Genomic DNA, 144179 nt, shown 5'->3' with positions numbered 1-144179 from the left:
AATTACATGGTCATTTACAACAAAATATTGTATACCTAACCTATTCTATTAATACACAATTCTATTTCTTCTCCGGTACCAGACTGTTTTGATGGTTACTGCTTTATAACACATTCTGCCTTCCTTCATTTTTTTTCATCAATTCCCTTGATACTATGGAAAATTAATACTGAATTGTGATTTTTCGCCCCCTTAGTTCCTCCCATCCCCAAGGAAAGACTGAAATAGTCTGATTCTAAGCTGAAGCTATACCCAGTTTTCCCCATAGGCTATGAAAATGGGTCAGGATTTTTTTGTCTTTGTTAACAATAAAAGGATTAAAGGCAGAGTTGACCTGACCCAGTTGAAAGATTAAGAATGAGATAAACAGCCATGTTGTACATTAACCTCAAGGCAGAATGCTATGGCCTCTTCCAGTGTCAAGCAAGGATAACTCCCCTTCTCCCCTATGAAGTGATAATGTTGGAGTTGAGGTCTCTAAGTCAGTGACTATTTACTGATCTAAGATGTCTTGGGATACCCAGGGAGGAGCCTGAGTGGTGAGCTCACACATGGTATATAAGGACCTACACCAGAGAAGAGAACCAATTTTTTTCCCTTGGGATCATGGAGAGAGACAACTGACCAGATTAAGATGTCTTGAGTGATCAATTAATAACTCAATTTAAAATTTAAAAATACTGCCTCTCAAGAATTTCACTCATTACAATATTCTTAACCTTTTGTTCATCCAGATGAATTTTATTATTTTTCTAACTCTATAAAATATTTTTGATATTTGATTAGAATGTCACTGAAAAAAGTAAATTTAGATTAAATTGTCATTCTAAATTATATTGGTTCAGCCTACCCATGAGCAATTAATATTTCTCCAACTATTTAGATCTAATTTTATTTGTGTGAAAAATATTTTATAATCCTGCGTGTATCTGGCTTTATCTTAGCAGGTAGACTCCCATGTAGCTTGCTATTATTATTATTTTATTTTATCTATAGTTATTTCAAATGAAATTGGTCATTCTATCTCCTGCTCCTAAACTTTGTTGGTAATATAGAAAATGCTGATGATTTGTGTGCATGTATATGCTGCAACTATGCTAAAGTTATTTACTGTTTCAACTAGTCTTTTAATTGATTCTCTAGGATTCTCTAAGTATATAATATAGTATACTACATGGAATGATAGTTTGATTTCCTCATTGCCTATTCTAATTCCTTCCATTTCTTTTCTTTTTACTATAGCTAGTATTTCTAGCTTAATGTAATAACAGGCATCCTTCCTTCAAGCCCAATCTTATTGAGAAAGCTTCCAGCTTATTCCAACTTCATATAATACTTGCTATTGGTTTTAGTATTAGTAGTTTAGTATTTAGTAGTATTGGTCATACTACTTATCATTTTAAGAAAAAATCCATTTATTATTATGCTTGTGTTTTTAATAGAAATGAGTGTTGGATTTTTTAAAAAGATTTTTCTGTATCTGTTGAGATAATCATATGATTTCTCTCAGTTTTGTTATTGATATGCTGATACCTTTACTAATACTGAACCAGTCTGCATTCCTGGTATAAATTATATTTGGCCACAATGTATAATATTCATGATATATTGCTATCATCTCCTTGCTAATTTAAAAATTTTCCACCAATATTCATTAGGGAAATTGGTCTATGGTTTTCTTTTTCTGTTTTTGCTCCTCCTGGCTTAGATATCAGCACCATTTTTGTCATGTAAAATGAAAATATTGGGACTTTCCCAAATAATTTATATACTAATGGAATTAATTATTCTTTAAATACTTAATAAAATTCACATCTAATTCTGGTGATTTTTTTTCCATGGAGCTCATTGACGATTTGTTCAACTTACTATTTTTCTAGGATGAGGTTATTTAAGTATTCCATTTCCTCTTCTGTTAATTTAGACAATTTGTGTTTTTTATTAAATATTCAGTCATTTTCCTTAGATTGGTAAATTTATTGGCATGTAATTTCTTTAATTTTATCTTCAGTGGTGGCAAATCAACTTTTTCATTTTTGACAGTGGTCATTTAGGATTTTTTTAATTAACCAGTGGTTTATTTTACTGGGGATTTTTCCCCCCATAAAGTCAGCTCTCATTATTATTAGTCATTCATTAGTTCAATGGCTTTTTTACTTTCAATTTTACCAATTTCTTTTTTGATTTTCAGGTTTTCTGATTTGGTCTTGAAGTGGAGATTTTTAATTTGTTTTTCTAATTTTTAAAAAATTTATGCTCAATTCATTGATTTGTTCTTCCTCTTCTTTATTTGTGTAGTCATTTAAAGATTTGAATTTTCCCCTAAGTATTGTTTTGGCTGCATCCCATAAATTTTGATATGTTGTCTCATTGTTGTCATGCCCTTTAATGAAATCATTTTTTCTATGATTTGTTCTTTAGCCTACACATTTTAGGGGATTGTAGATTATTTCGTTTCTAATTAATTCTTAGTCTATATCCTTTACTGAATACAATTTTTATCATAGTATGATGTGAAAAAAGTTACATTTAATATTCTGCTTTTATGCCTTTGGTTGTATGGTTTTTATAATGGTCAATTTTTATGAAGGTGCTTTTTACAATTGAAAAAAAAAGTATACTCCTTTTTGTTCCCATTCAATTTTCTCCAAAGGTTTGTCAATTTTTCTAAAATTTTTTTTATCCCCTTAACTTATTTCTTATTTGTTTTCTGATTAGATTTATCTAGTTCAGAGAGAGAAAACTTAAGGCCCCTCACTAGTATAGTTTTATTATATATTTCCTCCTGTAACTCACTTAACTTTTTCTTTAATAATTTGGATGCTATACCATTTAGTGCATATATGTTTAGTACTGATATTACTTTATTGTCTTTGGTACCTTTTGGCAAAATGCAATTTCCTTGCTCATCTCTTTTTAATTAGATCTATCTTTGCTTTTGCTTTGTCTGAGATCATGATTGCTACCGTGATCATTCTACCTCAATTAAAGCATAATAGATTCTGTTCCAAACTTTTTTTTATTCTGTGTGTGTGTGTGTGTGTGTGTGTGTGTGTATTTCAAGTGTTGTTTCTTATAAAGAAAATCTTTTGGATTCTGGTTTTTAATACATTCTGCTATCCACTTCCATTTTATGGGTAAGCTCATTCCATCTACATTCACAGTTATGATTACTGACTATGTATCCTCCCCCTTTTATTTTTCCCCCTGTTTCTTCTTCTTTCTCTCCCTTTTTACCCTGTCCATCTTCAAAAGTCTGTTTTACTTCTAATCACTGCTGCCCTTAATCCACCCTTCCTTTTTTGAGTCCCTTCTCTTGCTCCTTTACTCTCCTATTTCTCTGTAGGATAAGATAGATACATTTAGCCAACTGAGTGTCTATATTATTTCCTCTTTGAATCAATTCTGATGATAGTGAGATTCAAGCATTTCCCACCAACTCCTCCCTTCCTTTTATTGCCTCATTTATGTGAGATAATTTTCCCTGTTCTTATCCCTTCCCTCTTCTCCCAGTACATCCCTCTTTCTTATAGGTTAATTTTTTAAAATAATTCTGGTGAGATTGCCTCATTCTCCAAATTTCCCCGCAATCAAAAAAAAAAGCAAAAAACCTCAGGGTCAACTCTTAAGCATCAGAAATAAATAAGAATCAGGAGTGAAGCAGAGCATCCAAGTACAACTAGAGAGGAAAGTCTCTGACCACCCTGAGCTCTGGTCTCACCTGACTAAAGTGCAAATAACACCCATCCCCAATAAATAGCTTAGAATTGACAAGCAGCAAATCCTGGGGGAAGCTGTGCAGGCAGGCAAGAAACCTTATTTTGTCAGCTTAACTTGAGAGCTTATACTTCAGTAGCAAATACCATCAAGAGTTTACTGCAAGCCCTAGGAGCAGCTGTTTGGGTGGCAGGCTCAGCTCTGGAGATTCCCATCCACCCAGTTGGAGGGTTGCTAGCTGACAGGGAGAAGACTGCAAGGAGCTCATGCCTGATGATCAGACACCACTCTGGATTCAGGAGTGGAGGAATGGAGGACAGAGCACACCTTGTTGAATACTGAGAGGGGTCTGCTGGTTGTGTTCACTCCTAGGAAAGTAGAGTTCCTAGTTGCAGTTACAGTACAGGAAAGCTTGTAGTTATTGCTTGCAGACACCTGGGGGGACAGGGAATAAAACAGTCTGCTTGCAGTGGGGGTCCTGGTCAGAGCACATGAAGTCAATCACAAACTAGGGTATTAGCTGGGAGAAACAGGGACCACACTTGGTCCTGATTATATAAATTGGAAGAACTAGATAGGGCTCAAAAAATAACAGTACAAAAAATCTGAAACTTGAGACATCAGTCCCCACACCCTGTGAACAGAGTTTGACTCTACCATATAGCTAACAGTTAAGCCTATTGATCACTAATTTTTAATGTGCAAGCAAAAGAGAAAGACCCCAGTGAAAGATGTGGGGTCAGAGAAGTCCAGGATTCGAATTCACACGCTAGTAAAGTTAAAAACCTATTTCTAAAATGATCAGAAGTCCAAAAAGAGTTTTTGTAAGAGCTTAAAAAAGACAAATTAGATAAGTTGAGGAAAATTTAGGAAAAAATAAGAGCAATGCAAGAAAATTATGGAAAGGTTAACCAATTGGGAAAATAAACCCAAAAACTCACTAATAAAAATAGTTCATTAAAAATTAGAATTGGACAGGGGAAGCTAATGACTTTTTAAGACAACAAGAAATAAAGTAAAATCAAAAGAATGAAAACATAGAAGAGATTATGAAACATCTTATTACGAAAACAATTGACCTGGAAAACAAATTAAAGAGAGACAGTATAAGAATTGTCAGAATCCTGGAAAGTTATGATCCCAAAATGAGTTTATAGTATTTGCCAAGAAATTTTGCTTAAAGAGCTTAAGGAAAATTGCTCAAAAGTTTTAGAACTAGAGAGCAAAATAGAAATTGAAAAAAATTCACTGCTCCCCATCAGAAAGTGACTCCAAGATCAAAATTCACATAAGCATCATTGCTAAGTTCTGTAGCTCCTAGGTTAAAGTGAAAATACTTTCAAACAATCAGAAAAAAATGAAATACTGTGAAGCCACAGTCATGATAACACAAGACTTAGCAGCTTCAGCATTAAAAGAATAAAGGGAAATGAACACAGTACTTTGAAGAACAAAGAAGGTGGTTTTACAATCAAAAATAACACACCCAGCAAAATAAGTAAAATCATACAAGAGAAAAATATGGATATTTAACAAACTACAAGGCTTTCAACTATTCTTAGGAAAAGACCAGAGCTGAGTAGAAAATTTGTTCTACAAGAATAATAAAAGGTAAATATGAAACTTCAATTATAAGGGATTCAATAAGGTGAAACCATTTTATTCCCTAGTCCCTAGAAATTTTGGACATCAGCAATAACCACATTAAAGAGCTTTATATTTCCACAAATACTATGCCAATGAACCTACCAGATGCGTCCATTTCCCCTATTTTGTGGCAATGAACATCAGTTCAACACAGTGTATACCTTCTCTAAGGCACAACTCAAATCCATTTAGACAATGGAAACCTTGGCAGAAGGGAACAACGACTTCATTTGCTCTTGTTCACAATGAGCAAGCCCTACTGACCAAAATCCTGACACATTGGCTAGAAAGCTACCTCTGTGATACTCCATTCCAGGTGAGGGGCCAATGAGTTCAAGACATTAGACTTGACTTCTCTGAATGCTACCAAGCAGAGCTGGTGGCTGCAATTCTCTTCTCTTTTCTAGCTTGCCTTGCTGGCCAGAACTCGGTGCTACCAGTTTCATGGCATCTGGTACATGAAAATGATGTGGGCCTGGCTCCAGGCCAACAGAAAGCCCAGGAGAAACCCGGACCAGGTGTATAAAACTATATCCCTTTGTTTCCTACAGTGAAGGGGGGACTCTCAGTGAGTCAAGAGTTTCATGGGTCAGGAACAAGAAAACTCTGACCCTCCCCTTCGGATTATGTCTCCACCAGAAGGGCTTTGTGCCTGGCAAATGGATCATGGACAGCACCATGGACTTCACTGACAGGGTTACAAGACATGCTTTGTGCTTTCAAAAAGCTTTGTCAAGGGTGAGTAGTGTACGTATGAGCTACTTTTGCCTCTTTGTTGAGAACCAGGAGAGTTATTCTGATCCTCCCAGGTCTCATCGAGAAGACAACCATTCCCCTGAGGTTCTGCAAGCTTCAGAAGAACATGAACATCAAGATCTACCTGAAGTAACCCAGGGATGAAGGTCTTGCAGAAGAAGTTTTGGTTCCATTTGAGAGCTGCCATAAAATCATAGACTTACTTCTGTGTCTCTTCCTCCTTTGCAAGAACAATTTATTCCAAACCCTTTAGGTAGGGGGTGTGTGGGTACAAATCAGACTCAGAATTAAGGAAAATTGTCACCTATGTTTGTTTATGAGGGGTGAGGAAAAAATATCAAAACCCATTGTAGTGGCACCTGCTTTTCTCAGTGCCATTCAGGAATCAGTAAGGGAAGCAGGGAAATGTTTTTACTGTAGGAAGAAAAGGCACAATGCTTGAAATTGTTAAGAAAGAAAGAGAAAGAAAAAGAAAGAAGAAAGAAAGAAAGGAAGGAAGGAAGGAAGGAGAAAGAAAGAAAGGAGAAAGAAAGAAGAAAGGAAGGAAGGAAGGAAGGAAGGAAGGAAGAAGGAAGGAAGGAAGGAAGGAAGGAAGGAAGGAAGGAAGGAAGGAAGGAAGGAAGGAAGGAAGGAAGGAAGGAAGGAAGGAAGGAAGGAAGGAAGGAAGGAAGGAAGGAAGGAAGGAAGGAAGGAAGGAAGGAAGGAAGGAGGAAGGAAGGAAGGAAGGAAGGAAGGAAGGAAGGAAGGAAGGAAGGAAGAAAGGAAGGAAGGAAGGAAGGAAGGAAGGAAGGAAGGAAGGAAGGAAGGAAGGAAGGAAGGAAGGAAGGAAGGAAGGAAGGAAGGAAGGAAGGAAGGAAGGAAGGAAGGAAAGAAAAAGAAAGAGAAAGAAAGAAAAAGAGAGAGAAAGAAAGAAAGAAAGAAAGAAAGAAAGAAAGAAAGAAAGAAAGAAAGAAAGAAAGAAAGAAAGAAAGAAAGAAAGAAAGAAAGAAAGAAAGAAAGAAAGAAAGAAAGAAAGAAAGAAAGAAAGAAAGAAAGAAAGAAAGAAAGAAAGAAAGAAAAAGAAGAAAGAAAGAAAGAAGAAAGGAATTCTACAGAATTGGATTTAGGAAAAATAGGAATAAAACCTTTTGAAAGTTACATGGAAACAGGCCTAAACCTGGAGAGTAGCAGATTGTTTTAGTGCAAGAGGGAAAGATGATTTCACTGATTAGAGAAAGAAAATTGAAGCTACTTCAAAAGTAATGTCAGGGAAGCTTCAAAGTGAAGAGAGGGAAATTGATTTACAATTTGCTATTTAGATTTATTTTGTACTACCTACCTACTAACCCTTTTCTAGAAATTTGCTTAAATCAGAAAGCAAGTAAGAAATTTTAATTTGGAAGAATGTTTTGTGTTGTCACTATATTTTCTTCTGTTAATGTTAATTCAATTGCTTAGGTAAACTAGAATCAAAGTCACCAAAAAGTTTCAAAACAAATCATGCATTTGTAAATTTTTTAAAAATCCTTACTTTCCATCTTAGAATCAATTTTGAGTATTGGTTCCAAGGCAAAAGAGTAATAAGGCAATTGGGGTTGTGACTTGCCTAAGGTCACACAGCTATGAAGTGTCAGAATCCAGATTTGAACCTAAGACCACAAGGCCTAGCTACTGAGCCACCTAACTGCCCCTATCTGTAAACTTTTAAGAATCCAAAGGCAACAATATTGATTGAATCATAAAAGTCTGTATTAAATTGTAAAGAAAAATTCAATGTGGTGAATTAGTTCTATAATAATCTGAAATATGATAGGGAAATAAATACTGGAGGAATTAAGCAATATGAAAAGGAAATAAAACATTTTGAAAGGCTTTAACCAAAAGTTACTGAAGGACATATAAAGAAATTAAGAGAGAAAGTTTAAGCAAATAGGGATGAGAAAATAATGAGTTAGCCTGGATATAGTGTAAATAGAGAGTTTGAAAGTTAAGGAAAGAGGCTTGAGGGAAGTTTTTATCTCATTGAAATAAAAATCATATGAGAAAAGTTAAGTGGTTATTCTTGGTTATGGAAACTGTAGTAATAAATTTGCAGATAAAAAAAGCACCTACCTCCCAGAGTTATAAGGATCACATGATTGTAAAGTGCCTGGTTAGTAAATATAAGTATTACAAATATAATATTGGTCTTGAATACAATCAGCCTAAAATACCAAATGGGATAAAATAAATGGTTTTCTAGGTAAGATAAATTTGGAGGTGTATTTGGTTGAACTGATATGACCTAATAAATTTTGTTTCATCCATATATATGATAGTTATATTACATATTATTATTGTGTTTAAATTATTTTTCTTATATTGTGAAATTTGGAAAGCCATTGTGTCAAAAATTCTGTCGGAAAAGTATTATCTCTTTTAATCTGGATGTTGTTGGATTGTGAATTGAGCTGTTAAAAGAATGTGGTTAAAATATTGGAAATTGTTAAAAATATTGGGTATATTTGCTTTAAAATGAATAATAATAATTTGCTGTTGAGAGAAAAATAGTAAAGAGTTATCCTTAAAAATCAAGTTAAAATTAAAATAAGATAAATTTTAAAATGAATTTTTAAAAATGAAAAAAATTTAATCAGATGAAAAAATACTCCAAATTACTATTAATTTGATAAATGCAAATTAAAACAAGTTAAGTACTATCTCACATCTATCAGACTGACTAACAAGAAAAAATGGGAAATTTTGGAGGAAATGTGGAAAAATTGGGGAAAAAAACCCCTAATATATTGTTGGTGAAGCTATGAACTGATACAACCATTCTAGAGAATAATTTGAAGTCATGCTCAAGGGGCCATAAAACCATGAACCCAACTATACAACTACTAAATCTATATCCCAAAGAAATAAAAAGAACAAGGGACAAGGACCTACATGTACAAAAACATAGCAGCTCTTTTTATGGTGGCAAAGAACTGGAATCTGAAGGGATGGTCATCAGTTGAGAAATGGTAGAACAAGTTGTGGTATATGATTGTAATGAAATATTATTGCACCATAAGAAATAATGAACAAGATGATCACAAAAAACCCTGCAAAGACTTATATGAAATGATGCAAAATGAAGTGAGCAGAACCAGGAGAACATCATACACAGTAACAACAATAATGAATAAATAAATAAACTGTAAATGACAGCTATTATCAATGAGGCAAGATCCAAGACTCCAAGATCCAAGGGACTCATGATGGCAAAGGTTACCCCCACCACAGAAGGGACTACATAACATTCTTCACTTTATTTCCTCCATGATTTTTTTCCTAGTGTACATAATGTGTCTTGTTTTACAACAAAAAAATGGAAATATGTATGAGAACATATGTATAACCTATAATCAGATTACCTGCCTTCTTGAGGAGAGGAGAAGAGCAGGAGGGAAGAATAGAACATGGATTGTAAAATGTCAGAAGAGGATAGAACATGGATTGTAGAAGTCCAAAAACAATTATTAAAATTTATATTGAAGGGGCAGCTGGATTCAGTGGATTAAGAGCTAAACCCAGAGATGGGAGGTCCTGGGTTCAAATATGACCTCAGACACTTCCTAGCTATGTGACCCAGGGCAAGTCATTAACCCCCATTGCCTAGCCCTCACCACTCTTCTGTCGTGGAACCAATACATGTATTGGTTCCAAGACAGAAGGTAAGGGTTTAAAGAAAAAGAACTAAAAAAAAGTTATATTGACATGTAATCTGAAATGCATCTAACACTATGCTTTAATCAGAGAATGCTACTCGTTGACTTAAATATGGTGTGCACTTTCTAGGCTCCCATGGCTTTGGTTCCCATTTTCTATACAGGAAACAATCTTTTCCCCTTGTCCTCTATATCCCCTTCTATTGTGTAGCCTGTAGAATTGCCATCTGTCCTCCCAAATGGCCCTGAATTTCTTAATTATCTGTTACATAGTAATATTCCTTGATACTGAAATGCCAAATTCATCCATTGCCCAATCAATGGACATCCAATTCCCTTGCTATTCTTAGCTATTAGAACAATTGTTACTTTTCATATTTTTGTACTTGTGGAATTTTGCTATATTAAAAATATAGCCTCTTTGGGGCATTTACCTCGTAGTGGTATTAATGAGCCAACTGATGGACAGTTTAATGATGTTTTTAGTATAATACAGAGTGGTTTTCCATATTATTTAGACCAATACAGGGATTAATCAAGAATGTTCTCTGCACATCAAGGAGAACATCCTTGATGAATTGATTTCTACTCTCCGCTTTAAGACTTCTAAGAGCACATTTAATATACTCAGAAAACGGATTTGTTTTGGATAGGTCTAATTATTTCTTTATATTTGGTGAATCTATGAGTTTTCAGGAACTATCAGTTTATATTCATTGTTGTTGTGAGATTTGAAGAAAACAGGTTTGGAGGAGGATCCCTTCAATAGCCAGGGAAAAAGACGTCCACAAAATCTATATGTGCATTTTATCTTTTATCCCTGTCTATATGTAGCCTAAATACTGAAGATGGTTAATTCATTAATGAGAAATTCCATTCCTTTTGGTCAATATCTGGTGCCAGTATTGAGTAGAAAGAAATTAGCCTTGTATTACCAATTTTTCTATTATTATTTCTTGAGTTTCCCATTGTGGACCCCATGATTTGTGAACAATTTAAAAAAAGTTATGCTTAATAGTTACCAAATTAAAAACCCACAATTCCTTTATGGGAAAACATTATCTATAACCCCTAAAAATGATATCACTACTTGGGTAGTTTGAAAGAGCATATAGGGATAGAAAGCTTCAAGTTCAAGTTTAATATAATGGAATAAGCCAAATAAAAATAAAATAGTATAGGAAGAGAGAAAATAGAACAATTCTCTAATACAAAAGATGCATTAGTGGAAGAAACGCCACAGTGAAGAGGAGAAAGAGGTAGAGGGCTAGTAGTACTCGAACCTTATTCTCATCAAATTTGGGTTAAAGGGGCAGCTGGGTAGCTCAGTGGATTGAGAGCCAGGTCTAGAGATAGGAGGTCCTGGGTTCAAATCTGACCTCAGACACTTCCTAGCTGTGTGACCCTGGGCAAGTCAACTTGACCCCTATTGCCTAGCCCTTACCACTCTTCTTCCTTGGAGCCAATACACAGTATTGACTCCAAGATGGAAGGTAAGATTTAAAAAAAAATTGGGGTTGAAGAGGAAACAACAAACTGTCTTTCTAAAGGTTCCTTCCTTATCCCTTCCCCCTTTGCCTCCTAGTTCTTACTATAGCCATTCTTCCAGGAATTCCTCCCATATCACCCACTCTGCTCTAATTCTTGATATGAACACCTTTCTAAGAACTTCTCTTATCTTCTTGCCCTCTTTTCTCTTAATCTACACACCCTGAACCTATCCCCTCACCCTCCTGTTGTACCTTTCTAGTTATATATGTTGTTTCTTCTTTAACCCAAATCTGAGATTACTGGGCTGCCCCAGAAATAGTGGTGACCAAAACATGAGAATCACTGATGAGGGGTAAAATGGTGTGATGGAAAAGAGATTTTAGATTTGGTGCTGCCATTTGCTAGCTATGCGAACTCAACCATGTCACTCTATTTCTCTGGGCTTTGGAGTTAATCTATGATCATGATGGCACCAAAAGGATAGAGGCTTTGACCTCGTAGAAGCTTAGTCTGGTGAGCTTAGATTTGTTAGCAATGAGTTGAAAAATAAGGGAGTCAGATTAGATGAAATTAAAATCCTCTTCCTGATCTGTGATGTTTTCCTATGATGTGAGCTATTCATTATCTGTATCCTGAACCAAAAGCAGGGAAATTTGTTTCTTTTTCCTCTTTCCTTTTCTTCTTTTTCTCTCATTCTTTCCATTCTCCCTTTAATCATTGCCTCTCTCTTTCTCTTGACATTAATGTGGTCCTCCCTTTTCTATTTATTGCATTATCTAAGAAACATATTATACTCACTATTAGCCACACATATAGATGTGTCAATCCATCTCAACTCTGAGGATCATTTTTTTCCTTTAGCATTAGTCCTAGAAACATGCACACCCACAAATTATGTGCCCGGCTTCTGTTGTCAAAGTCTGTACGTATGCCAAATTTGTGCTTAATTTTCCTCATTATATTGCACATAATTTCTTGCATTTTATGTGACTGTCTTTTCATCAATCTGTTTAGAACAGTGTGTGCTGTACTATTTAGTTTGGGTTGTGCTTGCTAACATTTGTTACAGGTGTGTGTTCTGAGGGAATGATTAGATTCACTTGCCATAAATCAGATATTAACGAGTAATATTCATAATTACCTAAATTAATATTACCTTAGGTTTATTTTTAATACCTTCCCTAATAAATCTAAGGCAAAGGAAAAATTCTAGCCATGGAATTAATGAATAATTCATTAAATATAGACCTGGTTTAAAATGAAGAAAACAAAAAGATTTACTAGTAGCAAAAAATGTCCACTAAAATCACTAGACAAAAGTGAAAGATGGTTTTAGTTTGTTTTTTTGTGATACTTTAGTTGTAATCTTGAATTTATGATTATTTTTGTGTTCAACAATATTGTAACTAATGAAAATTATGAGCATTCATTTAAGGTTCAAATTTGCATTTAAAGATGTCTTGGGCGGGATGTTTTAATATTACTTGTATCTTTATTTTTAACTTTACCATTTAATAGAAGCTAATAAAGGAGAGCCTGAATAGAGGAAAACAGAACAGAAAAGAAAATGAACATAGAGAGAGAGATAGGACTGGTGTGAGGCAGGGGCTCTCCAAGTAGGAAATTAAAACTCAGCAATAGTTCTTGAAGTAAATCTTTGCATAGGTTATTATCAGGAAATCCTTTATCCTTTTCCATCCTCATCTACTCTCTATGCATTTGCTGGATTGTCCAGTGGGGGAGAAATTCCACAAACCTACTGCCCCTACTTCATTCTAGGATTTTATTGACAATATTCCCCATCTCTCACTGTATGGGTTTAGGGGGAAATAATGAAAAAAGCTAGGAACTTCTATTGTGGGTTATTCATATGATGTCTTAAGATCCAAATGATGTGGTAAAAATAAGGATAATTTAAATGGCAGTGTTTTAGATTGGTGTATAGTAACAGGAGCTATTATTAGTTGAGACAGACACTACAGAAATACTCTGTTTGGAATTAGATAACCCATGTAGCTTTTGTTAGAAGGTTAAGATTCTTCATATTCTTAAGTAAAAAGTTCAGTTGAATGAGTCCCCTTTACTATCCTGAAAATTATTTATATGGGGAAAATAAGGATTTAATTATACTATAATTTTTCAAGTTTTATCCCAAGACACATCTTCACAGAGTCAGACAAATTCTACTCAATTTTAAATGAATTGGCATTACATATATTAAACTCACCCAAAAGAAATGCTTTGTTAATCATTTAATATGATCTATTTATCTTTGAGAGAGACATCTTATTCAAACTATTTTCTAATAGAATCCCCTCCAAAGTCATCTACAGACACATATTTATCACATATACTTGAACATATCATCTAATAATCACATAAAGCTTTTTCTCCCCCTTTTACCAGGCTTCTCATGTTCATATATCTAACATGGTATTTGTTTTTTGCTTGTATAGCATGTTCAAAGTAAGTATTAAACTATACTTTTTGGGGAAAAAAGAAAAACATTTATGTTTTTATTTAACCAATTTTCCTAGGAAATTTTTCTATGCTCTGCACTTTTTCTTATAAAGATAGTTGTTCTTATTATTATTAGCAGTAGTAGTAATGGCGGTAGAGGTGATATGGTAGTAGTAATATCAGCAGTAGTAGTTTGAATATGACCTGAGTTATATTTATATATATATATGTAATTCAGTAATTTCCCTTGTCATCAGTTCTTTTTAATTATGATTATACACTTAGTAATCATCAACAAAAGTATTTAAATAAACAAAATTTTAAAACTGAATACAAAACCACAAATTCCACACTGTTTATAATTTGCTTAAAAATATGTGAATTAGGGAGCAGCTAGGTAGCTCAGTGGATTGCAAAATGGGTAAAGAGATAATAAAGCTCTTTTTACAGACATGATTGTATACATAGGAAAAAAAGATTATTAAATAACCAAAATAAAAGGTAATTGGAATAATCAATTTTAATAAAGTATCAGATTATAAAATAAACCCATATAAATCATTGGCATTTTTATAAATTACTAACAGTCTTGCAAATCCATTTAAAATAACCAAAGATAGAATAAAATACTTGGGAATATACCTGCTAAAAACAAACCCAAGAACTACACAAACATAACTAAAAAACTCTTTTTACACAAAGTCAGATCTTAATAATTGGAGAAATATGAATTGTTCAATTGGTGGGCAGAGCCAATATAAATTGAAAATCCTACCTAAACAAATTTACTTATTTGATGCTAACCATATAAAGTTACTAAAAAAATTATTTTATTGAGCTAGAAAACATAATAATTCATTTGGAAGAACAAAAGATAAAAAATAACAAAAGAGTTAATGAAAAATATAAAGGAAGGCGGTTTAGCAGTACCAGATTTTAAACTATATTATAAAACAGTAATTATCAAAACTATCTGATACTGGCTAAGAAATAGAAAAAGTAGATCAATTGAATAGAGCAAGCATACAACAAATAAAAGATTATAATAGCCTTGGGTTTGACAAAAATGTAGATCCAGGTTGTAGGGATACAAACTCACTGTTTGGTAAAAATTGATGAGACAATTGAAAAGTTGTTAGGCAGAAACTACATATAGACCAAAATCTCACATCATTTACTAAGGGAAGATCAAAATGGATACATGACTGAGATAAAAAGGGAGATCTTGTAAGCAGTTTAGAAGATCAGGGCACATATTATCTATCAGATTTATGGCTAGGAGAGGAATTAATACCTTAAAAAGATTGAGCATTGTGAGATGTAAAGTGGATAATTTTGACTACATCAAATTAAAAGGGCTTTGTACAAATAAAACAAATGTAGCCAAGTCTAAAAGAAAAATAGAAAATGGGTAGGGGGGAGTTTATAGACAGTTTCTCAAATAGATCTCAAATCTAAAATATATAAAGAACTTTGTCTAATTTATAAGAATAAGAGTCATTGCCCAGTTAATAAATGGGCAAAAGATATGAACAGATAGTTTTTGAATAAAGAAATAAAAAAAACATATATAGGTCCATGAAAAAAATGCTCTCTATCACTACTGATGAGGGAAATGCCAACCAAAACAAATTCTGAGGTATCATCTCACAACCATCAGATTGGCTAAAATGTCAAAAGGACAAAAGGACAAATGTTGGTAGGAATGTAGAAAAGTAGGGAAATTAAATACACTGTCAGTGGAACTGTGAATTGATCCAACTGTTTTGGAGAGCAATTTGGAATTTCCCCCATAGAATTATAAAACTGTGTAGACCCTTAGACCCAACAGTATCACTGGAAAAAAAAAAAGAAAAGAACCTATACCTTCCAAAATATGTTATAGCAACTCTCTTTGTGGTGGAAAAAGGAAAGTCAATTGGGGAATGACTGAAGTTGTGATATATGACTGTGATGGAATACTACTGCTCCACAGGAAATGGTGAGCAGGTTAATTAAAAAAAAAAAACTTGGAAAAACTTAAATGAAATTATGAAGAGTTAAACAAGAAGAACAAAGCTACAGAATTAATAACTGAAAAAATAATTTGTGGATGCCCACCTGCAGAGAAAGAATTGATAAATAGAAATACAAAAAGCATAATGTATACACATAATTTTTGTTGAGTAATGCCTTCTATGGTACAGAGAGGGGAGGAAGTCGGTGAGATACCTAGGAATTTTAACATAACCAACAAATAAAGAAAACAAAACAAATCATCCCAACTTAATCAACTCATACCCATTCTGTCCTTCTAATCGCCTTAATAATGATAAATTTCTCAGGATCTATATCATCTTTCCATAAAGGGAATGTATACAGTTTAATTTTATTGTGCCCCTTATTTCTTTTTATGCTTCTCATGTTGGGCATTTATTTGAAAGCCAAATTCTGTATCCAGCTGTATGTTTTCATTAGGAATACTTGAAAATTCTTTATTTTGTTAAATATTCATTTTCCCCCTGAAGCATTATATTCAGTTTTGCTAGGTAGATTGCCTTTGCCTTCTCCAATGTCATTTGATCCTTTAACATAGAAGCTACTAAATCTTGTGTTATCTAGACTGTGCTTCCGTGATTTTTTAATTGTTTCTTTCTGACTGCTTGCAATATTTTTTCCTTGATGTGTGGGAGCTCTGGAATTTGACTATAATATTCCTGAAATTTTTCAATTGGAAATCTTTTTCAAGAGATTATTAAATTCCATTTTTTACCCTCTGGTTTGAAGATATCAGTAATTTTCTTTGATAATTTCTTTAAATATGATGTCTAGGATTTTTTTTTTTATCATGACTTTCAGGAAGCTCAGTAGTTCTATAATTATCTCTCCTCAATTTGTTTTCCAGTTCATTTGTTTTTTCCAATGATATATTTCACATTTTCTTCCATTATTTTATTCATTTGACTTTGTTTTATTGTTTCCCAATGTCTCATGGAGTCATTCACTTCCTCGTTCTAAATTCTAATTTTTAAGGAATATTTTCCTCAATGAGCTTTTGTATCTCCTTTTCCATTTGGCCAATTCTGCTTCTTAAGAACTTCTTTTCAGTATTATTTTGTGCTTCTTTCCAAAATGTTGAATCTTTTCTTAGATCACTCTCATTTTCTTCTCCCAGTTTTTCTTCTATGTCTCATTTGTTTTTTTGTTTGTTTGTTTGTTTGTTTGTTTATCTTTTTTGAGCTCTTCCTGGACTTTTATCAAATCCATTTTTTTCCCCTCTGAGGCTTTGCTTGTAGTTGTTTTGACACCATTGTCTTCTTCTGAGCTGATCTTCCCTGTCACCAGAGTAGCATTTTATGGTCTTGGGGTTTTTGTGCTCATTTCTCTAGCCTAGTTCTTGACTTTTAATTTATATTAAAGTTGGACTCTTCTCCTGGGGTAGAGAAGGCACTGTCCCAAGCTTCAGGTTTTTTTATTCTGCTATTTTCAAAGCTAGGTCTTGGGGTCTATAAGCTTTTGGTGCTCTCAAGGTGATATGATTTAAGGAAAGGTACGGTTGCATTCTTAGAAGAGATCTTATTCCCCTTTAGCTGCCTTTCCGTCTTGTATCTGTGATCAAGGCCCCTTCTTTGCTGTGGTCACAAATATTAGCTTTCCTCTTTACCCTGGAACTATGACCCAGAACTGCATATTGGCAATATCAGAGGGTCCTGAACCCCCTGCCACCAAAGGGTCTTCTGTAATCTCTTTCCCACCACTGGTCCAACCCCCTTACCAACTGTGTGCTAAGAACTTCCAAAGCTTCTGCTTCTGAGACCTGTGCTGTGTTCCAGGCTGACACCCCCCCCCTGCCCCCCAGTACCAAAAATCTCTCCTGTTAACCTCAGAAATTGCACTAGACTGGAAAATTACTTCACCCAGACATTGTTGGTGCTGCTGCTCCAGAATCCTACTTGAGGTGTTATTTTGTGGTTTGGAGGGGAATTTAAGAGAGTTCAAGTGTCTTTCTGCTTCTACTCTGCCATCTTGCCTCTCATCTACTTAATACTTATATAACCTAGAAATATCCAAAATTAACTAATTTAATTAAAAAAAAATTTTAATACTTATGTAACCTAGAACAAGTCACTTAATCTCTTTAAACCTCAGTTCCCACTTCTATCAAATAAAAAGCCTGAACAAGGTGATCTGGCTTTTTAGCACTAAATTTATCTAGTTCAACCAACCATTTAGCTCCTGGGCTATTCTTGGCTCTCTGCTGCCCTCTGCTGACCACATAGACACATAGCCTGTTACTTAATTCTTTGATTGCTGGAGGAGAGAGTAGAAATGTGGAAACTCCTTTACTGATTTTAGATCAGAGGACCGGTTTCTAACTTATGTCCTTAGAGAATTTCTCGAGTCACAGAGAGATTCTATAACTTCCCCACCATCACACAGTTAAGTATAAATCAAAAGCAGAGCTACGTTCACTGCTATCCACTATATCATTTTATTTCTTATGTTTTATTTATTTTTCACTCTTCTTACACAAAGGCTAGTGTTGGAGTCATGAAAACCTAGATTGGAGGTTTGCCATTGACACATGGCAGGTTTGTGCCTATAGGAAAGGCTTTGTGTTCAATTCAACTTTCCGAAGTTATGGAGAAGAAATTGCCAATTCCAAAAATGCATTTATGCATCCATAGTTATCTCCAGTAACGTTACTCAAGATCAAATCTATGCATCCTTTCCTTGTCCATTCTAGAATTACCTATTCCTGAGAGTAATCACCTACCTTATCTAAAAACCTTAGTACATTTAGCATCCTCGTGAAATATTGTGCCTGTGTTACCAGCATGATCTAATATAATATCCCCAGTAAAATGGAAGATCCTTGAGAACAGGACTGTCTTCTGCTTTGTGTGTGTTTTATACACACACACAGACGCACGCATCAAGCACAGTAATATGCAGTTCTAATCCCTAATCGGTGCAATTTGAGTCGGTTTGAACCAGAATTTATTTGGCCATTTCCTCCATTTTTGTGCAGCAGTAACATTTTTACACATGTCCCAAACAAGATAATCACAAAAGGACATCACAGTGGTTTTCACATCGTAGGATTAAGATTTTTGAAACATAAACTAAACAAAGCACTAAGTTAATCTTTACAAAAATAAAGAACCAATAAGAATAAACTCAAATATAACAATAATTCTTTGTCATTTTGCTTTTCTTTTTCAGAACAGATACCTTACTGGTTGTTTTGTTCCTGGGGATTCTCATATTTGTGTTCTTTGCTTGCCTGATAGGGAGCTACTTCCAGTATTTAAAGATTTTTCGAAAATTTATTTATGAACCACATTTAGGAGCTAAAAGAGAATATTAAAAGCAAGAAGAATAATTTTATCAAGACTAAATGATAGAGATTTTTTAATTCTGTGTTTTTTCATCATAAGGGAGAATTAAAAAAAACATCTTGCCCATAGTCAATAAGTATAGTTAGAAGTCAAATTTAGCATATGAAAAATGTTCTCCAAGTTACCCCTAGACTTAAAGTTCTTCCTGTTTTTGTGTGCTATGTTTCCTTAAATAGTATCTAATGTTAAAAGTTTTTGAATATTCATGGGCTACATTTCAAATAGAGCTGGACTTGGCTAGAATAGTTCTATGAAAACAATATGAGTCCTAAAGTCGTTGATGCTCCCAATAGGAGTATATGCTGTAACAGGTTGACTGATCAGATAAGACTGGTATGAGTCTTACTTAATAGCACATATATTTACGAAACCTGTCATCTGAACTAGTCGAAATCTGATAAACTGTTAGGATGACAAATTCACATTTGAAATTTTTTCTTTGATAAAGTTTGGGGTTGGTCTGTATTGTTTTTATTTTGTTTTGTTTCATTTGTTTCATTGATTTCATTCGTGTTTGTTTCATTGAAAGGCAGCAGCTATTTGTTTTGTACAATTTTCAAAAAATATGTTTTAAGGTATAAATCATTATATTAAAGATAAGTGCACTTTAACACTTGAAACAAAAATTGTGTTTTCTCATTGATCTGAACATTTAATGATAATAAACCCATCTTAGCTTAGTATTTTCCAGGAGTACTTTGCTGGTAGCAATGCCAACAAGCCAGGACACTGCTGAAGGACTTACGGGAAAGAATGCCAGCCACGTTGAGAGAAAGAACTATGGGAGTAGAAATGCAAAAGCAAAACATATGACCTCACATCACATGTATATATTATATATATAAAAATGACTCTGTAGCAAAAATGAATAATATGGAAATAGGTGAGAGTGATAACATTTATACAACCCAGTGGAATTGCTTGTAGGCTCTGGGAGAAGGGAGTGAAGAGGGGAGGGAAAGAAAATGAATCATAGAAACATGGGAAAAAAATTTAAGTATTTTCTAGGAGTTTTGGCAGAACTAAAATACTGTTTCTCTTATGCCTTTGTTGCTCCAAGAACTATATTTGCATTTGACAAGTGGAATTTAGAAATCTGGAGAAATTTTCTATGAAACAATTATCTTTTTAATCTTCTTATTAAATCTTATTATCATATAATTGATGGAAGATTTTAATGGATTAAAAAATTTTCATTTAGTTCACTTTATATTCTTGGATTCCTATAAACAGAAAGTGTCTTTTGAGTCCTACATGGGAATATCTCCTATCCCTGAATAGACCCTCCATGACCTTTGCATAGGTTTCCTATCTTTCTGCCTTACTGAAGTCACTCTGTGATTTAGACTCCTGACTACTTACTCTGGGTGTTCTTCTGCCATTTCACTTGATTGGTTTGGTTTTCTTTCTAATAACTATCACCCAGAAATTACTTTTTCCATTTTGGGGTGGTTTTTTTCCTAGCCATAAAGGGCCTCACCACACCAGTTGAAGTTTTAATAAAAATATTCTGCCTCTAAATATCATTCTGGACATGCAGCACCTGGAGTGGAATCTTTATTAATTTAGTTTCCCTAAAATATTAGTATGACTATCTTGATAGAAGGAAAAGGACAAAAACTGTACCACAAAGTCAAAGTATGACTAGAAGTACAAAATGGTTAAAGCCCAAGACTTCCATTCACTTCCTATTTTTAATCTCTGGGCATTCATAACCTTATTTTTATCCCAATTCCTGCTTTCACAGATAAGTCAGATCCATGAACAAGGTCACTTCTTCCCCTTAGGATTTTAGAATTACCCCCCTGACAGATCAAGGCACTCCTCAAATGCTATTAGCTCACACAGCCTTTGAAATCTATTTTCCCAACATCCAGCACCATTATTTAGTGTACTGGTTTCATTTAGTCAACTAACAATAATTAGCTTTAACAAATGATGTTTATTTGGGATAACAGCAATAACAGAAGTTACAAAGCATTACCTCCAATATTTAGTGAAACAGTCTCCCTATAGCTCTTTAATCCATCTGGAGAATGGGTTCAACATTTAACCTAGCCTACTACAATGAATTTGACCAACCAAGTTAGCATCTAAATTTAGCATAGCTAATGGACAGTCATTCCTTATTTCTTGGATTCAAAGATTAATCCGTGGGTCCCAAGTCTGTACTAGAACTCCAACTGTCAGCCTTCTGTCACTCAGGACTCCAACTTTTCAAAGTTCTTAAAATAATAGCAGTTTCCGAAACCCCTTCACCTAAAAGCAGGAAGGAGCAGAACAGAAACCCAAATTATTCATAGGCCACATAGCAGCTTCAGGTAGGAGAGGCAGCAAGATCTCCCAGTTTATCTCTCGTTTGAATACAACCAGGCAGAAAAGTAAAAATACTTTGGTCAGTTATTATTTTCAGTCCTAAGTCAGAAGTCATCCCCCCCCCAAAAAAAAAACTGTCCTGTTTCACATGATTAGAGATCCAGAAACAGAATTACTCCAAATGTTCTAATATAGCGAGCAGGATCTTTACAAGTCATCACATCTTTCTGGAAGAAAGTGGTATAGGGGTAAGTATGCCTCTAGGTGTTGAAGGTTGGGTTTTTTTTTAATAACTTTATAACTTCTGTTATTGCTATATCTTCCCAGTAAATATCTATTTGCTAAAATTATTAATTGATTAAACAGACACTAGTCACCATTTATAGGTAAAGTATGTTTCACATTACTGTTGCAACGGAATAAGAGTAGACTGAGGCAACAAAGACCAAAGCACAATCAATTTATTAGCTAGGCTAACATTAACCAATATATATATATATATATATATGTATATCCTAAATGAGTAAGGGTCAACAAAGCAAAATCTCAAGCAATATAGGCCGATCTACTTATTAGCCAGAAAGTTTAAAAAAAATCTTCTGTCTTCAGTTGTTTGGATTTCCCCTTCTAGAACTCCCTTAATCACACACAAAAAAGACATGTGATTCAGGTCATAAGGCAAAGGTAAAATAATCTTGATTGGTAGATATTTCAATGAGAAGGTGAGATAAGTATCTATTACAACATTCATGGAAGGTGAGACCAGTTCTTTGGTGATGGAATTGGTCTGTAGACCATGAAAGTTTCTACAACATTAAATTAATACAACTGACCTTTTAGGCAAGTTTCTCCAGAATGAGCATGGTGAGTGAAGTTATGAGAATAGAGCTATATATAAATCACAAGGAATAGAATCATGGCCCAAGTGACCCAAGATATGGGATTTAGATTCACACAGGGAAAGAGAATATAAAATCTATGCTGGATTAAGTCTTAACAAATAAAATTAAAAATCAGTTTTCAGTTTCACACTATAAATGCTATATGAATATATTAATATCAATTGATTATTAATCTGTTATTAATTATTAATCCATACAAAATTAATGTCTTCCTTCTCTGGACCCCTCCCACTTTTGTGCCATGTGCTTGGTTGAAAAAGCATTTGGGCATTAATCCACACACTAAATTGCTCACCCCTCCTGTTCCTCTAAGAGAAGCTAAGGGAAAAATGAGTTGAGTTCTGTCTCAATTACATCAGGGGAGAAACTCACCCCTCCACACCCAAGGGAGTAAGGAAACTGTAGTGGTGAAACTACAGAGCAGCTGCTAAGCAATTTAGGGGCTAATGACTTCCAATAACTCTTAACCAGCTGCTTAAGAAGCTTTGCCTCTTAGCAGGTTTTACCAACTGGCCTCATCTTTATTTTGCCTTGATTCACCAAGAGAATAAATAATCTCCAGGCTATCATTTCTAGCTTAGAAGAATGAAGTGGGATGGAAAAATCTTATCTCTTTGTGAAATTACTACTAAACTCAAGGGGGAAAAAAATATATATATATATAGGGAGAGAGAGAAATTAGGCTTTTAAAAAGAATGCTTAAAAAGTGAAATAAGTAAAGAAGGTTAGCATTGCATAGTAAGATACTATACTTATATGAGAAAATCTAGGAAGTAGAAAGGGGGATCCATATCATTGAAGTACACTAACATACCTCTAGGACAGGAAGAAGAAATGGGGGAGAAATTTGGAGAACAAACTGTCACAAACTGCCACAAGCAAAGTCCAGTGTCATTCGCAACTCCAAGGGTTCCCAATAGGTGGCAAACAATCAGTCAAAATAACAAAAGGAAGACAGCTGTATATTTTATGGCCATGGGCATACTTTGCACCTGATAGCTGCTCCGCCATCCCCAGGCCTGATGTTTATTTTTAGACCCATTTTTTGGGCACACAGATACATAGATACCTAACACACATTTCTAAATAGAGATAATTGGAAAAGTGATACATTAACTTTTAAGAAATTACTTGATTAACATTCTATATTCTTATATAGTAATTATAGATTCTTGACAGAATAAAGGTTTCACATAAGATAAATGATTTTGTCACAGGTGGATTAATTTTCTCATTACCCTGTAAGGAGTTTGGAGCTACAATCAAGGAAATTTACTTATTTTAATAAAAAGAAATAATCAGAAGTTCTTAAAGACAATTCAACAATCATATCATATTAAGGTTGAGAGGTACTGAGAACACAATTCAAATTTAATATTAGACTGATCATTTTTCAGGATTTACTAGAGAGTTTGACTGGTGAGTTACTGGTTTGTGAAATCAAGTCACTGAGGCATGTTGAAGCTTGGTGTACCTACATGTTTTATATGGGCCTTTATGATCGATTTGTATGCTGGCTTCATGAGAATAAGTTTCTGTAAGTGGGAAAGTTCTGGGCTTGGCTTGTATCTGCAGTTTTACTGGAAATTATGTACCTAAGTAAAAGTTAACCCATGATAGTCTTTTGGGTTTGAGTTTGAGGGTCTGATCTTTTGGGGATGTTTTAGAGAATTAGAGTACAGGTATTTTGCTCTTGCATTATTCCTTCTGAGACTAGGGGGAATAGTAATCATGTCAATTCCATAGGTATGGGATGTTAATGAGAGAGGTTATGCAAAGGGGACTGAGTGGGCCATCACATCTTGCCAAGGGCCACTCTGTGGCCTCCTTAGCTACTACAAGTGACTTTGTCAAGGCATTGTGGCCTGATGGCTCCCAGCAACAAACATAATATAGTAGTGATGACAGTTATTTGAACATCTGCTGGAGCTCTCTCCCACCAACCCCCATTCTCACTCTCTCTCTTATTCTCTCTGCCAAAAGCTGAGTAGCTAATAACTGTTTGACTTGGCTTAATGATAATTTTATTCCTCAAAAGATGTAGGGTTCAACAAGGGGAACTTCTCTTCTGGCTCTAATACTCCCTAATTAAGAGGAATTAGTTGCTAAGGTAGAAATGGTGAGAACCTTAGAATGAAGTGATATGACCATTCTTTGCTAATTTGTGATAGGAAGCAGAAAACTGGAAATCATCTGACAACACAATTTGAGGAAAGCAAATTTCAAAGGGTTCTGAGGAAGGATAACTAGAATCCCAGAGACTAGACCATTGATGGCAAACCTTTTAGGGGGTGGATGATGTGAGAAATGTCCTCAGGCACCCCTGGAGAGGGGAAGGAAAGCAGCACAGCCCCATGTCCCACTGACTTTCTAGTAATGAATTCTGGTGAATTTTGTGCTGAAGTGACAATGCACATGCCCACAGAGAAGTCTCTAAGTTCCCCCTCTGGCACACACACCATAGTTTGCCAACACAGGACTAGACTATAAGGAAAAGGGATGGGAAGCTGTCAAGAATGAAAGGACAAACAGTTCCAAAGAAGGAGCATAAAGTTGGTCTGTATATAAAGTTTGTCTAAGTACAGTGCCCAAATATAATGTATACAGAGACAGGCTCCTACATATAAAGAATATATGAGGAAGCAAGGGAAATATACCCCAGTGTCACATTTTAACAAGAGAGAGAACTCCCAGTAGCAGTTTCCTCGTCTATATAATAGGGATAATAGCACTTACAGGGTTGTTGTAAGGACAAAATTAAGGTTAAGTGACTTGCCCAGGGTCACACAGTTAAGAATCTGAGGCCAGATTTGAACCCAGGACCTTTCACCTCCAGGTCTGGCCTTTCTATCCACAAAGCCACCTAGCTACCCCAACCTCATTCCTATGGCAATTTTCTCTGGCTTGTGTGAAGAGAGAATTGAACTCTTTGTTTATTTTTAATGTAATCAATCAGCAACCTTTAATTTAGTCAATCAAGAATTTGAAGTGCCCCTATTTGGCATTTGGTAGGTCACTAAGCAAGAGAGTTCACAAGTCACTTACTAAAAAGACCACAAGCACTGCTAGGCAAACTGGGAGGCTTGGTTCCCAAGAAGTGTGAGAGAGATGGGAAGAGATGTGGAAAAAGGACTATAAAAGGCAAAACTCGGAAGCATTCAGACCTTCCTTCCTTGGATCTTTGATGAGGACTCTTTCTGTTGGTACTTCTTAAGTGTGAGCTCTGGTGAGATTCTTGGCAGTCTTAACCTCAGGTGCACTGAAGATTTTTGGCAAACTTTTCACTGTCTCCTGGCTCTTCAGATTTCAGCTTCCTATGTTGCAAGATGTAGTTCAAAAACTAAAAGCTTATAGACTACACAAAAACTTCAAACCTATATGTATGACTACTTTCTTGTGTAACAGGTAAAATTAAAATTGAGACTGAAAAATATCTAAATTTAAATGGTCGCCTAGGGAAATCCCAAATAATAAAATACCCAAGTCAGCTGCCAAATTTTTATGGTGATTTAATTACAACAGGAGGAAGAAAATATTGGAGAGAGAAAGATGGAGAGAAGGAAAGAGGGAGAGAAGGAAAGAGGGAGTGAAGGAAAGGAGTTTAACTCAGAACCACTCTGGCTCAGGTTGAGCCAACGTGGGCATTAAGACCTTGGAGAGCCAAGGCAGGGAAAGGGGTCAGTCCTTATCACTCACATGACCAATTTGAAGGAAAGCAGTCTGCAGGGCTCCTCCAACCTCAAGCTCCAGGCTTGAACTGAACTCTACCCCTCCTCACAGGAAGTCCCGAGAACTCCAGAGGCTGATCTCTACATCACTTCCTGCATCTCACATGTGCCAATGGTGGCTCAAGCTTGACATAGGACCGCCCAGAGGTCTGTCCTTTTTTTGCACATGTCTGTTGAAGGCCATTTTCTCAAATAATTAAATCTTTAGTTTGATGCAGCCCTTCCTAATCTTGTTACACTGAGTAGGGTGGAGAATATGGGTTTCCAAGACCTGATTCTGTTATTCCAAGTATATTGTTATTGATCAGGAAATAGCTAAATCAGATCTTCTAAAGAATGGTATGATAAGGGTGGAATAGTTTTGAAATTCACACTTGGAGAAGAAAGTTGGCATCCACTGGGCTTGAACTGTCCTTATGGCTATGAAAGATTATGCAAGGCTAGGGAGGCACTTCTTACAACAATGAGAGGGCACTTGGAGAGACCTGAAACATGGAACAAATTTGAAAAATTGAAGCAGGGAATAGGAAAGAATCCATTGAAATTTATGGACAGACTTATAGAATTAGGGGAAAGATACATTGATTTAGACATCAAAAAGAGAGAGACATCAGATACCTCAGGAGAGGACTATTTTAAAATCAAATTGTCCAAATGGATAAACATGGACTTGGATGAATTGCGGAGAGTATCTATGAACATTTGTAATGGACATAATGAGAAAAAAGATGAAGATGATAGTGAATTAGAATAGGAATTAAGAAAGGAGATAAAAAGAATTTAAAGGGAAAATTAATAAGTTTGAAAAAGGAGAGACTAGTTTGGGGTTAGCTACTGTTCAGAAATATACAAATCAAAGACAATACACAAACCAAGGACCAACATGTTATCTCTGTGGAAAAAGGGGACATCTAATGATCAACTGCAGATGCTAGAGTCAAATATTTAGTCATTTTAGAAATCATGGGGGCAACTTTAGGAGCAATTATGCTAGGAACAATAACTTTAGATAAAAAAATAAAAGCACAGGAAATTTTAGAAATGGAAACTATGGAAACAATAACCAAAATAGTAACCAAAATGAAGCAAATGAATTATTACAATATATCATAAATGGGGCACATTCAGGCAATAACCAAAACCAAAATGTAAATACATCTCAACAAGAGGAATCTCGGAGAGCAGCACAAGGTTCTTTCTGAAGGTTTAATGGGAGAAAAGACTATGGAATCAAATATTGAAACATTTGAATTTCCAGATACAGATGTAATATCAACACTAATCCCAGTTCATTCTCCCCCAGATAGCACCAAACCACATGTAACTCTCAAAGTAGGAAATACACTATATGATTGTCTGCTGGATACTGGAGCATCGAGATCTATTTTAATGAGTACACCTAATTCTAATTGTAATTCAATTGGCTCTATTAGTGTTGTCGAAATTTCTGGAACTCCTTTAGAAGTCCAAAAGCTTTCACCACAAATGGTGTCTATAGGACCTTTATCTGTGGAGCATTCATTCCAGCTAATGCCTAACTCCCCTATGAATCTATTAGGGAAAGATTTGTTGTGCAAATTAAGAGCCACAATACTATGTATCCAAGATGGTGATATTACATTAGAACTACCAGAAGAATCTTTGAATTTGTTTACAGTACTCTTTTTAGATAATCAAGAAATAAACAAAACTCAAGTTTTCATAATACCAACAGACACCCAAAACTCTCTGGGCTACATATTCCACTGATGTAGGTTAGCTAAAATCAGCTGTTCTAGTCCAAATTACAATAAAGGGTGGTCCTCCTCCGTGAAGATTCCCAAAAGATTGTGAACCTTAAAAATCCCCAGACCCTACTTCATAAGATTGGATTAAGACCATTCCCCATTTGGGCAGTGAACTCTACTTAGATCAGGAATGTGAGAACTCACCTACTTAAGTCTGCCCTAGGGGAAGATAAAGTTGTAAACTCTTTTCTGAACAATGAAAAGTACTTAAACCCATACTTAAGCCATGCCTATTTTAGGTCTAATACAAAAAGGGTGCTAAGTACCTATAAAGGTCAAGCAACTTGTGAACTTACAAGGAGCAAAGAGGTGAAAACTTACTCAGAGATTCTAGTCTACTCAGGTGTGAATTACTCAAAAGATTAGTCTACTCAGGTGTCAACTAAGAATGGTCTGTCCTTTGAAAAACATCTACTGTGATTGGTAGATGTAAGCACTTAGGGGAGGTGACATAGGAGAAAATGCCCTTTAAATAGGAGCTCAGATAGGAGCTCAAGGGACATTCTGAAACATTCACATTGAGGATTGAGCTGGTGGAGGCAGCTGAGATGATGCTGGTCTGGTATCACTAGAATCCTTGTTTGGACAGATCTTGTGGTGAGTGATTAAGGACTGACTGATCTTTCTCTTAAGGGTTTAGGCCTGGGTTGGCCAGGGCTGCCCTGGGCTGGCCTATCCTTTTCTCATTATTCCCCTTTTTCTCTCTTTCTCTCCTTTTCTTTAATTCCTCATTGTATTAATTAATTAAAATCTCTATAAAACCCAGTTGACTTGGGTATATTTCATAATTGGGAATATTTCCCTGGTGACCACCTTATATTTGATTTAAAACAAGACACTGTAGTGAAAACATATTTTCTGCAGTCACAATTTACTCATCCACTCTTATATCTACTACAATTTAAGTCTTCCACTATTTTAATCACTACAATTTATAGCAACCAACTATTTTAACTCTTACAGTTTATGGCCACAACCATTTTAATCATTACAAGATATTTGCATTTACTTGGAAAGGGTCTAAATATATGTGGTGCCATTTGCCTCAAAGTTATATAGAAAGTCTAACTTTGTTTTCCCAAATTTTGACACAAGATCTAGCAAATATCAAATTTAAGGAGAGCCAATTAATACCTTTTGTGGATGATTTACTCTTGGCCTCACTAAATGCAATAGCATGCCCAGAAGACAGTAAACATCTATTAGAATTATATAAAAGAGGACACAAAATCTTAAAATCAAAAGTTTAGTGGTGTCTCCCAAAAGTGGAGTATTTAGGATATGTTTTAGCTGAAGGTGTGTGTTTCATTTCTCAAAAACTTATTGAAGATATCAAAAAATTGAGTGCTCCAACAACAAAAAGATGAGCAATTTTGAGAACCATGGGATTTTGCAGGTAATGAATTACATGCTATGGGGAAATCACCAAAACCCTTATAGCATTGACAAAAGATATAGTCATGGAAACATTGAAATTAAATGCAGAATACCTAACAGCACTTAATAAACTGAAACAAGCTATTCTGTTAATTCCAGCTTTAGGCACCAAGACTATAAGAAACTGTTTACTCTGCATGTTCATAAAAGAAAAGGTAGCTTCTGATGTATTAACACAAGCTTTAGGACCAGTACAGCATCCAATTTTTTATTACTTAGCTCAATTAGACCCAATAGCTGCACCACTATGTCTCAGGGGTATAGTTGCTATAGCTCTGCTAGTAACAAAAGCTGCAGACTTAGTGTCGGGATGTCCACTAACAATAATATGCCCAATGAGGTTGAAGTTTTACTATTAAGACATAGAAAACAGGCATTCTCAGACCAAAGGCTTACATGATATGAAATAACTTTACTACCCAATGAAAATATCATGTTAAAATGCTGCACAACACTAACTCCAGCTACACTGCTTCCTGATTTACCTGTCACTAGAGAACCACTTCATAATTGCGAATCAGTAGTAGCAAAGGCAGAGAAACCATGTGAAAATCTATTAGACACTCCATTAGAAAATGCAGATCTTGTTTTGTTTACAGATGGGTCTTCATTTATGAAAAATACAGGAGCAGCTGTAGTGACAGAATTTGAAACTCTTTGATCAGCATCACTTCCATTGAATCTAAGTGCACAAGATACAGAATTTATCAATTCATTAAAACATTAAAACATTCAAACAAGCCTGTGTGGTTGCAAGAAATAAAAGAGCTACAATCTATACTGATTCAAAATACACCTTTGGAATATGTCACACTGTGCATTTTATGAACAAATTTATCAAGCAATACATTAAAATGGTCATTTTAGAACACGAGGCATCCTTTGGCTGCAAAGAGGTTTCTTAATATTATCTGGAATAATGATCACTAATGTATAAATTATTAAATTCATAATTTAATATAATGTATAAATTATAAATCAAGTTCTATCAGCTCTCCAATTACCTAAAATGCTAGCGATAGTACATTGCTCTGCATACATAGGTAGAATAGGCTGTGTTTCAAGAGGAAATCACCAAGCAGATGTTGCTTCCAAAAATTGCAGTTATAGAAGGCCCTGAATTGATTTTTAATTTAATAATCATCAATGAAGCAGATTTATCCCTAGCATATAATGAAAAAGAAATCAAGAAACAGAAACAAAAGCTTAAATCCAAACAAATTAATTTATGGATGGCATAAGAAGGTAAACCAATACTTCCAAGAACATTTTATGAACAAATTTGTCAAGCAATACATTAAAATGGTCATTCTAAGGATAAACTATGGGAGTGGAAACACCAAGGAAAAGCAACTGCCTGAATACAGCGGTTGAGGGGACATGACAGAGGAGAGACTCTAAATGAACACTCTAATGCAAATATTATCAACAAAGCAATGGGTTCAAATCAAGAAAACATGTAATGCCCAGTGGATTTACGTGTCGGCTATGGGTGGGGGGGGGGGAGGAAAAGAAAATGATCTATGTCTTTAACGAATAATGCTTGGAAATGATCAAATAAAATATATTTTTTAAAAATGGTCATTCTAGAACACGAGGCATTGTCAATTCGGTAAAGTAAGTCTTTACTAAAGTAAGAATAGTACCTGCCATAACAAGCATCGCTTCAAAAGTCTGTGCAGATTGTGCATCTTGCCAAGCATACAATCAGCATATATTTCAAGGGAAGGCATTTGGTGGACATCCATTGGCATATACACCTTTTGAAAATCTCCAAATTGATTTTATAACTGCTGAATGCTGAAATGCTGAAAGGTGGACATTACAGATTCTGTTTAGTGATAGTAGATCAGTTAATAAGATGGCCAGAAGCTTTTCCAACAAACAGAAACAAAGTGGCATTCATAGCCAAAATATTATTAAAAGAAATCATACCTAGTTTTGGTTTACCAGCAAGAATTGATTCAGATAGGGGAACACATTTTACAGATTCATTTTTACAACAAATATATTCATGCTTAGGTATTACACCAAAATTCCATGTGCCGTACCCCCCACAGAGCTCAGGAAAAGTAGAAAGACTAGAGAATTAAAGGCAATGATTGGCAAATTATATACTGAAATATATTTAAAATGACCTGATGCCTTACCCCATTAGCTTTGTTTTGTTTTATCAGTGAAGTAGATCAAGAGGAGACCTGCCCATTTCACCATTTGAGATGTTATTTGGTCATCCACCTATGCATGCAAAGCCATTCAATCCAGTATACACATCATTCTTGGGAGGTTATATAACAATTGCTATATACAGTAGAGCTCTACAAATTAAGATTAAGGAACTACATGAATCAGGAGCCACAGCTCAAGCTGAATAGATAGTCTATTTTCTACATGATTTATATCCCAGAAATACTGTTTATATTAAGAATTTTCAGCACACTGGAAGAATTCAATCAGCCTGGAAAGGTCCATTCTAAGTAATCTTAACAATCTCTAGAGCAATCAAGATAGGAGAAAAAATCATCATGGATTCGTTGTTCGCATGTAAAAAGAGTATCTTCTGTTGAAGTTAATAATCAAGAATGAGACAATTTTCAAGGACATTGGATTAGTGTGTAATTGAAAATCTGTTACCCTAAAAAACTACATTTCCCAGCAGCCCATTGACTTCCTGTTGTTACTTCCTGTAGAATGGGGATATTAAGCAGTGTTGTGGAGGGTCCCAGCCTCTTTGGAACAAGCATGGTGGTGGTAAGTATAGGGTTCTGAACAGGCTAATTTAGCCATGGGCACATGGTTTTTATTTTGTTACCTTTTGATTCTTTTATTTCTAATGATCATTAATAAATCTCCTAAAATATAACATTTTTATATTTGAGATTAATTTTAATTTTTACATTGATAGCAACCACAACAGGACAGAAGGAATTCTCAGTTTTTTTAAGATAGCCTAGATAAATTTTTTTAAGCCACGTTTCTCCTGCCAAGGCTTTTCACACACCCTCCCTCTCAAACTCCAAGAGAATTCCAAACTCTCTTCAGAGCCTTACTTCTGCTTTCCCTACTTTTTGCCTGGTTTCCCTCCCTGCCAGCCCAGCTGTTTTAGTTTGAGGGACTTGACAAAGAAGGGATAAACCACTTCTCTTGCCCATCTGCTTGAGCCAGCATTCCTCGCTGCTGCCTCGCTTCAGAGCTGCTGCCAATCCTGCTTCTGTTTCTGATACTGCCTGCTCTTGCTCCTGCTTCTCCTCCTGATCTCCTGCTTCCCCAGCCCTGACCCTGACCCCAACCTCTGTGTTCAGAACTCACAAACTTGGAGTCCTTGGAGCCACTCTCTATGCAGCTGGTAAAAACTGGGGTGTGTCTTCCTTAGGCAACAATTAGCCTCCAAACTCCCTGTCCACATGGCAGAGGAAAAAAACTGATCCCTAGCATTTTAGCCCAGGGGGAAGGGGAAGAAGGTTACTCTTTGAAACAAGAAGTAAAATTACAAGCAAGGCTCACTCTATGAAAGAGCAGTACCTTGCCTATTTCAAATAGCTTTCAGTTTTAGGATTTTTTTCTTTCTCCCATTCCTGGATGATTGGTCATTTCAATTATCTTGCCTGAGATTCAGGGGAGAAATTCATCTCCCTACAACTCCTTCCTGTTTGGATCTGCCCAGTCTCCAAGATTCATCCAGTTTGGGATTCCTCAAAACCATGTTCTCCCTCACTATGGGAGGTCCCAGAGCTCTGACAAAAGTAATCTGAATGGATAGAGAAAGGAACTTTAAAAAGTCTGGAGGTGAAATTTTTAAGCCTTTTCAGACTCCATTGTTTTATGAATAGCTCTGTATCTTACGGTATTTTACTGACAATCTGCTTTAAGATTTAATTTATTGTTTTAAGTTCATATATTAATGTATTCAATATCTCTCTTTTATACTGAATCATTTTAATCTACTGTGGTTTTAACTATTAAGTATATTATGTTACCTTTCCCCTATAACTACTGAACAAAATACTGTAAAATATTGTATAAAGCCCATAAACAGTCTTTTCTTCCATTTTGCCTTGTTAAATTATCACATAGATGATGGATGGATGCCTTCAACCTGAACAACCTTTGGAAAATTTATGAGCTAAATATCTCAAATTGATTTTAAGGGGTCTTCAGACATGATTTTTAGATTTTTTTCAATAACTTTGACAGATCATCTTGCCTGCCTCTTAGTTATTTGTAATAAAAAGTAGAGTCCATTTTAGTAGCTGAAGTGAAGGGCAATTATATCCCCACCTCTGCATTTGTAAAAATGTAAATAGATAGGACACCACAGTCTTATACCAGAGGAGCTGGGAAGTTGTTCCTAGGACGTGGATGGCTCCTAAGAAGGAACATCTTTCATTTGTAACTCTTCAGCTTACTCTACCCATCCACCAGAATGATCTTGATTCTTGGTGATGTTTTTAGACCCAACATCAGAGGTTTGGTTTTTTCTAGACTCCTCTGCCACATTTTTATAATTATGGCAATAATAGATTAAAAAATATATTTATATATATCTCAGCCAAGGTTGAAAGATTGCTACACCTGAAAAACTTGTGACAAGTATCCATTAGCTTCTATGGTTTTTTAAATGTCCTACAGTAGACTCATGTGAATCCTAATGATAGAGGGTTTGTTTGTTATTGTCATTAAATGGGCTATAATAACTTTGGGGGTTTTGATACTTCTTGTATGTGCATTACCTATTGTACTATTGTTCTTTGTAAAAAAAAACTTACTTTGTAAAAAAAAATCATTTGCACTCACACAGTGGATCATGGCCAAGTGTGAAAATGAAATGGATCTTATTTTTGGTGAGAATCCTTTGTATTCTACATTTCCTTAGCTGACATGGTGTGTCAATGATTGTACGCCTTATTTTTTAAACTTTTTTATTATTGTTTTTGCTTTCATGTGCAATATACTATTTTAGTTTTATTTTTTATCTCCTTTTTGTATTTGAAGCACATGTCACCAGTATTGAGAAGATTTTCTTTAACTTTTTTGATTTTTCAGTAATATAAGTTTAAATACATTTCCCTAATGTCAATGCATACCCCCAAAAGCTTTAGACTATAAAAATTATGCCATTGATTGTTTAAAAAAATTATGGGACTTTGCTTAATGATTCTGTCTGATTACAGGAGAAGGAAATACAAAAACAGCCATTGCAAAGTGTCAAAAAAGCACAAAGATGCTTGCATAATGCCAATTGAGCACAAGGTCAAAGAGGCCAAACCAGTCCTATGTGAATTGATAACATTCTGAACAAATAACACAAGAACTTGATCATGTGTGAGACTCGATGTTGCAACTGTTTAACATATATTAAATGCAGGTCTTCTTTGTACTACACACTATATCAAATACATAACATTAGTTATTCTGGCTCCATCCTGGCTCCCATTTGCTCCTATGATCTAGTCCCTATTCTGTCTTTCATAGTGTGACAAACTTTCTTTAGTCCTGCCTACTAATTGGGAAAATGCATAATTGCTTCAAATCACTTTAATTGGGCCTTCATTCAAGGATCTGCTATAGGCTTATTTTCCTTTATTTAGAATTTTTATACATAAGACTTTAATAGTCTATATTTCATCCAGAAGTTATCTTTTCTCTTTTATTTGGATTTTTTATGTTTTTTTTTTATTTCTCATAATTCAGTCATGCATCCCTAATTGATCCCTGTGTTTTTTAACATCCTCTTCAGGGGGGGAATGTATTATTATTCTAAAATGCAAAGTTTAAATTCTTTTTGAGAGTAATTTTAGGATAAGAAGCATGCTAACTTTCCAAATCCATAAAGTGTTTGGAGAAGGCACCATGAAGATGACTACACAGACAACATGCTGAACCAGAAGATCCAGAGTAAATTTTGGGATGTGGTGATTTAAACTGTATGGGGTTAAATGCATTTGTTTTTGTATGTATACTCTTATGCCAAAGGGGACTACCCTCTAACTGGCTTTTTGTCAATATGTCTAACAATCATGCATTTGTTCTTTTCCCTTTTGTCCCAAAATTACTGTAATTTAAAAGTTGATTATGTTAAATGATCAAATTGGGGATACAAGTCCCCGAAATTATCATTGTGGGGGAATGTGTAATTGAAAATCTGTTACCCTAAAAAACTACATTTCCCAATGTGTTGAGGGGATTTCATCCCCTCCCCCCTCCTGAGTTGCTGACCAGTTTGTCAACATTCTTCACATACCAGAGTTGCATCCATGAACATCCACAAACGTCTGTGAATGTCAATAAAAGAGAGTGGGTGGGGCCCACCTGGGTCTTTTGGCACAGAGGAGGAGAGAGGTGAGGGAGAGAGGGGGAGATGCCTATAGGATATGTTACATGTGGTCAGAACTTAGAGTAAGGAAGAGATTTTAACTCTATGCTCATCTACCTTTTCTATCTCAAGTGATTATTAATAAACTTTATGGAAAATAATAACTGGTAGATATATTAGTTTTAAATATAACACTGGAAGCCCACTGACTTCCTGTTGTTATGTACTTCCTGTAGACAGGGGATATTCTGCAGTGACATGGAGGGTCCTGGCCTCTTTGGCTTGATGTTGCAAGCATGGTGGTGGTAAGCACAGGGTTTTGAACAGGCTAATTTGGCCCTGGGCATGTGGTTTTTATTTTGTTATCTTTTTATTTCTTTATTTCTAATGATCATTAATAAATCTCCTAAAATATAATATTTTTATATTTGAGATTAATTTTAATTTTTAAACTAGTACAATTGGATATTATTTTAAGGACATTGAACTTTACATTTCAATAAAATATTTCTTATACATAAAGGTTTGAAATAGAATGTATTTGCAAGTGTATATGTTATGGTATAGGATGATAAAGAGTTGCAAAGGGAGATAAACTTGCAACATCCACCTTGGGGGATTTTAAATCCACCTTAAGGAAACCTCAGGGAGAATTTTATATCCACCTCAGGGGGGGTGTAATGTGTATATAATGTGTCTCTAATGTTCTTGTATGTTTTGGATTTAGTGAATTTGGATTAATGTTTTTAGGGTTTTTTTTTTCCTATAGAGTATATTTAGAATTGCGTTATCCTGTAGCTGTAAATATTTGGAATTTTATGTAATGTGTGACTTCCATTTTGCAAGATTTGTTTTGCTTTCTTTCTCGCTTTCTTTCTCCCTGTTTTTAATATAGAATATAGAATAGTTTAGTTAGGTTAAATGATTCACTGGGAAGACTAGTCTCCCAAAGAATCACAGGGGAGATATGTTATAAGGAAATTCTTAATTTCACTCAACTTAGGAGCAGAGTTTCTAGACTAGAGGAAGTTAAGTAATATCACTCTATCTCTTTAAGAGCAGAAGTCTTCTCAGTCCCTCTGTCTCTTTACAAGTCAGTAGCAGATAGATTTGACCTCCATCTTTTTAAGAGACAAACTATAAAAAAGGGAAAGAGTCAGTGAAGAGAACTCCATTTACTGTCTTCCTAGGGAGCAGGGTTCTATGGATTTTGGTGTCATTCTCTCAGTCACAAAGTTAGTTACTTTTGAGAGTAGGGGATATAGATAGCAATTGAGAAAGAGGGGCTTTCCTTCTCAGTACTCTGAGGGGTTTTCTTCTCAGCACTTGAGGATGCATGAGGACTGTCTGTGTCACTGTGATAGGCAGTTTTGACCACTGACAGTTTGAATTTCTGATATTGCTGCCTATTGCTCCATAGAGTCACTTGGCTTGGGTTTGGCCCCACCTGGCAGGGATTGTCATTTACCTTAGGGTCCATTATTCAAACTGAAACTGCTAGCCTGAGATTCCCTTCAGGTGGATTCTAACGGGAACAGGGAACAAGGATGCACTTTGGGGTCTCCAAATTACAAGCTAATACTAAAATTTGGTGTTGATCAGATCTTACTAGGCTACAAATTTGGGGTTTCTAGATTCCATGTTGACACAGGGAATACTATCCACCTCTAGAGAAAGAACTGTTGGAATGGTCTTTCACATCAGTGTATTTAGGGTTTTATTTTGGGGTTTTGGTTATGGAGGAGTTTGTTCTTACAACAATAACCAATATGGAAGTGTGCTTTGCATGCCAATAAAAATAATTTTTTTTAAAAGAAAGAAAGAAAAATCTAGCCATCTGGGCATTGATGAGAATCCTTAAATGATAAGCAGGCACCTTTACTAGATCATTAAGAACTCAGGGGGAAAAAAGTCTATCATTTAGCATGGTATTCATCATCTTTTATTCCCTTGCTTAAGCCAGGAATACATACCTTTGAATACACTGGACATAGCAAATATTGTATCTATTTCCATTTGGGACAAGTACCTAGGAAAAGACCTTGATACTGTCAAGATTGGATTTGGCTTTCCCATGATTGTAACAATGAAAGTACTTCGCTCTTCCTTGATTGTGAAGATTAAATTGTAATATCCTGTCTATTTTTAGATTTTAATCCCCAAAAGCTTAAGCATAGTACTTAAAGTTGAGTATAGAGAACTGCCCTTTTTGATTTAATCAAAAAAGGTACAAACACCCATCTCACACACTGAGTGGGAGGTCTGTGACTTATGAGTGAAAGAGTGGGTATCAATTCAGAATCAACTGACTGCCTTCTGGGCAGTCCTAGAGTGGAGCATTGGCTGTGATTGGTAGATGTAAAGATTAAGGGAAGTGACACAAGAAAAATGGTCTTTAAAAGAAAGTAACAAGGGCCTGAACTCAGTTCTTCTGGAAGTTCAACTTGGACTTCCACTTCTGCTGGAGTTCTACCAGCAGTTCTACTTGAATGGAGAATAATTCTTCAGAACAGTGCTGACTGAACTTGTTTTCCTGGTAACCCTGTTCTTTTGAACTGACATGTGATGAGTGTAAAGGTTGACTCCCTTTCCCTTGGCCTTTCTGGAGGCACCAGTTCTGGAGAGGCCCATCATTTTGAGACTCCTTTCCCTTGGCTGGGGCCTCTGAACTCCTGCCTGGCTGAGAGGAGTCCAGAGCAGCTATCTCTCTCTTTTTCTTCTCTTTCCCTCTTCCTTCATATCTTCCCTCTTTACTGTAAAACAATCTACCATAAATTCCATTCTGACTTTAGTAATTCATTTGAGGATTTAGTAATTAAATCCCTGGCAATCAACTAAAATATTAGTCAGTCTAACCATAAGTTTAACAATACAAAGGGGAAAATTTCTAAGACTAAAAGGGTATTTAGCATATACTTAGGTCAGCTAGCCCCACCTAATCTGGGATACTCAAGTACTTTAAGGTCTATTATTCAGTCTGATACCTTCCTCAAGACAAATTCTCCGGGGAACAGGGACAAAATTTGGGGTACCCAGATTCCAACTTGACACCTAACACAATTATAATACATGCTAAGTAAATGCTTCTCTGTTGCTTTCTCTGTTGACTGATTTTTTCCACATCTTATTTCATTTTTAAAAATATAATTTAATTAGAATTTATATAGAAATAGAATTTAAATAGAATCAACCCCTCCTCTACCCTCCCACCCCCAACCCCGCAGAAGGCAACACTTGACAAAAAAAGATATGTATATATAAATTATATCTGTTATGTTATTTATCAGTTATTTCTTTGTAGTTGAGCATTCACAAATAATTCTTCAAATACTGATTCTATAGGAATATATTGTGTTTTCTTGGTTCCACCTGTTTTACTCTTCATTATTTTGAGTAGGTCTTCCCAAGAGTGACAAGGAAATCACTTTAAAAGACTGATATATATTAATATAAGGTCGCCAAGGAATTCAGCTATGTAATTCCTAAATGAAAACTCAAGTCAGCAGTCAACCTTTTATAGAGTTTAATTACAAACAGGAGGAAGAAAGGAATTAGAGAGAGAGAGAGAGGGAGAGAGAAAGGGGAGAGAAGGGAATAGGGCTTAAATACCCCTTCTGTTTAGGCTGGGCCAAAAGGCCCAAGCCCTTAGATAGCTGAGGCAAAGAAAGGAGATCAGTCCCTATTACTCACGTGACCAAAATGGAGAAACAGTCTCAGGGGCCTCCACCTCCAGCTTCCTTCAGAGCCAAATCTCAAAGCACCACCTCTCAGACCAAAAACCTCTCCAACCAACCCCCCTCAGTCCTCAGACCCCTCTATCTTTAAGGAAACCATCCAAGTTCCCTCCCCTCAGTTCTCATATCTACCAATCACTGTCCATGTCTTCCCTGTGCCAATGGTGGCTCTAGCTTAACCCAGGACCGCCCAGAGGTCTGTGGCTTTGCACATGTCTGTTGAAGGTCATATTCTCAATAATTAAATCTTGATCCTTTGCTGCAGCCCTTCCTAAATCCTGTTAGGACTGAGTGGGGTGGAAATTGTATTTTCCAAGACCTGGTTCTGTCATTCCAAGTATCTCTATTGTATCAATTCTAAAATCAATCATGACTCAAAGAACTTCCTGTTCTATGCTTAAGCATAGGTCAAAGCCCTTTCCATTGTTCAGCAAAAGGTTTCTGTCCTAAAGTAATCTTAAGAAGGGAGGAGGAGGAACCTCCCTTGCCAATGGGGTTCACATTCCAATAGAGTTCCCACTATCAATAGGAAATTTTTCAAGTATGAAATTTCCCAATGGTGAAATTTCCAACATTTATAAGTCTAAGAAATTTTAAGGTTTACACAAGTCTGTTGGGTTTTTTAAAATAAATCTACTCTTCCTATCTACTTAACCGTAGTATCCCATCACAATCATAGATCACAATTTGTTTAGCTACTCCCCAAGATGGAAATCCTCTTGATTTCCAGTTCTTTGACACCACAAAGAAAGCTGCTACAAATATTTTGGAAAATATCATTTCTTTTTCCTTTTTCCCTAATCTTCTTGGGAAACAGATCCAGCAATACTATTGCTGAGTCTAAGGGCATACCTAGATTTATAATTCTTTGACCATAATTCAAAGTTGTTCTCCAGAATGGTTGGATCAGTTTGCAGTTCCACTAACTTTTTTTTAAGACAACCTTACCTTCCATCTTGGAATCAATACTGTGTATTGGTTCTAAGGCAGAAGAGCAGTAAGGACTAAGCAGTGGGGTTTAAGTGACTTGACCTCTGTAAACCTTAAAATTTCTTAGACTTATAAATGTTGGAAATGATTTCCTTGTCACATTGTGGCTGACCACATGGGAGTCTAAAGAATTCTCTCAATAAACTTCTGAAATTCCTTGCCTTTTTACTCTACCGTCTCACCACTTAGTCCCTTTGTGGTCACCACAATGTGACAAGGAAATCACTTAAAAAGACTGATATATATTAATTTAAGGTTGCCAAGGAATTCAGCTATGTAATTCCTATGAAACTCAAGTCAGCAGTCAACCTTTTATGGAGTTTTTAATTACAAACAGGAGGAAGAAAGGTATTAGAGAGAGAGAAAGAGAGAGAGAGAGAGAGAGAGAGAGAGAGAGAGAGAGAGAGAGAGAGAGAGAGAGAGAGAGAGAGAGAGAGAGAAAGGGGAGAGAAGGGAATAGGGCTTAAATACCCCCTCTGTTTAGGCTGGGCCAAAAGGCCCAAGCCCTTAGATAGCTGAGGCAAAGAAAAGAGATCAGTCCCTATCACTCACATGACCAAAATGGAGAAACAGTCTCAGGGGCCTCCACCTCCAGCTTCCTTCAGAGCAAGCTTCTCAGAGCACCACCTCTCAGAGCAAAACCTCTCCAACCACCCTAATCCTCAGACCCCGCTATCTTTAAGGAAACCATCCAAGTTCCCTCCCCTCAGTTCTCACATCTACCAATCACTGTCCATGTCTTCCCTGTGCCAATGGTGGCTCTAGCTTAACCCAGGACGGCCCAGAGGTCTTCCCCTTTGCACATGTCTGTTGAAGGTCATATTCTCAAATAATTAAATCTTGATCCTTTGCTGCAGCCCTTCCTAAATCCTGTTACCCTAAGTAGGGTGGAGATTGGAAGTTCCAAGACCTGGTTCTGTCATTCCAAGTATCTCTATTGTATCAATTCTAAAATCAATCATGACTCAAAGAACTTCCTGTTCTATGCTTAAGCATAGGTCAAAGCCCTTTCCATTGTTCAGCAAAAGGTTTCTGTCCTAAAGTAATCTTAAGTAGGAAGGAGAAGGACCCTCCCATGCCAAGGGGGGGTTCACATTCCAATAGACTATCAGTAGGAAATTTTTCAAGTATGAAATTTCCCAATGGTGAAATTTCCAACATTTATAAGTCTAAGAAATTTTAAGGTTTACACCTCCTGTCTCTCAATCCACTGAGCCACCCAGCTTCCCCCCACTAACATTTTTTGATTGATTGATTGATCATTTCTCATAGCCCAGATATTCAAAGTTATCATGGAAGACTTTCATCATCATGAATCAATGGCTTTGATCATTTAGAAGGTCAATATCTGCTTTTGCATATCTCTTCTAGGAATAGGTCTAGTCTAATACAGGACTCCATGACTCCCATTTCTACCACTCAATTTTTTGTAGAGTTTTACGCAATAGTAGGATTTGCCTGCAGTTATCTGAGCAAGAAAGATTAGTTCAAAGTTACAAAATTTAATTTCATCATTGATATTTTCTCTGAAGAAAATCTTAAATTCAAGACTATGCCTTTCTGCTGTTAGAAACCTTACCTCCTATGTGTCACAGATCTTTCTTTATTCCCTCCATGGAAATGATCTTTTCTTAGATGTGTGACGCTTACAGGACAGGACATTCACATCAATGTTGGTTCTCCCTGACCACTACACTAAACTCATAATTGGCCAGAAGCTGCTATTATTTGGCTAGTGGCATCTATTCATACATAAAATCAAGTTCTATACACAGTCTCAACACTTTTTAGCAACAGCCCATTTTAAAGCTAAGAACTGTGGCTTGCATATGATATGACAACTTTCACTTATAGTGAAACCCTATTGGCAAATGCTTACTGGTCATCACTTTACTGGTAAAAAATTGTCTGAAGGTATCTAGGTTGACCTTAACACAGATGGTTTATATGGTCCTTCAGAAAACTTCTTTGGTTTTAGGAATCTAGCCTTAATTACAAAGGAATCTCATACTAAACCCTTTCTTCTTGTCCATTATCACTTCCTTGTGCCCAAATTTTCCATTTTAGAATCTTCTATGCCCAGAAACTTCCATGCTGGAACATTTTACAGCAATGATCTTCTAGTCCAATGATGGAGAACCTATGGATGGGTACCAAAAATGGCATGCAGAGCCTTCTCTGTGGGCAGGCATGACACCCTTGTCCCCCAAACCCCCCAGAGTTCTTCACTAGAAAGAGGGACTCAGACAGAGCTGCTCCCCTCCTCCTCTCTATACTCTCTGATGACATTCCTCACTTCATCCACCCTTCCACCCAGCAGCTCAATGAGAATACTTTCTCCCTCCCCTTTGTGGCATTTAAAAGAGTGGGAGCCATAAACTGTGATAACTAAAATAGTTGAAGCCATAAACTGTAAGAGTTAAAATAGTTAGTTGTCATAAACTATAGTGATTAAGTAGTGGAAGACTTAAATTGTAGTAGATATAAGAGTGGATGAGTAAGTTGTGACTGCAGGAAATATGTTTTCACTACAGTGTCTTGTTTTAAAATCAAATATAAGGTAGTCGCCAGGGAAATATTCCCAATTATTCAAATATACCCAAGTCAGCTGGGTTTTATAGAGAATTTAATTAATACAAAATGAGGAATTAAAGAAAGAGAGAAAGAGAGAAAAAGAGGGAATAATGAGAAAAGGATAGGCCAGCCCAGGCCAGCCCTGGCCAACCCAGGCCTAAGCCCTTAAGAGAAAAGATCAGTCAGTCCTTAATCACTCACCACAAGATCTGTCCAAGCAAGGATTCTAATGACACCAGGCCAGCTCCATCTCAGCTGCCTTCACCAGCTCAATCCTCAATCTGAAATGTCCCCGAGAGAGTCTTGAGAGAGACCCTTCAAGGCAGCCTTTCCCAGCTGACTCTCTCAAGAGAGAGCTTTTTGTCTCCTTTTAAAGGGCATTTTCTCCTTTGTCACTTCCCCTAAATTCTTACATCTGCCAATCACAGTAGACGTTTTTCAAAGGACAGACCATTCTTAGTTCACACCAATCTTATGAAGTAGGGTCTGGGAATTTTTAAGGTTCACACCTTTGTGGGGTAAAGGTGGGGAAGGATACACCCGGCACTCATTGGGTTGGAGGGGCATGGCACTTGGCCTCTGAGATGGGACGGGGCATGGCACACAGTCTCTAAAAGGTTTGCCATCACTGTCCTAGTCCATCTCTATTAATTTCAAAACTGTGACATCTATGATGGTGTAATAATTGTAATGGGTTTGACAAATATAAGAATTTTTAAAAATTATTACTGTGGTCTCCATTTATAAAAAATAATTAACTTCTTAAGTCAAAATAACTGTTAGCAGTTTGTATTTACAGCAAGGTAGAGATATTAAAATGAGAACTTTAGTAGAGGTAGGAAAAAAATCACCTAGCTACAAATACCCTAAGTCCTAATCCTAATGCCTCCAGACCAGATATGTGAATCTGAAAGTGAATCTCACTACTGAAGCAGAGAGAGAGAGAGAGAGAGAGACTGAGAGACTACAGGATGCAGGAAGGAAACCATTCTTCTCCTTGGTCCCTCCTTTTATAGTCCTTTTTTCATATCACTTCCTGTCTCTCTCCCACTTTACAGGAACCAATCACAGTCCCCCAATTTGCCTAGCATTGCCAGAGGTGGGGGTAGTGCTTGTGGCCTTTGGGAGTGTGAACTTTTTTTTTTCTAGTAAGTGACATGTGAACTCTCTTACTTAGTGGCTTGCTAAGTGTTAAGTAGGGATACTTTTAGTTCTTGATTGATTAACTCAAAATAAACAAAGGAAATTTTAAGAAATCCTTTCAATGGGAAATAATCAGATACACAAGAGCTAGAAACCACTAGATATCCAAAAAGCTCATGAATATGCCCTATTTCTTGGCTGACCACCTGTGGGTTGTCCTTAGTATGCGAAACTATGGCATATCACTCTCTGCCCTAGTTTCACAGTGTTCTCTGATGGCCCCAGTATTGGGAATGTCAGGTTCCCATGTGGAGGAGTTGGTATGATGGTGGATAAAATGGGAACTCATCTTTTAGTCAAACCTATTAGGACAAACAACTGGAAAGAAGAAGCTAGAAACAACAAGACAAAGGAACAAGCTTCTCTGTAGGCCCTCACTGAAATCCCTTTATCCCAAACTACTGCCCAGATGCCACTACATTTCAGGCAGGAATTGTTCTGGTTGTATCCTTTCCTTATTGCCTCTTCCTCTCAATTTTTTTCTCCCTCCTGTGGAGGTAGTCCTTTAAAACTTGAATTTTTCATTGTTTAATTGAAAATATTCCAATAAAGATCTTTAGTCAGTTTGAATTTTGCAAAAGGTTTCTAAGTCCTAAAAACTACTGCAAAGAACCATAATAGTTTCCTAGATTAGCAAAAGCCAATAAGCATGTGGGAAGCTACTCAGAAAGTCCTAAATCTATCATCCCATTTCCTACCTAGCAAGGCTAATTTATAATTTACAAATAGATCAACCAAGACAACAATTTCTAAAATGTCCTGGGACCAAGATAGATTACCCTTTCTGTCCTTCTGTTGATGAGCAGGAGAGATTTTTTGAGAAGATTTACAATATTAAAGTTTTTCACAAATATCAGATAATAACCACCAGACCCCAGAAACATCTTCAGATCTCAGAAACTCTTTAAATGTGTCCAGGTGACAAATGCTTTTAACTTTTCAAGACAGAAGCTCGGCAAAACCATACTGGCCTATCAATTGAGCGCTTTATCAGAACCAATCATTTCCTCTTCCTCTTCCAACATCTTCCCAGATACAAGGAGATCATCTTGATAAAACCTTTGATCCATCTCTTTTCCTCAAATGAGTGCTAGTTGGCCCAAAGGTAAGAATGGGGCGTTGGCGGTTGAGAGGAAAAGGATCCTTGAAATTTCCTATAGGAAATAGAACAGTAGAGAGAAATATGCTTGAGGATACTAAAGCAATTTGCTTCTCAAGTGGATGACTCAGGTCCCTCCATGCCAAGCCTCTTTTTCTCCAACACCAGCATTTGTGAGAATTTAACACTAATCTATACCCCTTTTCTTTCTTTTGGTACCCTAAGATCTGCCTTGAATTTTAAAGGGAAAATTTTCAGATTGAGTTTGAAAATAGTCCATTTTCTGATTGAATTAGGTTGAAATTCAATACCACTTTGGTTGAATTAAGAACATTTATTGTCCTAGGTTCAATCTGGCCTCAGACACTTCCTAGCTGTGTGACCCTGGGCAAGTCACTTAACCCCCATTGCCTGGCCCTTACCACTCTTTTGCCTTGGAACTAATATTGGTTCTAAGGCAGAAGGTAAGGGTTAAAAAAAAAAGAAGAAGAATATTTATTTATCTGTCAAAAATTACTTAAGATAGGGGGCAGCTGGGTGGCTCAGTGGATTGAGAGCCAGGCCTAGAGACGGGAAGTCCTAGGTTCAAATTTGACCTCAGACACTTCCAAGCTGTGTGACCCTGGGCAAGTCTTATCACTCTTCTGCCTTGGAACCAATACACAGTAGTGATTCCAAGACAGAAGGTAAGGGTTTAAAAAAATTACTTAAGATAAAGGGGGATTTATTCACTCTGGGGGAGTATATCAGAGGCCTTGTGGCTTCCTGGTTCTTGGAAGATATTTGCCTCTTGTTCCACTGACTCCTGGTATAAGACTTGCCTCTGATCTGGGCTAAGGTCCACCAAATCAGAGGCACTCAAAAAAGTGACATCACAAGGAGCATAAAATTAGCCTGGGGAAAGGAAGTAGGTCTCTTTTGCCTTGGAATCACAGTGAGGGAAGGTGGCTTTGTGAGCACTGGTGCTCCCATAGTATGACCCAGCAGCTGGCTTGGGGAAAGTGGAGGGGAGGGAGGGGAAGATGGGGGAGGCAAATGGGGGGGGGGGGGGGAGAGGGAGGCAGGAGAGCATTGGCTGGGGAAGAGGCTTGCTTGCAAAGGGAATAACCAGTCACATGTGACTGGGGCCTTTTCTTTCCCTGACCTGCCTTTTTAATTATTTGATAAATAATTATAAATCAAGATACAGGCTCCAGAGAATTCTAATCTTAACACATTATTAACTCATTCTTTGCTCAAGGAAATCCATGACTAGTACAGATTCATTTTTTAATCTCTGCTTTTTAGGGAGTTTAAGAATAATCTCTCAAAAAAAGGAAAATCTTTGTGATTTGTGATTCAAACCCTCAACCAGACATCCTGAGGAAATGGAAAATAACCCTCTCATCCTTCCCCAATATTTCTTTCTCTGACTGTCTCCCTGCCTTTGTTACTCTGTCTCTGTTTCTGTCTATCTCTTCATCTCTATCTATCTATCTGTATCTCTGCATCCTGTCTCTTAGTCTCTGTCTCTAGTTTCATGAAACTTGGGCAAATATGAACAAGTTGCTATGAGAAAACCAGGAATGGGAAAAAGAAACTATAGTGGTTCAAGAGGAATTTATTACTGTCTCTTTATAGAGCATAGCAAGAGAGAATGAAAGTTTTAAATGTCATTCGGATAAATACTTCTCCCTATGAAGTCAGAGAGAGAATGTTTTGGGTTTTCTTTTGCTTTTTAACTTTGATTTATCATGAATTTGTACAGAAGACAAGGAGAACAAAGGCTAGCAGAACTGATATTTTAGGGGAGAAACATTATAAGGAGAATTTTATGAAGTGAGTCTAGAAGTACTATTGAGGTATAGTGTAGGTGCAGCTAGATGGTTCAGTGGATCGAAAACCAAGCCTAGAGATGAAAAGTCATGGGTCCAAATCTGACCTCAGATACTTCCTAACTGTGTGACCCTAGGCAAGTCATTTTATCCCTATTGCCTAACCTTTATAGCTCTTCTGTATTGGAAACAATACACATTTACTGATACTAAAAACAGAAAGTAAGAGTTTAAAAATAAAAAGAGGGGGAAGCTGGGTAGCTCAGTGGATTGAGAGCCAAGCCTGGAGATGGGAGGTCCTGAGTTCAAATCTGGCCTCAGCCACTTCCCAGCTGTGTGACCCTGGGCAAGTCACTTGACCCCCATTGCCTAGCCCTTACTACTCTTCTGCCTTGGAGCCAATACACAGTATTGGCTCCAAGACAGAAGGTAAGGGTTTAAAAAAAAATAAAATAATAAAATAAAATAAGAAGAGGGGGAAGCTGGGTAGCTCAGTGGATTGAGAGCCAAGCCTGGAGATGGGAGGTCCTGGGTTCAAATCTGGCCTCAGCCACTTCCCAGCTGTGTGATCCTGGGCAAGTCACTTAACCCCCATTGCCTAGCCCTTACCATTCTTCTGCCTTGGAACCAATACACAGTATTGATTCCAAGACAGAAGGTAAGGGTTTAAGAAAAATAAAATAAAAAGAGTTCTAGTTTAAGAGAAGCCCAGGAGTTTTGTCATAGCTGCAGAAAAGCTGGATAGTGAAGGAAGAGGATAGTGAAGCTTTCTTTCTTGATAGAATTATTTTAACCTTTATTCTGCAAGAAGGATACCAAGTATTTCTGTAAAGAGGCTTTACTTATTCTGAATGTATTCTCAAAAGGAAAGAAAAATCATTTGCTATTTCTTTATTGCTAAAATTTCATAAATAATTGTTTTATTTCTTATTGATTTGATTATTAATAAATCATGTATTTAGTTGTTTTTATTCACAACTAGGAGATTGATAGACAGTACATAGAGAAATATTAGAAATTATGTTCAAGAAAGGATGTTTTCCATTTTGCTAAATAAATAATATTTGATGAATAGGCTCTGCGCCTAGCTGGTTGAGAAATATATTGAAGTTTTATTAATTAATGAGGCAATATACAGACATACCCCTTTACCTAAATGGGGAAATGCCAACACATGATTTCGCCAGCCAAATGGGTCAAAGTTTAACATGGCTCACCAGTCCTGCCTTCAATGCCTTTAATCCTGTCAAGGTCTTCACAAAAGATAAAAGGTCTCAGCCTAGTCTCATAGTTTAGTGCCTAGGAACTTTAGCTTGGTCACTCTGACCTTTGAGGGCTAAGGGAAAAGTGATTTCACCTAGAAATATTACTAATAAATAATCCAATTCAATATTAATTTTCCTTTCCTCCCTACACCAAGATCTCTAGTCTGCCTTTATTGTCACCCACACTTTGCATTTGCAAATATATATCCAAGGCCAAAGATTTTACAATTGTCCCTGCCTTAGATATTGTCTGCTATAGTTTCTGCTCTTCTCCACAGATATTTTTCTTACACTGATGTACCTGCTTCTCTCTGCAGCACCTGGCTGAGTAAACATTTGTTTTGGGCCTGTGCTTCGAGATAAGGAAGAGCAATTGAAGCTCCAATTTCTTTGGTTTAGGGAAGTTGTAAGTGAGAAAACCTTCTACAAATGCAGGTAGCCAACTTCTCTGCAACTTAGAGTGTTCAAGAGATTCTCAGAGCACTGACAGGTTACGTGATGACTAGCTCAGGATCAAACAGCCAAGCACCCAAAACCAAATCTTCCTGGGTCAGTGGCCAGCTCTCTAACCATCATGCCTCTCACTGCTGCTTATTGCCAAAGATATACAAGGCAAAAAAGAACCCCCAAACCTTTTGAACCAAGACTGTCACTGGAACAGCAAAGTAATTGGTTAACTCAGTGGGAAAATCAGTCCCAATCCTTGTTTGGTCATAAGGGTTTGGAGAAGCAATAAGTTATAATCAATAGCATGTTGCACTTGGAATTAAGATGAACTGATTCAAAATCATGTTCTATAAGAACTGATAATTGAGTATGCCCACCCCACCTCCCAGCCGTTTAGGTAGAAAAGTAGGGACCTGCAGATGTAAAATGTGGTATTATTCTGTGTCACATACAAGGACAATCAACTGGTTTTGTTTAAACATTTTGCTTCTTTACACGTCTGAAAAGCAAGTATAGGTGGTTCAACTTCCCAGTCACACAGGACTAGGTTCAAACAATGCTCAATTTCCACACTCACTGCCTTCATTAGAGTCTGAGCAGAAAAGAGCAAGACTTGACCTAAAGTTACCTCGGGGTATTTAACGTATCATCAGCATCCCAGTTACATGATGGTTTTCTCCCTCTCACCTACCCATAGCACAAAGACCAAAGTGGACTATGAGTAAAGTGACTTCAATTCCCTGGAGACACAGGGCAACAACTGGCCAAACAAATGGCCTCTTCCTTAATAATTAATCTAGATAAAAGGCATTCCTGAAAACCCCTAAACATCTTTTACGCTTACTCTTATCTTTACTCACCATAACCTCCTTATCTTACCTTAATTACTCATTTACTAGACTAGCTCCTCTTTTACTATATTCTCTTACAGTAAAGTTTGTTTTCTGAAAATGGAATCAATCTGAGTCATCAATCAATTCTTTGGATGAAACCCAAGTAGCATTAACCACATCACTGCCTCTGGAGAATTTCAATAGTTACAATAATCCCTAGAGCACCCACCTCCAAAGGTGGTCATGAGTCTCAAATGAGATAATACTTTACAAGTGCTTTGCAAACATTAAAGAGCTACGTAAATGTCAGTTTGTAGTATTATATATATTAGGCACACATCTGATTATTGGGAATAAATTCTTTCTCTGCCTTGAGAATTATTAACACTGAGATTGAGGCCGGGATGAATACTCCTGAAATAGTCAATGGAACTGGAAGATAGCATATGGGAGTGTGGAAATAACTTGCAATGGGTCTTTTGTAAACCATTGAGAGGTTTAGTACAGAGCCTACTAATCAGAAAGTCTTTCTTCATTGCAATTTATCTCTGGACGAACCCACAAAGATTCATTCATTCAAGAAATATTTATTAAGTACTACGTGCATAGCATTTTGCCAAGCAGTGGAAGACATATACAGATTAATGTCATGGTCCCTCCCTCAGGAGGGTTACTTTCTAGTTGGCAGGATAAGACAAGTACAGAAATAACTATAATACAAATTAGAATATGCTAAGTGCTTAAGACAGAATGGGCTTGTCTAAGGATGATGCATGATTACTTCTATAGTATGTGTATCTTGGGGGGAGGGGAGCAAGAGAGGAAGGAAGATTGGGAAAATTTCATATAGGTAGTGATGGCATGGGAGCTGAGCCTTGAAGAGAAGAGTAGGACTTCGGGAGAACAGAGATGAAGACAAGAGCACTGAATCTCTAGGAAATAATGATTAATAGCACTAACGTTGGGAAACTCTGGGATATGCTCACCAGTAAATGACTGTAGGAGCCGCCTTCAGTTCCTACACAACTCACTTGTGGGTGGTGACCTGAGAAGGAGAATGGAGACTGAAGGAAAATGGATGTATAGATAATAGAGATAGAGGGAGAAACGCAGGAAAAGAGACTCAGAAACAAGAAGTTAAAACACGTGGCATGCAGCAAGCTCCGGTAATACTTCTCATGAGCAAGAGGAGTAATGAGAAGTATGAGAGGCAACAGCCTTGCAAGAAACTAGAGGGCATGAGGAGCAAGAGAAGCTAGAGCAGCAAGAGGATCAAGAGGGAGACTCGCACGTGTTCCCCAACTTTTATTGGAGATTTTAGGAATGTGGAGCGGGAGGTGATTAGTGAATACATGACATGGCATAGGTTTTAACATTGGTTGAACTGACAATCACAAAATCAAAGAGGAAGACATTAATCCAACATGCGCCTAGGAAAGAAATGTGGTCTGACAAGGCGTGAGCTAGGACACTGTGGCTGGTAATGGAATTCTCTTGTCCTTTGGACTGCAGATGCATCCATACAATGATAAATAAGTAACCTGACCATGAGTCTGGTAAATGAATATATGATACAATATCAATACATCAATAATACTTCCAACATGCTAAAATATGCCTGGTATGCTACAATGACAAATAGTACAATTTAGCTAGAAAGTAAAATATGTGAAGGGAGCAGGTATGAAAAAATATTGGAAAGGTAGATTTGAGCCAGGCTATGGAGAGTCTTGAGTTGAGGCTCAGGAATTGATATTATTCGGGTCAAGGCAGAATAGTATGACAAAAAGAATATTGGACTGGGAGATGGAAGAACTTATTTCAAATTCTGGCTCTCCTGTTTTCTGGTTATCTGACTCTAGGCAAAACATTTTATTTCCCTAGTCATTATCTTCTTCATCTATGAAATGAAAAACTAAACTAAGATCACAATGGTGGATAGGCCACATGATCAAAAATCCATGCATGAGAATTCAGTGAACTTTAACTACTCTGTATTTAACTACTTTATATACATTTGCTTTGTATTTATAAACTTTATATTTGTGTATTTATGTATATTTTATATATATTGATCTCTCCCACTGGGATATTAATTAAGTTCATTGCAAGTAGGGATTGTTTCATTCTTTCCACTTGTATTCCAAGTATTGGTATGGTGGCTGGCACATTGTAGGTAATTAAAAAATAATTGATGGTTGCTTTTTTTTTAAATTTAATTAGATGATTTAGAATAATTTTCCATGGTTACAAGACTCATGTTCCTCCCCTCTCCTCTCCCCACCCCCTTCCAGTATCTGATGTATAATTCCACTGGGTTTAGCATGTGCCATCAATCAAGACCCATTTCCTTATTTATTAATATTTGCACTAGGGTGATCTTTTAGAGTTTACTTTCCCAGCCATAGCCCCATTGACCCATGTAATCAAGCAGTTGTTTTTCTTCTGCGTTTCTTTTCCCACAGTTCTTTCTCTGGATGTGGATAGTGTTCTTTATCATAAGTCCCTCTGAATAGTTCTGGATCACTGCATTGCCACTAATGGAGAAGTCCATTACATTGGATTTTACCACAGTTTATCAGTCTCTGTGTACAAGGTTCTGCTCCTCTCACTCTGCTTCAAATCCTGGAGGTCGTTCCAGTTCACATGGGATTCCTCCACTTTATTATTCCTTTGAGCACAATAGTATTCCATCACCAACATATACCACAATTTGTTCAGCCATTCCCCAATTGAAGGGCATCCCCTCATTTTCCAATTTTTTGCCACCACAAAGAGTGCAGCTATGAATATTCTTGTACAAGTCTTTTTCCTTATTATCTCTTTGGGGTACAAACCCAGCAGTGCTATGGCTGGATCAAAGGGCAGACAGTCTTTTAGCGCCCTTTGGGCATAGTTCCAAATTGCCCTCCAGAATGGTTGGATCAATTCACAACTCCACCAGCAATGAATTAATGTCCCCACTTTGCCACATCCCCTCCAGCATTCTTTACTTTCCATAGCTGTCATGTTAGCCAATCTGCTAGGTGTGAGGTGATACCTCAGAGTTGTTTTGATTTGCATCTCTCTGATTATAAGAGATGTAGAGCACTTCTTCATGTGCTTATTAATAGTTTTGATTTCTTTATCTGAAAATTGCTTATCCATTTCCCTTACTCATTTATCAACTGGGGAATAGCTTTGATGACAGTTGCTTTTTTGATAACAGTGTAGTATGTTTGTTTTGTTTTTTTAAATCTGGCCCTTTTTTTAGCACTAGTAAGAAAACAATCCCAACAAACATAATCATGTATATAGATTTATGCTTAGACTGCACTACTCTCCCCCTGTGCTACATATGCTTAGGATAAAGGTGTAACTCCATATCAGCTAAGCATATCAAGCTGAGCATGGTGCTGTGTACCTACACAGGGGACTAACCTTCATAGACACTTTCTGGAAAATATGGAAAGGACAGAACTCCGAGGATAAGTGGAGAAAGGTTTTTGAATGGAGAACTGGAACCCTGAGAGCCTCAGATATACATGTGGGAGACTGCCAGAGATATACCAGATACAGCTCAAACTGGCTCTCAAGCGCCAATTTTTCAGTTTTCAATATGCCTATTTACATCTTGGAAATCAGGAAATGCTATTATCCGGGCTTGATTTATTGTTTTGTTGATTGTCTAGACTTAAGGAAGTGTTGAAGAAAATGCTAACCATGCAGATTAAACTTAAAAGTGTGTTATGTTAGAGTGGGGAAGACTAAACACTAGGCACACCAAGGGATCCAACCCTATCATGTTGACACCCAGGGACTTTAGTTCTAGGGGACTACTGAGGGAAGATATCTCTGGGTTAGAACCTTTTCTTTCTCCAGGCTGGAGCTAATATCTTATCTTTCTCCCAGATAATGTATTCATTTGCTCGTATATGTTCTTCAGTATATTCTAATAGGGAGAACTCTAATTTCTGTTTGTTGTTCTGCTTACCTTGCAAGCACCTACCTTTCTCCTAGGATTGTAAGGAAAGAATGATTTAATAAGTGTTAAGTGCTTAATACATAGTAAGGCTATATAAATGTTAGCTATTATTATTGACCATCCTTCCAGGTATTGTGCAAAACATGGGTCAGACCTCAGATCATAATATTAAAATAATTTTCTGTTTTAAACAATAGGACAGGTAAGCATTTAAAAGTTTCTACATACCAATCAACACAGTAGATAGATAGATCACTAGACTAGAAACCTGAAGACCTCAATTGTAGTTTTCACTTTACTGCTAACAAGCTTTGCAGTTTGGGGTCAATCACTTAGCTGCTCTAGGCCTGTAAGAGTTAAAATAGTGTTTGGCTTAAATTGTGACCGCAGAAAATATGGTTTCAAGACAGTGTCTTGTTTTAAATCAAATATAAGGTGGTCCCCAGGGGAAAATTCCCAAATATTAAATATACCAAGTCAGCTGGGTTTATAGAGATTTTAATTAATACAAATGAGAAATTAATGAAAGGGAGAGAGAGAGAGAAAAAAAGGAAATAATGAGAAAAGGGCTAGGCCAGCCTAGGCTGAAAACCCTAAGAGAGAGATCAGTCAGTCTTTTATCAACTCACCACAAGATTTGTCCAAGCAAGATTCTAGTGTTTCAGAGAGACACCAGTTCAGCTTTGGCTAGCTCAATCTCCAGAGAGAGTTCTCTGAGAGAGAGTCCCAAGACAGCCCCTTCTCTCAGCTTATCATCCCCTTTTAAAGAGAATTTTCTCCTATGTCACCTCCCCTAAGTTCTCACATCTACCAATCATAGCAGACGTTTTCCAAAGGACAGACCATTCTTAATTCACACCTGAGTAGGCTAAACTTTTGATTAATTCACACCTGAGTAGACTAAAATCTCTGAATAAGTTCTCACCTCTTTGTCCCTTGTAAGTCTAAAAGTTGCCTGACCTTTATAGATACTTAGCACCCTTTTGTATTAGATCTAAAAATAGGCCCGGCTTAAGGGTTTTTTGCCTTATTATAAGTATAGGTTAAGTACTTTTTATTGTTTAGCAAGGAGTTTACAACTTTATCTTCCCCTAAAGTATGCTTAAGTATGGGTGGAGTAGAGTTCTCACATTCATGACTAAGTCCCTTCATTGTTTAAAATGGGGAATGGTCTTAACCAAATCTTATGAAGTAGGGTCTGAGAATTTTTAAGATTCACAGGCCTCACTTTCCTCTACTATATAAAAAAAGAGGGAATAGACCTAGATGATGTCTTGGTACCTTCCAACTATGTAATGCTAAATATTGTTAGAATTTCCCATGTCCCAACAAAATTTTCTTTAATCAAGAAAATTACAGAAGTTTATCTGTGGCCTTCATCTCAACCAAGTCTTTTAATCATAACAGGTACATTTTTCAATTAAAAAATTCCAGGCCATTTCAAGAGTTGTTCGCTGGCTCTCTCAACTCCATTTCTCAATCACTAAGTCATCCAACCAATATTAAATATTTGTCTTCTATGTGCAAAATATAAGGTAGAAACTGAGAGATATTGAAGTTGAATAAAATAGACTCTCTGCTTATGGAGTGTACAACTTGATAAATATATACAAAGACCAGTCTCCTTCTGGACTTGAGACCTGAAAGACTGTTTTTTCATTTGATCACACCATGTAAATGGGCAGGAGGCCTGAGGAATGAACCTATCCAGTCGCATTCACACCCATCCTATACCAAAAGGAGTGTTGTACACTGAAGGAACTTAAGAAACCTATAGAACTTCTTGTTTTTTTTTTTTTTTGAGGATCCTTTGATATAGTTGACTGTAATACAGAATGTGCTATTTAATAACACTTCTTAAAAAAACATACAACACTAGCTTAAGAAAGAGGCACTAGGGTAGGGGGGCAGCTTGACAGTTGGGTGGCTCAGTGGATTGAGAGTCAGGTCCAGAGAGGGGAGGTCCTGGGTTCAAATTTGGCCTCAGACACATCCTAGCTGTGTGACCCTGGGCAAGTCACTTAACCCCCATTGTTTAGCTCTTACCACTCTTCTGTCTTAGAACCAATACCCAGTATTGATTCTACGATGGAAGGTAAGGGTTTAAAATTTAAAAAAAAAATTTAAAAAAGATATACTAGGTTGTTTGCCCAGGAAGAGATTTGTTTTTCTTCATTCATACTTTTCTTCCTAATTCTTGTACCCAAATATAAACTAGAATATAGAAGGATGGACACTCCTACAGGGCTACCCTTAACCGTATTTCAACAAATAGCTTTAGGCTGTAACCAACTAAACATTTTTGCCACATAGAGAAGACCCCTTGGAGAGTATCTTTTACATCCCCTTGCCCCACCCTCTCTGTTTCCTGACTTCTTCTAGTGCTAAGATTCTATTTTCCCTTCTTCTCTGTCAGATTAGGAAAATTTCCATAAAACAGAAGGTACCATTATAAATATGCACAGGAAGTCCGAGCATCGACCAAGGCATTAACCAAGGCCAAATGAGAGAAGTTGAGTAAGGGAGGAGTAGCATTCACACACGCATTGATCTGTAGCTGTATTTAAAATTTTCGCTCTTCACCACCATCAACCCTCATCCACCCCCCTCCTCCGGCGCAAAAAAAAAAAAAAAATTTATAGTCACTGGAGTTTGGTTGTGGTCTCATTTTTCCTTGAGGTTTTTGGGGAGGGTGAGAGTCCTGCTTTGGGATTGGGAAATACCTGTATTTTTATATATAATACCTGCCAGCTGCAAGCTTGCCGGCAAAAATTTTCCCAGTGTCCCCACTAAAGTGATGCAACGGACAAAACTACAAGAACCAGCATGCAACACCACAGAAAGGTGTCGTCATCTATTAAGGTGCAAAGGCTCGACTAGTGTAGGAGTGGAGAGGATGGAGAAGGTAGTGAAGTGAGCAGGAGCAGGAGCAGGAGCAGGAGTAGTAGTAGTAGTAGTAGTAGTAGTAGTAGTAGTAGTAGTAGTAGTAGTAGTAGTAGTAGTAGCAGTAGTAGTAGTAGTAGTAATAGAAGTGGCGATCTGGTGGGCTGGGACGAGTTGGGAAAAGCCGTTCGCATTGCATTCTGGGAAATGTAGTCGGGGGCGTGGAGTGGAGGGGGTTCGCACTGCATGCCGGGATTTGTAGTTTCCTCGCTGAGCTCCTCCCCGAAGGTGAAGGGAGGACTACGCTGATGCGGCCACCATTTTAAGTCTCGAAGGGGCCACGGCCCAAAAGCCGAGGCCGGCTCCACTTCGGCGCCGGGCGGGGCCCCGCCTCCGAGGGGGACGCCTGGCGGCCGCCCCTCATAAAAGCCCCGCCTCTCCCCACGTGCCCGCCGGAGGGAGGAGGAGCTGCTCCCTTCGGCGGAGCGGGAGCCGGCCGGGCTGCCCGCGCTATCCCTTCTGCTTCTTGCGGAGGGGAGGCGCGGTCGCCGCCCGACCGGTGTGCGATTCCTGGGGTCCCTATGCTGTCACGGGCCAGTCTCTGAACGTCCCGCTTGACCCGGGTGTCGTTCCCCGAAGCGCCAGCGGGGGGAGCATCGGCCTTCGCCAGGGCTCCCCTGGGAGAGAGAGCCGGGGAGGGGCGGGGGGCTGGGGGGGTGCCCCACGTTCCGGTGAGACGCGGCTGCCGCGGGGAGGAGGATGGGGGCGAATCAGCTGGTGGTCCTCAACGTGTACGACATGGTGAGTGCGGGCCCCTGCCTCTCCTCTCCTAGCAGCGGCGCGGGCACGAGCCCGGGGAACCCCTCCTTTCCCCCCACCCCCACGCCCGTCGGGACCGGGCCCGCTGGGGATTCCTCCCCCCCGCCTTTTCCGCCATGCCCGGGCTTCTCGAGCCAGGAGCGTCCACCCCGGCCTCGCCTCGACCCCCCAGGCTGGGCCGTGTCCTTGGCCCCCGGCTGGCGCGAGCTCCCCACCAACCCCCCTCCCCTGTCTGGTCCTTGAAGGAGCTCGGACACTCGGGCGCCAAACTCTCCGGTCTCACCACCACCACCCGTAGCTAGTCCCGTCCTGGTTCGGCCTTCCCCGCTGCACTCCCAGCCATCCATCCCAATTCCTCCATGTCCCAACTATGGATTAAAAATTTTTCCAAGCCTCTTCTCCTAGGCGATTAGAAAACAGCCCCGGAGAGTGACCATCTTACTCTCCGCCCCCACCCCAGCTTTTGTGGAATGACTGGAGATGAAAATTGCTGGGGAAATTTATCCTAGCTCTATTACTTAGAGAACAGTGGGAATGTTCCTCTTCTAGAAATGTGGGGGTAATTTAACAGGCATGCAACAGGTGGATAAGGAGAGCCTGGAGAGAGATCGTTTGCATCCTTGTACTTTGGACAACCCAATGCATATAGGATCCAATGCCAAGTCCTGTTTTGACATAGTAATTGGTGGTTCTGTTGTATTAAGTTCTTATTTGTTCTCTTTAAAAGAATTTTGAAGGAAAAAATTAGTGAAGAATATATATGTGTAGAATTTAAACTTTCTTGTAAGTAAATGCTAATCAAACAATAGGCACTGTTTTTTTTAAAGTTAAGTATAAAGCAAAAGTAAATATCTGCCCAAAAGATCAGTAATTCCAGCTCTGACCTCAAGATGACTCTAGATAAGTATTTAATTTTTATTTAGCTGCAGCCTAAAATTCATTGTGAACACCTTTGGAGAAATGGGATTCTCCATGCTTTTTAGATGGGTATGATGAGGAAGAGGCCTTTGAGGAGTATGCTTATGACAAGAAGATAAGGAAATGAAGACATAACCCATCAACAGGGGCAATTTGGGGTTCTGAGACTCACATTAAAAGCTGCAACTGCCCCTGTGCCTATGATTTGACATAAACTAACAACAAAATGAGATAAAGACAGAGATTGGGGGCACAAGAAAAGTCTGCACAGGTGAGCCAAAGCTAGAGCTACAAGTAGAACCTGGCTTGCCATGACACATCAGTGAGGTCTTTATGATAGCACAGGTATGTCCTGAACCACTAGTTGGGAAATACTTTTTTAATATGTCAATTTTCTTTGTGTGCTTAGTTGTCCTGACCCATGACCTCTCAGCTACTTTTTTTTTAAAGCCTTAAAACTGTTTCTAAATTCATTCATTTTCTTAAGTAGGCAGTCATTTTCATGTGCCCCTCCCACCTTTTCTTCAAATTCTTAATCCCAGAGAGACTAAGAATGCATATTAACAGTTGTCCTCAGGCCCATGGCCTAAAAGAAATTACACTAAGGGCAAGTAAACCAAATTTATGTTTCACTGTTTCTTCATGCTATGGAAGGCTCATATGCAGCAGAGAATCTGATTCTCACAAATATGGAAGAGATTGGTGAAAAATTACAAATTGACAATATCTATGATCTTGAAAAATGTTCTGTATGTAAACTACTAACAGGGTTTATCCTCATAGTATCTCCATATGACAATTCAAGACATAAAGAGAATAGTGATTTGTCCATTTCCCTGGAATTAGAAATCAGATTTTGTGGTTTTCAGTCTAGTATTTATAGATAAGGCTTGAATTGGGTCAGATTTGGAACTTGTTTTCTTATCTTCTCTATAATATGACTCTCACCTTTACTTTGTTATTGTTCTAATGAGTAAAAGGAGAAACATTTGAATGATTATATGACAAGCCATTGGCTATTATTCAATTTTAAATTATTTTATCTTTCCTCAGAGCTGCTCTTATTTGAAAGGTAGAGCTTCTTTTCAACTTATTAATTTTTCATAATGAGGTGAGGCATCTTTTTATGGTTTGGTGGTGTTTTTGCCTCATTTTCTTGTTTATCTTTCCTCCAACTCAGTTCACCCCTAGAAATTTTGATTCTTGAAGTTTTAAAATACCAATTAGGCTTTTTTTGGTCTCAGCCCATCCTATATCTATTACTGTTTGGGGAAAACTGTATGTAGTTTCTAATTGTTTGTGCAGGTGTGGAATATAGCTGTCATTTTTCACAAACCTTTAGTTTGCAATTATTGTCAATAGGACCTGTTGTCATTTTCTGATCTTTTTACCTGTCAAACTTGATTTACCTTAAGTTAGATCAAGCTACACTGTTTTCCTTTATTGTAATCTTGATTGGCCTCCTAACTGCTTAGTTGGTCTCCCTTGTATTTACTCTTCCTACTGAGATACAGTATGATCCTCAAAGATTACCTAAACTTCTTGATTGCTGAGAAGAGTATTATATGCTGTTGCTTTAGTGATTAAATCCACTGGACTTAGTCAAAAGACTAAGAGTTCCAGCTTTGCCTTTTGCTAGCTCTGAGCCTAGTTAAATTAGTTTACCTCAGTCTATATTTATGTATGATTATACTTGGGCTTGTTGCCTTATAGAGTTATTGAAATGCTCAAATGTTAAAATATTTAAAGGGCTCTGTAAATTATAAAGCTTTCTACAAATGAAAATGATTGTCTTCCTGATAAAGTCTATTCTTTGTATGGCAATTCAAATTCAAAAAACATTTAATACTTACCATGTGTACAATGTGTACACTGCAAATATAAAGATAAAACGTCCTCAACAAACTTGCAATCTAGTAGGAGAATGAAATTACACAAATTAATATATTACATATTAGAATATAAGAAGCACTAGTCCAGTGAGAGGTTGATGAAAGATTTATCAAACACTTTATGGAAGAGTCAGGATCCTAAAGGAAGAAGAGATGTGGAGTGTGCTGAAGCCACCTTGAACCTGTCTGAGTATAAAATTTTTGCTGTGAGCATTTACACTTCACATCAGTAGAGGTTACAAGTGTCAGGGCTTGATTTACTGTTTTGTTGATTTCAGAAAATATTAGTAATAGAGATAAAACTTAAAGATGTTCTTTGAGTATGTTTTTTTTTTTTCCTGGAGTTGTTAAACATTCACAACACACTTCTGGCATTGAGGAAAAAGTACAGAATTTCAGGGAGACAGGAAAGGACAGACTCAATTTGTAAAGGATAATTAGAGAGTTGGGGGTAATGAAAAAAACCTGGTAGGTTGGAGCCAAATTTTAATAGTGTTAAATGTTCCTCAGGATAAAATGCCAACTAATTATTCTAACAAAGGCCTATCTTTCAGTAAGAGATTGTTTCAAGTGCTTTCTCTGTCACATTTTCTTAATTTCTCTGTGGCCCCATGCAATTTTCTAAGACTAAATTAGAGATCAGGTGCTGTCTGCATCTGTGGAAGGAGTTTCCAAAACAATTTAATATGCGGGAACTGGTGGAAGTAGCAACCACAGTGATTTTTTTTTTCTTAAAACCCTGATCTAATCAATGTTAGTCAACTTCAGAGGCTCCCTATTACCTCTAAGAATCAAATATAAACTCTTTTCTAGCCTTTAACTACCTGGCCCTACCTTCATTGCATATTACACCCCCTTCTGCACTCTGTGATTCAGCCAAACTCACCTCTGCACCCTTCCCACCTCTCCCCTATGCTTTTGCAGTGACTGACCCCCATACCTGGAATGCAATCTTCACTTGTCTTATATGTCTTTCTTCTTTTTCAAAACAGCTCCAGCACCAACTACATGAAGTGTTTCTTCATCTAATCACTTGCTAAGAACTTTCCTCCCAAACAATGTTGTATTTATTATCTTTATATTTAGTCTGCATATACTTGTTTATGTATTTGGATTCCTCATTAGAATGTAAGTGAGTAGAGATTATTTCATTCTTTGTATTTGTATCCCTTGTGCCTGGTACTTAAGCAAGGGATTAATTCAATCAGACTTGTGCACTGGGAAGATGACATTGGCCACAAAATCACCTACAGGATGAATTGGAAAGGAGCAAGACTAGAAGCAGGGACAACTCCTTTTGGAAGGTTTTATATTGGTTCACTCTATAAAGGCAATCAGAACTGAGAGAAGTGGCTTGTCTATGATAGGGTCAAGGTAGAAACAACTGAACAATGTGAGTTTAAGGTGCCTGTAAATCATCCAAGGGATATACTCCTACTGTTGAGCAAAATATAGAGCAAAGCAAGCGATTAAGATTAGGGTTTCCACTTTGATACTATGGAAAGAATGTTGAATTGGAATCAGACCACCCAGGCTTGAATTCTGACTCTGACACCACTTATGACTTTGAACCCTTATGTAACTTCTCTGGCTTTTAATCTCATTTTTAAGATGAGGGGGCTGGTCCAGAAGACCTCAGGAATTGTTTCCCATTCTAACTTTTTGATCCAATATTAAAACCTTTATTTCTCTGGAGTCTTCTTATATATCCTATATGTATATTTCATACCTGTGATACAAGTAGGGGAGGATTGGGCTTCTCATTGTTTTCCTAGCTGGAATATGGGCCTTTAACATTTTTTTTAGTCACTTAGACAAGAACCAGGTAGTTGTGAGTCAGCATTTTCAGAAATGTACCAACAAAAATTCACTTAGCCAGCCTAAGTTTAAACTGCCCACACCCCAATCTCCATTGAAGCCTAAAATAAGCCATAAATAGAGATATTCTTTCTCTAAGGATCCTTTGGAGATGGGAGAGGAGCTTTGATTATTTACTAAGTCCATTAGTCATTCCTGCATGTATCTCAATAAGTTCCACTAAAAGAATGTCAGTTGTTGGAAATATAGGTGCTCATTGCATATGAGTTTCTCTGAAATTTGGTTAGGTAGTTTTATTTTAAAAGGCTTCTATTTGGTACCACTGAACCCTATTCCATCTAGCACTTTTATCTTTTCTTTAAACAACTGAGAATACATTTCCCAGGTGTTTTTCTATGCTTCTATTCTCGTAGCCAAATGTTGCCCCTGTATTATCCACATTTGTAAATTCAAATGTGTTAAGATTACATGTACTGATTACTAAGAAAATAATGTAACATAAAAAATATCTCTTTTTGTACTTTGTTCTTTTACAGTTGTATAGAGCAGAGTCATCAACTTAGATGTGAAAGATATCTTAGGAGCCATTTAGGCCAATTCTCATATTTTATAGATAAGTAAGTAGGCCCAAAGAGACTTCCTCAAGATCATACCACAAATAGTAATAGAATCAAGATTTGAACCCCACTCCCTGGTCTTTTCCAAATCCAATGTTCTTTTCATTGTACCATGTTTCCTTTCAGATATGACTATGAAAAAAATGTTTAATTGTGTAAATTCATATAAATCTTAGGTGAATATGGAGTAAATCTTCATTGTCATAATCATCATAAATAATAATTAAAATGTGTCAGGTGCTGTGCTAAAATACTGGGGATGCAAAAAAAGACAAAAATATCCTGGTTCTCAAGGAACTCTCTTCTAGAGGGAAATGCAAGATACATACTGTCTAAATGGAGAGTGAACTCAGAAGGCAGTGGAGAGAGCAAGACAGAGGGAGAGACCTCTTGCAAAACGTGGGATTTGAGCTGAATTTTAAAAGTTGCCAGGAGGTAGAAATGAGGAGAATAGTCCAGATATAGTGTACAACTTTGAAAAAAGACACAAGTCAGAAAATGGGAGTATAGTGTGTGCAAGAACCAGCAAAAAGGCCAGCGCCTCTGCATCATGGAGAAAGTTAGAAATCTGGAAAGGTAGGATGGCAGGTTGTGAAGGGCTTTAAAAGCCACAGAAGATTTTATATTGGATTATATATTGGAAGCAATAGGGAATGATAAGAGTTTATTGAGTTGTGAGGATTACATGGTCAGACTTTTAAAGAATATCACTTTGGCAGTCTGAGTGATGGATTAGGAAAGAGACTTGAGTTAGAGAGACCAACCAATAGGTTTTGCAGTGGTTTAGCAATAAAGCCCCTATATAGCAGGACAGAAAGAGATGCTACTTTGAAGCCACCAAGATTGGATATGTAAGATAAGTGTGAGTGACTGGTAGGATGGGTTATTTAAGCACTTAATCTGTGCTAGCCACTGGGTTTAAACACTGGGATTACTAATCAAAATAATCCAAAAAAACTAAGCAAAAACAGCTTCTACCCATTGGGAGAATGTCTTATTCAGAATTATCGAATTCTTGAAAGGCTGGTGGCCATCCTATGGAGGAAATGCCCTCGAGAGTCAAGAGTGAATCATGGGTTGGGGCTTTTCCTGAAATAGTGGCATGAGAGAGACAGTTAATAATTAGGAGAGAGTCCCTAGGGCAATAGTTTCTCCCTGTCAGGAAAAAAAAACTGTGTGCCAGGTATTGTTGTAGAATTATAAGGCACAGGTGCCAATCAAATAAAATACTGCCCTGAGTAGAAATTCAGGAAGTGTTCTAGCATGACTCTTCAGAAACTAACTCCTGCTGAGATTCTTTGCAGCCCTGCCTGGATGCCAGTAGCCACTCTTCATGATCTCTCTCTTCCATGATTTTGGAGAGTGTGAGAAATAATATTTTTTCTTTAATTTATTAATATATTTCATTTTTACACACTTAAAGTTTATTGTTAAAGAAAAAAGCAGGATACCTTTTACCTCTGATAATACCATACTAATTTTTAGTATTGTTTTAATTTATATTGTTGGCTTTGTATATATTTTGCTTTTTTCATCATGCAACAGTTCATGCCAGTCTTTAAAAGTTTCTCTGAATTCTTATTCTTAAGGTAAAGTAATATTTTATTAGATCCATATGCAATAATTTGTTTATGCTACATCGAGCATTTTTATATGCTTTTGGTTCCTTTTTGAGGGATTCCCCCTAATACCTTGAAGTAGTAAGATCTCCGGGTCAGAGATACAGACATTTTAGTAACTTTTCTTGAGTAATTTCACACTGACTCAATTCACAGTTCCAATATTGATCAAGTGTGTGTTACGCAGTTATTTTGTGCTAGAGTCTGAAGATACAAATGTTGAATTGAGGGTAGGACTTGTTCTCAAAGTATTTCTCAAAAATACTTCTACTCAGAGGGAATATACCATTTCCAGTTTAAACTGGAATTTTGTAATAGGGGAAGGTGAGGTACTAACACCTGGGAGAATCAGGAAAAGGACTCTTGAAGGTGGTGGCACTCTGAGCCTAGGTAAGGAGAGAGCATTCCAGACATGTAGGACAACCTCTACAGTATCACAGAAGCTTGCTTGTCTTCTTATAGTTGCTCCAAAAATGAATTTTTCCCATTTTTTAAAAGGCATCATGGCATAGCAGATAAAACATTGGATTGAGACCTGAGTTCAGATCTTTCTAAGTCACTTAATTTCTCTGAACTTATGTTTCCTCCTTTGTAAAACAGAGATAATATAATATGTACTTCCCTGGGTGATGGTAGAGATAAAATGAGATAACATACATAAAACATTTTCCAAATCTAAAACTATTTAAATGTCAGCTATAATAATATTCTGTTAGTGGCCTGTGATTTATCAGTACAGGGGAACATTTTCAAGGACTTCTCTTCCAATGCAGATCAGCCTTGCTCTGCTATTTATAGTCTTAGAAAGTTGTCTGGAGCATTTGTAGGTGTGACTTGAACTCAGGCCTTCCTGACTCTGACACCATTTCTACCCATTATGCCTCGCTTCCCTGTAACTATTATTATCATTATTGTTTAATAAATTCGTTGTATTTTTTCCCATGACTGTTAATAGTTTATGGTTGATCTTTTGAATACTCTCCTTATCTTTTGAGTACTAGTTTTTACTGGAAATTGATCTTAATCTTATACATTTGTTCAGTTCCTTATAGGATCAATTTTGTCTTTTATGGAAGATTTTTGTATGCAATTTTCCCCTGTCTGTAATTGTGTAATCTTGTTTTTCTGATGGGGTGATTTTAAAAGATAATTAGACTTTATCCATTTTAAATTAATTGTGGGACAAAGTATGATTATCTAAACCAATTATTTGACAGACTCCTTTCTAGCTTTCCCAACAGTTAAAAAAAAATTGAATTCCTCTTTAAATAGTTTATGTTCTTGGATTTATTGAATACTAGATTATTGATCATATTGGTTTTTAGTTTTGCTTACCTAGTTTGTTACACAACTTTTAAATTCAATACCAAATAGGTTTAATAACCTTAACTCTGATATCTTCTGACTGATGCATTCTGACCTCATAACACAGATATTTAAGTTTAAGAGAAAGTACAGAGGGGAAAAACCTCATCTGCGAGTTCCCTATATCAATATGTCTATACCCTGTGCCAGTTCTTTTCTGGATCTCTATCCATTGTTATTCTTGACCTTTAATCCTCCAGTTTTGTTGTTTTGTCTAATGCTAAGGCAAAAAATATCCTTTGGTGATTGGTACTCACTAAATCTGTAGAGTCTGGTTTTATTTTAATATTTTTACTGCATTATGGTGCAGCCCAGCTATGAATGTTGGCAATCTTTCCAATTACTTATGTCACTTATTTATTTTAAAAATTATTTCATAATTGTAGTAATATGTCCTATGTGTGGGTAAGACAATTCTCAGATATTTTTAATGCATTTTTTCATCTTAAATGGAATTTTACTTTTAATCTCTGCCTATTAAGTTTTATTAGTCATGGACAGAAAGGCTGCTAGGTTTTGTGGATTGGTTTTTGTGTACTTGTGTTAGTCATACTGTGCTAATTATTTGACTTTTTTTATTGATTCTTTAGGTTTAGGCAAATTATCCTATCATCCGCAGATTTTGCTTCCTTTTTGTTTACATGTATTCTCTCACTTTGTCTTTAAGTTAGTATTTCTAGAACCGTAAAATGATAATTTCAGAGACTTTTTTTATGTATGTGTGATGGAACTTTCTTTGATAGTCTGGAAAAGTCCAAGGACGTCTTAGAATGATGTTTTTAAATGCACAAAATAATACAAAAATAAAACAAAATACAAAAAATTCAAAAGTACAAAGGACATAAATTATGTCTAAATACAGTAAAAAAAAATTTTCCTTTAACTGTTACCTTCCTTTTTGAAATCAATCATGTGTATTGGTTCCAAGGCAGAAGAGCAATAAGGACTGGGAAATGGGGATTAAGTGACTTGCCTAAGTTCACATACCTAGAAGTGTCTTAAGTCAAATTTGAATCTAGGACCATCCATCTCTATGCCTGGCTCTCAATCCACAAAATATTTCTTAAAACATGTTCACAAATCTTAGGTTAAGGAACTCTAGTTTAGATGGTGGGTATCCTCTTTTTGATCTTAAGAGGAAACCCAGTATTTTCTCTGTTGCAAAAAAAAGCTAGATCTTGGTTTTAGATACTTTTTATCATATTGAAGAAAGGCCCTTTTATTCCTGTTTTTATGTGTATTTAATAAATCCTTTTATCAAAGACTTTTTCCCACATCAGTTGATGGTGTGATTATTTTGGTTAATAATGGCTTCTTACAGTTCTATTTTTCATAGCATTGTGAACTATGCTTGTATACCTGGTATTAGGTCCAACTTGCTCATAAATAAATTTTAAAAATATATTTTTACTAATATTGTTTTGCTAATATAATTATGCATCAGTATTCATTAGTGATATTTGGTCTATTGTTTTCTTTCTCTGCTCTGTCTCTCCCTGGTGTGGGTTTCAGGATCATATTTGTCTCATAGAAGGATTGGGTAAGGTGTCTTTTTTCCTCTATTTTTGTAGATTATTTATGTGGCATAGGAGCTATTTGTCCTATGTTTGTTGGAATTCTGTTATAAATCCATCTGGCCAGGATTTTTCCCTGGAAGTTCATGTATGACTTGTTTAGTTTATCTCTGAAATAGAGCTTATATTTCCAATATTCTGTTTTTGTTGATTTGATTATTTTTCATATTTGATAATATATTTGTTTTCTGATTTGGCATATTATTGGATATAATAATTTGTGGTTTCCTTTTCATTATGAATATCCCTTTCTATTTTTTATTCAGATTAGCTACTGATTTATCTTTTTTATTGATTGTTTAAAAAATATAAGTTTTATTTCTCCACAATCTTTTATTTTTTCAGATTTTCAAATTTTTTACTTTGGGGTTTATTTTGTGATTGATTTGATGATAATCTTTTTTTTTTTACTTTCATGCTCAAATGATTCATATTTTCTTTCTTGTGAATGTATTCAAAAATATAAAATTTCCTAAAGATTGCTTTATTTTGCTTTTATATTGTTTTTATAGTCTGTGTCCTTTGTTCATGTTTCCTTCATTGATTGCAATTTTTATTGCATTATGGTTTGAAACTAAGATGTAGTTTTTCTGCCATTATGCATTATACAGGTTTTGATGTCCTTGACCTGTGTGATAATTTTTTTTCTACCCCTTACTTTCTCTTTTAGTGATTACTCTTAAGACTAAAGGGCAAGGGCTAGGCAAATGTGCTTAAGCTATTTGCCCAGGGACACATACCTCATGAACAGTTTTAAACTGCAAAATTGCTAGGCAATGTTGAAAAATAGGAGTGTTCCTTAAGAGTCCATAATCCCCAAAGAGCAAGGTGACTGGTTAGAGAGCCAAGCCTGGAGCCAGGAGGTCCTAGGTTCACATCTGAGATCAGAAACTTCTTAGCTGAGTGACCCTGGGCAAGTCACTTAAGCCCAGTTGTAAGCCCTTACCATTCTGCCTTAGAATCAATACTTAGGATTGGTTCTAAGAAAAACAATATGGGATTTTTTTTTAATTTCTTAAGTTAGTAATCACCAAAAAACTGTCATGACTAGTCTTTCCTCACATTCTGTTCATAGTCTTAATTTTTTTATCTTTCTCTTAGATTTTTCTAGGTCTGAAAGAGGCACAATAAAATCATCCATGAGTATTTTCTAGATTGAGTTGGAATTCAGTTAGCTTTCCTTTAAGTATTTAGTTGCTATATCATAAAGCTCACAGAACCTTTTGGAAGTCACAATGGGAATAAGACATGCAGAAACTATACACACACATACATAGACACACACATAATCTATGATTAATTATGATAATAACAACTGATACATTGCTAATTCTTATTTGCCTCTATAAGGATTAAGAGGACCAAGCTTAGATCATCCTTGATCCTCCCTAAGTTCACTAGATCTTACGGAAATAAAAAAAATAAGCACTAGGGAATAAAGGTAATATACAAGTAGTATGAAATCTGTCACCAAAATTTCATATAGCACTTTGTAATTATCTTCAAAAATTATGGAATGGTGTTGGAGCTATGAAGGCCATCGTTCCGGTACTAAAGCCATTCAGTTCACTGAAACCTTAATTTTGTATCTCTTTCTTAGACAAACTTTTCTAATAGTGCCTGATCCATCCTATGTTGCTTTTTCTTAAAGGAAACTTTAGTCCTCCCTACCTCCCACCAATTACTCTACATGTATTATATAAGAATATAAGCTCCTTGAGGCTAGAACTATCATTTTTGGTTTTATATCCCTAGCACAATATGGGATCTGTCATAATATCTCTTAAGAGAAATTTTCAAGGCAATTAGCACAGAGGCTAGTATTATTGTAAGTGAATAATACATGCATCTTCTCTTAAACTTTATAAGACAGATCCATAGAATCATAGATTCAGAGCTATAAGTGCCCTTTTTTTTTTTAAACCCTTACCTTCTGTCTTAGACTCAATAGTATCTATTGGTTCCAATGCAGAAGAGTGGTGGTAAGAGTTAGGCAACTGGGATTAAGTGACTTGCCAAGAGTCACATGGCTAGGAAGTGTCTGAAGTCAAATTTGGACTCAGAATCTCCAGTTTCTAGGCATGGCTCTCAATCTCCTAAGCCACCTACCTGCCCTATAAGTACTCTTGAAGGGTATAATGACTAACCCCAGCTGAGATTAAGTGACTTGCACAAGGTCTCAGAGCTAGTGTCTGAGGCAGGACTTTAAACCTAGGTCTTTTAGTTTTCCAAATCCAACATTCTATGAAATATACCATTCTGCTTTAAAAGCTGTTAATTGCTTTAAGGGTAAGTTTTTTTATTCATCCCTTAGGGATATATTATATAATAAGTATTATAAGAAATACACTAATCAAAAAGCCTACTACTAAAATTCCTACTGTATACCAATCCCAGGCACTGGGATACAAAATCAAAAATAAAACATCTCACCGCCCCTACAAGGGCTCTCTTTTGCTGATAAGGAAGGATGTGTCATAAATGTGGATAAGAATACTGGAGGATCTGACCATGTAACTCCTCTATTTAATCAAGATTGGTGGCTTCTTCTTGCCTCTAAGTTACAAATATAAACTTGTTTACCTTTTATGATCCTTCATATCCTGACCTATCTTTGCAACCCAAACTGGCCTTCTGCCTGTTGTCTCTATGCAGTCCCATTTCCTATTTCTATCTTTGCACTGACTATCTCACATAGTCTCTCTCCCTTTGAGATCAAGCTTTAGCCCCATCTTCTGCAAGAAGCCTTCCTGGTCTCCCTCCACCCCAGCAGCTAACCCTCTCTTTGAATATACCTTCTATGTAAACTCTTTTATATTTATTCACTTTATATTTGGGAGATATATATATATATATATCTCCCCTCTCTCCCTCTCTCTCCCTCTCCCTCTCTCCCCCTCCCTCCCTCCCTCCCACTCTCTCCCCCCCATTAGAATGTAAATTCATGCAAATAGGGATTGATTTTTCAATAAGATTTTGATGGCTTTTTCTTACATTACCATTGTTATTCTCCTTCACCCTCTTCCAGAAAATATAACAAATAGGTTTTTTAAAAAAAGGAAAAAATCAGCTTGAACAATTAGTATATTGAAAAATCAAAAAATCTGTATGCAATGTGAAATATCTGTGGACCTCTCCCAATCTCCTCAAAGGAGTGGTTTGGAAGTGGCCTTTCATATTTCTTCATATCTCACTCAGATCTTTGTAATTTTCTCACATTTGCTTGTGTAGTTTTTCACATTTACAATGCTGTGGTTATTGTGTGTATTGTTTTCTTGGCTCTGCTTAACTTCACACCACATCATTTCATATAGATCTTTCTATGTTTTTCTGTTTACACAAATCATTTCTTACAGCACACAATATTACTCCATTACATTCATGATGCCACTTAGCCATTCCCTAATTGATAGAGATCTACTTTGTTTCCATTTCTTTGTGGTCACACAAAAAAGTGTCACTATAAATATTTTTTTGTGTAAAACTTTTTTCTTAATGGCATCCTTGAGGTATAATCTCAGTGACGGATAATTACTGATTCAAAGGCAATGGGACATTTTAGTTACTTTATTTGCATAATTTCAAATTGCCTTTCAAAATTGTTATACCATTTCACAGCTCCACCAGTCATATATAGGGTGCCTTTCATTACAGAACCACTTCAACATTGCATATTTTCATTGGGGGTTTATTTTGCCAATTTGCAGGGTGTAAGGTGTTTGGTAAGAGTTGCTTTGGTTTGCATTTCTTTTATGTTTGAGGCATTCTTTCATATATGATTGCAAATACTGTGCAGTTCTTTTGAGAATGGTTTGTTCATATCCTTTGACCATTTGTCTCTTGGGGAATGGCTATATAAATACATAAATGTATATTTCTATAATAGATATTTAACATATTAAATATGTTTATAGTTGTATATTTATTGTTTATATATATTCTTGGGTGCCTAACCATTATTAGAGAAATTTGTTAGCAATTTTTTTTTCCATTTGAACATTTTCCTTTTTATCTTAGATGCAGTAATGTTGTCTGTGCAGAAATTTTTCATTTTCAAGTAACCAAAATTTTCTTTTGTAATGGCCTTTCTCTTGTTTGATTAAGGATCTCCTATTCATAGCCATCAGAATATGATCTCTTTATCTTCTAAATTTTTTTAATAGCATGATCTTAATATTAAGGTTACATTTCCACTAAAAATATATTGTGGAATATAGTGTAAGGTGGTTAGTATAAGGTTGATTTCTGCCAGACTGCTTTCCAGTTTTCCCAGGAGTTTTTATCAAATAAGGAGTTTCTTTTTTCCCCTAGGTAATTTGTGTTTCCAGTTTATCAGACACTAGGTTTTGGAGTTTTTGAGTGCTCTTTTTTCTGCTTCTTCGAACTTGTCTGTTCATTGATCTTTCTATTTTTTTTAACCAAGACCAGGTGGTTTTGATAATTGCTGTTTTATAATATAGTTTGAGGCCTGGAAGTGCTAATTTTTCCTTTCATTCCTATTTTCATCATTTTTCTTAGGGTTCTGTCTTTGTTTTTCCAAATGAAAAATATAAATTAATTTTAGTAGCATTATAATTTTTATTATTTTGGCATGGCTTATACTCAATATTCTTCCAGCTTTTTGTTCTTTAATTCTTAAGGAGCTTTCTGTAATTGAATCTACACAAGTCTTTTGTGTGCTTTGGTAGGTAAAATTCCTAGATGTTTTATGCATATTATAGTTATTTGGAATTGAATTTCCCTTTCTATTACTTTTTGAGTTTTGTTATTGCCAAGTAGAAATGCTGTTGATCTTTGAAGATTTGATATGTAGATTCTTAACTTTGCTAAAACTATGGTCTCGTTCAGTTTTTTTTTTTTTGCCAATTTCCTAGGATTTTCCCAAAAATATTATATCAGCAAACTGAGATTGTTTTATCTCCTTTTGCCTATACTTATGCCTTTGATTTCTTTCTTTTTTCCTGTTGTTGCTAGTATTTCCAGCTATATCAAATAATAGTGGGAAGGGGAAGGGATTGTTTTTATTTTTTGAACTTGTATCTTCAGCATCTAGTTAGTACAGTGCCTGGCACAATAGTAGGTGCTTAATACCTGCTTGTTGATTGATTCCTGTTAGGTACCAACTACAGTGTGTTCTTTCTGCCTCTGACCTACAGTTGCTGTGGGAAGTACTATTATTATTCTGATTCTTTCCCTGGAAGGTGGCTAGAAGGAGCCTAAGCCACTAACAATATTAAACTCATGTCCTTTTGGAGATAGCAGAAGATAGAAGGACCTGACATGCTATAGTCTATGGAGTTACAAAGACTCAGAAATGAATAGCTAGACAAATGTATGGTATTTGAATGGAATGTTAATTGCCACAAGAAATGAAGAAAAAGCAGATTTAAAGAAACCTGAGAAGACTTGTATATACTGGTACACAGGTAAGTATAGTCAGAAGTATTTTAATAGTGATTATTAAATTGTAAAAGAAAAATATCTTTGAAAGATTTAAGAACTCTAATCAATTTAGTGACTAATTAGAACTCTGTAAGGCTGATGCTGGAATGTACCTCCCACCTCTTGATACAGAAGTGATGGACAGTAGAGATGTACATTATATATTTTAAGATGCAACAATTACAAGACATTCATTTTGCTTGATTCGTGGTAAAAAGGAGAACTTTTATTTAGAAAGGACGAAGTAGGTTATGATTGTGATGGAAAAAGAAATAACTGTAAATGAAGCATTTATAATACACAAAAGAGAACAGAACAAAATTTAGAAGGCTGCAAAAACAAGCAAGGCAACACTAGAACTACCACATTAAATTTAATATAAAATTTTAAAACCAAGTTCTATTATACCCAGTTTCATGAATGACTCCTCCTTTCTGTCTTTTGTATATGGAAATGTTCATATTGATGATTTTCTAATTTATAATAATATTTTTGAAGTTGTGAAGGCTTTTAAAAACATAGCTTTTCAGAGTTGGAAAATATTAAGAAGATTGAGAGTAGATTTATGGAATTGTGATTTAAGGTTCATTGGCCAATAATAGTTTAAAAGGGCTGAGGAGGATTGTTGAAAAAAATTTAAGATGTTATACCAATAGCTGTTTACAAAATAACCTCTTAACATATATATTTTGTGTCACTGTTTGACTTACCAACCATTATATGAAATATTCCCTGCCTGCACCAAAGTATATTAATTAGAAATACTGTTACTACATAAGTGCTATGAATATATGAATAAAATAAAACAAGTACCTCTAGACTCTCACCTCAACTAATTAGGAGGAAAAATAACATTCCTTTTGATATTAATGATGACTAGACCTAGAATGGAAGTAATGGAGTGTGTAAAAGAGCTAAAAGAACAGACTACAGTTTATTTTTCTGCCTCTATAAGGAACTCCATCAAGATGGGTGATAACAAATTTGGTAATCATGGTCCCCTATCTTATACCTAAAGTTAATCTCAGAGCATCTTGGTTTTGTTGTCAGGAGTGTGAAGTTTGATTAGGTATATGATTATGTCATAGTAAAAACAGCATAGGTCAGAGTACCTAAATTCAAGTCCCAACTCTGCCACTAATTTGCTGGAGGAACTTGGTAAATCACATAAACAGCGAAGATCATAATAGCATTTGACCAGAATGGAACATAGATGTCATCTAACCTCTTTATTTAAAAGATTAAGAACCTGTGACCCAGAAAGGTCAATTGACTCTTCAGGGTCATACCCAGCCATAAGTTATGGGACTGACTTTGAACCCAGGGTCTCTGACTCAAATTCCATTGCACGATAGCGCATTACTTATGTTCATATCTTTTCCTGTGTTTAAAAAAAAAAGATATGATATAATAAAGTTGTTGTGAAGATCACTTGAGATATTGGAAATGAAAGTACTTTTTAAGAAAGCACCATGCAGATGTGTTATTCTAGAAGCCAAATCTCAGAAAACACACGTTGCTTTATCCAATCCAAGCTTAGCAGAATAGTGCATTTCCTATAGTGTTTGTTTTGGTGCTTGGTTTTTGCAGTTTAAAAGGAACAAACAAAATTTCTCAAAACCTAAAAAACAGAAATTGATTACTAGGACATTATAAAATCAAAGAATAGTCAACTAGAAAGTCACATACCAGATATAACATCGAAATCATTATACTAAATATAACTAGACTTTCTAATTCAGATTTAGTAAAATTGGATAACTTCCTTCTGCAGTAGTTTTGTTTGTTTGTTTGTTTCATATCATATATGTGAGATCATCATTATTAGATCTGACCAAAACAATTGACCATAGAAATGGATCTCTGCTCTAGAACTGGGATTATGTAGGGCATAGAGAGAGGAGAAAAGGTTCAGATATGATTTTTTAAAATAAATTTTTATTGATTTTGTTTTTTATGTTGCTTTCATTTTCGAATATATCTCCTCCTACTCCCTACTAGAAAACCATTCTTAGATTTATTCCTAGCATTGGAATCTCTGGGTCAGAGGTTATAAACATTCCAATGAGGAATATTTTTAAAAAACATTACTTTTTATGTTATTTTAATACTAAAATGTTCCATTTATTACACATATTGAATTCAGTAAATATATATTAAATGTTTACTGCGCTCATGATTGTTGGATACTAGAGATGTAGACATGAAACAGTTCTGCTTTTAAGTTTATGATCTTCTGAAAGCATAGAACATACATAAGTACAAGGTTGTTTTAAAAAAGATAAAGCATGAACAGCCAGGAGGATTGGTCACCCTAACAAGCATTTATTTTTATTTTTAATTTTTTAGCTTTTAAATTTTATTTAATTGATTAATTAAGAGAATTTTTCCATGGTTAAGTGATTCATGTTCTTTCCCTCCCCTCCTCCCACCCCACTCCTGTAGCCAACACACAATTCCACTGGGTTTTACATGTGTCATTGATCAAGATCTATTTCCATAGTATTGATATTTGCACTAGGGTGATCATTTAGAGTCTACATCCCCAATCATATCCCCATTGACCCATGTGGTCAAGCAATTGTTTTTCTTTTGTGTTTCTACTCCCACAGTTCTTCCACTGGATCTAACAAGCATTTATTAAGAGGTGTTTTGTGACCAGCATTGTACCAAGTGCTGGCAGTACAAAGAATGAAACAATCCCTGTCCTCAAGGGGCTTTATGTTCTGTCAAAAGAGAAGAAATATACATACGTCTGTCTATGTGTGTATATATAGGACAAATACAAAATAAATATAAGTAGTAAGGGGATGGGCATTTTAGCAGTCAAGGGTAACAAGGAAGGCTTCATGTAGAAAGCTTTACTTTGAGCTACATCTTGAAAGTAGTGAGGGATTCTGAGGGAGAGCTAAGAAAAGAAAAAAATCCAAATTGGAAAAGAACCAGCGCAAAGGTCCATAGATATAGGACAGGAAGCAGAGAGAAGTCCAATTTGACTGGACTGTAGAGTTCAGGAACTAGGTAAGTCAAGTCTAATGAGTCTGAAAAAACAGTTTGGAACAAAGTAATGAAAGGCTTTAAAACACAAACTAGAGTTTATATTTGGTCCTAGAAGCAATAAAGAGCCACTTAAAGTAAAATTAGAGGATGAATTAGTTAGGGAGTCCAATTAGGCAGCCATTGGAAATAATAGGAGATGCGAGGTGATGAGGGCCTGAACTGAGGTGTGACCAGTGAGTGAAAAAAAGCAATTAGATTCAAGAGACATTATTATGGAGGGGGAAATTGCAAGATTTGACATCAGTTGTCTAGCATTTATTAAGTGCTTACTTTGTGCTGTACACTATAAATCCTGGGGATACAAAGAAAGGCAAAAACCGAAACAGCCAGTTCTTACTATTAAGAGCTCCCAGTTTAATAGGGGAGAAGACATCCAAAGAACTATGTACAAGTACTTGTGTGTATTTATATAGATATGTAGATATCTATAGAGATCTCATACTAGGATAAATTGGAATTTGGGACATTCTTAGAGGGAAGGCATTGGAAAAGGCTTCTTGTAGAAGATGAGACTTAAAGGAAAATGGGTTCTGAGCCTGAAGAGAGAGAATGTTAACCATGGAGGACAATTAGTGCCAAATAGTTTTGATAGCTAACTTTGTGAATTCTGTAAAAGAATTTGAGGCAGTTAGGTGATAGAGCAGATAGAGCACTAGAGTTAGAACTTAGGGTCAGGAATATCTTAAATAAAATCTAACCTTAGATATGCAATGGCTGTGTGACCCTAGCCAAGTCACTTAACTTGTCTGCCTCCGTTTCATAAACTGTAAAATGGGGATCATAATAGCACCTATCATCAAAGTTGTGAAAATCATGAGATATCTAGAAAGCGCTTAACATAGAGCCTGGCACACAGTAGGTCCTTAATAAATGCTTCCCTTATTTTCTCTTCATTCCTGGCTTTTTTCCTGATATTTCCCTTGATTTTCTAGGGTTTTAAAAAAATGCATTTTATTATTTTATCAAGTAGAGAATAGACGCTCCTCTGAGAAGAGCCCATTCCAAACAAATAGGTCTTTGGTCTCTGCTAGAACCTAGCACTGTATAAGAGGATAGCCAAGGAAGAGGCATAAAGAAACAGGTTATCCAACATAAAGGAATTTATTACATGACAATTAAAAATTCTGAGAATCTGCCTTCCAGGTAGAAAATTAATTTAATAATTAGATTTAGCAACACCAGTAAATTAATGGTCAGTGATCCTCCCACTTGTCAGACACCCTCAAGCTCAGATCCCTAAATACAATTTGTGAACTCATTCAAACTCTACCTTGGACGTCACAAGATATCACTAATTAGTGAATTGCTAATGAGAAGGTAGTCCATCAAAATGTTCAACCCCTTCCCATCCCCAGGTTACTACCTGTTATTACATACTTATCTTGGGTCCCCCAACTGCTAGGGGGAGAAGGGAGAAATTGAGTTCTGCCTGGTAAAAATTCATCTGCTATAAAGTTTCTTAATGAAAAATTGAAGGACCCAATTCAGCTACATGCAAGTGCATTTGGCCTAAGCTGATTGATGGTAGAGAGATTCCTTGATGTTCCTAGAACAAGAGAATAAATATAGAGGTCATGAAAATGATTTGAGCCTCTAATTCAAAAAAATTCAACATATCGAAAACAAATCCTTTCAATATACCCTCTTTGATTCTTTGGGAGAACTCTCCCATTCCCCACCCTCTACCCCCTATCCCAATGAATCATTCTAGATATTATTATATCTATAAATATCAGAATTAACTCTGTAGGATACATAAGGTCCCAAAGTTACTGTACATTCCATGGAGGTTTTATGATGCTTGGGTGTTTCTTAACATGATGTTAAAAAGTGATTGATTGGTGGCTAGGGTGGCTCTGTGGATTGAGAGCCAGGACTAGAGACAGGAAGTCCTGGGTTCAAACTCAGACCTTTCCTAGCTGAGTGAACCTAGACAACTCACTTAATGCCAGTTGCCTAGCCCTTACCTCTCTTCTGCCTTGGAACCAATACACTATTCATTTTAAGATGGAAGGAAAAAAGGTTTTTTTTAAGTGATCAAGCCATTAGGGGGAGCTCCCCTCTGGCATGTGGATCTTACAAACAAACAAAATAACAATGCATGGGAAAGACATGAAAGAGATAGATGGCCAAACCCCTACTGTTCAGTCCATTATATACAAGGACTCAGTCTCATGATGCAACTTTCTGATTTCTGGAGACATCATCTTGATATCCTCCTCTTATTAGGCCTTCTGCAATGGTGTTGGCCTTCAGACAGTTTCTCTGGTAGATCTCCTTTTTCTGTTCCAAGTCACTAGTAGTATCTTTAAGTTTTGTTGAGAAATAGTAGTCACTAAAATTTTGCTTTGCCAATCGCTTTGTAATAATAGTAAAAGCTAACTCAAACCTTATGGTTCTGATCTTATACTGCACTAGTGAATTTGAATTGTCTATGTATCTTTTGTTTTCACTTCTGTCTAAATCAGATGTTTACTTTGGAAGCTGCCAATAACAAACTGAAAGGAAAGTTTAAAAGAATCTGAGTATCTAACCTTTAGAATCAGCTTTTCTGGTTAAAAAAACATTTCATATGTATGTTTTTACAGCTTAGTACTAAAATATGCTCAATGCCTTTGTATCCCATTAGAAACAATTATATTTGATATAATCATTTGAATTTTCTCAAGAAGACTTTCATTCCAGTTATTTATTTACTCTGTTCACTTTTAATTTCTCAATCCCTCCTCAGGAAGATGAGATAAATGCTAAGTATCTTATCCTATATGTGAACCATAGATAACAGCACTTGGTCACTTCTTTGCCTAGGTTTGATGGTCACTTAGATAAATTTACCCAAAAGGTGTTGTCTATATTCATATTGTAATAACAGATTTGGCTTGGAATGTGTATAAAATACTACACAAATTGTTCCACATTATATCAGATAAGTTACCTATAGTTACTAACCATGTTACTAGCCATGCTCAAGTAAACTAGATATTATATCCATATTGATAATTGTTCTTTAGTCTTCTCCAGAGTGTTGTGTAATTTGCTTGCATTTCAGAATATATCCTACACATATGTGTTAGTATAACAAATCTTACTAAAGTAGAATAAAATGTGTCTTAAAGGTAACAGTAGAAAAACTATAAACTATTAAAAATAAGTAATTAAACAAATCCTTTTAACATAGGACAGAATATTTATGATTTATCCTTACTAAACAAATTCATTATATTGTGGTTTTACATGTTCCCACATTATTTTCAAATTGTCCCTATATCATTCTGAGATATTTGAAGGACCTTTTTATACACGAATATATAGTAGGCTGATGCAAGGCCAAATGTTCATGTACTAGGAGTATTTTTTTAAAACCCTTACCTTCTGTCTTGGAATCAATATTGTGTATTGGCTCTTAGGCAGAAGAGTGGTAAGGGCTAGGCAATGGAGGTTAAGTGACTTGCCCAGGGTCACACAGCTGGGAAGTGTCTTAGGTCGGATTTGAACCTAGGACCTCCTGTCTCTAGGGCCTATTTCTGGTTGAATAGGTTAGATTTTATAAACTAGAAACTTTAGGTGTGTTTCAGCCTTAATCTTTTTGATAAAGATTTAATATTGTATTCTTATTTTTCCACTGATTACTTGCCCTGGTTATAGAGTTGATATACAAAGAAAAAGAGGGACATGGCTGGAGTAAGGGGGAAATGAGCCCCTATCTTTATGTTAGTTCCAAGCAAGAGTCCTAGAGATAGCTATTTGCATTGACAAAAATTCCATCAGCCAGGTGGGAAATTTTTCATTCAATAGAAAAGTGGCATATTTAGAGAAGTCAAGGCATTAGAGACCTACCGAAGTCCATGCCAAAATCTCTCCCCCAGCTTCTCCCTTGAGCCAGAACTCTACCTACAGTTCCCTGAATCACTCTCCTTGGGCTAGAGGCACTATGAATCATTGACTTAGTAGCACTTCCTGATGACCATACCTGGAATCAGATTTAGAATATTATGAATTACAGTGCAATAAGATTTTACCTCAAGTAATAGTTTCACTAGGTACAGCTCTGAGCTAAATTATTTCTCACCTGGTGTTGTAATGATAAAGTTTACCCAGCCTTAAAATCTTACTCACATCCTCTCCTAAAGGCTAAAGTCATCCTTGTATAAAATCTTGTCACTATAAATCAAGAAACTGATTAAATTATTGAATTTAACATAGGTAGTGAATTTTTTCAAATTTTCAAATTCAGTTATTCAAAAAAACAAATTCCTAATTTTTCCTCTGATATTTTAATCTGATAATTTAATTCCTCTGATATTTTAATCCTTTAATCAAGGAGTAATTACAATAGAAAGGAAGATATGAATTTCACTTGCTGTTATGACTTACAAGCAAACAAGTAGATTTAAATAGATCTCTTCAATTTCCTCCTTTAAAGTATCACCAGTTAAATATTTGAGAAGTTTTAATGTTATCAATAATTGTGTAATATTACACATTATATTGCCAAATAATATCATGTTATTATATCCTATTATATTATCTTAATATATTTCATGGGTTATAATGTATTCCAATTAATATTATATACAGTAACCATAGCAGATTCTTTTATCTTTTTCATAAGGGATAACCAAGAAAATTCAGAATGAAACTAATGCTTCAGAATTAGATTTGAAACTAGAATTAAAATTAAACTCCAGAGCAACAATACTTTAGAAAATCATAATACATGATCAATAGGGCTGGTAAAATAACATCTCAATTTTCCAAATGTACATATAGATTTTTGTATTCATCTTTTCTTAAAAATTTATTTCATGATCTAACAATGTCTAGATTAAAGACAAAATGCTTTTCTAACAGCATATCTTTGTGATAGTTTACCAAATTTCAGTTTATCATAAATAATAATGTGAATTTGAAATGTATTAACAATTTTTCAAACTACAGTACACAGATTGCTTCAGCTTATTGCTTTTGTATTTTTAATCACATCTAAAACCCTGTATAGAGTTATCTAATAAGAAATAATTATATCCCATTAAAGAAAAAATAATAACTAAGAATAGTTAACAAATTTGTATAGTGCTTGCCATACACAAAGCAGAATATTAAATATTTTAGGTGCTAATATTTCCATATTATGGTTTGGACAGAGATAAAACCACATACTAAATTACTCAGATTGGATTTTAACACAGGCTTTTCTATGTCTGTATTTTCTAAACTTGATTTTTTTTCATGCCAAATAAATTTATTATCATTATCTTCATTCATACTGAGTCCAGATTTAACAAAATTATAACCCAATGATAGCATATTTCATTATTAATAAAACCACAGTATTTCATTACTCTATTACAGACATAATGAAAATAGGTTCTCAGTGATTTTATTTATATTTATATTATATATATAATATAAATATAAATATTATATTATATATATATATATATATATATAACCCAGTGGAATTGCTTGTCAACTCTGAGAGGAGGGAGGGAAGAGGGGAAGGAGATAGCAAGAATCATGTAACCATGGGGAAAAGATAAAAAATTAAATTAAAAAAAAAGGAGAAAGAAACAACCCTTTTTCTCCCCACTAATTTTTAGTTTCTTTCATCTGCATTTCTCAGCTGCCTTCCCACAGTTGGAAAAGGAGAAGCAGACTCTTTTAATTTTAAACACTTTTAAATTCTCCTTCAAGCTTCCCTACCTTAGGTAGGCTAAGTAGTTCTTTTTACCTTCTAACCCAGCTTTAACCCATTTTATCAGAAACTCTGAAACATCATTTAAATTATGAAAGCATGCTTTAAGAAGTCATCATCCCAATGAAACAAAATATACTTATCAAAAATAGCCATTTTCTTAACATTTAAACACTGGTTTTATATTTTACTCACCTCTACTGATTTTATAACAAACATTTATTTTACATTAACAGTACTAGAAAATACATACATAGTATTGTCATTTTGGATTTACACCTGTATTATTAGGTTAGCTTAAAGTACAGTGGACTGAATAGTATAAGCCATTGTCCAGAAGGCAGCTTTCCACAGGAAACTGTCTAAGGAATTTCATCTCATACTAACAGATTGTGGCCTACCTGAAGTCTTTTGTTTCACAGGAAAAAAAAATAATTTTCTTTTTAAAAATCCTTACCTTCTGTCTTAAAATTGTTACCAAGTGTCAGTTGGTTGCAAAACAGAAGAGTAGTGAAGCCTAGGTAATTAAGTTAAATGACTTTCCCAGGGTCACACAGCTAGGCAGTGTCTGAGGTCACATTTGAATGCAGGACTTTCTGTCTCTAGACCTGGTTCTCTATCCAGTGAGTAAATGTAATAATTTATAGTTAACCCAATATAATAAAACAATTTTAAAAACCTAAAGACCATAATAACCAATATTCTCATAGTGTTTGAAATACATTATGGGACAGGGCCCTGAAGTTAAGCAAAAATTCCTCACAAATGATCTTTAAGGTGGTTCTGACTACCAGCTACTTATCTAACTTCACCTGTAACGGCCTGAAAGAGTTATGCAGTATGACTTAATGGATAGGGTCACATTAAGTCTAACCCAATCTATAACAATAATGCCATAAACTTTCACATTTGTATTAGGCTAACAAGTTGGTAAACTGAGGTAATTAACATAACACCTTGTTTCAATGCCAGATGGAGAAATTTGACTTATCTTCATTGCCTTACTAAAATATCTCTAAATATACTTGAATAAAAGAATATCACCAGAATACTCAAATAATAATTTCAAGAATTTAGTGCTCAATTTTATACAACCTAATAATTTTAATCACTACATAAGGCTTACAAATTTTGGCTAATGTAAGGACAAAAATTTTAAATGGTTAGTTCTTTGTTACCATAATTTTCCTAATAAAGGATAAATAAAATCTAAGTTTTATAGCTGCTCATATTCTATAGCCTTCTCTATTTACCTTGGAATTTCTCATCCCATTATACTTCAAACAAATTCCTCAAACCTTTCTTCAACATCTTAGACTTTTCTTCTTTAATTTCTCTATCCCTATGTATTTACATACCTATATAAATGTCACACTCCTCAAGAAACCCTGTCATACCTCTTATTTCCTTCACTATTTTCCTCTTAAACCTTCCTTTACTTCCTTGAATTATATATTCACATTCTATCCATATCTTAAATGACCTTATGTATTTCAGTGAAAATTGCTTTTACAATTTTTAATATATACTTTAAAATTTTTTTTCAAATGACAAGCATTTTTATTTTCATCATATGATTTGCACATTTTTAATCCTTGACTCAACATTTAATTTTTCACTAGATACCTATTTCCATATTATTCGTTTTTCTAACAGAACAGTCTTTTAAAGCCAAAACCCCAAATCATAAACTGTTGTTATGATTTTTAGGAAAGGGGGAAAAGAAGGGTATACATAAGGGAAGAATCACATATAAATAAAATTGAATTTATTAACAGGTAAGGGAAAGTTTGGGGGAATGGAATAGGGGAAAAGGGTTTTTTGCATCTGACTTTTACCCACTATATTTACTTATCTAGTTAAGCTTACTCTGACTAACTATCTAACTAAAGACTATCAAGACTAAATTCTCCAGCAAACCCAGAATTTCACACACACACAAGAGTCAATGGTTGATCAGATATCAGGAATCCAAAGTTGTGTTCTCAGATGGTCTCAGCAAAGTAGAGGTCTGTTCTCCAGTAACTGTCTACCAGAAGGCTGGAGATTTCCTCTCACCCACAGCCAGTTGATCCTCAAAGGTCAGTTGCTTGATGGATGGATTATCAGGATGTCTCAGCTACACACCTTTCTCCTTCTTCCATCTCCAGAGTGTCAGTTGCAAACTGCTCCTTGGAACTCTGACTCAACCAGCTCAGCAAAGATTCTATGTCTCAAGACCTGTCAATCATTCTCTTCCTACTTTTACCTTGCTACAGTCCCCCCTTTGCACAAAGCCTAAATCGTGTTGAAAACACTATTTTGGCATTTGTGCACTAACTTACTTACATATTACCTAAACTAAAATATCTACCCAAAATAACAAACAACCTACACTCAACTATCTTAACCTATCTAATACTATCCTATTCTAGGGATTTTATCAAGGAAAGGAAAAAGGGAATTAAATAATGAACAAGTACAAATTTCAAACACAGATCAAACATATGCAAAAGCACAAGCAAATAGCATCAAAAGCAAGAGATAAGCACAATTTTCATGCAAACATTAAACTCATAAATACTACTTTTATCAACTAATACATAACATTCTACTACTATTAGAATTCATAACAGCAAACTTAGAAAATTGTTTTGAAAATTACAATAAACATATTTCATAAGTTTTACAAAGAAATTAAACCAAAACATTAAACTCACTTATGCAAAATATATGTAACAATAGATAAACATAAGTGATCTATGTATGTAAACTATATATACACATTATACACGCAATATATACATGCTACACATATATACACTTTGTGTCTACACATATGATACATATATGTTATGTATACGTGCACCATAATACAATTGGTTACAGTCCTATTATACACGCTATTTACATATGTATTCACAATTTTGTGTGATATGTGATGTTATATGTCATTTGTGTTATGTAATGTATGTTGTAAAGTAAGTCAGTATCTTACCTTATTTAATTTACTTTAATTCTATCTAACTAAATCTTTATTTTCAAAGTTCTCCTGTCCAACTATATTTCTATACTAAACTAAGTACCTATTTTTTGTTAGTAACTAATTATAACATTGTTAGTACCCTAGCTATACATTGTTTCACTCATTCCAATAGTGAATCAATATAACCTAACCATGTTATGTATGTGTTTGTTTCATGGGTTTGGGTTTTTTTTGTTGTTATTTTTGCTATGTTATGTTGTTTTGCTAGTGTTGTGTCAGTGTTATTATTATGTTAATATTCTGTTACCCTTGCATTACTTACCATATCTTCAGATTTTTCCATCTCTTTTCATCTCATCTTAATTTAAGAATTCTTCTCCAACTCCATGGTAGTAAATATATTTATGAATGGTTGTTTGTGAATATATTGTTATTTTGTGTTATAATACATTACCCCAATTTTCTTAATTCATTAGTCCATTAATCCTGTAATCCTCTTCATTATAAATTCCATTCAAAGTCATTATCTCAATATTTATAAGTCCTTCCAGTCTATTAACAATGTCCATTAAGTTCCTGAATTCTTTGGTCTACATTGCCTCTTCCAAATGTCCTTTTCCACTGGAATGGTCCTCTCCTTACTGATCTTTTTGACTACAGACTCAATTTGCCTGATGATTCTCAGCTTCCACAATTTATTCTTCTTCAATTTCTTCTTCAATGATTTGTACATTTTAATTATTAATACCATGTGCTAATTTGATATGTGAACAATAATACCATGAATCTCTACCCTAAACTTTTACTGAAGATGGCAAAACTAACATAGTTGTGTAAGGACTTACCCAACTCTCTTGTGTTGCTGATGTTTTAGCAAAAATTTTAACATATACTATATCTCCTCATTTGAAATTATGGAGAGAATAATCCAATGGACCAGCTTGGATCAATACTCCCATATCATGTAATTCTTTGAGTCATTGTTGTAAAGCACTTAAGAAGCAAGTTGACAATCTCCTCCTAAGAAAGATGTATAGACTGTCTTACAAATCTTTGCCTGTAGTGGAGAATGTCCAAAGAGCATTTCATAGGATGATACATGTAAATTTGTTCTTGGTCTCATATGTAGATAAAACAACTATGGGAAGAATATCTGACCATTTTAGAGGAGTTTCAGCACAGAACTTCCCCACCATGGTCTTGAGCTCCCTATTTACACACTCTACTTGACCTGAACTTTGTGGATGATAAGGAACATGATATTTAGGTGTTATTCCTAGATTCTCATGGACCTTTTTCAGGATATCCTGGGTGAAATGAGATCCCTTTTCAGAGTCTATGGTAAGTAGTACTTCAAATCTAGGAATAATTTCCTTAATCAACACTTTTACCACAAAGCTAGCTGAATGTGTATTTGATGGAAATGCTTCAGGCCACTTAATTAATCTGTCCACAATTACCAGACAAAATTTGTATCTTCCAGCTTTTGGCATGCTAATTTAATCAATTTGAAGACTCAAATGGACAATATGCTAAAGGTCTACCACCTAAACCTTTCAGTCTGAATGCCCCTTGGTTGAATTTTTGGCAAACAGAACAGCTTGTACAGATCTTATTTGCTACAGTACTTATTCCAGGAGCTACCCATTGTCTCTTTACAGAGTCAACTACAGCTTGAGTACCAACATGACCTTTTGTGTGGATGGCTTGACACAAATAGATATATAAGTCTTTTGGTAACATCAGTTTTCCAATGTCTGCAACCCATATTCCATGTTCTTTCCTTGCTCCAAATTTCTCCTTCCACTTCTGAATTTCTGAGTCTACATAAGCTTTTTTCTAGATAATCAGATTCAATAGTTGACAAATTCATTACATACATTGGAGCATTCCTGGCTGCAAATTTTGCAGTTATATCAGCTCTGTGATTTCCTTTTAGAGACTGAATCTCTGCCATAAGTATTACTTCTACAATGGATCACCACTAGCTGTTTAGGTTTTTGGATAGCATCCAACAACTCACTACATGAGCAATTGGTTTTCCCAATGCAGTAATAAAACCTTGTTGTTTCTACATCTGTCCTGTAGCATGACATATAGAAAATGCATAACGACAGTCTATAAATATTTGCACTTTTACCATCAGCTAGAAGGCATGCTTGCTTCAAAGCAACCAACTCTGCCTCTTGAGCACTAAGGTTATTAGGTGATGAGCCATACCACAGTGTCTCAGATTCTGTGACAACCTCAGCACCTGTACATCTAATTCCATTACACAAATATGAAGAACCATCAGTGAATAACAACAGGTCTGGATTTTCAATAGGAGTGTCTTCTAAATCCATCCTAGGCATATCCACTAGATCTACTACTTCTACACACCCATGTAATGGTTCACCATTCTTTGGCAAATCAAGAAGAAGTGTAGCTGGATTTAATACACTACACCTTCTCAAATGGATGTTCTCACTACCTGGAAGTATAATTTCATACTTAGATATTGGTTGATATGAATAAGCTTGAGTACGAAATTTCCTCATTTGTACTTCTATTTGATGTGAACAATTCACAGTCAATGGACATCCCAAAACTAAATCTGCTGACTTCTGGACTAACACAGCTGCAGCTGCTACACCCCTTAGACAAGGAACTATATCAGCAGCTATTGGATCAAGCTGGCAACTATAATATCCAATTGGATGATAACTTTATCCTAAAATCTGTGTCAGTATACCAAAAGCAATACCCTTAGTTTCATTTACAAAAGTTGAAATGGTTTTGTATAGTCCAGGATGGCCCAAAGCTGGGGCAGATAAAATGGCTTCTTTTAAGCTTACTTGAGGTTTGCAGATATTCAGGTTTTAGTTTCAGACGTTCTGGTTCTATATTCTGGGTTAAATCTGTTAGACACTTTGTTAATTCACTATACCCAGGTATCCATTGCCTACAGAAACCAGTTGTTCCAAAAAACAGCTCTGAGTTGTTTTTTGGTCTTAGGAGCATTCGGTTTCTGGATGTCTGCTATTCTTTTCTGTGTGATACTTCTGGAACCCTCTAATAACACAAATCCAAGATATTGCATGCAAGGCAAAACCCACTATAATTTTGCCTTGGAGATTTTATGCCCATGCTTATATAATTCTATCAAGAGAATCTTGCTATCTCTTGACATATTTTAGCATTTGGAGACACTTTCCTTCAATGTCATGGATTTTAGATCTCTATTTAAAATTTGTGAGAATTGGCTCAGCAAATAGATAAACTTTTGTGGTAAACGAATCCAAGTCCTCTCGTTTTTTTACCATATAAAAGCAAAGATCTTTTGAGAATCCTCGTGAATTGGTATCGAGAAAAATGCTGAGCATAAATCTACCATGGTGAAATATCTTGCCTGACTTGGAATGGAAGAAATTATAGCAGCAGGACTTGGTACAATAGGATGTATCTTTACCACATAATCATTTGCCACTCTTAAATCTTGTAGGAACTTATATACCACTTTGCCAATTTGATCTAGCTTTGGCTTCCTGATTAGAAGTATAAGTGTATTATATTCTGAGAAGCAAAGTATTATGATCCCTTGTTGGATTAGGGATTAAATGATTGGTCTGATACCCTCTCTTGCTTCTTTACTTAAGGGATATTGAGGTACACCAGCAACTGGCCCTTCCTTAGTCCTCACCCTTACAGGAGTAGCTGATTTTAATAGACTTACATCTGTGGAAGACTTTGACCTTCAGGGATATCCTCAGTTATAGGATAGATTGAATTCAAGTCATCCTCTGTACTGACTAAATCTAAGAACAGCAATGGAAAAGTTTGCAGAGATTCTTCTGGTAGATATGTAATTAAATATCACCAGTATCAGTACATTGGATCGTTGCCCATGATTTACATAATAAATCCCTACCTAGAAGATTCATGAAGCAGTCTGGCATACAAAGAAATGCATGCTCCACAGATAAAAGTAATCATTTTAGGTTGTAATTTTGCTACTCTCTCTAGTTTTCCAGTAGCTCCTATTACTTCCATTTTACCAACAGCTCTACAATTCTTAGGAGGACTTTGCAAAATTGATTTACTGACTCCAATAGCAACCAAAAGATCATAAATCTGATCACCTATAGTGACAGAGATACATGGTTCTGTACTGTTTGGAGACTGAAATGTTTCTAACACTGGTGCAAGGACAGTAACATCAAAACAAAGCTCAGTCATTTCCTGTCTATCCAAGTTTACATCTGCTTGAACTACATGATATTCCCAGGATTTTGCATCCTCCATCATCAGCTTTTTCTTTCCTCCCTTTGGTCCTTATACTCTCTATCTTGGTATCATTGTTCTCATTTATAATTTCATTATCATTATTCAGTTTATATTTTTCACTATTTTCCCTTATTTTACATTCATTAGAATTTTCTACTAATTTTATATTACAATTTTCTTTTTCCCTACAATTATTACTACTAACTACACTTTCTTTGATTCAATCAATTCATCCATATCTTCATTAATCTTATTACCATTACATGCATTTTTATTTACTCTCATCCCTTGATTTAATTACAGAAGAACACTGGGTAAACCTTCATAAGAAACATGCCCCTTTACTCTGATCGCCCTTAACAACCTGATTATATTTAGGCCTTGCTCCAGACTTAACCCAGTCCTGCATTGTGCTCAGATCTGGTGCTTGAACTCCCTGACAGCAGGCATTTTGGCATACATTTCCATTATTTTTTCTTGAGTAGTTATTAATATTCCAGCCATTGTTGTTGTTATTCCAGTTATTATTGTTGTTCCAATTATTTTGCCTATTAAATTCTCCATAACTGTTTATTTGTCTTGCAAACTGACTTTTCCTACATTCCTTTACAAAATGACCAACCCTATTTCAGAGGAAATAACGTTGGGGACCTGATCTTCTCTCTCTAGGCTTATAATAGTTACTAGGTTTCATAGATCTTAATGCAGCCACTGCCTTAACCTCTTTAATCTCACTTTCTCTAAGCTTTTCCTTCTCCTTCCTTTAATTTTCTTTTAAGATCTACTATCACTATGTCTCTCTCCTCATATTTATCCTCACTATCTGTGCACAAGTATGTAGCCTTTCTTCTAATATCTTCCAGTTCCATCTCCTCCCAATCAGGATAATTGTCTTTAAAGAATCATTTTATTTTTGGAATAGCATTTTTTACAAAGATTCTCTTTATATGTGCTATTGTTCCCTCTTCAAGAACATGTCTCAGCAGCTTCAGTGATTTGGTTTAGGAATGATGTAGGTGTTTCAGTGGTTTTTTGTTTTATCCCTTCAAATTTGGACCATGCATTTGGTTTCTTAGTATGTCTACCGATGACCTCTAATATTGCCTGTCTGCATTCCTTCATCCTGTCATACTGGACTTTGCTGTTCATGTCAGTGTCATTATAATCCTGCAGCCATGGTGTTAACAAGGAATCCTGCCTAGTTTCCTCTATGAACTTATTTCTCTCCCTTTTTGTTAAAAGCGCTTTCATTATCAGGGCAAAATCATTGTAATCAGGGTCAAATAAATCAGTGGCCCTCCTCATTTCCTTAATGACCCTATTAGGTTCATCCACAAAGGCAAGTGTTCTTTTCTTTATCTATTCCAAGTCCTCTGGTGTAAATCTTTTATGTGTTTTTACCTGGAAGATCTCATCCCTTGAAACTACTGGGAGATCTCTTTGGGGAAATAAGGTAACCATCCCTTCAGCCTCTTCCTTCTGTAATCTATTTAGATTTCCAATTGCACCATTAATTTCTTTTGCCCCACAATCATATCCAGTATTCATAAACCTTTTATCCTTTATATACATTTCCATCTGGTCCAGTTTCATTTGTGTAGCCCTTTGTTTAATCTCAGAATCTTTAGTTAACCAAACCATTGTAATTTTAAACCATTTGCCAATAACAAACAACACCACTCTACACCTATATACAATACAGAGACAAATACATAATATGGGGATGTGAGACAAGATAGTTTGCACAGTAATTTCCATGCAAGGTTTCATTCACTGATAGACCAGACCCATGTAACATACTTTGGGGAAAAGAATAAATACAATATATAGGATATGCAGAACATACTCCCATAATACAACCAAAAGATCCATTAATATGTCCCCAGACATGTTTACATTCATAGTCAACAGTGTATATACAATTGAAATTTCTACTCCACTGTGTTCACCCTATAAGTAAGGAAAGGGAAAAGTTTAAAAAAAAAATCCAATATGGCCACTTAGACAATGTGGCAGAAGGTTATTTAAACTTTAAATGTCTCTCCCAACTCAGTTAGAGTTCCACTGGCCCCTATTGTGGAATGTTCCACTTGCTGAGCACTAGATGGAATCTTCCAATCTGACTCTTGGCTCTATTTTTTTCTATATTAAATCTATATTCCCAAGGTTTCTTAACTTAGCTAACTCTGCCAAACTGTTATAATGACTTTTACCTTCCCTTGCTACAATACCCATACAAACAAATAAGTTATATGTTTTTCTTCTACATTTCTACTCCCACAGTTCCTTCTCTAGATGTGGAAAAGCATTCTTCTCATATGTCCCTTGGATTATCCTGGATCATCGTATTGCTACCAGTAGCAAATTCAGTTACATTTGATTATTCCAGTGTTTCAGTTTCTGTGTATGATGTTCTCCTCGTTCTTATTTTACTCTGCATCAGTTCAGGGGAGGTCTTTCCAGCTGCTATAGAAATAAAGCATTTCATAATTCCTTAGAGCACAATAGTATTCCATCACCATCATATTTTTAGATTTAAATTAATAACTACAAGTTCTTATTTTCCACAGTGTTTATTAATAATCACTTGAAATAAAAAAAGCAAATAGGTAGATGTTTAAAGTCTATTTTCTAACCTAAGTCTGACCATGTGATTACTCTATCCACTTGGCTGTCAGCCAGCCTCTCATGCTGCTATTCAGGAGAATAGAGAGACAGCAGGTGAACATTGTCCCACCCCTCTTATTCTCCATCTCACACACATATCCCTGTGCGTGCCATCATGCAAAATGGGATGAACCAGGTTGACAATCCAGTAAAGGGAAGGGATGAAATCCCCTTTATACAACCCCCCCCCCCCCCCCCCGTGATTCTATTGGGAGACAATCCTGTTGAAATTTTCCAGATTTACATGCCTAGTCTCCTCAATGAATCATATCACATAACCAGCTTATACTCTAAAGATTCTTCTGACTAGCAGTGCATAACATATTGGATTTTACAAAGGGGAAATTACAACAATTTGGGGATAAGAGGGAAAGAAAAGAGAAGGAAAACAAAAAAAATGATTGATAGACTCACTGACAGAATGTCAATTAGGGGGCATTCCCCTCTGGCATAAGAGTTTACATTCAGAATAAACATGTTTAACTCCCGTCAGTTCAGTTCATTATATCCCAAAGTTCACTCTGGATTTTTTGATGCAGTGTGTGGTTTCTGCGGGCATCCTTATGGTACCTTCTCCAAAGGATCTGCTTTCTTGATTTGGGATGTTGGTGAGTTTCTTTTCCTAAAATTTCTCCAAAAGATTTCAAACCTTGATTTTATGATAATTACACAATATACCACAATTTCTTCAGCCATTCCCCAATCAAGGGACACCCCCCTCATTTTCCAATTTCTTGCCATCCCAAAGAGTATAGCTATGACTGTTTCTGTCCAACCCTTTTTTTTATTCTCTTCAGGGTACACACCTAGTAGTGGTATTGCTGGATCAAAGGGCATGCATTCTTTTAAAGCCCTTTGGGCATAATTCCAAATTGCCTTCCAGAATGGTTGGATCAATTCACAACTCCCCAGCAATGCATTTGTGTCCTGATTTTGTCACATCCCTTCCAACATTATTATTTTCCTTTACTGTCATATTAGCCAATCTGGTAGGTGTGTGGTGGTACCTCAGAATTGTTTTGATTTGCATTTATGTAATGAAGAGGAATTTAAAACACTTTCTCATGTGATTATTGATAGCTTTGATTTCTTCATCTCAGAACTACCTATTTATGTCCCCTGACAATTCTTCAATTGGGGAGTGGCTTGATTTCTTATACATTTGACTTAGTTCTTTATGAATTTGAGAAATTAGACCTTTGTCAGGGATTTTTGTTATAAAATTTTCCCCTGTTTTGTTGCTTCCTTTCTGATTTTGGTTGCATTGGTTTTATTTGTACAAAATCTTTTTAATTTAGTATAATCAAAATTATTCATTTTATATTTTGTAATGTTCTCTATCTCTTGTTTGGTCTTAAATTCTTTCCTTTCCCATAGGTTATAATTTCCCTCTTTCTATTTAAGTCATTAACCCATTTTGAATGTATCTTGGTATATGGTGAAAGATGTTGATCTAAACCCAATTTCTCCCACACTGTCTTCCAATTTTCTCAACAGCTTTTGTCAATAGTTGTTCTTGTCCCAAAAGCTAGGATATTTGGGTTTATTGAACACTGTCTTGCTGAGGTCATTTACCCCAAATCTATTTAATTGATCAACCCTTCTATCTCTTAGCCAGTACCGTATTGTTTTTATGATCATTATAGTACAGTTTAAGATCTGGTACTGCTAGGCCTCCATCCTTCACATTTTTTTCCCATTAGTTCCCTTGATAGTCTTAATCTTTTGTTCTTTCAGATGAACTTTGTTATAATTTTTTCTAATTCTATAAAAAAGTTTTTTGGTAGTTTGATAGGTATGTCACTGAATAAATAAACTAGGTAGGATTGTAATTTTTATTATATTAGCTCATCCTACCCATGAGCAATTAATGTGTTTTTCCCCAATTGTTTACATCTAATGTTATTTGTGTGAAAGGTGTTTTGTAGTTGGGTTCATATAATTCCCGAGTTTGTCTTGGCAAATAGATTCCCAAATATTGTATCTTGTCTAGAGTGATTTTTAGATGGAGTTCCTCTTTTTGAACTCTTGCTACTGAGTTTCATTAGAAATATATAGAGATGCCAATGATTTGTGTGGGTTTATTTTTTGTACCCTACATCTTTGCTAAAGTTATTATTCCACTAGATTTTTAATTGATTTTCTTGGATTCCTTAAGTATACTATCACATCATCTGCAAAGAGTGATAGTTTAGTTTCCTCATTGCCTACTTTGATCCCTTCAATTTCTTTTTCTTCTCTAATTGCTACTGCTAGCATTTCTAGTGCAATATTAAATAGTAGCAGTGATAGTGGGCATCCTTGCTTCACTCCTCATCTTATAGGGAAGGTCTCTAACTTATCCCCATTGCAGATGATACTTGCTGATGGTTTTAAATAAATATTGCTTATTATTTTGAGGAAAGGTCTTTTTATTCCGATACTTTCTAGTGTCTTCAATAGGAATGGTTGTCAGAAGTTTTTTCTACACCTGTTGAGATAATCATATGATTTCTCTTAGTTTGGTTGTTGTTATGTGGATGATTTTCCTAATATTGAATTAGTCTTGTATTCCTGGTATAAATCCCACTTCTTCATAGTGAATAATTATTGTGATAACTTGCTGTAGTCTTTTTCTAGTGTTTTTTAAAAGATTTTTGCATCTATGTTCATTAAGAGGATTGGTCTATAGCTTTCTTTCTCTGTTTTTTGTCTTTCTGACTTGGGAGACACTACCATAGTTGTGTCATAAAAAGAATTTGATAAGGCTCCTTCTTGCTTATTTTGCAAATAGTTTGTATAGTATTTGGGATTAGTTGTTCTTGAAATGTTTGATAGAATTCACTTGAATCCATCTGGCCCTGGGAATTTTTTCTTAAGGACTTCCTTAATTACTTGTTCAATTTCTTTTTCTGATATAGGATTATTTAAGTTTATATTTCCTCCTTTGTTAATCTAGGCAGTTTATATTTTTGTAAATATTCATCTATTTCACCTAGATTGCCATGTTAATTGTCACATAATTAGGCAAAATAGCTTTTAATAATTGGCTTAATTTCCTCTTCATTAGAGGTTAGATTTCTTTTTTCATTCCTGTTCATTTGATTCTCTTCTTTTTAAAATTAGATTAACTAATACTTTATTTTACTTGTTTTTTTTCAAAATACCAGATCCTGGTCTTATTTATTAGTTCAATAGTTCTTTTACTTTCAATTTTACTAATTTCTCTTTTGATTGTTAGGATTTCCAATTAGATCTTTATCTGAGAGTTTTTAATTTGTTCTTTTTCTAATTTTTTTTAGTTGCATGCCCAATTTGTCTATCTCCTCTTTCTCTTTTTTGTTAACGTAGTCCCTCAGGGATATAAATTTTCCCCTGACTACTGCTTTGGCTATATCCCATATATTTTGATGTTGTCTCCTCATTGTCATTCTCTTCAATGAAATCAGTAATTGTTTGTACAATTTGTTCTTTAACCTACAAGTTTTGGAGAATTAGATTATTTAATTTCCAATTGATTTTTAATTTGCCTCTCCATGAACCCTTACTAAATATAATTTTATTGCATTATGATCTGAAAAAGTTACATTTATTATTTCTGCTTTTCTGTATGTTTGTGATGTTTTTATGCCCAAGTACATGGTCAATCTTTGTATACGTACCATTTGCTCCTGAAAGGAAAATTTATTCCTTTTTTCCCTATTTACTTTTCTCTGGGTATCTATTAATGTATTAGGGGATTGTTTAGGTGAGAGGTGCCAATCTGCTCCCTCCTCCCTTCCCCTCCCTTTTCCTCCCTCTTTGTCCCTCCTCCCTCCTTCCTTCCCCTCCCTATTTGATTCTTCTGTTGGTCTCACTGAAATCAGCTCAAAGTGAGTCTTTTGGTATATCCGATAAATCACTCTTTCTCTTCTCTAAGACTAAGAAAGGGGTTTATTTAAAAGAAGGGGAAAGGAAAAGAAGTTTAGAGGAGAGAGGATTTGGGGTTTCCCTAATACTAAACAATTCCCAATTTGGAAGATGGTGGAATATAGTTCAGATAAGGGAAAATGGTCAACAGGTCTTGAAGATTTATGTTCACTGTAGTATAGCAGAGAGAAGCCAGAGAGCAGGACTTTTGTCCTTCCTCTTTTCTGTCCCAAGGCAAAAAGACTCAATTTTTCAGTTTTCCTCCTCCTTTTTTTCAATGGTCCTTCCTGGTCCCCATTCTAAATAGAATGTCCATCTTGATTGACAGGTTCTGGAGTCCTTGCTTTTCCGGCCTTTGTTGCAGACTTTTTTCCCATCTCTCCTTCACATATTACAATTATTAACTCTCGTTTTTCTAAAATTTCATTCACTTCTCTTCTTTCTTATTTTTATTTGATTTATCTAGATCTGATAGGAGATGGTTGAGGTATACTTTTACTATCTATTTCCTCCTTAAACTCCAACAGTTTCTCCTTTAAAAAATTGGATACTATGCCATTTGGTGCATATATGTTGAGTACTGATATTTTTTCATTATCTATATTGCCTTTTATCAGGATATAGTTTCCTTCCTTATTGCTTTTAGTCAGATCTGGTTTTACTTTATCTTTTTCAGAGATTTGCTACTTCTGTCTTCTTTTTCTCAGTTGTTGCCCAATAAATTCTGCTCCAGCCTCTTACCTTTACTTTGTGTGTATATGTCTACCTGCCTCATGTGTGTTTCTTGTACACAACATACAATGGGATTTTTGTTTTTAATCCACTTCCATTTTATGGGTGAATTCATCCCATTCACATTCATAGTTAGGATTACCATCTGTGTTTTCCCTATCATTTTGATTTCTTCTTTTAATCCTGTCCTTTCTCCTTTCACTCTTTCCCTCCACACCAGTGTTTTGCTTTTAATCAGGACAGCTTTTCTCCTCCCTTATTTTACTCCCCTTCCTTGTACCTCTCTTCTTATTCCCCTCCTACTTCTCTTTAGAGTCTTTTAATCACCCCCCTCCCCAACTTTTCCCTCCCTTTTATAACTGCCCTCCACAAACACACCTTCCTTATCTCCCTTCTATTCTTCTATAGGTTAAGATAGGATTCTATGCCTCAATAAATTTGGCTGTTCTTCTCTCTGAACCAATTCCAATGAGAGTAAGGTTTTAAGTATTACCTGTCACCACCCTCATCCTCTCCTTGTAATAGTATTCCCCCCACCTCCGTACCCCTCTTAAGGTGGCATAATTTACCCCATACGTCTTCCTTTGCATTTCTCCTAGTGTAATCTTTTTTTCCTATTTCTTTGCATATCATCCTAAACAGCTTAATCACACCTTCTGACTATTCTATCTACCATAATAGTGAAAACAATCTAAGAGTTATAGATATCATTTTTCCAAAAAATTAAATATATAGGAGGATAATCAATTTGACCTCGTTGAAGCACTTAAATTTTTTTCCCTTATTTACCTTTTTATGATTCTGGAATTTTGTATTTGGAAGTCAATTTTTCTATTTAATTCTGGTCTTTTTCTTCAGGAATGCTTGGAAATCTTCTATTTTATTAAATGCCCAAACTTTCCCCTGAAAGTATAGAGTCAGTTTTGATGGATGGGTGATTCTTTGTTGTAAACCCACTTCTCTTGCCTACCAGAATATCATATTCCAAACCTTGTGGTCCTTCATTTTGGACACTGCCAGATCCTATATATTCCTAACTGGGTCTCCATCATATCTGAATTGTTTCTTTCTGGTCACTTGCAGTATTTTGTCATTTGCCTAGAAGCTCTTAAACTTGGCTATAGCATTCCTGGGAGTTGTCATTTGGGGATTTAATGTAGGGGGTGATCTTTGGATTCTTTCAATGTCTTTTGCCCTCTTGTTCAAGAATATCAAAGCAGTTTTCTTGGATAATTTCTTGTAATATGATGTCTAGGGTTTTGTTTGGTTTTGTTGGTTTTTTTCCATGGATTTCATGTCCAGTAATTCTGAAATTGTCTCTCCTGGATCTATTTTCCGTGTCTGTTGGTTTGTTGTTTTTTTCTTTTAATGAAAATTTTCATATTTTCTTCTCTTTTTTTCATTCTTTTAGTTTAATTTTATTATTTTTGATGTCTTATGAAATCATTAGATTCTTTTTATCCAATTCTAGTTTTTAACAACTGGTTTTTATGCATGATCTTTTGATTCTCCTTTTCAATTTGATTTTTTCTTTTTTTCATGGCACTCTTTTCTTCTTTGGACTTTGCATGTTCTTCCAACAAGTCAGTTCTGGTTTTCCATCTACTTATTCATTTGATTTCTGTGTCTCTTTCCATTTCGCCAATTTCGCCTTTTAAACTGTTATTTTCTTTTTGCATTACTTTCATTTCTTTTTCCCACTTTTCTTCTATCTTACCTGATTCTTGAACTACTTTTTGAGTTCCTCCAGAGCTTGCAATCAATTTACTGTGTGTGTGTGTGTGTGTGTGTGTGTGTGTGTGTGTGTGTGTTTGCTTGTTTCTCACCCTCCCTTGTTGCTTCTCTCTCTTTTTTTTTTTGCTCTTTTTCTCCATAGAAATTTTCCAGGGTCAAAAGTTGTTTTTGCTGTTTATTCATTTTCTATGTTGCTGGTCATTTCTATTTAGCTTCTGTCTGTCAGGGCTTTGCCTTAGGGCTATCTTCTCTGCCATGTCAGGATTGAGAAAGGCCAGTATTATAGAGCTCTGACCCTCACCTCCAGGGCCTGGGATTTCCAGGTGTAAGTCTATGACTTTTTTTTCCCATTGGTGTAGTTGGCTTCACAGTTTTGTCCTGAGGCTATTTTCCCTGCACTTACTACTGCTGCCACTGCCACTTCCTCCAGTGAAGCCAGTGCTCTAGAGCTCTGAAACTCACCTCCAGGGTGTAAGATTTTAAATTGTTGTGGTTGTAAACTGTGGCAGTTAAAAGAGTTGGAGACATAAACTGTAGTGAGTAAAATAGTGGAAGATATAAATTGTGATAGATATAAGAGTGGGTGAGTAAATTTGACCGCAGAAAATATGTTTCACTACAGTGTCTTGGTTTTTAAATCAAATATAAGGTGGTCACCAGGGAATATATTCTCAATTATGAATATACCCAAGTCAACTGGGTTTTATAGAGATTTTTAATTAATAATACAATGAGGAATTAAAGAAAGAGAGAAAGAGTAAGAAAGGAATAAGTATGAAGGGCCTTAAGCCAACATGGCCTAGACCTGAGTCTTAAGAGAGAGAGATCAGTCAGTCAGTCTTTTATCACTCACCACAAGGTCTGTCTAAGCAAGGATTCTAGTGACACCAGGCCAGCTCCATCTCAGCTGACTTCACCAGAGAGAGTTCCAGCCAGAGTCCTCCTCAAAGAGAGATCCAGCCAGAGACTGTTTCAAAGGGCCTCTCTCCAGAGCCTCCAGAGGGACAGAGTCCCCTCAGAGGAGCTCCAACAAGACCTCCTTAGCGATTGTCCTCCAAAAGCTTCCCTTCTCCAGAGGTTCTCTCAAGAGATTCTTCCCAAGCGATCCTCATCAGAGATCCTCCAAAAGGATTCCCCTCTCAAGAGATTCTGCTTTTTCTTATATAGGGGTTTTTCTCCTATGTCACCTCCCCTAAGTCCTTACATCTACCAATCACTGTAGATGTTTTCCAAAGGACAACCCATTTTAAAAACACTGCTGGGTCGACTTAATCCCTTTAGTAAGTTTGAATCAGAAAAACACTGCTGGGTCGACTAATCCCCTCAGTAAGTCTGAACCAGAGAAAACACAGCTGAGTCGACTAATCCCCTCAAGAGAAAACCTCTGAATAAGTTTTCAACTCTTTGCTCCTGGCAAGTTTACAAGTTGCCCAACCTTTATAGGTACCTAGCATCCCATTGTATCAATTCTAAAAACAGGCATAGCTCAAAGAACTCCCTGCCTCATCATAAGCATGGGTCCCAGTACTTTCATTGTTTAGCAAGGAGTTTTCTCGCCTAAAAGCAGTCTTAAGTACGGGTGGAGTAGAGGTCCTCCCATTTCTGATCCTGGCGAGTTCTCACATCAAAATGGGGAATGTTCCCAGTAGGGAATTGTTCCAATTGAGAATTCCCCAATGTGGAAATTTTTAACATTCATAAGTCTTGAGAAATTTCAAGATTTACAAGGGCTTAGGATTTCCAAGCATAGGTATGCATATGCTTTGCAATGTGGCTATGGCCCAGAGCTTCAGTAAGTAGGTTGACATTGCTTTTTCTTTAGTGTAGCCAACCTGGTTGCTCAAGTCGTAGCTCTATATCTGGAGTGGTAGATGGGGGAGTGGGAGTGGTCAGCCTGTGCTTTTCCTTGTGCAATTTTTTTCCCTTATAACTTGGAAATCCCTTTTTTTCTCTACCTACCTTTCACAATGTATTCAGTGGGAGGGCATCTTTATTGTCCTGCTTTGACTTCTGTCCTTTTGAGACATTTTTTAATGATCGGTTTGGAAAGAGATTCAGAGAAGCTCTAGGATTTCTTTGCTACTAGCTGTCCTCTTGGCTCTTCCCCATATAAATAATTTTAAACAAAAGTTAATGACTTCCCCAAAATTTCTTAGATCCCTAGTTATGTAGTTGTTAAATTTCTAATCAGGCAATCTTTTTTCACTAATTTACCTGTTAATAAATCATTATCATTATTCACCCATAGAATGTGACCAGGAATAGCTGGGTGACTCGGTGAAATGAGAGCCAAGCCTAGAGATGGGAGGTCCTAAGTTCAAATCTGGCCTCAAGACATTTTCTAGCTGTGTGACCCTGGGCAAGTCACTTAACCACCCCCATTGCCTAGCCCTTACTGCTCTTCTGCCTTGGAACCAATACATAGTATTGATTCTAAGATGGACGATAAGGATTTAAAATAATAACAATAATAAAAGAGTGGAACCATATTCCTACTCTCATTTGTTCCCATGGTGAGATATAGAGTAGAAGATAAGAGAAAATTTCATCTCCTTTTACCTGTTCAATTTCTAATTGAATACACACACAGACATATATTTTAAAGTTTGTGGAATCAGTTCCTTTTTTAAAATCATTTAAGTTGTCAATAACTACAAAAATCTTTGAGAGGCCCATATTCCTATTGGAACATAGGTAGAATTATTAGGTTGCTCAGTTAAAGCTTAAAAAGAACAGCTAAATTAATGCTTACACAAAACATTTTTCATATTTAGTTAAATTTCACTCCTTGTTCTGCACACTTTTCAGAATCTGGAGTAATCTAAATTGATGTAGAGACCTTTTGCAACTACAAACATGTGGCCTTGATATAAAAGATGCAGAGAACAAAATACCATCAGAGCATGGAGCCAAATTAATAAGCATTAATAAATCATAAACTTTAATATTGGAATTCAAATAAGCCTTAAATTTAGTTTTAAGAATAATTTTCCAATTAAAATTTTAACCATAAGTATAGGGGGGGAAACCTATTTTCCCCATTGATTAAGATTGGGCAATATATTCATTAAAAGCCTAAGTTGAAATGTAGGGAATTCAATATTTTCTTTAAAAAAAAAAAGAAAAAACAATTTTGGAAGTATCGGTTTTACCAAACCTAACTTAAGGCCATAGCTTATCACTAAGCACTTTCTTGAGGACTCTGTAGGTTTGGATGGGGGGGGTCTTAAAAGGCTCAACCCAATATGCCTTCAGAAGCAAATCTTCACCCTTTAGGAAAATTCTCCAAATAATGCTTGAAGTATACTATAACTTAAAATTTTAGAGGCTGTCTTTCCTGAAGCCTTTCAAAAGCATATAGAGCCCTTTTTATGCCCGTTCTTGGTATGTTCTTTATATGCAATTCTAAATTTTATTCATATTGGGGGGGGGTTCTGGAGGTCAAATTTCAATATGCATTCCAAAAGGATTTCTTCCCAGTTTGAGAAGAAACTTCCCCTCAAAAGTTCCAGTTACTAAGAGCTCAGGGTTTTAGCCAAAGGGCAAATAACAGTGCCTTACTCAAGTTAGTTAAATGTAACTTTTAAAAATTCTGAGACTGGCTTGGGGTAAAAATAGCAATATATTAATTAGGGTAGCACTAACCAATAAGTTAATTAAGTGGTCATTGATCTTTCCTGGAGTACCCTTGAGCAAACCCATAGACAGACAATTTTGGCAGTGTATAATTTAGTTCCTTGGACAGGCTAAGATATTTTTATTGCCCCATACCAGCAATGGCAACCTTATAGGATGGAGTGCCTGCCTCCCCAATTGAGTGTCATGCCCTTCAACCCCCAAGATTGAGTGCCTCCCCCCTGGTGACCCCCCTCCTTATTCCAGACAGGGGAGGGAAGAAGTTCTCCCATTGACCTCCTGGATAGAGAGGCAGGTGATGAGAGGTGTGTGGAGAGTGGCCCCGAGCACTCTGTTCCCCTCCCATGCTGTGAGCTATGCTCCTCTCCAGCCTCACCATAGGAATCACCTTCACCATAGAGTAAACAGGCAGCCTTCTGTGCCACATCCTCACACAGCATGTGAGACCCCCTCCCCACCCCCACCCTTACCCCAGATAGTGGAGGAAACTCTCCCATTGGGCTTCTGGGCAGAGGAATGTCCTCAGGCTAATGGAGAAAGGGAAGGAACAGCTCTATCCTGAGTCCCTCTGGCTTTCTAGTAAACTCTGGTGGGCCACTATAGGTATGTTCACAGAGAGGATTCTACATGCCCTTTTAGGCATGCATGCAATGGGTGCAGCATTGTCAAAATGGGTATATGATTTATTTATTGGAGGGGGGTGAAAATTTTTATTTAATTAATTAAGTTAGGATGTTTCCATGGTTACGTGATTTATGTTCTTTCCCTCCCCCCACAGCCAACACACAATTCCACTGGGTTTTACATGTATCATTGATCAAGACCTATTTCCATAGCATTGATATTTGCACTAAAGTGATTGTCTAGGGTCTGTATCCCCAATCGTAAAATGGGTATATGATTTAAACATGAAGAGTGATCTTACAAGAAAATTAGGGTACCATAGAATGAAGTGCCCGGTTATGATCCCAAAGATGAAACGATAACCAACAATGTAACACACAGAAGGGAGTTTTATTAACCAAACTGCAGTTTGGGGCTCAGCACTAAAAATGGCTGGCCCCAAGTCTGGGGCTTGCAGGCTTTTTATACACTTTTGTGGTAGAGGGAGTGCAGAAGAATTCCTGGGGGGAGAGGGGGAGTGAACAGGAACTCCTGGGGCTTGGATCCTTATCAGTTAGGGTCATTATCAGTTCCTGGAAGGGGGTGTGTGACAGGTATTCCTGGGCTGGGATCCTTTTCAGTTCAGGAGGGGGAGGGGGAGGGACTCCTGGGGTAGGGGTCAGGGAAGGGAAAGAAGGGGTTTGGAAACTGGCTCTTCATTCCCCACTTCTACTGAGGAATCTTTCTCGTGAGACTGTATCCTCATAAGGGGGATTCAGTAGGAGTCAGAGTTTGATATTGCTGGTGAAGGACCATTAGCTGGACAGTATTAATGTGATTCTTAACGAAGGCTACTAGATGATTAAGAATGCATGGAACATAGATTCCTTAACTAGCCCCTTATGATCAGCATTAAAGCAAAGAACAACATAGGGTCCTTTCCAGTGAGGCTGGAGGTTCCCCTTCCTATACCTAGAGTAGTAAACCCTCAAGTATTTGGTCAGGAGTTTGGTCCTCTGACTGGGGTCTGCCTGGAGACATAGGGAATAACCCTCATAAAAGATTCTTTAGTTTTAGGGTTGAGATGTAGCCTGGAGATACATCTCTCTGTCCATCTTAAATCTAAAGGAGGATCAAAGGAGCACAATCATCTGAGGGTCCTATAGGGGTAGTCATGAGGACATAAGAAAGCAGAAGATTTTCCCTGACAATAGTCTTCCCGAGTTTCCGGGGGTGCAATGTCCATATCATCTCCCCCCTCTCCAAATATCTAAGGGGAAAGAGGCGATGGTCTCAATCTTCTGTAGCTTCCTCAGAGCTTAGAATGATTGTAGTGCTGTCCCTTCCTATTGTCAGGAGAGAGATATTGACTGTAGGCAATGTCCAGGGCTTCAGGCTGGAATAGTTGCCAAGGTTTCAGTGGCATCTGGGTGACTCCCATGAGTGCTTTTACCCTAGAAGCAACTAGAGAAGTGACAAGGTTACAAATGCAAGGTCCACATATCCCACAGGGGAGTAGCCAAAACTTGAACAGGGAGGGAAAGGCTGTGGACACAGGGTTTTTAGGGGCATGTCCTCAATGAATGCCTGGGTCCTAGGTAGGTAGAGACCTTCTTGGAGATCTGAAGGATGTCCAGCGACTACTTCCCCCAATTGGCAGACAGGTCACAAGGGAGAGAGTCAGCCCGTAAGATAGAAGTGTAGAAACCAGGACTGGGACAAAAACTAGAGCACCAGATAGAAACAGAGAAAATTAATACAATAGTAATTGACATTACACATTTGCATTTGGGTATCTTAGCCAACAGACTTCATCTTCAGAAATCATCTTCTGTAAGAAATCGGATTCCCAAGTTGTTTCTATTAAAGGATATCCTTTTGCAAAGTACACATTAACTATAAACATCTATAAACACTTGAGTAACAATATTTTACAGATGTATTCCTTTATCCCAGATTCTGGAGAAAATTCAAGAAAGCTTGGAGCTATATATTCAAGCTCAAGATTCAAACTACAACTGTGGTAAATTAAGGTTACAAATACAAGCCATCTATTAATAAACTTCACCTACTTTTCAAAGTATGTTCCCTAACAATTTAAGAATTTTCAATTATTAACCCAATAGGTTGTTTGGGGAAATTGAAACTTTAATTTTACAATTTGCATTATGTGCTGATTATGGGACTTTGTCACAAAGGAAAAGGACCAACAGGGAAAATATTTCCTCATGTCCCAAGAGACACGTAGTGAGGGCTTCATGTACAGGCCAAAGCTATCACTGGCTCATGCCATCATTGTATCACGCAAGGATTAACAGCCTAGATGGTCAGAAAAGGTCCATTCCCAGGTGATCCCAGAATGTGCCTCTGTAACCGTCCCAGTACGTTCTGTGTCCTTTGTGTACTTTGTCACCATTAGATCCCAGAAGCCTTCTTATTCCTTAAAAGACAAGTCTCACCCATTTCAGCTGGGAGAAATTCTGCTTATCAGCAAATAAGAATTTCCATATACCTCAAACAAGCTTTTCTGACCATTTGCCCTCTCTAAGGATTCCTTAACGCCTATAAGTCTACATTATAGCAGTCATTCTTACATATTTTGGCAATAATTAATTTATCACAATTTAGTAACAAAGCCTGAACAGGAATGTTGAATTCATTAGATCTACAGTAAATAAAAATCCGGGCTAGATCATATCCTGGCCTTAGGCCATCTGAAGGAACTAAGACAAGATCAGTCAGGAATCTCTCTAAGAATTTCAGAAAAATTCCAGAATCATTTGTGATTTTCCAAAAGCACATACATCAATTCTAGATATTATCCCTAAGTTAGTTCTCTCTCTTTCTCCCTCTCTCCCTCCCCCTCCCCTTCTTCCCCTCTCTCCCTCTCCCTCTCCTTCTCCTCTCCCTCTCCTTAAAAAGCAGAAAACTTCCATTCTTCCTTTACAAAGCCACATACCCAAGCTTTATGAACTTGAGAACAAAATCCCTCTTTCTTCTGAATCCAAAACCAACATACCTTCTCCACCTTCTCTGATCTGCTTTTACCATCATAAGTCAAACAAACATTCCATTGGTTTCACTTCAATTGCTAATCGGTAACCCAAAAGAATTCTGATTTAAAGGATTACATCACTGAAACACTGTACTCATCAATTATAAATTTCAGTTCATAGTACAAATTGGTAAACTGAGGTAACCACTGAGTATTGAACAAAATCTATGGTATAGTCAGGTTTACAATGAACTTTTGTTTACATCCAAACAATACTTAAAATACATATTTTAGCAGCAACTCACATAACATTTCAAAAAAATTTCATAAAGCATTTAGTATTATGGGATCTATTTTAAATTTAGAGATTTGAAACCTTTTAAGATTTGAAGACTGTAAACCTTAAAGCAAGCCTTTTGACAAGTAGGCTAATTATCTATTTCCGAGGCCAAGAAGTTAAGTGTAATAATAAAGTTAGTCCAACTTTAACACACTGGGATGAAAAATCATTGAGATGAAAACCATTTGATAATTTTAAACAAAAACCCATTTTTGGTAAGTTTAAACACAATGGAACGCAGTCTTCTTGAGGCTCTACTGCTAAAAAAATCTGTTTTACAAAACTTATCCATGGCTTTTCTATACAGACTGAAATTTCACTGTCCGACAAAATTAAAATTAGGATGTTATTTTCTAAACCCACATATACACATGATCACAATTTTGAAATAAAATACCAATAAATAACTCTTAATAGAGAGATTTAAGCATTACTTCCTTCTGGCTAGCAGACAGGGAAAGGAGATTTATCAGGACTTCTTATCTATCCCTATTTACCCAAAAACAGGATAATTAATAGGATGTTCTACAAACTGAAAAAAAAAAAAACCTTAGTTTTAAAAGTGTAAGACATTTAAAAATCCCAGAAGTAGGGCTTTCTCACCAGTTGTCTTTCTGTTCAGAATCAACCCTTTTGCTCACTGCAGTAGAGGAGGAAGACAGATCTGATCAATGAACTGATAGCTTCCAGGTTGCCTGTTTTTCTTATCATCTCTACCTGGATTTCTTGGCAGGCCCTTGCCTTAAAATATAAGCAAAGAGTAGGGGCTTCTATCCATATTATGCCCTCTTTCTTGTAAGATGTTTCCAATTGCCACCTGGTGTTAAAATTTAGGATATCAAAAAGCCAATTTCCTCATTTTTTTCCCCTTGATGGTACTCAGCTATTTAACATGAGGGAAAACAGACAAAACAAACAAAAAACCCAAATGGATTTTCACTCAGGCTGCTTAGATTTGATCTCTTCTGAACAGGAGGGGCCTGTGAGGAAACTTTTCCCTTTGTCTTAAGTTGGTTGGCTAGTCCCAATCTGGCTCAGACCTCAGCCTTGGTAGCCACTCCACACCTGAGGCTTCCCATCTTAAAAAAGGGAGAAGTCAAGCACAGCCACGACCCAAGTAGAGGATGGCATTACAATTTTAGGGTGCCATGGCTAGACCATGCCTCTTGCTTCTTGAAGGTGTAACATGGTCATTCAACATTAAAAGAAATTAGTTTTTTTCAAGCTATTTAGAGCCAATTTTTCCCAACACAAAAACAGACAGGGCAATACATGACAGACTGCACAGTCAAGACAGACACAACAAATATGAACGTTGGGCTGGATGTGCTCCTCTATTCACCCCAAGGGCTATGGGAGAGTGGTCCCAAAAACAAAGTGTTGTGGCCCGGTTTCCCCCCCAGGGCTGTACCCCCTTCCTCCAGTGCATCCACTGGGTTTCCTACTTCCAACCACAAATACCAGGGGTCCTCTAACATCCCTGACTCCACTAAAATCAACCTGCCAGAATACCCTGCTTAAGGGAGTCGAGTCCAACAGATCCTTCCCACGGCCCATCCAAGGGAGAGGAAGTCAGGGATCCTTAAGTGAAGGTAGCCAAGAGGGGTGTCACAGTCTTCATCCTCGCACTTCCCAGAATTTCCGACCTATCCCCTTGCAGGAAATAGGAACTGCGTACTTTCCCAGTCCACACTCAGAAATAGGTGGGTAGTTCTCCCAGATTAGTCCAATTTAGCAATAGGCTGTCCCGAATAAGCCCCAAGCCAGTGACCAGTGGTCAGCCACTTAGCCATATGTCAATGACTTGGGAGACCTTACCCCCATGTGGCATGTTCTGGATCCCATCGTCTCAAGTTGTCCCAGTGACAGGGGTCCTCCCTCTGTTGGTCATACTCCATTTCCTTCATAGGATCCCAGAACGAGCCCCCATATGAAGTGCCCGGTTATGATCCCAAAGATGAAACGATAACCAACAATGTAACACACAGAAGGGAGTTTTATTAACCAAACTGCAATTTGGGGCTCAGCACTAAAAATGGCTGGCCCCAAGTCTAGGGCTTGCAGGCTTTTTATATACTTTTGTGGTAGGGGGAGTGCAGAGGAATTCCTGGGGGGAGAGGGGGAGTGAACAGGAACTCCTGGGGCTTGGATCCTTATCAGTTAGGGTCGTTATCAGTTCCTGGAAGGGGGTGTGTGACAGGTATTCCTGGGCTGGGATCCTTTTCAGTTCAGGAGGGGGAGGGGGAGGGGGAGGGACTCCTGGGGTTAGGGGTCAGGGAGGGGAAAGAAGGAGTTTGGGAGCTGGCTCTTCAAGAATAGTTTACCTGTCAGATCTATAGAGAATGGAAGAGTTTATGACTAAACAAGATGGAGAACATTACAAAATGTAAAAATAATAATTTTGATTATATTAAACTAAAGTTTTGTACAAACAAAGCCAATGCAACCAAGACTGGAAGGGAAACAACAAACTGGGAGAAGAATTTTTTATAACACAGTTCTCTAATAAAGGTCTCATTTCTCAAATATATGAAGAAGTAAATCAAATTTATAAGAATCCAAGGGATGTCCACCAATTGGGGAATGGCTGAACAAATTGTTTATGGTGGTGATGGAAACTATTGTTTTATAAGGAATGATGACCAAGATAATTTCAGAAAGAGCTAGAAAGACCTACATGAACTGATGCAGAGTAAAATAAGCAGAACCAAGAGAACACTGTATATGGTAACAGCAATACTGTGGAATGATCAAATGTGATAGACTTGGCTACTAATAGCAATACAATAATCCAGAACAATTCTGAGGGATTTATGAAAAAGAATGCTGTTCACCTCCAATGAAAGAACTGTGGAATACGAATACAGATGGAAGGATATGGTTTTTTACTTCTTTATTTGGGTATAGTTTGGGGGGTTTAGGTTTTAGAAGTTTATTTACTTACAAAAATGGATATTATGGAAATAGATTTTACCTGATAATACATGTATAATCCAGATTGAATTGCTTGCCAACTGCAGGAGAGGGAAGGGAAGGAGACAATTTGGATCATATGACTTCAGAAAACTTGTATGGAAATTTGTTATTAAAATGAAGTAAAGTAAAATTTAAACATAAAAGATAAAACATTTTGCATGGGGGAAGGCAGGGGAGAAAGACTTGTCTAATTGCTGAATAATTAGAGAGGAAGTGATCCATCAAAACTCAACTCCTTTCCATCAGTCACATATAGGTCTTGTGTCCCCAACTATAGGTAGGCAAAAATCTAGTTTTGCCCAGACGTAAGTGTCCTCCAGTGATTCATTTTTTTTTACTTTACCTTCTGTCTTAGAATCAATTCTATCTATTGGTTCTAAGATAGAAGAACAGTAATAGCTAAACAATGGGAGTGAAGTGACTTGCCCAGTGTCACACAACCAGGAAGTGTTTGAGGCCAAATTTGAACCCAGCCAGGACCTCCTGACCTCCTTTCTCTAGGCCTGACTCTCAAACCTGGTGAGAACCCCATTCCCCCACCCCATGATTCTTAATGAATAGTATAAGGACTCATTTCTGAAGCATCTGGTCTGAGCTGGTTATATAAGAACCTCATCATCTCTATCTCCTTCTGCCTGCTGAGGTAGATGCCCCAGGGCAAGGCATTCTCTAAATTTCCTAGGAACAAAGGAAACCATGATGAGCCTGATCCTTAATTCAGAGTTTCAAAAATGGAAATAATTCTATATATATTAAAGATAAAAGCTGACAAATTGGATTGCTGAGTTTATACAACACAGAAATATCCTTTTAGATAGAAATCTTAAAAGTTCCAGAGGCCAGAAATAAAGTCCATTAAAACTAGGAGAGCTGCTTTCTTTGACAAAGATCTCTCCCTCAAAATGCACTTTTTTGTTTGACCACACCCCTCATATCTAATTGAAACTAACCAGGCTTTTAAGACATATAAAGACTAACACATAGAAAACATAACTCTTAACCAGAAAAGATCTGACTGTCAGCAACAGAAATCCCTGAAACATTCACAAATTGTCCATCAGATGCAGAATGAGAGGAGCAGAACCAGGAGAACATTGTACTCAGAGACTGATAACACTGGGGTACAATTGAATGTAATGGACATCTCCATTAGTGGCAATGTAATGATCCAGAACACCTTGGAGAAATCTATGAGAAAAAACACTGTCCACCTTCAGAGGAAAAACTGGGAGTAGAAACAGAAAAAAAACCAACTGCTTCAATACATGGGTCAAGGGGATATGGCTGGGGATATAGACTCTCAATGAACATCTTAATGCAAACACCAACAACATGGAAATGGGTTTTGATCAAGGACACATGTAATACCCAATGAAATTCTGTGTCAGCTATGGGTAAGGATGGGGGGAGGGAAGGAAGGGAAAAAATATGATTCTTGTAACCAGGTCATAATGTTCTAAATTAACTAAATAAATTAATTTAAATTAAACACACACACACACACACACACAAATAAAAGTTCTGTTCATTCTAGGAAAACAACAACAAATTGTCCATCAGAAAATTCACCCCTTGGTGGATAAAGAATGTCCATTTGGGATTCCATTGATTCTGGAGGGAATTTTCTGATAGTTTCTGGAAAAATCTAGGGCATTGAGTCTCTCGGGCCTTTTGTATACCAGCTGTGATGATTAAAAATTATGAGACTGGCTTCCAGATTTTAAAAAATCAATTTATTAAGCTATCAATAGCCAGTATATTAATGGATTAGGGTTCCTCTTAGTAACCAAAGACTTCTAGGTTCCCACACTAGCTCATTCAGCTTTTCCCTTTAACATCCCAAGTTTAATTGGTGAATAGCCAATGAGGAAGTGATCTATCAACCCCTCGTCATCCCCTGGGTATTGATTGGTAATCATGTACTGATCTTGTATCCCTGAACTACTGGGAGGAGAAATCAAGTTCTCCTTGGTCTGAATTGACTTCTGTAATGTTTCTTAATGAGAAATTGAAGGACTTAATTCTGCTATGTGCAGGTACATCTGGGATAAGATGGTTCTGTTTATTGAGTAAGACATCCTTTCTATCTACCATGTTCTAGGTTGGTAGATAGATTCCTTGAAGTTCCTAAGAATGAAGGTATGAGTACAGAGGTCAAGGAAATGATTTGAACCTCTAATCCAAAACTCAGGTATTGAAATAATTTAATACATTAAAAATAAATCCTCTCATGCTTCAGAGATTTTCTAGGTAAAGGATCCAAGATGCCAAGAATGCCTGAAATGTACTTCTTTCTCACCTCAAGGAACTGAATCTCCTAATTCTTGGCTTTCTTTTTATGCCCAAATTATTGTCTATATATATTTCTTTTTGCATGTTGCATCCACGCTTGTAAACTCTTTGAAAGCTGTGGCCTAGTCCTTTGCACATCTCTGGGTATACTGTAAGCATTTAATAAAAGCTGGCTGATGGACTAAGTAGTACCTCATATAACTTGCATACTTGGATTGGATTCCTTACTGTCATTTGATGATTTCTTCCATAGTACCTAACATTACTGACAGGTCAAGGAAGATGAGGGCTAAGAATTTACTATTGGATTTTTCTTTCATTAACAAGCATTTATTTTCTCTGTCTCCCATCTCCTTCACATGAAAAAGAAAATGAAAAACAGAAACTTTTTAACAAATGTGCATAATCAAACAAAATAAATTCCAATAATGTGTCTTAATTTGTACCCAGAGTCTATCACCTTTCTCTTAAGAGATAGATAGTATGCTTCATTATTGGCCCTCTGAAATTATAGCTGGTTATCACTGATCAGATTTCTCAGGTTTAATTTATTACAATGTTGGTGTTATCTATATATTATTCTGGTTCTCACTACAAATCTTCTCAGGTTTTTTTGAAACTGTCCCTTTCATCATTTTTTACCCACATGATATCCATTGAATTTTGCCAATCATTGCTAGGCTTGGAGAGAAGTAGTTTTAGTATATGTAGAGTCAGAAGTCAAATTAGAAGAGCTAGAGAAGTTTTTGAGTAGTAAGTAAGAAAGTGGAAAAGGCAATTAGAGCCATTTTTTTTCTGGTTTAGCAGTGACAGTTTAGGTCAGGTAAAAGATTTTCAAGAATGAAATAAACCTGAGTGTATGTATAGGTAGCAAGGAAAAAGACCCATAGTTCAAGCTTCAGGAAATGGGAAATACTGCACAGATGCTTGGATGGGCTATGCAAATACCCACCCTTTATTCAGAGACAGAAATATAAAAGAGAGATTTTGAGATACAGAATAAGGAGAGAAGAAACTCACAACAAGCAGTCTCAGTTACCTTGATAAAGTAGGAGACGAACTATCTCTTGGACATAGGGGATGGGAAAGGAGAGAAGAGTTATTAGAATAAGGAAGAATTGGAGTAGCTAGGCAACATAGTGTATTACCTACCAGGCCTGGATTCAAATCTTGTGTCAGACACTTCCTAGCTATATGACCCTAGGCAAGTCACTTAACCCCAGTTGCCTGACCCTGACTGCTCTGCACTGACTTAGAATTGATACTAAGACAAAAGGTAAGGGTTTAAAAAAAAAAAGGAAGACAGCAAATTTTGTTGTGCACATAAGGGACTAGTTGAGATTAGATAACTATATAATTTAGTAAACCTATTGGTTTGGTGGTGTGACTCCCAGCTATGTTCAGGAAGAGGAGCAAGGAAGTGGGTGGACAGTAGAAATAGAGGGTCTTCCAGGATTAAAAATTGATAGGGGATGAACACCAGTAAATGCCTTGGGATAGTGAGCTGGGGACTCAAAAATGGAAGACTACAGTTGAAATGGTCAACTATTCAAGGGTAGAAGAGTGGGAGTAGATTGTTAGAACAGAAGAGAGAAAAAAAGGAAAGGAAGGTCATGGTGAGAACAGAGAATGGGTTTGGGAGTAAGGCAGAGGATAGGAAATTATTATCAGAAAGGAAATTTTCAGTTTGTGGTCAGGTGGTCAGAAGTAGTTGTGGTTGATGATGAAATCTAATGTCTGTAGTGATGAAGCATGGAGTGGCACTATAGGTCAAAGAACTTTGAGAAGGTGAGTGAACTGGGGCAGGACAACGGAATTTGCCAGACATCAGCTTGTATATTGAAGTCTCCTTAAGTATTGGTGTAGGAGAAGGGAAAGAAAAAATATTGAGTAAAAGATATTTAACCTTAGGAAGAAGACTGACCTGAAGGCCAGGTATTACAATAATAAGGATTTGTAACAAGTTTTCAGAGGGGCTGATATAAGAAGATGGAGGAAACTTCAAAGGAGTGGTTGATAAATTATGTTAGCAGAGGTGGGATCCCAAGTAGGCAATGGGGAAAGCAAGATTCAGATTAGCCTTTTTCCTATTCCTGAGGACAAGATAGAACAGGACAAAAGGAACAACCAGAACTGGGAAAGGATGGCCTAAAAATAATGTGAAGTGATCTAGAATTTGTTAACTTAGAGATCCAGGGGGTTACAATAGGAAAAAATAGGAGGATATGGGCTGTAAGATGTGTAGGAATGATAGAAAAGTACATAATGGGGAAGGATTTTTCTCTGCAGCAAACAACATTTCTAAATCATGTAGAAAATGTATTTTGTGATAATTAATCCTCATATATTATAGTAAAGTCTTAAAGTTTCTGGTGAGTGGTAATGGTTAAGATTCAAATTTTAAAAGGCATGCTTGATATCTTGTCCCAGTTCTGTTTTCATTATAGCTTAAATTCTCTACTGAGTGGTGGGGGGGGGGCAGTTTTTAAGATTTTATATATAGAGCTAAAAATAGAAGAAAATAAACCCTTTATACTATATGTGCTTAATATTTAATAACATAATATGTACTTTTGTCTTAAACTATCAGATTCATAGTGTCAGACTGCCACACATTAGCATTAAAACATAGAAGCTTAGCATTTTCTCTTGAAATTGTCATTATTGTTTGGAAATGACCAAATAAAATAACGTTTAAAAGAAAAAGAAATTGTCATTATTCTAGCTAGCATGGCGATATAGTTCAGATTCAGATAATAGTGTTACAAAAGAATATTTTTATTTGTATGTCTTCTTGGAATTCATTGTAATAAAAGTTTCCATTTCTCAAGTGCTCCACCTTTATGTGGTGTCCATGTCGTTGTTCCGTTGTTTTGAATTGTGTCTGACTCTTTTTGACCCTATTTAAGATTTTCTTGGCAAAGATACTGGAGTGGTTTTCCACTTTTTTCTCCAGCTCATTTTCCAAACAGGGTTAAGTGACTTGCCTAGGCAGCTAGTAAGTGTCTAAGGATAAATTTGAACTTAAGAAGAGAAGTCTTCCTGATTCCACTATGCCATCTAGCTGCCCGGGATGTCCTTACTGAGATGATATAAAACTTGTTATTAACATATTCCTTTTTTTCCCATCAAGATATTTGATTCCTAAAATGTGACACTAATTAATTGATCAAAAAATCAAACTATTTAAAGTTTACATCAAATTTAAATCATGGAAGTTATAAAAGGTGAAATAATGTACTATACCCCTGTTGTGCATAGCTACTTAAGTCTTCTGTATTACAGTAAGCACCAAATGTATGCAACACTGTACCTCTATTCTCTGTAAAATATCATTTATAAGTCCGACCTACCTTATAGGCAGTGGTTACCTTAGCCAAAGAGAATTTCCTCATTTTTATATATACCTCATCTTAATCTCTCTCCTGACTTTATTAGGTGTTAATAGTTCAAATCTCAACCTAGATGTCCCATGAGCATTTCAAAGAATATATCCAAAATAACTTAATATATTTCCCACAAGCCACCTTTCCTTCAAACTTCTACATTTCTGTTCACATAACACTATCATCTTTCCAGTTACTTAGGTATTCAATCTTTCAGTCATACTTGACTCTTCTTTGTCCCTCAACCTCCCCCATAGACCAGTTATCAAGTCTTGTTTTCAGTTCTGTCTCTTTGGAGTAACATCTTTAATTCCTGTTCCTCTTTCTCCAGTCACACAGCACTCAGGTTCAGGACCTTATCACCCCTCACCTCCACTAACTATTGTAGTACCCTGATAAATTAGACTTCCTTTTCTAATTATGTGTGGAAAGATTCACTTTGTTCTGCAAACCATATCAGATCTCACTTCCTACAACATAGATCTCACTATGACATCCTTATTATTCTGAAACATTCTGTACTTTTCTAGTGACTTCAAGTTAAAATATAAAATCCTCAGTCTAGTATTTCAAATCCTAAACAATCTGGGTTCCACTTACCTTTCTAGTCTTATTTCATATTAATTCCATTACTGTACTCTATAAAATAGGCTAGCTATTCCTCATTTATGATGTTACATTGCCTTTGTGCTTTTCCAAAAATGGTTCTTCTGTGGCTCAGAAGTACTCAGTTATTTCTCACCTCAACTTCACAGAAAAGCTTCATATTCATAGCACAGCTCAGGTGCCAACTCCTGCATAAGGCGTTTTCTATTTTCTTGGTTACTAGTGCTTTCCCTCTTGAAATTACTTTTTCTTTGTATTCTTTTGGTATTTACTTATTTTTGTATATGAATATACTATATGCACACACCTCATTCAACACTGAATCTAGTATTGTTGGGGGGGTTATCTTTGGGTTATGTTGCACTTCACAAAGATGACTTAATTTGTTGATAATAATTGTACCAAATGGGATGGTTATATTGTTGTATATGCATATATTCATATATAAATGTACCTGCCCTCATCATCCCTTTCTACCAGTAGAATGCTTATATTTCCACTTAAGAAAGCTATGTGTGTGTAAATAGAATAACTACTTTAATCAGTCTAAAAGTATATGTAAGTAGAATGAATAATACATGTATTCAAAAATGAATATGATATTAAATCAAACTATTATACATTTTAAACACTACTTATTGAACCAGATTAATAGAACTGTTTTCATGTGAGCTTTCACCTTTTTCAATTATTCACACGCAGCTTAATAATAGTCCTATGAAATCAAAATGTCTTTCCAGAATGACCATGATGAGGCTGATTCCATAGATTAAGCTGAACAAACCTACAGGAATGTGTTTCTGCCACAGAGGGTTTGAATTAAGTGGATTGTTGACATGTCAGTGTTGTGGTAGGGTTTTTTGTTGTTCTTCAGACTGTGGAACTTTGTAGTAGTATCCATTTAGTATTTTGCTTGGTGTATATTAATGAATCTTTGAGGGAAACCAAGCTGTAAAATAGCTTTTGAATGCTGCCTCAGAGCACTTTGGAAAGTACAGTCTTGGTTTTTCTCTTTTCCCTGGGTTATTGGTTATATCTTGGTGTGATTTCATTAACTTGGATATGTAGAGACTAAAGTGGATATATCTTTAGTATTTCATGGCATGGCAATAGTCCTTTTCTAGGCTTTTATTGGTCTGTTTGCTGAGCCTTCCAGATGACCTTAGAGACTGAAAAAATTGGATTTAGATCCAGCCCCTGGCAAATGCAAATTTTGTGACCCTGGGTACAATGGTAACCAAAGATCTCATTGTATTAAAAAAGAATTAATGTCTTCTCCTTGGTCTTAGCTGTTTCAGAGTTTTTCAAAGAACTTTATAATGGGATGGTATCCAATATTTTATAAGATAAATGTTTGTTTTTAAGTGATATTAATTAAAAACAAATTTTGAGAAATAGGAACATTAATATTAATTGAAAGATGACCATAGCAATATAAAGTTATGACTTAAAGAAGAATAACTAATGGCAGCAGATCATGATCACTAGGGAATTTTGCAACTGGGATCATAAGAGATATTTAGTTCTAGTGTCTGCTACTTAATTTTTTTAATCCTCTAAACTTGTAGCATAGCTTCCATCTTATCTCTGTAGTTAAGTCATTATTAATATCCTGACCTTGAATTAAGCTGGTGCAGTCTGGAGATGACAGCCTGTTGAATTTAGAAAGATAGAGCTACTCAGATTCAAGATCTAATAATAATATTCAAGAGTCATTTCATAGGCAGCCATAAAATGAATTAAGTTTATAGTTCGTGAGCACAGCTTTGTGATTACTTTCCCCTGGAAAAACTTCTTTTCCCCTTTGGATTCTTTAGTCATAGATTTCTTAGGGAAAGTGGAATAATTGGCATTTGTTCAAAAAAAGATGATGATAAAGACCCATACAATTCTATCTTTCTGACAATCTGATTTCTAAAAATTCTTAGGTCATATGCTATAATTAGTATTTAAAGGTGACACTGATCCCATCAGGGAGTTGCATGTAATTTGAGTTGTTTTCCAGTTTGTGTTGATAGGTTACATTGAGCTAGTCACTCTTTTTGTCCATTATTAGCATCCCAACAACATGTTTGCAGGGACAGCTAGCTAAAATTAGGGACGAAGATTTTAATTATAAGCCCAGTTAAAGAGTTTTGGTTGGACAAGGTCTGGAAACTAATTCCATTCTTCTCTCTTACATGAAGATGTGGGATTTTGGTGCTGCTAGAATTTTAAGGTTCTTTTAACTTAACATAAGTACCAGGTGGAAGAATGTAACAGGTATTTTTAAAATAACCTGCTAACTTTATTTTACTTATAGTTCTGCTCTAATGCCAATCCTACAGAAATAGTCTTTCTTTTGGGGTCTCAAATTTTTTTTTTGTCATAATGTCATAAACAATTCGGAGTTTTGTGAGACGTAAAGAGGGTGGTTCATTATGTTTCTTATTTGCAAAGTGCATGCTGCATCGAGATCATCTTTGAGAGATATGAGATATTTATAGAACAGATTAGATCCATATTTTCAAACTGGGACAGTATGCTCTTGTAGGATTGGCACTTGACTGGTCTTTTACTTATAATTTATATTCATGGTTTTCTATCTGATAGAGATACCTAGGAAACATTAATTTAGCCCCCCCCAAAAAAAAACATTACATTTAGGGTATTTATGTGCAACATGAAAAGTAGAGAATTGATGAATATATTACATTCTAGCAGTGAACTATGTTAGCATGATAATTTAAATTTCTTAGCACAGAATAGGGAATATAGTCATTTTGAAATTGACAATTTTTGTAAACTTGGGCCCATCTTTACTATTTCCCAAGGTAATAGCAATAACCTAGGAGTCCTATTCCTAACAACTTAAACTTTATTACTTATATTACCTTAAGAAAAATCAGTTGACCTTGTCCAACTTTCCATCTCTAGGATGAAGGTAACACTATCTATTTGCATAGCTATTAAATATTCATTTTTCATTCTAGTACCTCAGCAGTCCTTTGGAAACATTATACATCACACATATGTCAAAATTCCAGCTAACCAGCATTTGTATAACACTTTAAGGTTTGCAAAACACTTAATTTTATTCTCACAACAACCCTGGGAAATAGATGCTCTTGTCCCTATTTTCCAAAATGAGGAAACTGAGGCAGTACATGCCTTACCCAGAGTCACACAACTAGTTGTGAGGCCAGATTTAAAACTTCCAAATCCAGTGCTCTGTTGACTATACCACCTAGCTTCCTGAAGCCCTGAATTTAAGGAATTTTTTAGTCCAGAGTATATGATTTTGAATGCGGCACCTACTTAGTAGTTTGTGAACACACATTCTATTGAGAAACTAACTTCAAGAAGTATGAGAGAAACTCCTGTGTCTAAGAAAAAGTTAGAAAATAAAATCATCATAAAAACCTTAGAATCAGCAAGTTTCCATCAAAGTACTACCCATGTTAGAATTTTCAACATACCAGGACTTTTTGATGCCCCAAATTTGAGATTTCTTTTTCTATTGGAATAGATTTCTTGATCTGATGTTGAAAAACAAATTTCACTTCATAGAAATGTAGTTTATAACCAGATTTTCTAGAATGTATCTATCTATGTATCTATAAAGGATAATCCTACATCAGAATTGTGTTTTATGCTTAAACTGAGTGAAAGTCTTTTTATAGTTTTATGTATGTGTGTATATGTAAATTGGAGAAGTCATGCTGAATTTTTGTTTTTAAAATCTTACATTCTTTTACTTTAAAATAATATTAACTTTTTTATATAGGTCATTATTTTACAACATACTTTGTTTTTATTTTTGAGTACTCAAAAACTCAGGTTTTTGGATGGAGATGGCATAGGAAAGGAAAGGCAACAGAATCTTTCTAATATAGCTTAATAAACCATCAAGAGTTAGATCTATCATGTTCAAATTCTCTGTCCTCAAAGGCCAAAACCACCATTTGACCTACTAGCAGAGAGAATTATTTCCCAAATTCTTTTTATTAGGATTAGGTATTCTATAATTTGAATTAGGGATTCTGGGATATTATACCTCTATCATATTTAATGTTAATTATGTATGTATAACAACACTATAATTTTTCATTTAGAAATAATTTCTCCTTTTGCCCCAAAATTTTCTTGATGCTCTTCCTTTATCCCTAAAGTCTCCAGAGCCCCCATTTCTCCCAAGATCAGAATTTATGGGTACATCAGTATGTTTCAAACCCCAAATTTTTATTGTTCATATTAGATTGGGAATGACTATCCTAGAGCCATGATGGCGAACCCATGGCACACATGCCAAAGATAGCATGCAGGAACCTCTCTGTGGGCACATGCAGGCCCTTGACTTGTCTGGCTGGGAGCCTTGTGAACCTTAAAAATTCTCAGACCCTACTTCATAAGGTTGGATTGTGAACCTTAAAATTTCCCAGACCTTACTTCATAAGGTTGGGTTAAGACCATTCCCCACTTTAAACAATGAAGGAACTTGGATCAGGAATGTGAGAACTCTACTTCACCATACTTAAGCATGCCTTAGGGGAAGATAAAGTTGCAAACTCTTTGCTGAACAATGAAAAGTACTTAAACCCATACTTATAGTAAGACAAAAAGTTCTTAAGCTATGCCTATTTTTGGATATAATACAAAAGGGTGCTAAGTACCTATAAAGGTCAGGCAACTTGTGAACTTACAAGGAGCAAAGAGGTGAGAACTTACTCAGAGATTCTAGTCTACTCAGGTGTGAATTACTCAAAAGATTAGTCTTCTTAGGTGTGAACTAAGAATGGTCTGTCCTTTGAAAAACGTCTACTGTGATTGGTAGATGTGAGAACTTAGGGGAGGAGACATAGGAGAAAATTCCCTTTAAAAGGAGAAGAGAAACTGAGAACAGGGACAGTCTATTGGAGACAGTCTGTTAGGACAGTCTCTTGAGGACAGTCAGAAGAATCTCTCTTTGGAGAAGGATGGCTGGCTGAACTGGTGTCTATATTCTTGCTTGGACAGATCTTGTGGTGAGTGATTAAGGACTGACTGATCTCTCTCTTAAGACTCAGGTCTAGGCCATGTTGGCTTAAGGCCCTTCATACTTATTCCTTTCTTATTCTCTCTCTCTTTCTTGAATTCCTCATTTGTATGAATTAAATTCTCTATAAAACCCAGTTGACTTGGGTATATTCATAATTGGAAATATTTCCCTGGCGACCATCTTACATATTGATTTAAAAACAAGACACTGTAGTGAAAACATATTTTCTGCAGTCACAATTTACTCATCCACTCTTTTATCTACTACAATTTAAGTCTTCCACTATTTTAATCACTGCAGTTTATGGCCTCAACTATTTTAACTATTACAGCCTGACCCTACCTCTAAATGCGGGGGAGGGGCATTCTAGCCTCCCTCCACCATCCCAAGGGCTAAGTGTGGCCCTGCCCCTCTGACCTCCAGAAACAGTGAGTGCATCCCGCCCTTCTGCCCCTAAGCAGCAGGCTGGCCCTGAGGGGCACCATGGCTCTACCCAGGGCTGATAGTCTGACCCCACTCCCAAAACACAGGGGTGGGTGGGGCATGGCACACAATGGGGAGTGGGCATGGGCACACAGTCTCGGGGGAGTGGGGCATATCACAGGCTCCCCAGAAGGTTCACCATCAGGGCCCTAGAGTATTCCTTTATATGGTATATCTTTCCCTGAAATAATCTTGCCTAGATCTCAAGCTAGATACTTGAAGTCTTACCCGAATTCACTGTATCCTTAAGTTCCCTGTGCCACTTACTAAGTCTCTTAATTTCTCTGGGCCTCAGTTTTCTAATCTAATCCATACAGAGAGTTAATATATTCTCTCGTCCCAAAAACTTGTGTGAGAAGTCAATGAGAATGTGATAAAAGATGGGAGTGGTTAAGCTCATGTTGGGTATTCAAAATGTAATCATTCTTTTATCAAATAGAACCTAACTACCTCAATAGCTAACTAGTGGAATCATACCATAGATTTTTAGCATTCATGACTATCACTATTATGATTTTGAACTCAGAAATTTTCCTACTATTCCCTATCAGTCTCATGTCTCCTGTATTTTATTTCTCCATCTGCCTTTCCCCTCCTACATTTAAACTTAATCTCAATCCTTAACCACAATCCCAGGCTCTATCCATTTCGTTTCTAGATCTTGGTTTGGCCACACTTTACTTTCTTTAGTCAGAACCTTCTTCAGCTAGAGATCTTTCATTCTTTTTACTCCTTTTCCCTCCTGCCATTCATTCAATTCTGATTTTTAACTCTGGATCACACCCACCGTCAAGATTCCTCCCTGATCCCATGCTACTAAATAAAGTATCTGGAGAAAATCCTACCACCATGCCACCACAAATTCATATTATCTGATTTCAACTGGCCTTTACTACTACACAGGACAACCTTTATCTTTAAACTTTTTTGCTTGGCTTTCTATCTCAGTTCCATCAGCAGTTCTAAACCTCTTCTCCCTCCAATCCCCTAACACCTCATGAGATCTCCTCTCAGCAAATGTACTTGCTTCTTACTTTCCTGAGAAAATAGTCTACCAACTGAATAGCTCCAATTCCCTTTGCCATGCCATAAAATACTTATGAATTTTCAACACAACCTCTTTTTTTCTGTTTGAGGAAGAGAATGTTTTTGCCAAGACCCTCAATCCTATCTCCTCCTGTTTTTTCTAGGAATCTGCTTCTGAGATTTTTCAGTCTCCCTATCTATTTATTCCTTCCCTATTGCCTATAAAAATCGCTCAGATATATACCCCATCTTATTATTTTAAAAAAAATCTGACCCTGCCGTCCCCTCAAACTAAAGTATTATCTGAGTTGAACTTCTTCACGAGGAAGAAAAAGAAGAGAGAAAATATTCTAGATATTGGGAACAGAATGAAACCTAAGGCACAGAGGTGGGAAAATCCAGAACATTAAATTTCCCCTCCCCTTAATTAAGGGGGGGAAAGTCCAGAATTGAGGGGGCAGCTGGGTGGCTCAGTGGATTGAGAGCCAGGCCTAGAGATGGGAGGTCCTAGGTTCAAATCTGGCCTTAAACACTTCCCAGCTGTGTGACCCTGGGCAAGTCACTTGACCCCCATTGCCTAGCCCTTACCACTCTTCTGCCTTGGAGCCTATACATAGTATTGTTTCAAGACGGAAGGTAAGGGTTTGAATAAAAAGTCCAGAATTGGATAAAAAAATAAATAAATAAAGATTATTTGAAGGCCTGTAATATAGAAAGGATGGAATGTTAAAAGTAATATCAGATTGTGATGAGCTCTGAGTTCTGAATAAAAGATTTTTATCCCAGCCGGCATTATAGTCCTCACCTAAATCCAAGATGGTAGATCTCTTGAGCTCAAGACTTCTGAGCTGCAGTAAGCTATGCTAATTTGCTGTTTTCAGTAAGTTAGACATTAATATAAGACTATGGGAAACAGGGCTACTAGTTTACAGGCAGCAAATTGATCAAGTTTAGAACAAATCAAAAATCCCATGCAGATCACTAATGGAATTGAACCAATGAGTAGCTGTTGCATGTCTAACCTGAGCTAGAGAATGATACCATAAAGAATATATGATTCACTATATTAATCACTGGAATTCATATGTTTTGCTTCTGTTGAAGAGGAAAGATGACTATGTTTGCTTTTAGCTACAGATAGCATAAAATCTAATAAATTTAAATGAGCTTGGAAAATTAGATGTTTTAAACAATGTGTTTTTCCTGATAAGTGAACTTCTCAATATAATTTGTGATTTTTTTAAAAAGGCATTATTTTGGGCTCAACACTGCTTGATTGTGACAATATCGATCAAAGCATAAATCATCTGTATATTATTTTGTAGCACAGTGGCTTTCTTGTGCCAAAGTACTTAAAAGGGTCTTTGAGTTAAATTTTTTTTAGTAGTAATAGCAAAATTGAAGCACATTCATTTTAATAACATAATTTCTCCCATGGTTTGTTAATGTGATTATTAGTTTTGAAAAACTGAGTAACTTAGAGTCAATACAGAGTCCTCAAATTCATATTATAATCCAGAAAAATAAAATAACTACACTCATGAAAAAACTAGTTGGACAACAAATTTACAAAAAATATGTTGCAATTAAGTGGGAGAAAGTAATGACCACTTTATGAGTCTCCAGAAGCAATTATCATTTTAAAGACCAACATTTCTAAATTAGATTAGATTAGATTAGATTAGATTAGATTAGATTAGAACTTTTCAATAAGGGGTCAGTCAGCTGGGTAGCTCAGTAGATTGAGAGCCAAGCCTAGAGATCAAATCTGGCCTCAGATACTTCCCAGCTGTGTAACCCTGGGCAAGTCACTTAACCCCCATTGCCTAGCCCTTATCACTCTTCTGCCTTGGAGCCAATACACAGTATTGATTCTAAGACAGAAGGTAAGGGTTTTAAAAAAAAAAAAAGGACATTTTCAACAAATATTTATTTTTATGTTGTTGTAATATCTGTTTTGATAAATTTTGCTTATTGTATGTTTTATGTGCATTAATTTTTAATATAATTGTATTAAATTCTTAGTTTTATTTGAATAAAGTATTATCTAAGAAAATTATTTGCATGAGATTATTTTATGAAAAGTGCAATGTCAACATTTTTTTCCTTAGCAAGTTTAGATCATGTGTAAATTAACCCTTAAAAATTTTTAAGGCTTGAAATGCAGACTCAAGTTGGCAGTGAGTATGCTCTCTCATAGTTACAAGTAATACTTATAATTATTAAATAGTGGTGTGACTTTTTTTCCCTAAAAAAATGTGAGATTTCAGTGACACTGTAAGGAATACTGAGATGGCTGTAGTTCTTTAAATCTTGCTCTGTCTGATTAAGCATACTTTTTATCTATAGTGATAATGATAAAAATGCTTCTCCCCCCTCCCCCCCAGAATTCTACCTCTTTTGCTGTTGAAACTGCATTTTTATAGTTTAACAATTAATTACCAAATTCTGTTTGCCTTCTTCAGCCCTCATTCTGTTTTAGTTTTACAGCCTTTCATATGTAGATCATCCCTCTATCCCAAATTTGTCCTTTTGGCTTCTGTGAAACTATCAGATTCTCTAATACTTTCCTTACCTCTCTGACCCTGACCCACTCTTGTCTTTTTCACAATTTCCAATTAGTTATCACGTCTCATTTAGTCTTCTTTACAATAATCTGTCCTGCCCATTCTTTTACATTCCTATAAGCCAATTTTTTCCATTTCTTGCTCTTATTTCAGGCAATAGAGTTCTTACTCATCTTGCCTATAGTTCTCTTCTTCTTAGTTCTAATCCATTTTTTACATAGTTCCCAGACTAATCTAAAAACTCATTTTGGTCTTTTCCTTCCCTTGCTCAGTGGCTTCTCAGTGCACAAAATAAAGCCCTTGAATTCAGTCCTCTTCAAAGCTACCTCCAGTCTTCATTCCCACTTCAGTCTTAATACCGACTGAAAGGCCCAGACTGGTGTATTTGATGTCTCCTTATCTATCTTTGTATACTTTGCTTTGTATACATACCCCTTTTCCAGAATGTTTCCCTAGAATAAGAATTCTTGTCTTGAAAACCTCAAGTCTACAAAAATGTCTGCAAATATCTTCCTTAAGATTGGCTATTGATCTATACTATGAGATTTAATGTGAATTATAAATGTAGTAATCTCACTATTCTAATATTGCCAACAAACATCAGCATTAAGCATGTTAAGCACTTACAATGTGCCAGACATTGTGCTAATAATAAGCACATTGTATATTGGGTGTTTTATTTATTTTTTTATTTTATTTAGTCAATTTAGAACATTATTCCTTGGTTACAAGAATCATAGTCTTTCCCTTCCACCTCTCCCCTGACACACAATTCCACTGGGTATTACATGAGTCCTTGATCAGAACCTATTTCCATGTTGTTGATGTTTGCACTAGGGTGATCATTCAGAGTCTACATCCCCAACCATATCCCCTCGACCCATGTAATCAAGCAGTTGTTTTTCTTCTGTGTTTCTACTCCCACAGTTTTTCCTCTGGATGTGGATAGTGTTCTTTCTCATAGATCCCTCTATGTTGTTCAGGATCACTGCATTGCCACTAATGGAGAAGTCCATTACATTGGACTGTACCACAATGTATTAGTCTCTGTGTACAATGTTCTCCTGGTTCTGCTCCTTTCACTCTGCATCACTTCCTGGAGGTTGTTCCAGTCTCCCTGGAATTCCTCCACTTTATTATTACTTTGAGCACAATAGTATTCCATCACCAACATATACCACAATTTGCTCAGCCATTCCCCAATTGAAGGGCATCCCCTCATTTTCCAATTTTTGGCCACCACAAAGAGCACAGCTATGAATATTAGGTGTTTTAGAAATGTTTTAATATCAACTTATCCTGTGATATAGCTGCCTCATTTCTTTAAAAATTATTTTTTCCTTAACACTAAAATTTTATCAAAGTAATATTTTCCCCATTGTTAAACCATATTAACATTTAGCTAATTAACATTAACATAACATAAGAATGATAGTTCTTAATGACAAACAAGAAAGTGGAATGATTTATCTCTACACAAGTACAGTTAAGAATGGCATCACCCTAACCTATCTTCATTGTGCCCAACTTTAGCTTTAGTTTTGTTTATTAGCAATATTGTAGTAATTGGTTCTGAGGCCAGAAATGCCAATTTTAACAGACAGGATAAAATGAATATTCAAATGAGCATTTATAAATACTAAAAACTTAAAGTAAACTTTTGAGTTCATGTTTGTGAGAAGCAAATAATTTTTTCTGATTGCTCAAACTCAAAACAGATGATCTTACGTGTGAGAATTTTGTGCCCTTTTGTCTCATTTTTATTTCTTTTGAATGTAGAATTGTTCTACTAAAGTGGACTTTCTACAGCTTTTTCTAATGTTGCCTTTTGTTTTTTGTTAAACTTTGTACTCTTTTCCTTCATGAAAGAAAATTAACATAAAATTATAAATAAATATATTTTTCTAATGAAGAGTTGAGTTGCATTTGATCAGAAATTAAATGATTATGATGGGATTTTTTTTCCCTCTTCAGTACTGGATGAATGAATACACCTCATCCATTGGAATTGGAGTTTTCCATTCAGGAATAGAAGTGTATGGTAGAGGTATGTATATATAGTATCTTTAAATCTACTACATAAAGATATCTAATTCTTAAAGAACTTTTTATTAGTTGAGATTTGGGGTGCATCCTTATTTTTTTAAAAGTGTTGCTGTAGCTTCTGTTTCAGAAAATCAACCAAAAAATCCCTCAGCATTCATTCACTAAGCTTATTAATTAACCTTTTCAACAGGCCTTAGTTCTTTGGGAGAAAAAAGAGGGAATCACCTAAGCAATATCATTGTGATAGAATAGCCATTTAGCTATTTGTTAGCTAAACTTTTCTGTTATCTTTAAAATTTTGAACTTGTTATTTCATAAGTATGGGGAATTCCTGGTGTGCAAGTTCCCTCCACCAGTAAAGTTAGTTGGAACTTAAATGGTCTTGGCTGTCTTGGACACTGAGGTTTAAGACAGTCACACAGCTATTATGTGTTAGAAATAAGGCTTGAACCAAGGTCTTCCTGACCACTGAAATGCCATACTACCTCTCTGTTAAGTATTTGTCACATTTAATAAGAGGTGAATGATAATGAATGGGCAAAAAAAATTCTGACTTAAAACAGAGTAAAAGAAAAGTTATTATATTTTTGCATGATATAATTAATAATTTTTATTGTGAATATTGCTAAACAGATTTAGTTGGTTGCATTGTTCAGTGTTAAGAATATCATTAAGATGTTATATGTAACTTAATTGAAAATTATATTTGGTTCTGAATTGTAACTTTATGAAACATACTACTTCCCTTTGGTACTTCTATCTCAACTTCAAGTGGGATTATTACAATTCTTCAGTTTCCCAGAGTTACCCAGAATGAGTGCACATAAGGTCTTTCTAGTGCAAAATAGGCTCATTTGCTTATGTATTAGCATTGTTATTGTGATCTCATATTTATATCTTTACTATTGCAAAGTGCTTTTGTTTCTATCCATTATTCCTCATCATTATTCATTAATCTCTGTTTCTGGGTTTTAGGGTGTATAGTATAGTTTCTTAAAGACCATTTTTTAAGTTTTCTTTTTACTTAATAAACTGTTTCCTTCTTGCAATCCTCAAAAAATGAGTTTTTTGCAGAGAATGCCAGTGGCTTAAGACATAGCTACTGACAGTTTTGTAGTCTCCCAGTAAACTTAATTTGATTGGGCTTTTGTCTAAGTTGTAGTTACTGACAAGAATCCTTTCAGAAGGTCTCTGAAGAGAAAGGAAGGCACAGGTACCTAATTATTGCAACTTTTGATATAATGATTTTCAAATGTTTTTATATTACTCAAAAAAGACTATAAACTTAATAAACTTCAAATCTATTGTATTTAGAGGTAAGTAGTGCTGAAATGACTGCTTTTTCCATAGAATACTAAATTTACCTCTACTTTCCATTCTTCACTACTATCTATTGAGAAGTTAAGTCGCCAAACATTTTCTTTAACAACTTCTTTGTCACCAGTGATATTTGTGGGAGTAAATTGTTTAACTTAAAATGTTCAGATAACAAACCACATTTTAATGTCAAATATGTGTCCAAAGAAAAATTGAAAGACCAAAGCAGAACTTTAAATCTCTTGTCCCTTGTAAAGGGGAGTACCAAGAGCTCAAAATTAATTCAGCAATAGCATGCTTCATTGGCAAGAGCATTGGATTTTGCAGTCAAAGGACAACCAATATTCATATCCTCATGTTGCCATTTATTAACTGTGTGACCTTGGATAAGTCATTGCCTTTGACACTTGCTATCTTGAAGGAGTTGGAAGAAATTATATCTGAGGTCCTTTCTAGATCCAGATCTCTGATTCTGTGAACTGTTTTGCTATTTCTCATTTGTTCTGTACAATTTTTAAAACTAAGTTAGCCTAATTTAACACTTAAGTTACATCTTGGAAATCAAATGCTGTACCCAAGGTCACACTGTAATATATCTAAGCAAAATCCTAGGATTGAAGCTAGAGTTTCATTAGGTCTTCCTTATATGGAACTCTTCTCTCTGGTATCATGCTAGATAAAAGTTGAAAATATTGAAAGAATACTTTGGCTGAGCTATAGAAATGCCTGCCAACAGATACTTTCTGGCCCATAAACATAAGAGTAACTATAGTCTCTGATTGGGGGAGGGGGGTAATAAAAATAGCTACATTCACCAACTCAGTTCTCTTTGACTAGAAAAATTAATAAGAAAAGAACTTCATTTGAGATTGTTTCTCTTTCATATTCTCAGGATCTTCTGCCTTAAATCTTCTGTGCGTTTAATAATTTAATGCAAGTCAGTAGTAAAGAAGGTTCGGGATCCTGGTTGACTTAAATTTTAACTTTGTGGGAAAAAATACTAAAAATCATGAGTTTTCTCTTTTCAGAATTTGCTTATGGTGGTCATCCTTACCCTTTTTCTGGAATATTTGAAATTTCCCCAGGAAATGCTTCTGAACTAGGAGAAACATTTAAATTTAAGTAAGTAGGGAGGATAATTTTATTACATTATCATACATAGCTGCCAGAGCTTATCTTATTTGCAAACAATATGGAACACATCTCTGTAAGCTTAGTTACTTCTAGTGGTTCTTTTAACACTGTTTTTACCTGTTTGTACATTTTGTAAATTAAATTGGTTAAAAATATTGTATGGAGATGAAATTGAGCCATAATGATTAAAAAAACTCAACCTTTATTATTTTTATTTAGCTCCTATAGATTACTTTGCCTAGTTTTCATGTAACCTTGGTACTTTTCCGAATACTAAAGGATATCAAATGTGATTTGTTTTATAATTATTGCCGCCATAACTTTTTTGGTCAACATTTTCACTGCAAGTTACCAATATTTAATTTTTTTTCCCATTTTCCTAGTGAATGGAAGGTAATATAGGAATTTAGCATAATTAATTAGATTCAACATACTGAAACTCATTGTGAGATGACATGCTTGTATTAAGTGATTATAATAACTAAATTTGTTGTGTGTATACTTTTAGAGCTAATCTATCTTAAAAGCTTTGAAAACCTGAGTGATTATTTTCTAGCTTCTAAATAAGATTTATATTTAAATTAAAGCTCAACATGTTGCATTCAAAGAGTAAAGTGATTAAATAGTGGTAGTGAAACAGTGATATGAAGGTTTAGAGCAATAAAATAAAGGTGTAGATTTCTTAGTACTTCCACACTAAGCCCAAATATCAATGTGAGCTATCTTAATTGCAGAACATTCTAATGCTCTTCTAAATTCTAAGCAGGAAATATACCTTATCAGCAAAATTGCTCTTTGATTCCCAGTTGGATCTATCTTCATTCAGATTCTGCTTTCCAGAGAATAATATGTTGATATCATAGTGTTAATTATTTTTCATAATATCTACTTGGAATTTTTCAATTTCTTATTAAGTTAGAAATTGCGTTTCTTTGTCAAAAACTATTATAAGGAAATATAGTACTGCAAAGAAAGGGTCAACCTCCTAATAGTGAAAACAGTTAATCAAGATTTTGTTAGGTTTCTTTATTTACTGTATCTACTACCTGTACAAGTCTAGAGCCTACTAATGGAATAACTATTTAAAAAGCTGGAGAGCAAGTAGGGTCCATCAGAAGAAACATTTGGTTTCTTTACTTGGCATAATTATCACTGGGATAAATCTAGCTCTAACCGTGGCTATTAACATATAGGAAACAAGAATATTTACATTATGTACAGGTTAGAATTAATGTTATTTTTTTGTATATTTTAAATCTGAATTTAAGATAATTAGAATGGGGAAGAAATCTTATTTTTCTGGTTGTCTTATTTTTATTATTAATTCCTTTTCTTATAGTGATTAAAGTATTCTAAGACTACCAGATAATAAAAACAAGCCTATGAATACCTAAATACTATGTACTTATATTTTTTCCTTTTGTTTTAGAGAAGCTGTTGTTTTGGGAAGCACTGACTTCCTAGAAAATGATTTAGAAAAGATTGTAGAAGAATTGGGGAAAGAGTACAGAGGCAATGCTTATCATTTGATGCATAAAAACTGCAATCACTTTTCTTCAGCTTTATCAGAGGTAAATGAAATCATATCTGAAAGGGCTTCCAAATAGATGATGCTATTTAATATTTGTTTCTTATTCATTAATTACATCTTTGTTGTTTTATTTTTCTGATCTGCTTATTTATGTAAAAGACAATATGATACAGAATTTATGTGATTTGCTTAAGGTCACGACACAAATAATTCTTAGCAGACCAGATTTAGAACAAGGTGTCCTAATTTAATCCAGTGTCATTTCTACTCATGATGACTATCTAGTCTTTTTGTATTCCCCAAGACAAGACAATCCTCTAAATCAACAAATATTTCATATGTACTATTTTGTGCAAGTTTAGGCCTGCCCTTATCTAACCTTACAATTTCATTGTAATCCAGGATTCAGAAAGTCATTCTGGGGTTTGAGGTTGCCTCCCAAAAGAAAACTTTCTTCTGGCCCACTTTGCTTTACTCTTTCTTCAAGTTTTCCCCGTGGCTGGCTGAATTGTTCAAGAATGCTCCTTAAAATAAGTTGGATTGCACAGAATGGAAGAAGTCATTGTTGGCAGCCTGATCAGTAATAATTAGTACTTAAGTTCCTGAAGTTAGAACAAGCAAATTCTTGCTAGACAGAACTACTTAATTTTACAGTTTAATGGGAGGAATTTTAAGGTATGATGGAAAGTCCGTAAATATGTTGGAATTTGAATTCCCAGCTCTACTTCTAATACTTTTTTGTGACCTTGGGCAAGTAACTGACCTCTCTACTCAGTTCCTGATCTATATAATAGGAATTAAATGTCCTCTATGACCTTTCCCAGTTATATCAGGTCCTAAATGTCCTCTGACCTTTGCAAGTCTATCATTCTTTGAACCACTGCTGTTAGAACACACTTTTAGATGCCTCTTCAATATCTCTACTTAGTCCATTTTTTTCTCTGCCTAAACATTTGCCATCTTACTGTTGCTTGCATCTAAGATAATTTTGAAATTCTCTTTTTAAATGTTGTTCATCTTCATTCCTTTATCAAATTGCTTCACTAGTGACAGGAAGAGTCATTTGCTTATTGTATTCTTATACTCTATCCATAGTCTTCTAGGGATATTAAAATAAGGTTTATATGATTTAGATGAATCATCATTTAGCCTTCAAATTCTTAGTCAGATTGTTCACCATTTCCTTGATTAGCACTAGATCCAAAATTATCTGTTTTAGAGGCTGTGTTGGTATATAGCTTCTTGATCTTTTGTATTTTTGAAAAGAGAATAATTTCTCACATTTAACATTTTTACATATGAGGAAACTAAGGATATAAAGATTAGTGACTGCAAGTAAGTGTCTGGGGTAAGACTTGAACCCATTTCACCTGACTTCTAAATCCAGGACTTTTATTTATTATTATTTATCCACTATTATTCCAGACTGCATCTCAAATTAACTTCCAGTTATAGTGATATTATATGTTAAGTTCCTTTTAAGCTATAGAACATTAAAAATCTTAGGAGTTTTGGTTATGCTGTAGCCATGAGTTTGCCTCTCCTCCTACCAGGGAAATATATGTGGGTAGTAACCTGTTAGATATCACACATTCATTCAAAATTCACATGCTTTAGTAAGCCTGCTTGACATTTTATGAGTGTGAAATCAAAAACTAGAAAAGAAGGCCTTGGAAATAATTAAGTCCAACACCTGCATTTGTTTGACAAATGTAGACCCAAGAAGCAAAAATAGCTTAACAACTTTCCCTAGGTCATAAAGGTCCAGAGCTAAAAGCCTCCTTCTTACTCTGTCCCATTGCACTTTCTAATGATATTATGTTGCTTCCCACCTTGTAGAAGGTCTTTTTATAAGATTATAACTGTTACAGCCTAAATCTGGACCCCAGGAGCCACATCAGCATTTTCAAAGGGAGGTATCCCTAGAGTCAATTGGGTTTTTTGCCATACTCTATAGTTGAGTACATCTAGCCAAGACTTGACCTCATTCAATCTTTTGGTTCCAAACTTTATTATCATAGACCAAATACAAGAAGTATTTTCATATAAAAAGAAGATTATGTATTAAATTGTACATCTTTATTAGGTACGGCTTGCTTTTAAAACTGTAATAAATATATCACTTTCAAAGTGCTCTTGCTTATTTGTGCTGCTTTCCTCCCTTCATTATTTAGTCTTTTGTCTCCAGCTATAATGATTTGGACTGACTTAAGAGTTTTATTGAGGTAGTCTTTGCTGCATTCTGTCCATAAGTTCTTTTTTATTTTAATCACCCAATATCAGAAATTAGCTTAGTCTCTGTCTTTTGTGAATAGTGTTAGCTCTGTATAACTTTAGTCTTCACTTTAAAGATATTTGAATCATTAAACAATATTTTTCTAAGAAATACATTAAAATTTTTCCAATTAAATTCCAGATATGTCTGAAATAAAGCCACAGAATTTCAGAAACATCATTTTGCTGGTATTAATGAGTGGTACACGGTTGGTTGTTTTTTTTGTTTGTTTTGTTTTGTTTTTTGACTTCCATTAGACTCCTCCCCTACCAGCTGGTTAACTCTCAGAAGAAAACTTCATTGAAACCACCTTTTTTCTTCAATTTTTCATCATCAGTTTCCAATACCTTTGCCTCTCCAGCATTGCTTCGAAATTAGCAATAATAAGTAGTTTCCATTTTATAGTATTTAACCAAAGCACTTTCCTAACAGCAACTCTGTGAAGTAACTGAGGCAAGATGATTTGCCCAGGGTCACACAGCACAGGTTTCCAGAACATCTAACCATAAAGCTCATATCAGTTTATTACCCTGTATCTCCACTTAGGATTCCTGTGATTCTGATTGTAGGCTGCCTGGCCACCACACCTTTACTCCCCATCCCTATCAATGCTTGGTTTATTCTACCCTACCTCTACAGAATCTCTCTTCTTCTCTAACCTGTGTCTCTGTCCCCTATATAAATAAACCTAAAAATTCTGATCTCCCCTACCCCTAAAATTTTTTTATTATTTTATTTATTTATTTATTGTATTTGATTTTATGTATTTGTGTTGTTTCCCTGAAATTGAATGTAAGCTCCTTGGGAAAAGGAATTTTTTTGTTTTGGTCTTTGTTTTCCCAGAGCCTGGCTCTGAGCCTAGTGTGTAGTACCTCCCATATCTTCTTTCTGCCTTTCCTATATAAAGTGAACATTTTAACCATTCTGAAACATCAGCTAATCCATAAGTATTGATTCAGTTCCTTCGGAGTACCAGGCACTGTGCTAACCAGCTGGTGGGGGATACAACCTTTCTATAGGTTACATAGGTTCTCTTATTTGATTCCCACAACAGCCCTGTGTGGCAGATATTATTATACTCATTTAAAAAAGCTGAAACAGAGTGAGTGGTCATTCCAGGCAGTCTTTGAGGCAAGATTTGAACTCTCTTCTTCCTAACATCAAGTCCAGTGCTCTGTCTTTTATATCCCCTGGCTACTTACACACAACAAAACAGTCCTTGCCCAGAGGTGGCTTATATTCTGATAGGGACTTGTGTGTAATCAAAATGTGTATGTATGCATGAGTAAAAACAAATAAGTGCAGAGTAGATAGTAAGAGCACTTATAAAGCGCTTTACATGTTATCTCATTTGGTCTGTACAACATCCCAATGAAGTAGTTGCTATTATTATCTTCTTTTTACAGATGGGGAAACTGAGTCTGGGGAAAGTTAGATGGCTTGCCCAGGTAACATGGCTTGTAGTAAGTGACTGAGACAGGATTCAAATTCGGGTAATCCCATCTCCAAATCCAGCACTTTATGCTCTGCAGTACCTACTTTTCCCCAAGTTAATTTATAAGGGAGAACACTGGCAGCCAGGGAGGATCCAGAAAGGCTTCATGCTGAAAATGGTGTCGAGCTACATCTTAAGAAGAAGAGGGACTTCAAGGTGGAGGTAGAGAGAGAATTTAAGACATTGTATGGCCAGTGCAAAAATATGGAGAGGAGGGATTCTGAAACTACTCCTTCAGATTTGTGTCTTCAGTAACCCACAGGTCATTGCTTTACAGAATAGAGCCAAATAGTCTAAATTTGCTGGATAAGAGAACATAAGGATTTTAATAAGATATTTTAATAAGATGTAAAATAACCAAGAAGTCTTGTTGAACACATAGTACATCCATTTTCTTTCCTTTGTCCACTAAGGATTTTTGTTATATGACCCATAAAGTTTCCATAAAATCTGTATTGAATTATAATTTATTCCTTGGGGGAATTAACTATCTATCTGGATAGAGACTTCTTTTCTCTCTTCTCCCCAGTTCCTCCCCAGAGATTTTGTTGACCAACATTACTGATTTCCCATTCCACTCCACCAACTTCCTCACACCTAAAAATTGTTGACAATGCATTTTATCCCTTTGACATAGATGTGTAGAGTATGAGGAAGATTTTTCCTTCCTATCAGGCTGCTTTACCTTGCTCCTCACATAGGGCTAACTTCTCACCCCAGCTATTTGCAGAAGGAAAGGGGTGAAGAAGAAAGATAGAAGAGCAAAATGAAACCATCTAAGATCCAGTGCAGTCATAGCTTCCTGCTTTTATGGGACAAAGCCTGAAAAAAGGTCAGAAGGCCTATGAGGGAGCAACCTGAGCATCAATCAATAGATGAAGCAGGCTCTCAGTCATGTGGGATCTCCCTGTACCCTAATTTCCATGCTCTGAAAGGAACTACAAAGTAGGAATAAGCCAGCAATTAATACTTTTGTCTGATCCTTGTGAAAATGAGTCTAAGAGCAACTAAATCTGTAGGCCAGAAGGAGGTTTTATCCCCTGGATAGATTCCAGTGCTATGATAAACCTCATATAACAGGTTTTCAGGCCTGGTAATGAAATGAAGGAAGGCAAGAACATTTGTCAGGTGAATGAATGATTTAATGTCCATTTATTAAGCAGTTGGCATATACCAAGTTTTAGAGATATGAATAGAAAAATCAAGATTGCCTCCAGTCTCAAGGAACTCATATTCTTGATTGGCAGTGATGACATACAAAAGAAAGTTTAGGTGGTTGTCAAGAGCTGGTAGTCTACAGGGTGCCACATTGGAAAGGGCAATATGGTCCAAGGTCCTGAAGCTGCATTTGGGAGGTCAGATGTGGCCCAGTGCAGGGAAAGAAGGCTTGGTGCTCTTCCTTCTGCCTCAGTTGAGCTATGTGCAGAGAGGGCAGGAACCAAAGACAGGCTGGCTTCTTTTGGAGGGAAGTGCTCAGGGAGGCAAAGGGCCCAAAAGCTACACAGAAAGTGGTAGTAGGTTTTTCCAGACAGTAGAAGCCTGAGCCCATTGATGTAATACTATATTAGCCTCTGCCTGATAACTTACTTTGGGATAACTTAAAACTTTTCCAGATGTTTCACAGTATAATTGTGAAGGTCATGGAGAGAGCAAAAGACAGATGATATTACTTAAATTTTACAGATGTGAAAAGTTCAGAAAATAAGGAGTGGCATTTGCTGTAAAATTCTAGGCCCCTGACCTCAGTAGGAAGGGAGCTTCTGTCTTAAAGATATCTTGGAATGTGGAATGCTAGTAAGCCAAGACTGGCCTATGAAGGACTTTCTGTGTACTGCTCTTCCAGCATTCCTTAGCACTAGACAAGATTAACATTATCTTTCATATAACACAAAACCTGCCTTTTTCCCCCCCCTCCTATAGATTCTTTGTGGGAAAGAGATTCCTCGTTGGGTCAATCGACTCGCCTACTTCAGCTCCTGTATACCATTCCTCCAAAGCTGCCTTCCCAAGGAGTGGCTCACTCCTGCAGCCCTTCAATCTAGTGTCAGCCAGGAGCTCCAGGATGAGCTGGAGGAAGCAGAGGATGCAGCCGCAGCAGCCGTCATGTCAAGTGCTTCAGCAATGTCCAGACCTGGGCGCCACACTAAACTATAGATTTCTCCAAAGTAACACATTCAGAACTATGTCTGGCAGTTGAATTTCACTAGAGAGCAGCAAGAAGAGAGCAAACTTCTTTTTGGACATTCCTTTTGTATGCAACAATAGCTCTTCCCCAAATCCCAAGGTTTTTCAGCTCAGGATTATATTTGTAATTTAAAAGAATCACCTGACAAAAGAGGGAGGACTTTATGTGAAGCCACCCTCTGTTTTTTTTACCCACTTGTAAATTTGGATTTACTTCTGTTTTATACAAGATCTGTTGAGTTATGTTTACAGTATTTTATATTGCTGTTTACAAATTTTACATGGACTCCTGCCACCGTGAAAGAAGAAAACCTTAATGTCTTCATAAATTAGGCAGGTAAACTTTCTACACTTCCAACTGCTGCCAGAGCTGTGGCATAAACAACAGAATACCAAGTACGTGAACAGGTTATGGCCACCATCACCTGCGTAAGAACTGTGGTTTTCAAAAACAAATTTAAAAAAGCATCAGAATACAAGGAACCCAAGCAAGCTGTGCTTGAGCTGAAAGTACATGTTAGTCAAGGGTCCTGCCTGGTGTCAGGAGAGTCAGGGGGAAGGTGGGAAGAACAGTTCCTGAGGAGTGGTTACAGCTCTCCTTTTCCCTTCCCCAGCTCCCAGGGTAGCACCTCTGCCAGGTTTCCAACAGCAGCTGGCTTCTACCACCCTTACTGTCTACCTGGTCACACTGTGTACCAGGAAAGGACTGTGCATGCTTGGGACTTTGTCAAGTGTTCATGACTCCAAGAATTTTCTTTTATAAGGATTGATTACTTGCCAGTAACTGCACAGGTGTGATGAAAGCTCAATTTTATTTTAACACATAGTCATTTCTTAAACTCCAAACATTTTTCTTTGGTTTGTTTTTTTTTCCTTGAGCCTACAAATTTGAAACCCTGCCCACTTCATATAGTGCTTTAAATGGAAGGTTGGGGAATGCTTTGAGGGATGTCCTAAATGTCAGCTGTTTTAGTTTGCAATCCAGATTCATATAACTATTTAGGCTGTTAATTTATTGGGTTTACATGTCCAAAGTAGCAACATATCTGTTGGACTTCAGTTATTTTCAGGCTTTCTATACCATATCAGATAGGCATGCCCTGACATGGGGCAACCTAACCGTAGATCAGCTTGGTCCAGCCCCTGTCACGGCTGTGTTGCTGCCTTTGGTCATTTACGAGTGAATTATGTGCACAACCATTTCATCTCACAAGTAAATGACCATCGTATTCTCATAGACATTTTTTGTTGACAGCATATTAATGTATTTTCATTAGCCACCTTTATTTTTTCAGCAACATTCAAGCTTCATTTGTTGGTCATCTTATAGTCTCTAAATATCTATGTAAATCCATCCACTTAAGAACCAAATTGTGACAACAGATAATAAGCACGTGGTGTCAGAGAAGTGTGTAACCTACTGAAGGCCCCTGTGCCCAGGCATCTGTAGTCCTAGTTTGGCCCTCCTCTGTAAAAATCATTCTTTACATGTAATATTAACTTTTTCTGCCTTAACAATGAATTCTTGCAATAAAATTGGATGAAATTTATAAACAATTCAAGGCAGTGACTTAAGCTTCATAAGTATTGTTGGTTTTTAAGTGGTTTACCTTTATTTAAGCTGCTGCCCTGTGTTAAATAATACTCTTATGTTGAGCTTACATATCTTTAAGTAAACTGCATTTTTAACTTTTCCATATTCTGATTTTGATTGTTCTTAATTTTTATAGAACCTAATCATGGGAAAAGACCGGTCATTGGTTTTAAGGATAAACCTTAGGGAAAGGGAAAGGACGTACTTTTTCCCTGAAAGAAAACCCTTGTTAAAAACTACTCCCACTTCCTGAATGGGAGGGGTGCCCAGTTTATAAAAGGGTTCTGTACAAATGCAATAAAAAAGAGATATAGGGACAGACACTACCTGATTTCCAGTAAACATTTTTTGAGTCTCAAAATATGGCTTCAAATAAGACACTAATTAAGCCACACTGTTGATATTATTTGTAAAGGGGGGGGGGATTCATAATCAAAACCTGAATCATTTAGAAGTCATTTGTTTTGCAATTATGCATTTTGTTAAATCTGTTTAGATAGTCATGGTTTAATTTAAAGTTGTTGACTAATCTCAAAGAGTAATTACTTTCTTGGTAAATAGCCAGATTGGTCCATCTGTTCTAATTCAGGATCCAATCAATAATGAAAATTTCAGGGGGCTGGGAGGGGGAGGTTGGGTTGGTTTGAGTTTCATTTCATTTTGTTTTAGCTGGGGGGGTTTGTAATTTAAAATGTCATATATGATGTTTGGAGATTGAATTCATTCTTGAGGACCCTAGTAAAAATCAACAGTGGTCTGAACTAATTATCAGTACATAAGATGAACATATAAAATTTTGTACAAGAGCAGTACTTGGAACAGCTAGATGGCTCAGTGGATAGAGAACCAGGCCTAAACACTGGAGACCCTGGGTTCAAATCTGGCCTCAGATACTTCTTAGCTGTGTGACCCTGGGCAAGTCACAACTTCCATTTCCTAGTCCTTACCACTCTTCTGCCTTGGAACTGCTACACAAAATTAATTATTAAAAAGAAGGATTGAAAAAAGAGAGAGATACTTCACAACCTGCTTAGGCAATGGTTGCCTCAGGTCAAAAAATAAATGTTTAGGGGGCAGCTGGGTAGCTCAGTGGATTGAGAACCAGGCCTAGAGACGGGAGGTCCTAGGTTCAAATCTGACCTCAGACACTTCCCAGCTGGGTGACCCTGGGCAAGTCACTTGACCCCCATTGCCTAGCCCTTACCACTCTTCTGCCTTAGAGTCAATACACAGTATTGATTCCAAGACGGAAGGTAAGGGTTTAAAAAAAAAAGAAAAAGAAATGTTTATGACTTCAGAAAAATTATGACTTCAGGTCAGGGCATTCTCTTCAGATCAAAATTAACCTTGCTCTTTTAACATTCATCCTGACTTTTAAGGGATAAACTAGTACTTTTGTCCTTGCTAATTTATCTCTCAAAAACCTTATTTTTAAGTTGAATAGTTAAAGGATGTATTTGGCCAGGGAAACCAGTGATTTAATTTGCATTAAACAACAACTACTAAGCACTTCTTAAAGGTAGGTATGAGTTTAATAACTCGTGTCACAAGTACAATGTTCAGACGATGGCAATTGTTGGTTTTCAGGTTTGTTTGAAATGTGTGGATTTCTCTAAAACCTCTGAAAATGCCATCTACTAATGAAGGTTTGGTCCTTGTGGATTCTTAGGATTGATGGTACTATATCTGTGTGACCGCTTGCTCTAAACTCAGACTCCACTTGATGCCTAAAAACCTCAGCAATAGAGCAAGTTGCCTTTCACCAGCATTTTTAGAGAGCAGAGAATTGTGATTTTAGTGAACTGTCAGCATTGTGTGCGCAAGAAGGTTTCCTGCCCCAGTACGAGTTTTTGAGACTATATCCATGGCTTCTTTGCTTCATAAAATGGGTCGAGACACATTCATTATTTGAAGGTTCTAATCTGCTTGCTTTTCTTTTTCCTGGTGGTTCAGTTGCTGTAAGATACTTTGTACCTTTGATACACACTGTATTTTCCCTTGTTGACAGTCATCTTTATTTGAACAATGTGAATTCTGTTCAGGCCCCCTTTTCTCCTCCCTTAGAGGCAGCCTTTTGTACCATTGTTGCTCCATTTTCTTGAATATGGTTTTATTATGCACCTGGATTCTTTACAGCTAGATGTCTAATCAGAATCAGTGTGCATATATTCCCTCTGTTTCAGAGGTGTTAAATCTTCATATCCCTAAAGAGAAATTTTGTGAACTTGAGTACAAGTTTACTGTCACTCATAATATTTATATTAAAGGAATGCTAAGAATCTTGACTTTTGCTACCTTAACATGGCAGTAAACCATCATGTTACTTCGATTTATTAAAAAAAATACTTTTCTAAGAAATGTTTTATAGTGCTTTCTGGCCTCTGACAAATGTTTATTAATTGTGGGGGGGAGGGTGGTGGCATGTTGAAAATGGAATTTTATTTGCTTGAATTTTTAAATACAATTGATAAATAATTGGTTAGATTCAAGACAAAATTTTAAACTCCATAGATGTCATTAGCTCCCCTTGAGCATGGAATGTTCCTTGTTATCTGATGAAAGATTTTCTTAGGAGCAGTTGGGTAAATCAAAAACACTTCCCAGCTGTGTGACCCTGGACAAGTCACTTGATGCTAATTGCCTAGCCCTTACCACCCTTCTGCCTTGGAATTGATACTCAGTATCAATTCTAAGATAAGGAAAAATAAAATAAAGGACGGATTTTCTCATGGCAAGGTGATAGGGTTGGCAGGGTAGAGGAGCAAGTATCTGAGAGAGGCTGTGGTCATAGTCCAGCTACATGACTCTTCTCTGCTCTCCCCCTCGGTTTCCCCAGAAACCTTGCTGGTGACGCTTTGTGCTTCAGACGTTTTTTCCCTTATTCTTACCCAGAACAGCATTTCCTTTGCTCTTGTGTTTTTGGGGGCCCAGTGACTACTTCTCAGCCACACAGCTCACCCACAGCTTGCAATAGCGAGTGCAGCTTTTAAGTTGCCTTCCTGTGGGCATGTTCTTAATGTGCCCACTGGTTCCTGAAAGTATGTGTGCTTGGTCCCATTGCGTAGGATTGGAGTTCATCATTTGCTTACTTGCTTTGAAAGGAATGCTCGGCTTGAAGATCTGACTTCCAAGAATGGGAGTAGGACAATAAGAAGAAACAAACTTTCCTGTATTGGGCAAGGCTGTGTCGTGCTGTCCGACCCGAGATCCCCTGAGAGACTGTCCGTGTAAGCGGGCGGGGGGATGAGAGCAGTTATAAGATGTCTAAAGGTCTTAGAGAGCACAGTATTGACCAACTAGTGAAAAAATAGAACATCACGAGACTCGTCGGTTGGACTTTATTTTTGGCTGTGTGGGACGAGGTTTGGTTCTATCAGCCTCATTCTAGGATTTTTGTGAAAATATCTAGTGAGTTTTCAGGTAAATTTTCAAACTACAGAACCTTAGAGATAAAATTCAGTTAACTCCTGACTGCTCAAAATCCCCTCTGCTCCATGCTCAGTGGGGTGATCTGATCCACTTTGTTTTATCCAGCAGACGAGTCCCCTCCATTGAATTCTGGGTGTAAGGGAAGTGGTGGTGCACCTTTAGCAAGAGAGGGCCCGCTATTTGCTTTCCAGATCTGGATCTCCGGACGTCTCGGTCATTTCGAGATGGCTCGCTGTGTGTAGCCGTAGATTTCTATGTCGGAGGAGACATTGCCCATTCGGGCCGAAGGCGCTGTTTTACTGATTATCTCCGGCCGCCGATGGGACTTGACGGCATTTGTCAGGCGCTTCTAGGACGCGTCTTATAACGTGACCTCAGAAAATCGAAACCGAATTCCGCTCTTTGTCCTTAGGGAAAGTGGGAGGATGACCGCCACCACCATAGTTTCGGGGTATTATTTGTTTTATGATGGAATATGTTCCCTTGTGCGTGAGCGGTTTGATCCTAACTCATGGTTCCAGTTTGCTTAAGACCCGTATGCGAGGCACGGTGCTCAGCTGTGGGGACAGCCGCTCCCCTCCCAGGAGGCAGAGTCCCCCCGGAAGCCTTGAAGAGGAGAAGGAGAAGGGCGAATGGAGAGTAGACCAGTGTGTCTACAACACAGAGAGAGCAAAAAGGAATAGAGGAGTGTCCTAAGAAAGTCAATGGGACATTAGCGCATCCGGGGGAGAGCCACGAGGAGGCAGAGGAGGTAGGTAGCTCCGGGAATAGAATGCCAGCCCCGAAGAGGCCCTGGTGTGACCTTGTGCAGGGCTCGTAATCCCTTGCTGCTCCTCTGGCTTAGAGTGGATCCAAAGGGACGAGCTAACTTCCTTGGGCTTCCTGGTGACTAGAACGTTCTGGCCCAGCTGTGAAGGCTACGTGGAAGAAGCAGTAGACTGGCAGTAGTGGAGGCGAGCGCCGCGGGCCTCCATAGAAGTGTCTGCAGGCGTAGTGAGGCTCCCCATGAGAGGAGAGGAAGGAGCAGTGCAGAGTTCTTTAGGGTAGTGAATTCTAAATGGCCGCTTTCCAGAAATCGCCCTTCAAAGCGGAGGAGCTCCCCCATGATACGCGGAAGCTGCATGATCCACTTGAATAAGACGAACAGCTTAAAAACCAATTGACACAACACCAACCGAGGACGCCGCGATGACAGTTACTAGACATGCTGTAAGGACATGTACACATACTTCACGCAGAGGCAGCTGGGGGCAGGGTCCGGTTAGACCGTGGTGTCTAAATGTGATTGGCAGACATCTTTCTCACCCAAATCTAATTCTGCAGACATTCATTAAAAATCTGAGGGGCATCGTCTCTGCTTCCAAGAAGTTTACAGTGAAGTAGCCAAGAGGAATAAATATGGCACGATACATTTATCAGGGAAACGCACGGTATGCGAAGGAAATCTGAACTTGTTTCATCAAGCTGTTGATGGCCACATCTATTATTGTGGCAGCATTAAAGGCTGGATTAGAGAGGGACAGACAGAACCAGCAAGAATACCGAAGAGGGGCAGCTGGGTGGCTTGGGAGATAGCCTGGAGACGGGAGGTCCTGGGTTTAAATCTGGCCTCAGATTTCTAGCTGTGTGACCCTGGGCAAGTCCCTGCAAATTACTGCACTTTGCCTTGGAACTGATACCTAATATTAATTCTCAGACAGAAAATAAAGTTTAAAAAAATCACATAGAAGGAGACTTTCTGTGCTAGAGTAGTAATACAGTGAGCAGTGATGGGGACCTGTATGGAGGGAAATGAATGTGGGAGAATCCACAAGACTTGAAATTTGGAGTGGTGAGGGAGAAATGCCAGACTTTTGGACTTGAGAGACCAGATGGGTATTGTTGCCTCAAAGATATTCACGTCGGAAGGCACAGATTTAGAGAAGGAGAGGAGCAACTCCGTTCTGGTCACGTGTTTTAAGTCGCTGGTGGCATAGCCAGGTGGAGGTGCTCCTTAGGCAGTCAGAGACATCTAGAACTCAGAAGAAAGATTAAGTATGGATCACATGCCGAGATGATTACATAAGGGCAGCTAGCTGACTCATTGGATAGAGAGCCAGGCCTAGAGATGGGGGGAAGGGGTTCTTGGCTCAGATGTGGCCTCTGCTGCTTCCTAGCTTGGTGACCCTGGGTAAGTCACTCCCAATTGCCTAGTACTTGTGGCTCTTCTGCCTTGGAACCAATAGTTTCATTTGTAAGATGGAAGGTAAGGATTAAAAAACAGAAACTATTAAGCACTGGTTGAAGCTACACAAGTCAATAAGATAGATAAGAGAATAGTATAAAAAAGTATAATTTTTTAATTATATAAATATATATTTATATATATTATATATATATAATAAATATAAAAAATAATAAAAAAATAGTATTAAAAAAAAGAAAGCCAAGGACTGGAAACACCTACTTTAAATAGTAAGTAAGCAGAAGTGGATAAGGAGCCAATGGGGGAGACAGACCTCAAAAAATAGGAAAATAGAAGATAATGGTGGGTCTAGAGAATAACTCAGAGGGACTACTTGGCAATGGCACAAGCTGCAATAAAAAAAACAATAAGGACTATAAATCACTCAATTTGGCAAATAGGAAGTCATAAGAGCAGCTTCTTTTTTTTCTTTTTATTATCATGCAAAACACACTTCCACGTTGGTCATTGCGGTAAGAGCACACTCTACATCACCAAAATAAAACCAGAAATACACTGATGTGAAATTAACAGTTCTTTCTCTGGAGGTGGATAGCATTCCCCACCATGAGTCTTTCTGGATTGACCCAGATCATGGCATTGCTGAGAACCACCAAGCGCAGTTTCAATCAAGACGTGGAGCAAATGCCAAATTGTGAGGGACTGAGGGAGCAGTAAGAACGCAGAGACATCGGGCATAGCCTGAGAAATGGGCTGGCAGGCAAATGGAAACCTACCCATGTTAGCATTGGACACTCGGATTTTTACACAGGAAGGAGTTTCAGTTCCTGGAAGAAAATTTTTCTTGGAACAACTTTTCCTGGATAAGAGATGATTAATTGCACCAGTTAGTGCCAGAAACAACACATTTTAGTAAGTTTCAACTTGTACATATCCAGTCTGGACAGAGCCGTCCAGTCTCCCTTTAATAAGTTCTTGTTACGTTTTTAATGAAGCATTTCTTTCAAACGTACATCTGTCCCATTAAAATGTTACCCATAATAGCTGAAGTAGTTTGTATCTGAACTGTCACTTCTCTGATACATATTTCACTTGGTAGTTTTGCTTTTGTGGAATCCTGATGGGTTTATTGCAGCTCGCTAGAGATTATGCAGGCTTATCCTTGAAGGATATATGGTTTTGCTGATACCGAAGGAGTCTCCCACGCTTCAGTGTGTCTCAGCATGGAGTTATCATAGACTCACATTTATACTGTCTTTTCTTTTTGCAAAGTACTTAGTTTATATGCATTATCTATTGTTTCTATTCTGGGTAAAGTTCATGATGTTAAATGTGGTCCCCAGACCCACCTTTAAATTCCTGTTTTATGTTTAAAACTGCTTCCCTCTTGTAATCCTCACAAAATGTGAGGCTCTTTTTTTTTTTTAACCCTAACTTCTATCTTAGAATCAATACCAGGTCACACAGGAAGTGTATGAGGCCAGATTTGAACCCAGCTGCCCCAAAAGGTGAGGCTCTTGCAAAAAGTAACCAGCAGGGGGCAGCTGGGTGACTCAGTGTATTGAGAGTCAGGCCA

The 144179-nt window shown here is 36.5% G+C and overlaps 2 protein-coding genes across 15 annotated transcripts in view; both read left to right on the top strand.

The window, feature by feature from the left end:
* The window catches only part of CATSPERE (catsper channel auxiliary subunit epsilon), a 211963-nt gene extending 191730 nt beyond the window's left edge, over nucleotides 1-20233 (top strand). For 6 of the 12 annotated variants that reach the window (XM_056816066.1, XM_056816063.1, XM_056816061.1 and 3 more), the window contains one exon: nucleotides 19803-20232. In XM_056816066.1, coding sequence (XP_056672044.1) covers nucleotides 19803-19971 — 169 coding nt within the window. In that variant the 3' untranslated portion in view covers nucleotides 19972-20232. Of the gene's footprint in view, nucleotides 1-18950; nucleotides 19753-19802 lie in introns of those variants that run through there. The other 6 variants (XM_056816065.1, XM_056816064.1, XM_056816060.1 and 3 more) reach the window with 3 other exon arrangements.
* A 36467-nt stretch (nucleotides 20234-56700) lies between these two features.
* Nucleotides 56701-137094, top strand: DESI2 (desumoylating isopeptidase 2). Of its 3 annotated transcripts, none has more exons than XM_007481527.3 (5): nucleotides 56701-57216; nucleotides 125388-125460; nucleotides 127805-127898; nucleotides 129340-129481; nucleotides 135132-137094. In XM_007481527.3, the coding sequence occupies exons 1-5, from the start codon at nucleotides 57175-57177 to the stop codon at nucleotides 135363-135365; spliced, it is 585 nt and encodes a 194-aa protein (XP_007481589.1). In that variant the 5' UTR covers nucleotides 56701-57174; the 3' UTR covers nucleotides 135366-137094. The 3 variants fall into 3 exon arrangements, with proteins under 3 accessions (XP_007481589.1, XP_056672037.1, XP_056672036.1); XM_056816059.1 differs by lacking the exon at nucleotides 56701-57216 and adding an exon at nucleotides 72192-72463; XM_056816058.1 differs by lacking the exon at nucleotides 56701-57216 and adding an exon at nucleotides 85519-85540.
* Nucleotides 137095-144179: the final 7085 nt, after the last annotated feature.

The sequence above is a fragment of the Monodelphis domestica genome, chromosome 2 (genome assembly GCF_027887165.1).
Source record: "Monodelphis domestica isolate mMonDom1 chromosome 2, mMonDom1.pri, whole genome shotgun sequence".
NCBI classification, from domain to species: domain Eukaryota; kingdom Metazoa; phylum Chordata; class Mammalia; order Didelphimorphia; family Didelphidae; genus Monodelphis; species Monodelphis domestica.
The sequence above is the reverse complement of the archived record's forward strand: the minus strand, read 5'-3'. Positions and strand labels throughout refer to the sequence as shown.

What these genes read in the sequence shown, in the direction of transcription:
- DESI2 (XM_007481527.3), top strand. Translation starts at nt 57,175, where the DNA reads ATGGGGGCGAATCAGCTGGTGGTCCTCAACGTGTACGACATG. An exon ending in TCCTCAACGTGTACGACATG is followed by an intron (nt 57,217 to 125,387) that starts GTGAGTGCGGGC and finishes TTCCCTCTTCAG; the next exon opens with TACTGGATGAATGAATACAC. An exon ending in GGAGAAACATTTAAATTTAA is followed by an intron (nt 127,899 to 129,339) that starts GTAAGTAGGGAG and finishes CTTTTGTTTTAG; the next exon opens with AGAAGCTGTTGTTTTGGGAA.